A 142,525-nucleotide genomic window follows, 5' to 3' on the forward strand; every position below is an offset into this window, starting at 1 on the left:
ATTGCAGAGGTTAAGATCACCGCTTTTGAGCAAGTTTTCGGTATTTTCAATTCCTTTGGGTGATGCAATAGAAAACAAAGAAAATATGTGCTGAAACTAAATTTGCTACAAACATTATGGGGATAAAATGTATTTGTGGGTTGGTGGAGGTGGGTCTCAGTATGGAAAACTGCAACTTTGAATTTCTTGGTTTGAGGACTTTAATCTTATCTATCAAAACCTACTGACATGTATATTAATGCCCAGCATGTTCTAATGGGCACCGGAATAAACCGGGTAAGTACAGTCCTTCAGCATCTCAAGACTGTCACTAATTCCTTGAATTAATTTCTTCTGGAAAATATTTGCTCCCTCTGTTTTCTCTCGCCACAGGGACAGTTTGCGGTCGCCCTCCCGAGCGCCGCCGTGCTCCGGCTCATCCCCTCGTCCAGCTGTTGCCATCTGGTGGCCATGGAGCCGAGCGGGCTTCCAGCGGGGAATGTGTGCCATGACTGTAACCAGGGCAATCAGGGAACCAGCACATGGCGAACGCACAAATACTTGTCTAGCCATCTGCCTTATTCAGTGCTGCCATAATCTACTGTCGCCAACAATGCCGTTCTTCTGATACAAAAATGCGTTTAAAAAGGTATATACTGCATTTGAAAACTAAAACTGCTGGACAGTGCTATGACTTTTCAACTTTTGTTCCTTTCATTTCCCTGATGTACTAGCTAACCTTTCTCTGTTCTTTTTATTAGTTTTGCTTCTGCTTCTCACTACCTCCACCCTCCCCCAGGTCCTGTCGTCCATGTATCTGTTGGAGCCTCTGGCACCTGCTCTCTTCCATTGGGCATTGCCTCTCTGCACGCAATTCTGTGACCAAAATTTCAGTTAAACTCTTGTATTCCTCACCCTGTCAAAAGCATTAGGCATTCTGCTCACTGGCACCGTGTCTGTACAGTATCACCCTGCCAAAGAGACTCACCTGCAGCAGTACTTGTTCACAGCCCACTTCCTCCGGGCAGGAGCCCTAGCAGGGCTTGCTCCTCGTACATGGATGGAAGGAGCAATGCCCTAAATTCAGCAAGCAGTGAGTTCTGCTGCTTTCCAATCAATCTCAATGAGGCTGGTCTGCCATTAGCACGCTGTGTAGTGGGTTTGTCTGAGGGCTGGGGAAGGGGCTCATAAAAACAAGCCAGGAAGGTTGGAGTCAAGATAGATGTAAAAAGGGGTTTTTGTGTGGGAATGAAATATTTGACAAAAAATTCTCTGAATACTCTGAAGGAAAAAAGAAAAATACCCATCCTAGAAATTGATCGAATTCAGGCACTCAGTGTACCTCAGCCCCTTCCCTTGCCTTTTCACCTTGGTCACGATGGGTCACATTCCCCAGTTTAACAACAAGCAGTGTTCACTTCTCTGTCCATATTTAACTGCAGTAGCTCAGGTTGCCTTGGGTTTTTTGCAAGGGAAAAGGCTTTGTGCCTCTGCCAGGGAACATTTCTCGCAGCCAGGCCATTGCTCCCCAAAGGCCTTCTCCAAATACCCGCTCCTTCCTCTTCCAGCTTGAGCTCTGACTTCCAGCCAGTGAGGGGGAGGCTGGCTCCCAGGCTGGGGGGTCGGCTCAGCTGCAAGAGAAATAACCCCTTGCTGGGGCCACAGACTTTTTGGGGCCCCTTCAAACTCTGCACCCTGCCAGCTCCAGGAGCCAGACCTTGTCAGGAGGGACAGACACTTTTCTTACCCAAGAGCTGTCATTTGCCAGAGTGTGGAAATGACTCTTACCCAAGAGAGTCATTTGCTCCTCCGTCCGCCTTGGAGCAAACCTGGCAGCCCTGCCTGGGGTGGGCAGGAATGCTTTGAGACCCTGAGAGGATCCGGAGGGCTGTGGTCAGCATTCCCACGATGCCTCCATGCAATTGTATCTCCGCTGGTCAGGGCAGCTGCCTGGCCTGGGATAAAGGGTGGAAGCAGTCAGACGCGGGTTTGAAACAAGATCCCCGCAACAATGGGAGCTGCCGGCCACGAATAGGCCAGGAACAAGGCCAGAGTTATGTAGATGGAGAGTTTGTACTGCAGGATAAATGTAATTGCAGAGTGAAATGCTTACTGGAGGGGGGTGGGTGAGGGAGAGTGATATAAAAAAATAATTAAAATAATAATAAAGGCATCCAGCATGAAACACCAAGCCAGCTGGCAGACAGCACAAAGGCTATCCAGCAGAAATAGAAAATACATCTGGTGTCACCCAGAGGCAAAGCTAAGAAAGGTTTTTGTCGGGAATGTTTTCTGGAAAAGGGAATTTGGAACACTGTGTAAGAATGGTAGTGGCAGGTCACTCGGTGCCATGTCCTATCTCCACATGGCAGTTGCCTTAGAAAAATGCAAGAACACCACTACTATTAGACAATCCCCGGGACACGACCCCAGTCCTGAGACTTGTGACTCTGGGACTTCTGTGACAGACTTCTTAGGGGGAGGGTGCATGTGTACATTCAATAGTATGAAATTATTTAGCAAGGTGTTTTTTCTGAATACAGATAAACCTCTGCAAGCAGACACTGCTGTGGCACCGAACTCCACTGCAGACACGCTCTGTGAAGAGGTGTCTTGGTTAAGCCTGACAGCTCTACCCTCAATGCCCTCTATTTTTTTGCATGGGGACAGAAAGTGAATCCAAATATGCTTTCTGCAGACCATTTAGGATTTTACAGACCCTACCAAAGCTCTCTCTCACTTGCTTTTCTTTCAGACTGATGGTTCATACTCTCTATGTGTTCCAGGTAGAGAAGCCAGTTTGTGCTGTGGATGTTGTTGTCACTTTCTCCTGGGCCTTTTCCGAGTCTTTTGAAACCAGATGACCTGAACTGCAAAGAACATTCATGGATTTATAGTGACATCTTTCCTTTTTGCTTTATTTCCTTTCCTAGAAACTGATGAGCACTTCACAGGACTATCTCAAGGTTTTGTTCCTGAGTGATATCGTTGAGTTCCAGAGTAGATAATTGTGTATATATATGTGTGTATATATATATATATATACATAGATATATAAAAAATTATCTGCAGTTTCTTGTTTTCTTTGATAGCCTAAATGACTGTTATTACTAAACACATCACTTTTCACTTCTTTCCAGGTGATTTATGGTAATAAAGAGCAAGCACTTGCATACCCTACAGAAATCCACTGGATCTGCCCTGCTATAGAAACAAACCAGTCATGTTTCTACCACTTGACTTTCTCAGTTCAGTAAGGACAGAGGTGGTGGCAGCCAGGGGGGTGGGTTCTCCTCTTACTTAGTTAATAGCTTTCAAGGTGGGGACTGGTAGATTCAAGGAGATGGATTGGTCTCGAGAATATTTGTTCACTTATTCAAAGATTTCCCATCCCTCTGTGAAGCCAAGGGAGCAGCCTCCTCCCAGCATGAGGTCTGTACGCTGGTGAGGGTGTTTCAGAAATAAATGACTGTGATCTGTTTTGTCTCAGAGAAACAAAACCCTAAACCTGGCAAGTTTCTCTGTTCAGAAAGAGGTTCTGAGTTCTCACCCAGATGTTCAGTTACTTACAGGTAATTCTTTCTTAATTTTATTTGTGTGTTTATTTGTTTAGTAAGTCACAGATCACACTGACACTCAGAAAAAAAATTACCTTCTGTAAACTGCAGAAGATATTTGATGGGTGAAACACACTGTGCTCCCATTTCCAGCCCGGTGGTGCAATGGTGCTCAGCTGTCATTCCCAGAACAGGTGCTGTAAATCAATACCCTGGTGGGTATATTTTGGCAGCACCCTGGCGGAGGCAGCACAGCCCCCTCTGAAGGGACCTCGGAGGTGCTTTGTGCGTGCCTCCATCTGTATGACTGCAGCAAGAGGGAGCTGGGATGATGAAGGTCCCTTGCGTACTCCTCCTCCTCATCTCCACAGGTAAAGGTGTTCCAGCCATGGCCTTGAATGGGGGTTGTCTCCTTCCTGAGTGTGTGGGACTGGGGCTTTGTATATACATCAGTGTGTGTTCTGGGAGCAGCCTGTCCTACTGGTGAGGTTTTATGAACACACCAAATCATTTAAAGGAAACCTTTGGAGTGCATTAGCAGCAGCTCAGATATTTGTAATTTCAGGCAACAGATAATTTGAACTGAGAAGTTTGTGTTTTTTCTATCACTAATCTTTTTTTCATGCTCCCGTTTACCCTAGTGCTACATGTATTTCAAAATATGTGAAAGGAAAGTAAGCATGGCTTGGAAAGTGAAAAATCATTACAAGAAATGTCATTAAGTTGTGGGGTGACTGACAAGGAGGTAGAATTGATTTGCAGCTGCGTGAGTTTTACTGAGATAATTGTTTTTAAACTGTCCCTTAAAAGAACAAATATTTTGTGATCTTAAAAGCTTTTCAGAAAATTCAAGCAGTACACTAAATACCTACCAAGCCACACCAGAAGGGAGCAATGTGAAAGGATTTTAATTGGATTAATAAAGCATAGAGCTTCAATTAGACGTGATGCTGTGATCATAACTTAAAAATTGAAAGATGTCTCCTGCCCACCCTTGCTCAGCCTCTTGGCAGGGGAAGCAAACAGTGCCTGTTTGCAACAGACAGCTTTTCTCATTTGCATCCAAGTATTTTAATATAATCTCATGGCGGGACAAGGCCAAGGCAGAATCTTTGGCAATCTCAGCTCAGCTATATAAAAGCAGTTGATGAAAAGTCAGTTAGGATACCAGGGGAAATCCTAGCTTAAGTTGGAGTCAGCAGCAAAATTCTTGTTGACTTCTGTGACCCAGGATTCAACAGAGAGGAGGGGAGACAAGGGTGCAATCTGCCAAAAATGCTTGCAATGAGGCTCGACTGTTCTGTTCCTTCTCACTACCTTTAAGAGGGGAGACATAAAAAAACACCCCCAAGCACCCCTTCCATTTGCTTTCCTGCCCTGGAACGGTGAAGCAGCTACAGTCTGAGGACATCATGTGCCTGCTTGTTCTGCCACAGGCTCTCTGGAAACAGGGCCCACCTGTTTTCCAGTGCCCTTGCTTCTTGGGAGTGCAGTGCCATGCACAGGCACTGGGAAGGCCCCACTGGAACAGGGCTGCTCCCTGCCATTTTCACTTGTGAAGCTCTTCTTACAAGGCTCTTTGGCACAGCACTGCCAAGTCATGCTGGGCAGCCTGTGGGCAGAGCTATCCATGGAGCTACCCCGCACAGTGAGTGGTTTCCTTCTCTCACCACCTGCACAACCTGAGCAAGTCCCGTTGCAGAGAGGAGCTCTTGTTCCACTTAGATTGTGGCTGCAAGGAGTCTAGGTGATGATTTCTTCTCAGTGACTGGTGTGCTTAGCCTGCTCCTTTAATGTTACTGTCACAGGAAGGTCTGTGGAATTGAAGGTGGAAAAGGCAACATTAGAAATCCCTGATACTGGATATCCTCTGTGTTTAACTGCCCATAAGTACTGCCTGTTAGCACAGTTTCAGGCTGGGAGACTCCTGATGCTCACTCTGATGTCCACGATCCTGGCTATTTGGATTTGTTCATCTCCTGGATGGAGGCCATTGTTGCCTTACTCCTAAGCTGGTGCCCAGGTCAGACAGGCAGTTACCCCGCTGGCGGTACTCGCCCATGGTGCGAGTCTGAAGCGAGAGTCACAGGGAGGACTTGCTGTTATCCCCCACCAGCAGCTTGCTGTGGGCAGCACTTCCTCCATGCCAGCCTCAGCTTGGCGGTGCTGTAGCCTGTTCCCTGCCTCATCTGACTGGTGCCACCCCTGATGTCCTGCAGCTGGGCTGGCCCTGTGCTATGAAGATGAGACTCGCCTGGTGGAGGACTTGTTCAAGGACTACAACAAGGTGGTGCGCCCCGTGGAGGACCATCGGGACGCCGTCATTGTCACCGTGGGGCTGCAGCTCATCCAGCTCATTAGCGTGGTACGGTAGGAACGTGGGTAATGGGGATCCGCTGGCTCGTGTGATAGTGCCAAGTGGTGGTGTTTTTCTAAGGAAACAGTTTTTATCTTTTAATCTTGATGCTTGCTGATACTGCCTTCTTTTTTTTCTTTCCTTTTTTTTTAAGGATGAAGTAAATCAGATTGTGACAACCAATGTACGCCTGAAACAGGTAACTCTAAAAATTCTTACCCATTTCATCTAATTCAAACAAATGCACTGGGCGCAGTCAGGAATTAACTACACTGTCATACTTTTGGGCAGGTGGGTCAGGTAGCAGAGCATTTCTTCTTACTGAGATCTCAAGAATAAAATGCTCTAGACACTAAGAGTCTTAAGAAAAGCATTTGGGGTTGTATTTCAAACAGTAGGCTTCTGATATATTTGTCCTTGTATTATTTTCTTTTGGGGTTTTTTGTTTTTTGTTTTTTTTTTCTTAAGCTTCTTAAACCAAAATTTAAGGTAATGTAAAAAATGATCTGGGGGTCCCACTCCCATATGTTTATGCTTACATGCATGTCCCAAAGCAAGGGAGGAGCTGTTTCTGGGAAGTACTCAGACTACCCCCAGAAGCGCTGGGAGAGGCTCTCAGGGGCTGAAATCTTCCCTCTTTAGCAATGGACAGACGTCAACCTCAGATGGAATCCAGATGACTACGGTGGCGTAAAAAAAATCCGCATCCCCTCAGATGATATCTGGCGGCCAGACCTTGTTCTTTACAACAAGTAAGGGGTGCCAGCTGCCACGGGAGAGAGGGAGGGAGGAGGAGCTCTGCCTCATGGCAGCACTCTGGTGGGACAATTTTCCCATGACATCTGCTCCAGTGGGTACAATTCCTCAGAGTAAGCCTCTCCAGGAGCAGGCACTGGGGAGTCATTTGACCTGTAGCCAGAGAAATCCTTTTGTGACTGTGTTAATTATGCTGCCCATATTGCTTTTAATGTTCCTTTTGCAGTGCAGACGGTGATTTTGCCATTGTAAAATACACCAAAGTCCTTCTGGAGCACACAGGTCTGATCACCTGGACACCACCAGCTATTTTTAAGAGTTACTGTGAAATTATAGTCACACACTTCCCATTTGACCAGCAGAACTGCAGTATGAAGTTGGGAACCTGGACATATGATGGTACAGTGGTTGTCATTAACCCGGTAAGCAGGGAGTTTGTAATGGGGAAAAGCAGCAAAGACCTGTATGTATTTTTAGGGAAATCTCAGATTTAGAATGGAATACGACCTAGTTTTTGACTGGAAAAACAAGCAGACCTTACCTGTAAAATAGAAAATCCTTATTTGTAGATCTAGCACAAGATTTCCTGGTTTGGCTCCTAAATTCTGCATACATATTATTCCTGTGCCCTAACAGTCTCCTGTCTGTCCTCTGACAGCTTTGCACCACTTTTTATGGTCTTACCTGTTCTGCTTCTGCTTGTTTTCTTGGGTTTGGGTTTTTTTTGAGGGGGTATATCTTCTCTGCTCATGACTTTCCATTGCTAAGGACTCTTTCCCTGTCCCCTCAGGTATGCCTCCTATCCGTAATATTTTTTCAGTCTACTATCCCTGACTATAATATTTACTTGATTGCTGTGTAGAGGCTGATATTCTTAGGCAAAATAACATGGACAAGAGCTGTTTACTCACAAAAAAACCCCAAAGTGCATGAGTTATTTGGAATCCTCTTCCTGAGCCAAACCTGCCAAGTTTTGATTTGGTTCAGAATACAGAGTATTAAGAATTTGTTTGGGTATTTTGCTGCCAGGAGAGTGATCGTCCAGATCTGAGTAACTTCATGGAGAGTGGGGAGTGGGTGATGAAGGATTACCGTGGCTGGAAGCACTGGGTTTACTACGCTTGCTGCCCTGACACCCCTTACCTGGACATCACCTACCACTTCCTCATGCAACGCCTGCCTCTCTACTTCATCGTGAACGTCATCATCCCCTGCCTGCTCTTCTCCTTTTTGACAGGGTTAGTTTTTTACCTACCCACAGATTCAGGTATGTAAATTTATTCATTCTACTGCCATAGAAATATAGAAATTGCTCTTCTAAAATGTTCCTGAGAAATTCCCAGTATTTGAAATCATCAGCCAACTTGAAAGCCAGAGCATATTACAACTGGACATTTCCACTGAAAGTAATGGCTTTAAATATTCTGCAAAGAAAGGATAAGTGCTGAAAACTGAAACTGTTGATATAAATAAATTGGGGTGCTTTCCCATGGAAATTGCTATCTATCCAGCTAACTTCTGCAAACTAAAGATGCAGTTGGTTAGTTTTTATGTTTTGCCACAGGTAGTCATTGTGTTAGTATGTCCTGCAGTAAATGAGCACACAGGAGTGACAAAGGCCCTTCTGCATTATGTCAGAGCAGAGAGCTCATTACCTGCTTGCACACATCACCTCGTGTGACACAGAGCAATCCTGACCTGTTCTGGCCTCCTTTGTCACTGCTGAGCCACTCATGCTCCCTGCAACCATTTTCTCCTCTTCATTCTTTTTGCATTTTTGTCAGCTTTTCATACTGCTTAATTTCAGTGCAAGCCCCTTCTTATGAAATACTTGATGCATTTTTTGAGTGGAAAACTTCCTACAAAGTTGAACTGGATTTAAAAAATGTGTGAATAATGTTTTATGGTTAATTTTTGACACCCTTCATATGTGAGGAGGTCTTGCATAGCAACTGACCTGATGTCAGATGTGATTTTAGTCCGCTCCCTCAGCCCACAGACAGAGAATAAGGCAAGCAAACCCTCAGGAGGTGGTGGAGCAAGCACTAATCAGGTGTATATGCTTCATTGTCCAAAATACACAGCCCATGAAATGCTCCTGGCAAGTAAAAATATCCACCACCCGCACCTCAGCCCAGTCATTCCTGGTAATTCCCACCTGAGTGCTGGAGCTGATGGTGTTAGGCTCTCAGGTTTGCCCTGCCTAGTTACTGCTTTGGATGCTGGCAGAGACAATAGCACTGCAAATGCACACGTGTTTGAGTGAACAGCTATCACCCACATCCTGCTTCTCAAATAAATGCTCTCTGTACTGTATGATAGGAGCAGCAATGATTTTGGGGTTTTTTAATGACAGGTGAGAAAATGACTCTCAGCATCTCTGTTCTGCTGTCTTTGACTGTGTTCCTGCTGGTCATCGTGGAGCTGATTCCCTCCACCTCCAGCGCAGTGCCTCTGATCGGCAAGTACATGCTGTTCACCATGGTGTTTGTCATCGCTTCGATCATCATCACGGTCATCGTCATCAACACCCACCACCGCTCCCCCAGCACTCACACCATGCCCCACTGGGTCAGGAAGGTGAGCTCTATGGCTTGGCACGTTTGCTGGCTTCCACTGAACGCTCCATATTTTATTGGCAGGTTTTCTAATAAAAGTCAAAAAGAATTGGGGAAGTAAATGCATCATGTTAAAGGTCTCAAGGCACAAGAGCCAGTGTTTACTACTTAGCTGTGCATAAAGTCAGCAAGATTGCTGAAGTGCTCCTTTAAGTAACAAAATTGTCCACTGGGGTAGAGTCTTGCAGGGAACAGATGAGGCAAAATGTGGGTTTTGTCTGAAGGCACAGGGAAAATAAAATGTCCATCTAGACTCAAATTACATTTCCTAGTCTAATTCTCCATCTGACTGCAAGGCACTGCTGCCTGCCAGTGGCCAAGTCCATCAGCCTGTGTGAGTGCAGAGCACAAAGGCCACAGGGAATACCTGAGTTCAGCATCCCATTTTGCAAAATATGGTTTAGCAAAAGCTAAAAAATCCTCTCTGTACTTTTCCTGTATAGAGTTGGTCTGCAGCCCTTGGGAGTAAAGCAGATCCTTGCACAGGAGTCTTAATGGTAATCATAAGATGTAGAAAAAATTGGTTGTCACTACAAGTTCTTTGCCTGGGAGACAGTATCAAAGATCATCTGATTTATTCAGTAATCTTTGCTGTTTTGAAGCCTGCCTGAGTTCATACTAAACCATGACATGAAAGGGGATTGTTCTGTGTATTTCTAATTTTACTTTTAAGGTTACAACTTATATAGGATTCCCTCTGCAGCACAAACAATCCCTGCAGAAGAGAAATTTCAACAGGAAACACTGCATGTGCTTAACATTGCTCCGGCAGCAAGTCTCTGTGACTCCAAAGGAATTTATTGTAAACCTTATATGCCTGTATAGCAAACATTCATAATAGCAGAATCAAACCTAAGTAGCCAAAAGAGGTTCTTTGTCATCCATTCTTCAAGTCAGATTTGTAGGCAATATGTTTCAAGTTAGATGAGATAGCTTGAGCTCTGTCAGCTCATGCTAGCTGAGGATCTGCTCTGTAGCATCGCCTCCTGCTTCATGTGTGGATGTTGGGTGTGTGGCAGAGGAAATGGCTTTCAGAAAACGTGTGGCAGGCCTGCGGGAGACTCCCTCTGCCCCGGGACACAAGGCTGACAAAGGCCCCAGTGTAAGTAAGGCGTGGGTTGTGACATACTCGGAGAGGGAATCTGCAGCAGCTCCAGCACGGGAAGCGATCTGGGAGCGGAGAGGCTTGTCTTTGTTCAGCACACAGCTGCAGCTGTAACACAGCCCCAGAAACTGTCGTCTTCTCCCTTTGTTTTCAGATCTTTATTGACACAATCCCAAACGTCATGTTTTTCTCTACAATGAAACGACCATCAAGAGACAAACAAGACAAAAATATTTTTGCAGAAGATATTGATATTTCTGACATTTCTGGGAAGTCAGGTTCTGTGCCTGTCAACTTCTACTCGCCGCTTACCAAAAATCCAGATGTGAAAAATGCTATAGAGGGAATCAAATACATTGCAGAAACGATGAAATCGGACCAAGAAGCCAGTAATGTAAGGCATTTTTTTGTGCATGATTCATTTCTAGCTTTCAAGTTGCTACATCTTACTTTTTTGGCAAAATATCACTGCCTTACAAAAACACTCCAAGCCCTGGTTTGGCTCTAGCAGTGGACAATCTTCTCCCCTTGATGGAGTCAACAAGGAGCAACAAATACTTGTCACAGATGTTAACTGAATATTGGCTTCCCAAAATGACAGAAAAGGAAAAAGTGTCAGTGCTAAGGTTTTCTTAATGTGATATGTGAAGCCATAGAGATGGAGTGTCTGTGAGTAGGAAAGCAGTTTCAAGAACTCTAAGCAAGTTCCAAAACACATTTCTCCTGTCTCCAACTCAGGCATCTTGCCCCTGTGGTAAGAAAGATCCTACTGCTTTTGAAAACCCAGGAAGCAAGCCAAACTCCAAAAGACTAGTAGTGTTATCTGAGAAGTGTTAAATGTAACTTACAAATGATATTTCCAATTTTGATAAGGTTTTGTTTTATTCCTGAATACTACAAGTAGTCCCTCCAAATGAAGTATGTCATGAGGTACTCTGATTACTGACTTTTTCCACATTGCAAGCCAAAGGAAGGATAAAAGCATATAGAGTCACACATGGCAGTGTTCCCTAGGAAAACCTAGCTCTGCCTCCTTCTAGCACATTCAGAACAATTAACCCCTCTTTTATTTCAGCTTTCACAGATCACACAGCTTTTGCAGGGGTAATTCAGTCCTGGTATTTCACCTTCCTTTTGCCTAAGTGGTCATAGACCTCTCCTGTTGAGCTGCAGGCTAGTCTGAAGACAGGCAGGTTCTCTGAGAAAATTATTTGGCCCATGCTCTTGAAAAGGAGGTGCTTCCTTCCCACGGACAGGATTTACACCACAGTGTTTGTTCCTGAGACCAAATTCCTGGAGCATGTGAAATGGCTCTGGCTGTAGTCTCATGTTCCCGTGACTCCTTTGCCTCTCTGCAGACAAACTGTTGTCTTCAGCAGGGCTGGCGTGGCTTCAGCATCTCTGGGCTTCACTTCCTCCTTGGCTCACAAGGAGGGTCTTCAGGTTACCAGCAAATGCCCCCTTCGGAAGTGGAGCCCAGCTGCTTGTGTCATCTGGGCACTGTTGATATATCACTTCCAGGGGGTTTCAAAAGTCAGGTTCCCCCAATAAACTGAAGGTTGTGGCTTGTGAAGGCTGTCACTCCATTGCATTCACTTCTGAACCACCTCAAAACAGTATTCATTATCAGTATCCTCTAGATAAATTGCAACAGCCTCTTCTACTTGTGGGAGAACCAAGGCAAAAGCAGAAGGTGCCTTGGGCCAGCATGTCACTCCTTAAGGCAGAGTTTTACAGGGTGGAAATCCTGAGCCCTGCTGTACTTGGTGCCTTGCACTCTGCATGTTCTTACTGTGCTGGGTTCCCACCAAAAGCATCCAGTGAAAAGGCACAGGGCAAGTGGTTCACGGTGTCCCACAACTGGAAAAAAATACTAATGGAGCTACCAAGAAGGTTTTACAAGACATTCGAATGTATGGAAAGAAGGGATTAGGGTTAGATTAATAGCAATTGTCTAGATATCCCATGAGAACAAAAAAGCAATGGAAAAACAAAAGTCAGCTGGGTCAAACTAAGCGTTTTGCTTTCAAGGTTTTAAACTCTCTTTCAGAAGCAACAATTGGCCTAACAATTAAGCTTTTCAACATTTTTTTAAATGAAATTGTTCAGCATATTGCTAGGGTTTCTGGTCAATTTCGCATTGAAACGTTTATTTCTAGGTATCTTAGGCTTTCTTAACCACTGACCTGCTTTTGAGAAGAGAATGAGCATTTTTTGCATTACAATAATGGCACTTATGGAAGAGCCTTCCCCTTGTTCAAGACAGTAAATTACAAGAATGCTGTAACAAACAGGGCTCTGCAGAGATTTTACCATCTCCTTTGTTTCTTTCTCAGGCTGCAGAAGAGTGGAAGTTTGTTGCAATGGTGCTTGATCATCTTCTCCTTGGCATATTTATGCTAGTTTGTTTTATAGGAACATTAGCTGTATTTGCTGGTCGCCTTATTGAATTAAATCAGCAAGGATGAATGTCAGCTGGAAAGTATTTGCTACCCTGAACATCTGAAAGCATCATAACCATGAAAATCTGGCCAGCCTCTGAAAGGTTCACTGACAGGAATCAGTAACTGCTGGGAAAAAGCATGGATAATAAAATGTAAGGCTCCATACTTAGCACTTCTGAGCTGCTGCTCAGTAGCATTTAATTGCCAAAAAGAAAAACTTGCATTACAGGTAAACTTGAATGGCTGTCCGCCAGGTTTTGATCCATTTTACCCTTTATTAAAGATGTTAATGTATTAATAAGACTGTCTGACTTTGTAAGCAACAGATACTAGTCCAGTGAAGTCAACAGCAGTGTAACAAGCTTTAGCTGAGCTGTTAATCTGTATCCAACTTTAGCATTCAAGCTGGTTTTAATATCTGCTCCGTGGCTTTTGTATTAGCAGAGTCACCCCTCTCATAACGCTAGATGTACCCGTCAGAAATGTCTCAAACTCCATGCTTAAACACTTGATTTTCATGCACAAAGCTGAACTGACTGTCATGCACGACTCTACCCGTAGAAGGTCTTGCTGCAGCAAAGAGGAGAGACTTACTTGTTCCTTACTGTGGGAAGGATCCAACCTATTCCTTGGATAATCTCCATATTCAACCTACTCTGATCTTGGAAGGTTGGTTTCCACTCTGCATTTGGAGTGATGACTAAGGTTGGGGGCACCTTCAAACTTGGGGGTGTTTATTTGAACACAATTCTCTCTGTTTCCTGAAAACTGTCCCCTGCCCTGCTGAAATAGACCGTGAGCATTAAAGTCAGGCACAGCGTCACACAGCTCATTCCCAGGGAAGGTGTGGATCTCAGCTGTACTTCTGCGTGACACGGTGACAGGACCTCTCCTCCTCTGAGCAACGCCGGGAACTGCCCGAGCTTGAGTCAAAAGTTGAGCAGCAGCTCTCTCTGGTGGCCAAAGCAAAGTAGTGCTGCCTCTGGCCGAACACGGCTGGAGTTTGTTTACTCCATATTCGACGTACGCAAGAAGCCTCTCTGCGTTTCAATAGCGCGGTGTGGCAATACCAGCAGTGCTGCCTCTTCTTCTCAAAAATAAGTAAGGGTAGGTGGGGCAACTGCGACAAGTTACTCATCTTTTCCAGCTGGCTGTCCAAGCCAAGAGCAGTACTTTGCTAACAGCTGTAAACAATTTGTTGTGAGTTTAGTAAAATACTTCATGTTATGTGAATGCTCTACAGAAGCCTGTCATGCCTGCAGAGGACAGGCATTTGAAGCACTATAGGGAAAAATGAGGCACTTGTGTAACACTCCCATCATTGCGTAGTGTTTGTTGGACAGTGTTGTGGTGAGCTGCAGTCCTAAGCAAACTGTTTGTCTGGGGTAATCGATCACTTGTAGCATTCTGCTCTGCTCTTACGGTTTAAAGGATGATAATCCTTTGCCTCTCTGGATGATCATTAACCCTGTAAGCGAAGGACAAAGATGTATTGCTGGGCGACACCTCTGCTGACAGAGGGAGTGTTCGCTGCAGCTGGCTTTATCTGAGGTGGGAATTCCCAGCTCCCAGCCCTTGGGGGAAGTCAGCAGCTCCCTGCTCACGATTAGCTAAGCTGCAGCATAATGGTGCCTGGAACTTAATTTGAGAGCCTGTGATTGGCACTAAAATTGACAGAACAATCCTCTTAGAGCAGCATGTGGTTGAATCTTAGCATTAAATATAAACATCAAGGAACATTCACAGCATCTTTGTTCAGCTTCCTCAAGGCAGACCCGGGTCTTGGCCTCCAGATTCCCCCTATTTGTGTGCCAGAGTGAGTGTGTGCACGTGTGCCTGCCTGCTTGCTTCTCCAGATCTCCTTGTAGACATCTAGGTGCAGTGCTTTCCTTCCACTTCCTCAGAAAAAGGTTTGAAATTATTTGTTCAAAAATTTTCATTTGTGATGTTTTGACCCATCTTATAGGCACAGCCTATAAATCTTCTGCCTTTCTGTCACTCTGACTCTTGATGAACTACTTGTGTCTCAAATGATGTGATAGCAGGTAAAAATAAATGCTAACGACTTTCCTTCTTAAGTTGCAGATTCCGGGCATTGTACACTGACTCTCCAAACAGGGTTCTCCAAGCGTCAAATAAGCACACTTTCTTTTCTTCTTCTTCTTTTTTTTTTTTTTTTTTTTCTGCTTTGCTTTGAATACTTGGTCTGTACCAGCCTCTATTTTCTGTTCCTAGATCACCTTTGTGATACATTTTTCTTGCATACCACTTGTATACCACAGTATCCATCTACTGACAGAAACCCTTACCTACCTGCAGACTATTTCTTCTCAACTGCTACTGTCCTTTTAAAGTCAGCACCTATTAAAATAGTAGCTTTGGAGGTTGTAAATGTTGTGTCTCGGTCACAGTCACAAATAATCTGCTGCTAACATGTAAGTATGTATAGTCTAATGATTTCTCATTTACAGCCCTGTAATCCCCCCTTGCAATCTTAACACTAAACTCTCTCCTACATGGGTTGAATCAGTAGCCCCAGGGACATGACCCTGGATAACACTCATGCAACCCACACATGCATCTCTGCTGCCTCATTGCTTTAAACAGGCATATATTTCAGCCCTGAGCTTCAACTAACAATTCCCACAAGCAAAGCGAGAAACAGGTGTCACACACTCATTGCTAAATTTCTCTAGTAAGTGTAAAAAATAACGACGTGAGCACCATGGCACTGATGTAAGCGGACCTCATTTAAATGAAGGCAGACCAGGGGCATCTGGGTGGGAAGGTGTTGCTTTTATAATGATAGTACCCAGAGCAGTTAGCTTGTCCCTCCTTTCACTGCCATCTTCTTGCTACTAAAGCTGCTTTTGTGCGCTTTGAGCTTGTTGATAACACCCTATTTATGTCCTTAACATAAAGGCTTCCTGGAATATCTCCATCTTTTTCAGTTTGATTCTCTTTCCAGTTTTCAAACCATTTGGTGGTTAACTTTCCCCTTCCCATCCATTTAGCTGACCTTAACTACTCTCTACTGTGCCATGGATATGTTGCTCTCAGAGATGCATTCACTCCCAAATGTCTTTCCTCTTTGGCACTCCTGCTCTTCAGGAGACCTGACCCTTCTGAGAATTTTTAAAGTCCCTTATCTTGTACTGGCTCCAAGAGAGCAGTTTCACCTCTGCATGAGTCTATAATCAGAACAGGCTGCTGCTCTCCACCGTCACAGACAGCTGAGCTGAACTCGTTGTCCTTATTCTGTCTCTTCAGCCAGTTGGATCTTGGCTTCGTAGTGGAGCTGATCAAGAGACAGAAAAATGACACTCGCTGAACTCCAAGCACTTGATTATGAGCTTGCATCTGCCAGGTGTGAGCATTCATCTGCCACCAGTGCTTGGGTCCTGCAACCTCCTTCAGTTTGAGAGTTTTTAAAAATCAGGTTATTGTTTCAGGCAATTGTAAGACAATTTAAGTACTCTTTTTTTTCTCCAGGATATAAGTTGCTGCCAACCTCCTTGCTGTGGCAGTCTCCCCAGAGAAGTGTGAAAGCAGTGTGAGTTTCATCAGCGTGCTGACTCAGCAGTTCCTGTTTCCACAGCTGAGGCAAACCACAGCGGGTAGGGACAGCAGGGCAAGAGAGAATGTGTAACACAGGACCCATATAAGTGCATAAACACTGTGCTGCTGGTGGAGAAAGGGAGCACATTACCTCCCTGAAAGGTTTGTTTTCTGGTATGGTGGCAGGCAACCGATCACCTTTGAAGTCACTGATAGTTCAGCACAGTAGAAATGCTTTTGAATTTGGACACTTTTAGAAGGTTGCTGTCCTTGGCTCCAGTCACAAGATCTCACATTTTCCGTATGTTTACTAGTGCTAGATAAAGTCTAGCACAGCCTCCAGGCCCCTGGGCATGCTGCTGGCTATAAATTACCTTTCTCTTTCTGTTCTTAAAAATTGTGAAACCAATATGAAGTCTCCCAAACTTCTATCACCTGAATGTTGCACAGACACTGACTTCTAACAAAGCTCTGGAGCACTTGTCTCTTTCTATGAATCAAATCCCAAATACAGAAAAGGCACTCATGTACTGCTTTGCAAAAGATTCTCTAAAATGATCGTACTTCAGTCCCTGATAAAGTATAAAAGACTGACACAGTTATGGAAAAGAGCCAACCTGTAGGCAAGCATTTTCATGCTCACTGTGAGAGCCATGCTGAGTCCTGCTGGCTGCAGGTGGGTTATCTACAGCAAGGACAGGACAGTTTCATTTGTTACCATGCAACAGGCCAGCCTGACCAGCAGGCAAAATGCCATAGGAGTTTGTAGGTTACTGCAGCACAGTGATGATGGATCACTCAGTGGATTCCCCCTAAAGGGACAACTCTTTCCTAGCAAGGGTTGTAACCATTTCCTGTGATCCCAGCACAGATTCTCCCATTGCAGCACATCTTCCCAAGCTTCTACAAGCTGAGCAGATCTGTATCAGTGTTTGCTATTTATCCCATATGGAGCCTGGAATGAACGCATCACATGGTATTTCCCCAGCACGTAGACAAGAGTAAGCTGTTTGCCTCTACGTGACTTTTCAGCTAACCAATGACCCAAATGCTGTTTGCCGTGCTTAGGAACCTCATGTGGATTTGTGACCCTCTTTAGAGAGCTTTGGGACTGTAAAGACAGTAAACACAGAGTACCTGCAGTTTTACAATTTGTGAGGACTGAAATTTTTGCTTGCAAGCTAATCTGCATTGTGTGCGTGGGTCAGAAAAGGGTAAACATAAAAAATTGTTCCAGTTTTTGTGTTTGTCTTTTAATGCTCCAAGCATACAATGACACAGAAACAGAGAAATGACCTACATAAAAGCCTGCCAAGGTTGCCAACCTTACACTGAAGACAGCTCAGTAATGCCACTGCTCTTATGACAGCATGTCTCACCATAATATGGTGCCTTCAGGCAACTGCTCATCTCCTGGTGAAAACATGAAAGTAAGTTGCAGCAGGTTAACTTAGCACGCTCAGTCTTTGACCTTGCCGGGACACATTGCTACAAGTGAATCAAGAGCATATTTAAGTTCTTCAGGACACCTGTCCCTAACATTTTTGTTTTAGATAACAGTGTTATATAGCTGCTGAGCTGGACCATGTCCATGCATGGCGTAAACAAAAACCATCTCAACACCTCCAAAATGTGAAAGCCTATGGAGACAAAAGCATGTGAGATCAGTGTCGGCTCAAATAGGCACTCAGGACACAGCTCTTGCACTTCTAACTTTGCTCCTATCTGCACAAGTTACGCCATTCCATATACTTGGGCATTTTCCCATCCAAAACCTCAGTGCTGGACATAAAAACATTAACAGAAATTTTGTTTCTAGAAAACTTAGTCAAACTGCGGGGGGAAAGGGAGCAGAATCTATTGCTTGCCTGGCAAAGCAATCTCTGCGGGAGTTAATTGAGGTATGAAGCACAAATACCTTTTGGGGCATCCTGCAGAGAGGGCTAATTGACCTTCCCACATCTCGATATACTGCAAACCTTAACAGCGAAAAAGCAAGCACCTCTTTCCCACTGTTTAATTACGTTTCTACTCTACCGTGTGTGTCTCTGCCTGGTGCCTAGCTATTCCCCAGGTGCCGCTACCCCTTCCCCGCTGGCTGCCATCAAGGCCATCGGAGGCAGGTAGGGAAAACAAAGCGTGTGGAGAACTCTGTGGCCAAACGGGGCAGCGGGAGCAGGGCCGAGAGGAGCGGGGGCTGTGCCGAGGGCCGGGCAGTGCGGGGCGGCCAGGGCGGCGCGGAAAGCAGAGCTGCCCCTGCGGTGAGGTCACGGCCGGGGAACCGCTGAGGGTTTGAACGGGATGTGTCCTCGGCAGAGCTACCAAAGTCACAGTTCAGGCCGCTGGCACTTGGGGACCGGAACCCATCTCCCTGTGAGGGGGCTCTCTGTAACTCTGACTAGTGTGAACTCCCACCGGGCACAGAGGGATGGGGGCACGGCCATCACCGGCACCCCGCGCTACCTGGGAAGGACCACCCCAGAGGGAGCCCCGCTCCGCCGGCCGGGCCGAGGGGCACAGCCCCGGGAGCGGGGGCAGGGGGCGGACACCCACCCGCGGCGGCCCGGCCCGGCCTCGGGCGCTCTGCGGGGCCGGGGCATGTGCGGCGGCGCGGGCGGCGGGGGAGCGGCGCCCCAGAGCCGCGCCGCGCCGCTTCCTGCCGCTATAAATAGCCGCCCGGCCCAACATGTCCCGGCCGCCGCAGCGGCTGCAGCGCCGGCGGGACCCGCCGTGCCCTCCCGCCGCCTAGCCCGCACGGAGCGCGGTAAGGGGGCTGCGGGAGCCGCACGGGGCTCCCGGCGGGGGACGCGGGTCTCTGGGACGGGCAGGGCTCCAGCGGCCGCCGCGCTGGGGCAGCTCGGCACCCCCGGCCCCACGGGATGAGCGCCCTGCGGGTACGAGGGTCGGGAGCTGAGTCTCGCCTCGTGCCTGTCTGCTCTTTCTCTCTTTTCTTCCAGACTGCTCTGTCTTGGGCTGGACGCGTTCCTCCTGCCTCCCGAAGCTGTGCTGGCAGGCTCCCTGCTTTCCCCTCGCATTCCCGCTTCCCCCGGGGTTGGGCGCGTGCCCGCGGTGGCGGCCGGTGTTGGCCTCTGGGCGCAGCCCCCGGCCCCTCTTGGCAGCTTGGACCGTGCTTCTGCCCGGGCTGCCAGGGAGGTGCCCGGCGGCATCCTTGTCCATCTCTGCTGCTCTACAGCTACGGCTGTGAAATCCTGGCGGGCATGTCAGGGTGGGGAGAGCCACGCTGGGGCTGTGGCACACGCTGGAGCCGTGGCACACACCACTGCCCACACGCGTGGCACCCACGCAGGTGTTTGTGTTGCAGCCTCCCTCAAGTGCTTTCATCTGCAGCGAATGTTGAGGCAGACCGTGTAGTTAGGCTTTATGGTGGAGTCAACAAAGCAGGTCTCTGCCCTCTGAGCTGGCTCTTGGGGGCTTTTTTGAAGGAATCAACTTAGGGAACCTCAAGTAACCAGTCTTCAAGTTTTAGCTTGTCCTGCATTTTGTTTGCCTCTGCTACTCTAATGGCTGTGTTTCATCTTCTAATGAACACCTTCTGGAGTGCAGAGCTGTGTGCCTTCCCAGGGAGTTCCTCAGCTAGCATGTACCCTGTTTGAGCGGCCTCTCCAAAACAAACGCGGTAACAGCACTTGTCTCTGGCACTAAGGTGTGCTTGTTCGGGAACTCACCATGAGGTTCTTCCAAATTGCTCCTTTACTCCTGAAGTGCATTCTCAAAGACAGGGCTGTGATAAGCAGCTGTTCTCAGTTTTGACCTCCAGAGGATGGGCAGTGTTTTTCTTCTCATTCACACCCTTTTTAACTCTGTCCGTCAGCCTTCCCCTCAATTTCTTCTGTCCACTAGCTCTTCCAAGCCCAATTTGGGAGGACAGTGCAGAGACCCAGGAGGCCACATAAAACAGAAGACGTCCTCTCAGAGCCTCGGCTTGGGAGCCTTGCCTTCAGTGAAGGCAGGAGGGATGGCAGTGCTGCTCTGGCTGTGCACTTTTTCAAGCGCTGTCAAGCACGAGGCAAGCTGAGCTGGCATGTACTTTCCCCTCTGCTGTGAGGGGAAGGCGCATATGACGGAGGAAATACAGCAATACAGCTGTTCCAGAGCACTTCTGCCCTCTGTCCAGCGGGAGCACGTGAGGGGGGAGGACAGACGCAGAAAGGGAGATTCAGGAAGAGAGTATGGGGCGTTGGGGAGGGACGAGGGGAAGAGAGGAAAGCTACAAATGGAAAGGAAAAGCTCTTTATATGTGCACAAATCTTACTTAAAGATCTGTTTAGCAAGAGCAAATAGCCTAAAATTATGAAATTGTATCTCGAATCCCTGTCATTGTTCCTCCAGAAAGTGTGGCTTTTCTTTCCTTGAGTATTATGTGTGTCTTTCTGCCTCACTCTTTAGGCTCTTCAGCATCCTCTGACCTCAAGCTGAGCAGGATGTTGCCCTTAGCATCTGCCTGTCAAATGTGTAGTTCTCCATGTTGTACATGAAATTATTATTTCCATAGTTGGTTAAGGCAAGTTCCCGAGGAATGTGAAGCAAGAGGCATGCCAGTTCCTGTGGCTGGCCTTGACTGGAGTGCAGGCATTTTGGGACAGGGGCTGTGCCTGGAGGCTGTGGTTACTCTATGTGTTATTTTGGCAGCTTAGGGATTCTTCCCTCTGCTCCTGTCTCTCCCACCCTTATGTCTTATTGCTGTTCACCTGTTCTTCTGCCTGTGCTGCATCTGCTTCAGCCTCTCTGAGTTATCTGTGGGGTTGTGCTGAAAAGCTCAGAAGTCTGAGTAAGGAGTAAAAGAGAGCAGCTACTCCCTTGTCTGTAGAGAAGTACCCTCTCGGGCCTGTGCTGACTCTCCCCTGCATCCTGCTTTGAGATCCCTCACCTCAACAGCTAGGAATTAAAGCAGTTGAAGCTCTCTAACTTTGTCCTAACTGCTGCTGCTGCCTTGCTGTTTCTTCTGAAATGACACTTTTAACTTTCTCCAGGATTGGTTTACTCTCTGAATGGCATCTGGTAGTAAGGCCCTGTCTTTGGGGACTGCATGGCTACAAGACTACTAAACGTCCTTCTTTTTTTTTTTTTTCCCCATGAAAAACCCAGTTACCTACCCCAGCAGGGTTTCACTGCTTTTTTACCTGTGTACTACTGAAAGTGTGCATCTGAGAAAAGGTATTGGCTATAGAAGGAGCAGTTTCCCACCTGCGATAACAGGTATGACCTTTACATCTGATGATCTCCAGACCCCAAAAAGGCCACTGAGAAGCACAAGCCATGCTAATCCCTTTGAGAAGGGAGCATGCTGCAGTATTTGTCTCCAATACCTACACTGCATAAAGTTCTAACAGCTGTTTAATTTTCTGCCCTGCTTGTACAAACACCCAGCTGCTTTGTAGGGAGAAAAGAGTGTATATTGGTGTTGTCTGACAATTGTGACCTGACAGGAAGGCATAGGCTTCCTTTGGAGCACATATATTGTTCATGGCATACATGTACAATTTAGTAAAAGTCTTTATGCAGCAGCTTTGAGAAATGTTCTGTGCTTTTAACTGCATTGGATCTCCATCTGGTTAATGGACTTGTGTATAGAAACCATATGAAATAATGATGCAGCAGAAGGGAGGGTTTCTTTAAAGTTTATGCTTTTACCATGGTAAACATATCTTAATTATGGCTTCTTCACAATAATGAAGTGTTATCAAAATTCAAATCTAATTAAATATGTCTGTGATCTTTCTACTGATTTCTCTTATTCTTTACTCCAACACTTTCTCATTTTCTTTATGTGATGCACTCTAACACTTGGTCTGTGGGATCTGTTATAAAAAGGGACTGTTTACTGTCTTGGTTCAAAATCCATGGTGCTAGCTGCTATTTGAGTAGGGGTGTGGAGACCCAGTATATGGGGAGATAATTAAATTCTGGGATGGTAGAACAGATTTTGGTAGTACTAAAGAAGTGGATACTGTAAGTAGCCACAAATCTTCAAGGCAGCTGTCTGTCCTGTGTGCAATTAACACCTACTTGTTTAGCTTCTTACTTCAAAGAGGCATGTGAAAATCTGTTACTGAATAATAACTGCTGAACTGTTAGTTGGCAAATAGCCCAGAAAAGGCATTATTAAAAAGTAAATTTAATAAAGATGTCTATAATCCTGCTTTAGTAGAAGGCTTCGTTTGAAGTATTTTGTGTGCTTGTGGTGACCAGAATGATAGCGTAGTGCTCTCATGAAGCACCAGATACATGTATGCAAATATCTGGGTATCTGAAGAGGGGGAAGGAGAAGAAGTAACAAACTGTTTACTGTGTTAGTACTCCGTTGTGGTTCTCTGTGAGGACTGTGTCACTGCTGCTGAGCTGAGAGTGAAATCTGAATAGTAAAAGGATTATTTTTTTCAGTGGCAATAACCTTGAACATCAAGGCCCTGAAAAGTACTGGAGTTGCTCCTCATCCTTGCAGGCACACAAGTCTGCAAGTGCAGCTGTCCTTGGGCCTCATCCAACACAGTTCACAAAGATCAGTGAAGAGTGTCTCCAAGGCTGGAGCTGCAAGTGGTGGGGGAGCAGTTTCATCTAAAACTGAGAGATCAGAGGAGTTCCGAATAGAAAGTTTTTCCTAATTCCTGGAAGGAGATAAATGGGAAGCATGAGTAGTAGTTTGAGTGTCTGTTTTGTAACACTTAACGCAGCCATAACCTCATTAGTGTTCTTAATTTGGATCCAATTACACATAGGTCTGCTTCGGAGTTAAAATATATAGTTCTGTAATTCCTTAAACTACCAGTGTTATAGAAGCAAAAGTTTCTAAGTTTTAATGTGTTTATGTAGCACCCCTGATCTTTAATCTCCTCAGTGTGTGTATGTATGTATTTCCCACCATTTCCTTCTTGGGATAAAGCCCATAATGCGAAGGGCCGTCCAGTCTGCCCATGCATGCTTTCCTGAGAGCCCTCCTTCTGTTTGTGCTAAGCTTGAGCACATAACTCCTGCTGAAGGAACTACAGGATATTCTTTAACGGGAAGTAGTACAGATGTTAAAATAAATGGTCTTAGCAGCCTCAGTGAGCCCAAAATAGCTTCTGCATGTTTCTCTTATGATAAGTTCAGGAAATGGGGTGATTCCCTCTTCCTCCCTCTCCGTAATATTTTGAATGCTGAAATCCTCTTGCCATGAAGAGCAGGCAGTGTGGAGCAGGCTTCTCTGTATTTTTCTGGGCCCTGACTTAACAGGGCCAGAAGTGAGCCCTAAACAGAAATTTGCATTCTTTAGCATATTGTCCTGCTTCCTACAAAAATTTCCAATAAGGTCCTTGGTGGTGAAGGGGGCTAACCACTGAAACTGATTGTCCAGAGGGATTGTGGAGTCTCTGTTGTTGGAAATAGTCTAAAAACTGGATAAGGCCTGAGCAATCTGCTTGAAGCCAGGTTAGCGCTGAGCTAGATGAGATCCAGCAGTTCCGTTCAGCTGGCTGTGTGCCATGTTTTTGCATTTGGGAGAAGCATGGCTGCCTTTGTCTGTCCCCAAAACCAGTGGGAATAAATGTAGTCTTCAAATATCTGAAAATGGCCTTGAGAATTCTGAAGAAAGACTTCAAAAATTGAAGTATGTAGAGAAGCATAGCGTAAGGAAGTAATTTTGCCCAAAGTCTCATAGCAGCAGGTCAGTAATAGTGCTGGGAGAGAATCATAAATCTCCTGGCTGGCAGACTAGTGCCTTGGTAGCTAAAAGAGTTTGTCTTTACACATAAAACTACTTCCTTTCCCTACTCAACTATTTTCAGATCACTTGGCAACAGAGACTACACTTACCTGCTGAGAGATATCTTCTTCTTTTTTTTCTCCGCGCCTTATCTGTCATGTTCATAGGGAGTTTCAGTACTAAAGAAAAATGTAGTGCATTGACTTTTTCAAAAACCTAGAAAATTTTATCTGGAAAAGAATTTGGTGAAATAAAGACAAGAGCTGCAAAGGAAATTTTTAGAAAGTGATGTTATTCCCAGCTAGTTGCACAACAATTAATCTCGTATTTTTTTGTAAGAGCAGAAAATAGCAGACAAAGCTGTACACTGAATCCAAGTTTGAACCTCTATTTGTTTAAAAGAGAAAAATCACTTGAAAACTCTTAAAAATCTGGAAGCTGAGAAGAACACAGATCAGCATTTTAAAGAGCATCATGGAAGGAGTTACGCTGTGAGTTAACTGCATCTGTGTTTCAAATCCAAATGCTACGAACAAGGCACCATTCAGATCTTCAGTTATAAGTTATGCTGAATTCGTTATGCTGCATTTGTTTGAATTCTGTTCAGAGGAGAAAAAGAAAATCATGTCAGATAAAAAAAATCATTACTCTTGTTTTGGTAGCTTGTTTTTTAAGTGATGAAGTAGGATTCTGTTTTTTTGTCTAGCACTTATGCAGGTCATCTGCTAATTATTAGCAGCTGTGGAACTGTGGAGTTGCATAAGCATAACTAAAAGTCAGTGGAGCCTTGCATCATTCTGCAGATCTATCCATTGCTTATTCTCAACAACAGATGAGTTGTGTAGTTCAGTTGACACAAATCCCTAAATGTTAAGAGGGCATCAGCAAGCATGGCAAGTTGGGAAATCCTTTAAGTAATAGAAATCAAGTAGGACAATGCGTTATTTTATTGTTGCCACAACCTGCTGTCCAGTTAGACATGTGCCTTGGTGGTCTGTGAAGAGAGCTGTGTGTCTGAGTAATGCCCTGCAACAGCTGAGCCTGCCAGCTACATAAACCTGTTTTGTCTGGGCAGCTTTGCTTGGAAGATGGGCATGGCCACTATGTGTGGCTGCTGTGGAAGCAAGGCAAGTGTGAGTGCTCTCAAATGTATCCCAAATTAGCCATGCTTAGTGATATGGCTGAGTACAGCAGTCTCTTTTAAGCGTTAGAAAAGGCATCTTTACAATGGGGACACATATAGAGCTGAGAACTTGGAATGTCTTAGCAAGGGAAATACCTGCAGTGCACATGTGAGTGTGTTGGCAGCAGCAGCACAAGGCTGGCAGGTCCAGCCTCTGCCCCTAGGTTTATGATACTGGCTCAGCACATTGCAGGATTTGGTTAGCAGGGGGCATTTCTTCCCACTGAACCTGAGGTTACAGAGAACTTAATCTCCTGTGGTTCTGACTTTAAGTCACAAAATATGTAATGAATTTTCTGGTCCAGACTCTGGCTTTATTTTCAGGGGTTTTTTTCATCTTTTCTTTTGCTGGTTTAAAAATCTCCACAGGCAAGAAAGACTCTGAAAAGGTGAGTACAATGTTACCAAAATATGATCCTTACAATACTTGTTCTTGGAAATTAAGAAGGTAAAATTAGTTTCAGCAGATAGTGTCCCTCTAGACCAGTCCATGCACCCCGTGGCTCAGAACAAAGCCCCATCCCCTCTTTCAAGAACTGAAAGAGAAGTTTAGGTGAGCTCCCTTTTTTCCCCCAACCCTTGTATATTTTTTCTTTTTTTTACTTCCCCTTCCCCCCCTCCCCTTTTTTTCCCTGCCATTTTTAAAGCAGTGATATGAACACTTAAGTGAGGGTGCTTCCCCAGATTAGTGGTGTTTCTGCTGGGCACAACAGTCAGTGCTTCATTAGCTCGCCTCACCAGCAGGCTCTGAAAATGGTGGGACCTTTAGCTGTCCTCAAATTGCCTTGGTCCCTGAGGAAAGCTGTAGGTGCTTGGAGGCAGATTGCAGCTCCAGTTGAAGTAGCACTTCAGAGCTGCAAGCGTGGCGTGAATCAGGAACCTTCTTTTTTTAGGAGTCTGAACAGGATGGTAACTGTAACTAGCACCAGCTAGGTAGCTGTTGAGCAGAAAGACATAGAGGATAAAATGTATTTGGTGGTGAGGGGAAGGGAGGATTGCTTTTTCCCCCCCTTGCCTCCTACCTGAGGAAAGCTTCCTCAGCTAATAATTAAAGGATACTACATCAATGCTCTTTTGGTTCAATTTGATTTGCAGTTTGGCAAACATGGACAGCATCAGTCATGTAGTACTGAGCTCTACAGATCGCTCTTCAATTTACCCCAACTCATCAGTCCTCCATCATGATTACCATCACATCAGTCATTGCTCTCCTTATGCCCTGGTTACCCAGCACTGACTGACCTACTTTACCTAACATATTCCCAAAACTGTTTTTCTGGCATGGAAATGCAAAATAGAGAATTTTCACTGTTACTTTCACATTTGAAGTTACTGAAGACAGTTTTTAAAGGAAGTATTAAATGTAAACCATAAAGGCTGCTGTGTTGTGTGTGTTGTAAGTAAAGAAGCCACTTGCTCACCGTAAGTGAGCTTGCATGACTCAAATAGACTGTCTTTATATGGATCTCTGTTTGGTCAGATGTTCCTTTGTGTATTTCATATGACCGTATGCCTTGTCTTTGATTTTAAGACTGCTGAGATAGGGAATGCATTTGAGCAGTGCCCTGTAGAATACATTTTCTATTACAATGGGATGAAATGAAAAATCAAATGCTAGCAATGTGGTAGTAAAGAAGGTATCCATGTGTGACTATTTCAGTTTTAGAGAGAATGCCATTCAACTGAGGCACGCAGGCAACACCTACTGGTAGATCATTGTGTATGTCTGCAGGTTACATTTTAAACCACTCCAGACTAAGACTACTTTGAAACAGAAAAAGATATTTCTTAGAAGTACGGCTTTTCCAATCTGTAGTCCTGATGGCATCTTGGAATCTGAAACTCTCAAATGGCAGCAGGCAGCCCCAAAACTTTGTTTTAGTAGTAGGCAGAAACAAGTGACAAATAATTATCACTTGGAACTTCCTACTGTATTTTCAAATAAAAGTTCCTCATTTGATCTTAAAGGGTGACTTAGTGAGGTGCCAAATAATTGCTTCTTGGCACAATTTACTTGAAATAGATTATTCTTAATTGAATTGACCAGTGTCCCTTGGGTGTCAATGAACAACTCATGTTCTTATCTCATTTGAAATTAAAACAAAACTGGATAATGCTTTTCAAAGTGAAACTCTGAGGAGTTGCTGCATACTTGCACTTACTTGTACGCTTAGGTGGAACTAGAGCAATATTTATTTTCTCATTTAGTGGTTATCCTTTTCCTAGCAGCTCTCTGCAGGATCAGTGTCTGTAAGTTTTATTATAGCTTTTCCTTTTTTTTTTGTTTGTGCGTCCTTAAAGAAAGTGCATGCTGACTGATGTCAAGAGGAAGACAAATTAACTTGAGCTACTATAGGGAACTAGAAAATGAAGTGTTCCATAACTGACAAACAGCTTGAGATGACTGGACAAGTTCCCTCTTTATTAATCTAAAATGTGCCAGTTGTTTAGCAGAACATCCCTGATAATGCGAGTGAATTGCAGGGTAAAACCCAGTTGGATGTCACCATGTGCAGTACTTAAATGAGAACACTGAGGGATTTTGTGTTTCCAAGGGAAAGAATTGTCATTGTTGTCTTCTGTTTTGTGTTACTTGAAGTTCCTCAAGAAAGTTTCCTCTTAGGAGGAATAATGGAGTTTATAGTAATAATGGTTTATGACTGCTCTTTTTTATTTGAAGGCTTTTCTACTTCTCAAAAAATGTTTGTTCACCATTCACTCACTAATTGATCAGACTGAGGAGGCACTAAAGAAACCATAGTAATTACACCACATGATATCTAATACCACAGCATTTACAGCTTCCAAGGCCTTTGCTCCAGGCCATCCACTGTGAGATGTGGATAGAAGCAAATGAAAATAGAATGGAAAAACTTGCAAGAAGGAAAGTAAAAAAAAAAAAAAAAACAAAAAAAAAAACAAAACCCAAAACTGCACTGCCATTTCTTAGTGAGGCAAGGCTTTGTGCCCTAGGAAGTGGGAACAAAGATAAACAAAAAAATCACTCTGAACTAGCAGTAGCGTTGATAGGTGTAACCTGGGTCCAGTTGTACCCTTGATGTGAGGTTGCTTTGGAAAATCAGTGCTGAGATGACACCAGTGGAGCAGGATTGCCCCAGACAAGGTCAGGACAGCATTTTCCAGGACTTTCCTCTGAGCTGTTTTCTCTTAGGCTTCTGGAGTTGCTCCCTCTCTTGTCTGGTAGACACTACTGGTTGTTTTTGGAAATCACCATTCTCAAGGCAGGATCACTCTTTCTTCTGCTCTAGAGCTCCAGTGCCCTTAACATCTTTGCTTTTAAGTTTTGCAGGGTCACTGTTATGTGATTGTGCTGGGGAGGAAAAAGCCCAGATTATCTGCAGGCTTGTTTGGTGCATAAACCTGAGTTCTGTCAAGTGACATTGGCAAAAATTGCAGCTTAAAGTTTCTGTATTAAAGTCTGGCATGTGCAGGTTCTGGTTTCTTAATTTCTCAATGGAACATGTGACCCCTGGTATCACTGTCATTTCCTCTAATGTGCATCAGTTCAGGATTTCAGACCCTGCCTCTAAGGAATAATGTCTGGTATAGGACAAGTGTAAAAGAACTTTTAAACTGTTCTTAAGGGTATAATTATGGATATAGCCTTAGGGACAACCAAGGGTCTTCAAAATCAGAATTTCCCAAAGTGATGCAAAGTGCTGGCTTTGGCATTTCAGGTTGATAGAACAGTCCTTGTCCCATTTACCAGCAAAAAGCCCGAAGTTAAATATGTCACTAAGTTCACTTAAATCCAAACTAGTACCATCACGAAACCTCAAGTAGGTATATATAGCCTGTATCACAGCTGGTGCAGCCGAGCCCCTGCTGACTGGCAGCAGGTGAAGAAACACCTTTAGACTCCCACAGTGCCTGGGGATGCTTTGAGGCATTGCTGACAAGAGCCAGGAGTATCAGCTCACAATTCATCCTCCGTAAGGAACTGTGCTGGGTCTGCTGGGACTTGGCCCACAGACCAACTGGAACCATTGGGCTCTACCAAAATGCCCATGACTAATCTTTCCTACCCGAAGGGACCCATGCTGTAGTGTCCCACTTACTCTGGGGCAGCTCTAAGTTTTCAGGCCAAGCAGGAGGGTTTTTAGGAGGTCTTTGCTGTTTTCCTCTGTGCTGTTCTCTTAAGTCACTGCTGTGGTGTAGCCTCTCAGGAAAGCCAGCCAGCTTTGCTGAATAGTCTAGAAATTGGACTGTAAGGTATTGCTGCTCTGTTAGCAGCACTCTTTCAGGCAGGCATGCTTCAAAGTACACAGTCTGGGGTTTCTGTTAAGCATAGGTAATGCCCTTGGAGCCATAAGCCATAAACTTAGCTGTAAATTTAATTTTTCAGTTCTCTGCTGTGTACTTGGTCTTTTGCTAGTGGGAGAGAAAAGAAGAAACAAAACACATGTAGAGTGGGATGCAGACAGATGATTACATCTTCAGTGATAGTTGTGTGTTGAACTTCTGCTAATGAGGGAGACCAGGTGCCAAGCTGTTTTGAGCCAGAATATCATATTACTGCCTCTGCTTTCAAGCTCCACCTGCATATTTGGGTTATCCTGACTGTCAGTTCCCATCAGAATCTGCATCAGAAGTCCAGCTCCTTTTATTGGTCTGGCTGTGGGTACAGTGGGCTGTTCCCATACCCTTTTGAGGTAGAGGTGTTGCTTTGCCTTGTGAGTGCAGTCTCCTGACAACTGACTCAGTTTCAGCAGCTGATGAAACCAGGTTTTGGTGAATGGCAGTACAGGGCATTTTATTCTAAATCAGCAGTTTACTCCCTAAGCCAGGTGAGCTGTGGCTAAACATTGCTTTCTGCCAGATCTAGCGTAGTCTACGTGCAATGAGTTGGTAACTCCAGGTCTGCAAGACAAAAGTTCCTGCTCAAAATGGCATTGCATGATTTTCGTGCTGAAAGCCATCATGAAGTAGTCAGATTGTCAACAAGGAATTGGGCTGCTTCTGATGGCTCATGAGTGATCCTCTTGGACCAGGGCCCAAGGTGGGCATAGTGGTGTGAGCAGTCTCGCTTGGATGTGTCCCATGTGGCGATACCTCACATGCAGGCAGGATGTAGGGTTTCACAACAGGGCTGAGGTTTTTTCACTGTCTAAGGAAACAGAGAATGTTAGTCTCCAAGGCTGTTAATCTGGATGCTTTTCATGGACTCTCTGTCACTTTTTTAACTACTGCTCTCTGAAATCATAGTGGCAAACTCTCCTAATTCATAGTAATTGCACAGATAATTAAATGATAACATGGTATGTGGTGTATATACATATTCATATACTGAGCCTCCCGTTCTCCTGTTTATTTTTGGGAGAATATAACTGTTGATAAATATCAATGAAACAAAACCACATGATCTGATCTTGTGCATGACCTGGTCTTGCTTACCTTATTTGGATATAGTTCAGATGAGTATGGGATTGCTGGCACTTGTAGCTAAGCAAAGAATAAAATTTCATCCATTATAAAGCAGAGAAGCTGATTCTATTTTGTAATCACCCAGCAGCTATGCATAGGCTCCCATCTGTGGCTGTATTTGGCTTCCAGTTATTCCTGATGTGGAATATATCACCCATGGGAAGAATGCAAGAAATGGACTAAAGTTCCCAAAGATTGGGACTTGCTTTCCCTTTAAAGAAAAATTAGAAGGGTGTGAGCTTTGGCTAGGAGATTTAGAATGTAAAGTGGAAATAAACTAAGCATCAGTAACAGCTTGAAATTGTATGGCCTGTGTCAGATGAAAAATTGCTCTTACTAATGAATATTGTTGTGTGGCTTTAAAATGTATGATGTTCTGGCAAATCACGACTTCTAAGATGTAAGTTTGTTTAGCTTTATTTGCATGTATCCATGTACATATATGTACACAAATGTTAATGGGAAGTTTGAATATAAAATATTACTCAGATTCAAGTGTGATCTTTTTAAAACTGTTGATGTTTTCTACTGAAATAACCAAGTATATAAAAATACGTCATCAAATATTCAGTTGAATACTTTGAAAATTTTCTGACTCCTGTGAATAGCTGAAGACAAGTTTCTCAATAATAAATAACTTTGCCATCATAGCAATTCTCATGTATTGAGAAAAGGTACTTGAAGCCTAGACATGTGATTGGAAAAGTATAGCGAACACTGCTCTAGAAAAACAGCGACACAGATTTTACTGGACAAAGAGTGTTGAAATACCCTTTGGAAAGATAGCATGGATTGTTTTTCTCTTGGCTGACCTGCTGAGTAAGTCCATATTCTTTGATAGGTCAAAGAGAAACTGTGTCCCAGGATTATTGAATAAAAAAGCTACAAACTAAGAAATCAGGTTTTATGTGAAAATAAGTATTGGAAGCCACAACCAGCACTCTTACTTTTATTAAAACTTCCTTTTTGGTTCCTGAGAACATACTAAGGTTATTAGAAGTATGTATAATGATATGAAGGGACTTCCATGCAGAGTTCTCATTTTAGAAATATATATAATTATATATATGTATGAAATAATACCTATGCACTGCAGAACTCCTCTTCAAGAGTCTGTTAATGTCAATGCTAAAGGAGCAGGGAGGACAAGTAACTTTGAGAGCGAGGTTTGTCAGTTCAGCAGTTTTTACTCAAGAAATACATAGGCATTTCTAGGCAAAAGTACGTTTTCTTATGAATGGCTTTTATTTATGTGGCTGTCCTCTGAAAGGATAGCCTGTGGCTAAACCCAAGAGTGCTAGCTGAAAATGTAATCTCATATGCACATAGCTGTGTAAAGGGCTTTGGCCCAGAAGTTGTTGAGTTTGTGAGGAGGGGGTTCACTGTTTTCAGACAGGACTGGAACAGTGTAAAAACTCTTCATTTTCCATAGAGACATGACTAGAAAGTGGGAATCTGCCAGAACATTTTTGATGATCAGATTTTGTCCACATCCTGGATGAAGGACAAAATAGATTCCCTGTTTTATCTGGTATGATTCTCCCACCCCCAAGGAATGTGTTAATATTTTATCATTTTGAAGAAATGTAGTGGGCGACATTAAATATTTACATCTCTCCGAAGTCACACAGATGCCACCAGGATACCTAGCTCTACATCACACATGCTCTAATTCACCCCAAACACCCACTGTTTACTAATCTTCAGCCCCCATCTGTGCCGATAATGAGAAAGAGGAAATGGAAACAGCAGGGATTATATGCTACTGAGAAGTCCCAGTTTCTGGTTGTAATTCTTTCAACAAACTCTTGCCGACTGTGCTCCTGCTTTGAAGTTTGAACACCTCTGTATTAGTGCTTGGCTCTGGTGATTTGGCTGACAGATCTGGGCATGGTTGGTTTATTTGTAGTTGCACGTTCACAGTTCCACACGATGGTTTACTCTTGCACTTGCCTGTGTTGTGCCTGCTCAGAGTCGGGGCAGTACAGATCATTTTGCCCAAGCACTAAGATGCTAATTGCTCAAATTTGCTGGTGACAGGTACCAGATAGAAAACAGTCCCCACCATATCCACTGTTCTCTGTGTGTGTGTGTGTGTGTGTGTGTGTGTGTATAGTCATAGCCATATTGGTGAATGGGGTGGGTTTTCATATCATGAATAAATATGGCCCATTTTTATAAAGCAAAAAGTATGTGTGGGTTTTGAATGCTGGGTTTCAGCATGCTCTGTTAGTCTGGATCATTGTGTCCAGTATACTCAGATGTGTAGATAGTGCAAATTTCTAAACCAAAAACCTCAGAGCCCATGATTGCATTCTTATCCCTGTAGCACAGGACGAGGAAATCATTTGTGTAAATAGCTTTACATCAGTGTCTATTAACATCCCTCTGTACCTTATCTGTCAGGCCACTGTGCAGCTTGTTCTCGCTGCTGGGGTGGTCCTTTATTCTTAAATCAAATTCCGTTTGATCCCATGGCAAGTTGAGGGGAAGTCAATTTATGGTTTCAAAAACAACTTGTGCCATCTGCAGGGTTACTAACACACGTCTCCATTAAGTACCCAGGTGTACATAAAGGAGAGCTTCAGGTATGCTTTCCACTCAGAAGCTAAAGAGATGGTTTTGTCTTGTGTGTGTATATATACATATATATATATATATATATTTATATATATATATATATGCGCGTAAACCGAGACATAGCATTAGTTGCAAGTGGTTTGCTTGCACAAGATGACTGCCAAAAATCCCTGTTGGAGCTTTGTTCCTCTGAAAGATGCCAGCCAACAGATTTCTCATCTGTGACAAGGATGGAGAAATAAATGGTTTGTTTACAGGGGATGGAATTTATCAGGCTTTAGATGTTTCTCTTCTTGTCTTAGTGGTCCACAGTCAGAGTTGACAAATGCTCTGGTGTCAGTGGTGACTCAGCAAAGCCCGCTGTGCGAGAGCTCTGGGCACGGTGGGTCCCGCGGTGTCACACAGCTGCCTTTGCTGTCCCTGCCGTGCCTCTCCATGGCCCCGCTGAAGGGCACGCCGAGGCTCGGAGCTTGGCTGGAGCAGCACCCTGGGAGGCTGTTTTCTTTGGGCGCAGATTAAAAGTGGCTGGGAGGCTGCTGCGAATTACCTGCTGGGTGAGCAAATTCCTCCCATCTTGAACAACCCCAAATGTCTGAGGGGGATATGAAAGTACATTTGCCCCACCAGCAACTCCAAGCACAGCTCTGGCACAGTCCATTATGTGTGACTAGATCCTCACAGAGAGGTTGACACATTAAAAGTGACTTTGTAAATGTAGCCCCTTGTTAAAATGGAGAGAAATAACCCATCTCTTGTGAGGGATCCAGGCTGTCTGAAAGCTCCTGGGGGAGCAGCTGGGGGAGGACAAAGAGGCAGTGTGCTGAGAGCAAGCATGGCCACTTCCTGAACTCTTCAACTTCCCCTCAGCGCCTCTGAAGCTCGGGGTCTGGCATATCATGTCTCTGCACGCTTACCGAGGGGAAAATGCTTAAGCTGCATGAGCCTCACAGTGCTCTCAAGTGTCTTCCAGTGTAAATAATACCATGGCCATTTGGCCCAAAACCTTCAGCGGGGGCAGAGCAGGTGCATCTGCAGACATGTGTTTGCACATGCTTTCCTACTACAGCTGCAGGAGCTCAGAGGTGCGTGCACAAGTAGGGGGTGTGTGTGAGTCTCATGCAAAAGCATCCATTTTATGGGCTAGTTCGTTGTGGGTTTTTTCAGTCATGCATGTATTTCCTTTTGCATGGGTGTCCTGTGCATGTTTACACATAAAACACTTACGTCTTTTATTAGCTGGGGGGAATTTGTTTAATACTTAGCTGCTTCTCTGTAAATCCTGTGTGTTGCTGCCTTTTTGCCAGAGGTCACTGCTCTCACATCTCTGTGGGTAGGAGGGATTTTCAAAACCATTATTACTCTGTTTCCAGTTATTTTAACCCCCGATAAAAATTATTTGAGCTAGTTTGGCGTATTTGATGGTAATGAACTAGTGAGCGGTGGTAAGAAGCCCTGAGGCAGGAGGTGGGAATGTAATCCCTGGCTGGTGGTCACCAGGAGGCTGTTCCCAACTTTGATGGCTTCATCTGGCACAGTTTAATTTTAAAGATGATATTTTAGTGAAAACTTCTTAATTTATGTAGAAATTGCATGGAATTCATCCACCCATGGGCAAAGAAGCAGCTCCCATTGGCTTGCTCTGGATCTCTCACCGTAGCCATGGTTTTGTGTGACAGCCTGGGTAGTGGCAGAGCCAGCTTCCTGCTAGCACTTGTCTGGTTTTGCCTGAGAAAAAGGGGAGAAAAAAAACCTAATGAGCTTTCAACCACTAGATCAGCTCCTCAGTGTGGTCCATGGCACAGGCTGTGGAACCACTATGCCAACACACCTGAGGCAGCTGTGGGGTACAGCGGGAGAACTGAATGGTGATGGCAGGACAGCCATGAATGAGTGTTGCTGCCAAAAGCTTTGCATCGCAAATTTGCAGCATCACTGGCTGTTCACTCTCTTCCTGCCTTAAAGGTTTTCACATTCACACTTAGGTACAGCTAAAGCAAATCTGTGCCCCAGCACAGATGTTTGCAGTCAGTCTGTAAGATAACCCCTCTGGGTTTGTAACCCACCGCATTCATGCAGGCCTTGCCAGGCTGATCAGTCCTCCAGGCACAGGTCTGTTGTTATTTCATCTCTCACTAAATAAAGGAGTGTGGCTTTTATCTTTACCCCCTCCATTAGCTTGATTGAAGAGTGTTTAGCATTTTCCACAAGGAGCATCTTCCAGCAGAGCAGTATCTCTTTGCTGAGTCTGGTGTGACCATTCTGTCTCTACTCTGATGTGATAGTCCTCAAACTTTATCTCTGGGCTGTGTCAGTATTCTTCTGGTGATGCTCTTAGGGTTAGATTGCCTTTCCAAAATTCATGTGTCTTTAAAAAAAAATAAATACTGATAAAGCACCACCTATTGACTAGTCCTGTAAACATACTGCTCTAATCCAGGACTTTACTGTCCTTCCTTTTGTGATATATGTTCAGGCCTGTTTGCCCAGTGCTAGATAACAATATGTGGATGCACACTGCTACAACTGATAAAATCTCTACTCTTCTGAAGACATAGACTACTTTTCATAGGACTGGAACTTCTGTTTGCTGTATTCAAATGAAAGTATTTCTGATGACTGCATCTGTTTGAATTCATCAATTCATTACTACTCTGAACATTTGATAAACAAATGTCCTTGAACTGAAATTTCCCATGCATGCAGTGTAATTACATTCTCCACTTCTGCATTTGTTTCTCCTTTAAAATAAGGGAGGGAGGGACACGGAGCATACTGTGACAGAATCACATTCAGCATTTGGTATTAATATAAAGAAATAGTACAAAAAGGTCCATTGAATCATGGAGTGACTCAGAAGGCAGTAGAGGAGGGATTTCTGGCTATGCAGAAATGTCAGTGGTTCAACATTAGATCAGAAATTTCTTTAACACGTTGTGAGGGACAGTTAGTTGTTTCATCTATGTTAAAACATAAGCAAAGTGAGTCTAGCAAGGTGCGGGGAGGAAGTGTGTGTCACATGTTCCTCTACAGGAAACGAGACTGAAGCTGCTGAGGAAGTTCAGAACTGGGCGACCTCCAACAGATTCAAATAGCACAGGTTAGTTCTCTCAAAACATCTCTTTAGCTGTCCTACAGGGGTTTTGCACATGTATTTTCAGTGATTTTTTGCAGCAGTGGATAAGGAGTGGTCTATATGGCAGTTGTGGCAGCAGGTAGTTAGTAGCATGGGATTTCAGAGCAGAACTCTACAGGGCAAAAATAGGAAGCTCATCTGCGAGTTAGTTTGGTTTGTGAGAAGCTTGGAGCCTGCCTTGCAGTATAACAGCAGTGTGGGCCTGAGTCACATAAGTGTGAATGACATCTTCTCCATCTTGTTAAGACTTTCATAAAATAAGTTAAAGGTCTGGATTTTTAATAGAAGTGTTCAGTATTAATAAATACCAGACAGCACTTTTCCAAGCACAGGTTAAAATCATTTAATGTAGTGAAAACTTCACTTAGTTTGTTTTGGCTGTACCAAGTATATAGCTTTTCTCTTTGATTTTACTGGTGTAATTTCTTGTTAAGGTGTTCTCTCATTCCTGTTGATTTCTGTTGAGAAATTGCATCACAGCTTTTCTGTGCTGGGGGGTGTTGACTTGGGAGCACATTGCATCAGGAATGAAATGAAGCTGGGTTGGTGCTGGAGAATTTGGGAGCTCTCAGAGGGAGACTCTTTAATGGGATGTATGTTTTGTACTCCTGCACAAAAATATATTTGTTACTTTTAAATACTAGACAGTTGTGATTAATTACAAATCTTAAATGCAAAGTTGGAGTGAAAGTTACAAAGAAAACAACGTTCAGGATGATAAAATGTATAATATAGTAGTAAGTGCACAGAATCTGAACTAAAATTAAATCCCAGCGTGTGATTCACGTGCTGCTGGGACAGCATGGGGAAGAGGAGGTGATGGCCCCACAGCCATCTCCAGCAGTGGTGGCTGGAGGCCTAGGTGCTGGCTCTGCACAGAGAACCCTCCTGCTTGCCCAGGGTCACAGCTTGTGAGGCAGAGGAGCTTGGACAAGGATAGTGGCAGCAATCTAGCACGAAATGCAGCTGCTGGGGTTGACAGGGCTGTAACAAGGCCGTGCCAGGCATTAAAATCGGACATTTGAGCAGCAGGCAAGTAGTCCTAAATCTGCCCATACTTCTTTCCAAATAGTTTTAAAAATATTTCCCTGATCATGTAGAAAACCAGACTAAGTTGCACAGCTCTTTCACCCTCCTCATGCCACCTAGTGCATTCATCCTGATTGCCGTGTAGAAACATCTGCATAAGATCAACACAGTGGCTCATGGCAGACCAGGCTGCCATCACCTCCTGCACGTGGAGTTGGATGCTGCACCTGGCCCTGCTGCAGGGCTTGGAGGGTCTTGGCAAGCTGGGAATAGCAGGGCCCTGTGTCTGGGCAGTTAAACAGCTCTGTGGCTCAGCCTTGCACAGCTTTGCTCTCATATTTCGAGCTTCGGGGTTTTATATGCGGAGAAGGCTTTGGCCTTAGCTGGGCTCCTCTGCTTCTGTAAAACCAGCAAGTTTTCAGAGAGCTGAAGTTTTGCCCCAAGTCAGCCTTTCTGATGTATTAGGGTTTATAGCCTTCACTGGATCACTGTTTAACTAGGAATGTGATTTAAAAGCAATTTAGTAAAATCCCACTGCAGACATTTTCATTTCAGCCTAATCCTGTCTTATAGCGGCTCATCTCAAATAGATTAGGAGTTGTTTTAAGCTAAATATAATGGCTCGTAAATAATATATTTGTTCCTCCACGCAGTGGCTTGTACCAGGTATTTGAAATGGAATTAAAAAATAAACTGATATACTTTCCTAAATAAATAAACCCTAACACTTCTACTTTGCTACCAGGAGTGAACATAGGCAACCAGGATTGAAAGAGCAGGAGAGTTGTTGAAGCGGGGGGGATTTCTGAATGGGCCCTTTCCAGCAGCTTGTATTACGAAAACCAGAGAAAGAATGTTTCTCCCTCAGATTAAAAAGGAAATCTGCAAAAAGAGGAAAGGGACTACATAGTACAGACTAAACAAAAATGACTTAAATATGCATTGGAATGAGAAAGAGGGAAACCAAAAAGAGAAATTAAAAATGGAACCAGATGGGGACAAATTCTGTGCTCAGGAAGAAAAGGCTTTTCTTCTCCTGCACTTCAGAAGGAAGAGAGACTGTGTACATGTATTCATGCATATATATCATGGAAGAAAAATTCATTTTTCTGTATGATTTTTTAAATTGTTTCTTTCCCTTCAGCAGTGTTAATATAGAAGTTTATTGATTTGAGGGAGCTTCATAATTAAAGGACCTTTAATTCTGCAAATAAATAGAACAAACCACTCAATGTCACCTTAATCACTGGCTGGTTTTATTCCCCGAGAACTACTCAGTTGCATTGCACTGTTGGACTTGTGTCCACTGTGCACTTGGATCCATAGCACAGGGTTATTCTACTCTCTGCAAGGGAAAAAGTAGGAGTTAAGATGTGCAACACCAGCTAATGCAAACCTGAACTGCATAGGCCAGCTTCAGAGAGTTTATAGCAGAGTCCCCTCGTGGGTCTCATTTCACCACATGGTGTATGCAAAGGTTGCATGACTGTGAGGGACTGGGGTCTTGAGACTGATTTCTAAACAGAAGTAAATCTGTAGAATGCTAAATGCCTACCGTTCTTACATTTTATTTTTAAATTACTGGATTTTTAAAGGTTTTATTTTGTTCTAATACTAAATGGACAAGTGTATTTTTTGCTGGGACATTATTTGCAGCACATTTGTCACATCTTCCAGGCTGTTCCCTCCCCTTTTCTTCCCCCCACACATTTGTTTCAGCTTTTGCATGCATTTGTCTCTAGCCTAAACTATAGAAACCTCCTTATTACAAAGCTAGTTGTTGAACCATGTCTCTTACGAGGGAGCAGCTGTTGTAGTGGATAACTCTGTTCAGTCTTACCATCACATCCATGGCTTTTTATGCCTTTCTGTTTTCCTTCCACCATTTATATTGACTTTTACTATGTACTCTATGCTGAAGTTGGAAGAATTGTCTTAAATTTGTTTGAGAACAAACTGGATCCTTTGGCCTCAGGGAGTGATATGGAGAGCCCAGCCAGTGTGTTTTCCTGTTCCGATTCCTCTTTAGAAGGAGGGGGACTCTTCTTTACAGTACGCTGCCACTTTCTCATGCATAATTTCTACTTATGCAAGGAAATACATGATAGACACATGCTCAGGCTCTGTGATCCCCAACAGTTCACAGTTAATAGTTCTTTTTCGTTCTTCCTTGCAGGATTGTGCAACCTGGGAAATGTTATTGCAATTTAATTAACTTCAGAAAGTGTATTCTGGACTGAATTGACCAGACTTCCTTTTCTATGCAAGCATCTCCTGCTGGTGACCAGGTAAGAGCCTGTGGGGTTTGCACTGAGGGATGGGAGTGCATGGGAGTCATGGTGTGAGCAGCAGCACAGAAGTGTCTCTGGTGTCCTTCCTGGCCTGTAAGCGTTGGAATGTCTTAGGTTTCAGTGTGACAATACAGGAGTCATTCTTCTCCAGGGCAGGATTAATGGCAGTGCCAGTTTATGGGCGTGCTCTGATGTGCCACACCTTTCCTCATGTCAGATTTTTATGGGCATGCTCTGATGTGCCACACCTTTCCTCATGTCAGATTTAGGTGCCTTAGGTCACATCATATTTTATGCCAAATCCATAAGCTTTTAACATGTGCAGTGGGTTATTTTCTGTTTGGTTTTTTTTCCATTCCAGTAGTACAAGGCTAACAGTGAAGGGATCTAAGGCTCAGCAAGTAGGCCAGGAGACCTAAGGTATGTTATGATCAGGAACGATGAATCTGTGGTTGTCCTGACTTAGAGCAGATAACATTACACTTGAAAACTGCTCAGTGAAGCCTGCAATGTTTACAGTTTGGTGCTGATGAACAGGTATAGTATGAAAAGGTTCACTGAGACACGTGGTTAATAAGAAAGAAGGAACAGTGATTTTACTTTTCATTAAATTTTATTTTTTCATTTAATTTTTAGGTGGTGGTGGTTGTTGTTGCAGCAGGAGCTCCATCAGAAAGCATGTGCTGTAGATAGGCTGCAATGTACTGATCTAGAGCAGGTGCAGTGCAGCAGATCAAGTATTTCCTATCTCAAATGCTCTGTGTTGTAAGCTCCAGCTGTGGCTTCTTTAAGATTAGTGGGCCAGGTAGAAACTGTGATGCTGGGAGGGTCCCAGAGGTGTTTGGGATTTTGGTTCTCTGTAGGCATGAGCACAAAACCATTCAGGGTTTCTTCTATGTAAAGTCTATAGCTGGTCCATGCGGGTTGATGCTTTGGTGTAGTTTCAGCAGTGCACTTGTTTGGAAACCACAGTCTGGAGAAATCTGAGTGCCAGGCTTGGGAGATGTGAGAGGGAAAAGCTAGCCCCAGGAGCAGACAAATGTCTCACTTCATTCATGGATCCATAACTCTTATCAGGCATGATGGACTGCTGCTGGGTGAGGGTTGGTGCAAAGACTATTATTTGGAGAGTTGTTCCACAGGACCAAAAAAGATGGAACTACTGTGTGGTCAGTAGTCAAACATACCTGTTTGGGTAGGGAGGGATGGCCTGTTCGAAGAAGGGAGACATGCAGATAAGAATAATATGAGTATTTTTAAACTGACATTTATAAACTTACAATGCAATACTGAGATAAAGATGGTGCATTGTGTCAGTCTCACCCATTTTACATATGATATGGGATTATGGAAGGTCCCAGGAGCAGCAGTAATGATGACAGCACAAATACCACCTGTGAGGAAAGACTGGAGGAAATATGATTGCTTAGCCTAAAGAGGAGAAGTTCAAAGAGACATGTAACCGGTTTTCATGTCATGAAAAAGAGAGGAGTTAATTCTTCAATGCATCACTTGTAAATAGTATGAAAAATAGTAAATGAAATCACAGCAAATGGAGGTCTAAATAAAGTACTGGGAAAAGCTTCATTAGCTGTTAGGATAACAAGACAGATGACTGAGGGTATTGCAGGATTTCCATCAGTGGAGATTTTTAGAGAAAAAAGAGCTGAATACTGCCAGGAATGATATAATCCATAGTGACTCAGGGCAAGAGTAGATGCCTTCTTCCAGCCCTGCTTCCTGTTGTTCTGTATTTCGTTCTCCTTGTTGACAGTGACGTTGAATTTTTCTGGTTATTGATGAAAGCGGAATAGTTGTTTTAAAGGCAATAAACGTTTCCATATGGATGGTACAGTATATTTCGTACTCCACTTTGCAGGGAGGGAATGGAAAATGCTGTTTCTGATTTTTCTCTTGGAAGCAAACAGATAAATGAGTGCATTATACTCTGCACTGTGCGAAAGCATTGAGTTATCATTAGCAGCTGGCAAGGTAAGGACCAGGTCTGCTCCTGGCATAAGAGGGAGACCTGAAAAGGCAGGCCCTGCTGCTTTCTCAGGTGAACAGTTGTGGGAAGCCAGAAAACTGCTCATTTGTATCACAGTTCTCAAAAGTCTGGTACTAATGGCAAACTTCAAATTCGTGCTGGCTGTGCAAGACCAGCTTGGTCTGCATTGAACAGCATTCCCTAATTGCAAGTTTTGATGGATCAAGGCTCACCTGAAGAAGCATTTGGCTGCAGAGTTCAGGCTTTGTTCACGCAGCAGCTGTACCCTTTCTGTGCAGAAGCAGGGCTTTTTCTCTGTGTGGTGGTGCCTGCACTGGCACTCCCTGTGACCCAGCCTCCTGTGAGCCTGCCTGCTCACAAGGGCCTTGGCAGATGTGAAAGGAAACAATGATCCCTGCACCATCATTTTTGAGGACTGCCAGTCATCAGGGCGGCAGTCTAAAAGAGAAAGTAGACTTCATGAGAGTAATAATGTCTTATGACCTGATAAAACCAATACAAAGCTTCCTTTCAGCTGTGAGTTTGATCCAGATACTACAGCTCTCTGAGTTTTGAAAAAATTTTCTTTTTATCTGGGAGCCTGTGGCCTCAGATTTGAAGTGGCTCTTAACTCTCCATCTAATTACAAATTCTGGTTTTGAAAGCAAAGATGTTAGGAGTTATATGTCAGTCTGCCATATGCTAAACCTAGCCTTCAAATTTACTTAAAATAAAGTTTGGTTTTACCCCTGCAAGCTAACCAAATTGTTCAGCCAGTTTGACCAGGGTTTTGGCTGTATTTGCAGGATTCAGCAGATGTGATGATAACTTTAGCTAGGGTTCAACAACTGTGACAGCGACTCTACAAATACATTTAAGGGGAAATGGGTTGCCACCCTCCAGTACTTGCTGTTTCAGGGCATGTGCACTAAGCACTACAGCCTGCAGGGACCACTTTGTTTTCTCCTCTGAACTGCTGGTAGACTGGCACTAGCAAGGACAAATTGGAGCAGTCCTGTGGAGTAAGATGATTTTTTGAATGTTCTAAAGAGGAAATGCAAGTGCTGAATGATGTTATGTGGCTGCTTTTGGTTTTGTGGGTATGTTTTCATGGCAGTGGTATGTCATACATATATTTTTTTAGCTTGAACTACACTAAACTACTACTTTTATGCAATAAACCTGCATTTGGAATACCAGCAGGAGCTCAGCTAGACCTGCTATCTTGAATGGAGGCCAACAGCCTCCAAACCCGGCTGTTCTCTGGGTCCCAGTGAGTTCCTGCACTACCTGTGTGGCAGGCTGCCTCAGAGCTGCAGCTAACACAGAAGTGCCGAGCTGACTGGGCACTGTTTCCAAAACACTGGCAAGAGCCAGGAGCCGCTGCTGACCCTGGAGCAGCTGGGTGAGGCACCCTGTCTCTTCTCAAGCAATGGCTTGCGGCTCCTACCGAGTTCAGGCAAGATGTGGATTTGTCCCTCTTGGCATATTCACCTTCCTGGCACGTCTGCCTGGGTCTGACCCATGCAGTCACTAGATGTGGCCTCACGTGGGATGTCACTACAGTGGCCTGAGCCCCCTGGTAAAGCCATGCCCTCCAGGGCAGGCACCCACCTGGCACACTGCATTTGGTTACACTTGCTGCATGGAAATATTTGGTTGTTGAAGGTCATAGAAAACAGTTAAGAGATAAAAATATTTGAAATAAAATGCAGATAACTGAATGGAAGCTCTTGGTTTTTACTCACCATGACTTGAGCAAACGCTCTCTTTTAATGTGTGTTGACTGAACCAGTTTCATAACTATTAAGTGGAGGGGTGCTATATGTTTCCAGCCTGGGTAGCTGCAGTAGGCAATGGAACTGTGCTGTTTTCCCTCTCAGGAAGGCAGTGCAGGACATGCCTCCTCTTCGTGTAGGGGAAAATCAACTAGTTTGTGTCCTGAGCTGTGAAAGACTTTGCCTTGCCTGTTATTAATGGATTCTGCCAAAAAAATCATTCTTTCCAGCTTCTCCTCTTTGCTCACTAGCTAAGTACTTGCCATGTGCAGCTGTAAAAAGTTGTTTCCAAAGAGAGATAAATTGGAGCAAAAACTTCTGTAACTGGAGATGGGTAGGAAAGCAGAAGGGTGTTTTCAATTTGTTGTCCTTGATTGCTTTTCGTTTGATTTGTGCCATGCTTTGAACTAGAACCCTTTACAGGACTGTGTGCCCCCTTGCTTGTCTGCCTCTGTGTCCTGCCAGTCTTAGCTGGAGCAGCACCCATTCGCTCGTGTCCCAGAGGATAATCGGGGCAGTCAGCATCAGTCAGAGAGCCCTGGGCTCTCAGCAGTGCCATGTCAATACATATGGGAAGCTTGGAAAACATAAGCATCTAGCAACTGGATTTAGGTGCCTAAGTTGGAAAATGTAGTTTGGATACCAAAGTTATTGATTGGCAGTTACAGTGTTTGAGGACATTTTTATTGAAAATATTTTCTAATTAAAACCATCAGTTTATCAAAACCTTTTTTCCCCCCCGAGATCAAAGGTGAATTTGGCACAAAATTTAAATTTCATGAATAAAAAATTCTAAAATTAACTTTTAAAAGAAATCCAGGATACCTGAAGCCAAATATAGAATCTGCTAAAATTTGCACTTCTAACAACAAAATGATTGCATTGTTTTTTAATTCCTTACTAAGATAGAAACCTTTCCAAGTCTCAAACTTTGACAAGACATAAAAATAGTTTCCCTCTCTCTTTTCCCCACATTATTAAACACACACAAATTTTAGTGCCTCTCCAGGTAACTCAGGGAATTTAAATTCCTGCATTGTCTTTCATGTAACATTAGAATTGCTTTGAGTTTGGAAAAACCACAGGCTGATGAAGAACTGGTACCTTGCCATCTATTAGATAATTGCCAAAACAAGTAGAGCAGCCTATTTCATAAATGAAATCTTCAGAAGGTATCTTTACTTATAGGGCTTCCAACTGAACGATGAAACCTTGGATTAGTTATAGACAACTTAACTGTGTGCCCTTACTGTAGGTGTTTAAATTGGCATCATGTGCTGCAGATGTGTGCTGTGTACTCAGATGCATATGTGCAAATTTCATGGTCCCAATATCACTGAGCATTCAGCTAAAGGCCTAGTTGTATAATCTGAAGCCTCCGATTCAGTGTTATCTCACTATATTCCATAAATGTCTATATTGCATAAATATCAAGTCCTGCTGCAAAAGTAGATGAAAGGATTTATGTAAAATTGGCTTTACAAAGCTATTTTGAGTAAAATTTTTATTGTAGCTCTGTTCTAGTAAATGAAACAAAGTGTAATTGTGGTTGGTCAATACTTAGATCTCAGCTTGGCTTATAATGGTATAAATATGAAGAATATTAGTATTGCCTGGATTTTGTTCTTTGCATTTTGGCAGCTTATTTATGAAATAATTGAAACGTCTCTTAGCTGTACCTTTCTTTTCCAAGTGACTTTTGACATTTTTTTCCTGCCAAAAGGGAGTGTTGGAAATACTTAACAGAAAAATTCATCCTTGTATTACTCAGGATGTTTTCCAGATTGGACCAAATGGAAATTGCCGGTGATAGGAACAGCACATGAGTATTGCTGATGATTGCACACATGCAAACTCAGATGCTGAAGGCTAAGGTCTCTCCTATTACCCATGGAGAGGTGTTCAGTGTGCTGTGGGTTAGATTTTGACTGCTTTGCAAAGAGACAAATTAAATCCAAACAGAGGAGGAAGAATTTCAGGTTTGTCCTTCCACTGCTTCAGCTGTGGATGGGAATCTGAGCGGGCAGCCACCAGGGTGTCTGACTCCTTGCCTGGGGATCTCTCTAAACACCAGTCCACAGGTTCCAAAAGCCCCTAGGTTGGAGCTGACCTTCTGCAGGGCACTCACCAGGCCACTAATTTCCTTTGGAGCTGCTCTTCCCAAGGAGTGAATCTATTGCAGGAGATCCTCTGCAGGGTTTCTATACATATTTCCATTAGGTAGCAGTTCTTTTTTGTCCAGGAGCTGGTGTTGGAGGCAGGGAAGTGCTGGTCAGCTCAGGATAAGACATATGGTGGATTCAGCAGTTCAGTACTCAAGAGGAAAAGATGAATCTTTATTGTCCCTGCAGGTAGTCTGCTTTAGCCCTAGAGCTTCAACTGGCAGCCCTCACCATTTGTCTCACAGGTTACTACTTTTGGATCATATCTTCCTCTGGTAGAAGACTTCTTAGGTCTGGAATGAAACCGGAGCAGTTCCCATCAGCTAAGGACAGCTGATACTCTTTTTTTTTTTTAAATTAAAAAATTAAACTCTTAAAAATAAGCTTTTCTTATTGTAGTTCCAACACAATTAATATGAGTATAAAATCTGTTTTTTAAAATAGAGAAAATGATGGTCAGATGTAGTAGATTTTTATATATGATACAAAGAACCAGACAATGTAGAGATAATGGCAACCTTCAGTCTACTTAACTTAATGGTTCCTTAATGGTTATCTGGTTTGTTAGTTTTGAGCAACCCATCTAAAGATAGTTTTTGAGTTGTCTTACTGAACATTTTTCAATAACAGTAATATATTGCTTCCTCTATCTATATCTCTGAAGTTGCAGGAGAAGTTTACTGCTGGATTCCAGTCAGGCAGCTAATTTGGTGGTGCAGGAACATAATGTTTTGGCTTTGTTTTTAATATGGATTAGAACAAGGCATTGTTTGCCAGTACTGCCAGGATATTAGGTGATCATGTAATTTCTCATGTGCAATAATGTGTTTTCAGTAATATTTTTGCTTTTTTTTTTGTTGGTTTTAAATCAATCCTTTTCAAACCAAAAGGTGTATGGTAAGACATTTAAGATTAATTTTAATCTCTTATCCTTGATTTGCTTTTTGGTTGGGTTTTTGATTGCTTTGGATGCAGTTTCTAAGGTTTTGTAGACCATTTAGAACAGATGATGAACTTTTGGCCACAGTATCTTGAGTAGTTTGAGGTGAGCTAAGGTTGGCTCCAATGTGAAGAAGGGGCGATTGAAGTCCCAGAGTTTGGGGAGGGGTTGTTTGCTCAAGAAAAACCCTCTCTTTGCTTCAGATTACTTTTTGTCCCCTCTTTTCCCTCTCCTTTATTATTTCCATCCTGATTTTAAAGTCTCTTCCACAGATTTGTTTTTGTATTGCCGAGAACCTTTAAAAATAATTACTGAAACCATAGCAGCCCATCTGAAAGCTTTCCGAGACACAGTATGAGCTGCAGAGCAGGCCAAACCTCAGAGGGCAGAGGCTCTTTTCCAAGCGAGGAAAAATGGATACTGAGAGTTTCTTTGGATGTTTGTGCAAATGGGTGCTTTATTGTCCAGCTTCTGCATGTGTGGATGCCCAGCATACATTGCCCAGCTTCACGTATGTCAGCATTTTGGGGAGTTGAAAGTGGTATTTTTAATTACTATAAGCTAACATGTAAAATTTGTAAGAGAGAGTTTCATTTTGTAGCTGTTCTCAGAGGAGGATCTAAGATAAAATACCTACCCTGGTAAATACTAAAAGTATGCAAAGTATTGGTATATTTTGTGTATATTCATTTATAACTCGGTAAACTGAAATTTTTCAATTGCTTTGTTTGCAAACTTGTACTAATTCCTTAGGGAATGTGAATTGTAAAAAAGTAACTGTTTCGTAGCAGCCCAGCAGAGTCTACAAAGAACTTCACTTTTCCTGGCTACCTTACTGAAATAAGCGTTTAAACTGCAGATCAAGTGCTGTTTTACAGCTTCTTGGAGTGGAGATCAGAGAAGGTTTGTGAACACTGGGGATACAAGTCATATGCAGAATGAGTTCTCATTTAGTACCTAGTCAGTTAGTAAGATGTGATGTGAGTTTCTGTTCAGTTTGTGGTCTGTGAGCAGGGCACAGAGGGTGAGTTATGGGAAGTTTTTCAATAGGTTGTGATCCTTAGAGACAGATGACAGCATATCTTGCTGGTTCCTCTCCCCAAGTTCATGGAGCAAGGTACCAGCAGTGCTGAACACAAGGGGTGGCATCTCTGTGCAGACTATGGATGTGGTTCTTGCTCCACCAGCCTTCCTGATCCAGAGGATGGTGTTGTGGGAGTCAATGCCAGCCTTGCTTGCTGACTGTGACACTTTTCAAATTCATTACTTACATGCAAATAGATTTGATGCCTCACAAATGATCTGACTTAATGACTAACCCCAAGCTACAGTACAAATCCCTGCATAGGAGAGAACATCAAGGGACTTCACAGGATGCACTCTTCTTAATCTCAAAGTCTGATCTCAAAAAGTTCTAATGCTTCAGCAAAATCAGAAGGTACAATGAGTCTCATCCAGTCTCCTCTGAAGACTGGCCTGAGCCTTTCCATGAACTCTAATGAGAATAAATTCAGGCTCTCCATCTCCACCCAGTCTAGTGGAGGTTTCTGAGCACTTTGCAGCCTCAAATCATTCAAAATTAACTTTCAGAATGGAAAATTAGATTTTTTTTTTTAAATTAAAATCTCTACAAGACCTGGTTGCCTGTTTCTCACAAAACTGATTTATGGGTCTTGCTGCGCTGAACCAAGGCTTATTTGACAGTAACCTGGCTCTGAGGTGGTGGTTTTTCTGCACTGTCTATGGTGGAGCAGGCTCCCTTACATTATGCAGATCTGGGGCTGGCTTTTGTTTTGTTTTTCCCACACTCCAGACAGATCAGTCTTTGATTGCTCCTCTAATGACAGGTATTCAAGTTACTCTAATTTACGTCAACACCTGGGCTGTAAAAACTCTAATGCACTCTTGCTTGTGCAGTTGGTCTTTCCCTGATGACTGCCCAGGCCACTTAGCTTTTTGTTTGGGCTTTTGATGTGAAATCTGAACTGATCTCTGTGCACTGTAGTTTTTCAACATTCTTATAGGAATATTGCAATATTTATAAGAGACAGGGATTGGAAAACGGTGCTTTAAATTCATTCCACATGTCTGGCCCTTATATGCCTCAGATTTCCCCTTTAGAGGCAGTTACTATTTTAATATCCTTTTATAGATGCTGCCTTTAGTAGACCAGCCACAATTCACTGCCTGTTTAGTAAGACTTAGTTGATTGTGATGAAGAAAATACTTTATGTTAAAAAAGCCTATTTGAATGCTGAAGCCAATTGAATTCTAAACTTACACCTACTGAGAAATAAAACAATCTGACACTGTGGGAGATCCTTGATCCTTTTCTATAAGTATCCATTATTGTAAAATGGTTTTGACTGCAGCTTCATGTCATCCTGTTGATAAGAGAAAGATGAATGAAGGCACCATCAGCAATGGTGTTTTGGAGGTCACATCATTATTAATTTAGTGTCCTGGCTAAGGAGAGGGCGTGGTGTGGGGTGTCCCGTAGCTCCCGTGATATAATCTGTGGCTCCAAACTGTCTTTTTTCATCCCAGCCTCAGGATTTGCAGAGAGAAGCCCCTCTCCTTATAACTACTGCTCTGAGGGGGACTGCAGCACACCAGTTGGCAGCTGTGGGCAGCAGAAGTTTACCAGCAAATCCCAGAGCTTGCTCTCCATATTTGATTGCTTTTTTGACTTTTTTCTGTGCATACTAAAAGTTGCAACAGCTCAAATGTCCAAAAAAACCTCGATTCAGACTAATTTATGATACTTCTGGCCTGTCATGCCACAAAAAAAAGTGGATAGAAGGGAAAAAATTCTCCAGGTCTGTCCATTTGATTCAAATAGCAGGATTGCTGCCATGTAACACAAAGCAAACAGTGGTCAGAGCTGTAGCAATCTAGAAATAAAAGTGGAGCAATAGGTGGAAAGGCAAAGGGTGGATATGCTCATGTAAACAAAAGCTGTTTTCCCATGGTTACAAGCTGGGGATTCCAAGGGCCAGACCATGTCTTTCTGCCTCTGGGTCACCAGGTGTGGGTTGTGGGAAACATCCTGTCCTGCCCCTCACTGTTTGCTGCCTGCCACTGCCAGGCCATGAGTGACCCTGTCTGGTCAGAGATGACTGGTGCCATGTGTGAGGATAAGATGGTGGAAAAAGTCCTGTTCTTAAGTGCAACTCTTTTTGTTCTGGTTTAGGACTGAGTAATCTGGAGGCAATACCCAGAAATCCTTAATTTCCGAACGAGCCTGTTCACCCTACCAACAGCTCCTCAAGCTTAAAATGCCTCATGTTTTGGGGAGAAAGCTGTGCAGTACTGAGCAGCCACATGACACTGAGTGATCACTACTACAGTGATGAGACACTGGAAAAAGGAGCCCCATTGCAGAGAGGCTCTTGGGCTATATGTTAGGAATGCTATTTTGTGAACACAAAATGCTCACGAGGAGGAATAAGCTGGAGAGAGACATCAGGTCCTTCATTGCTGAGAGTATGTTGTCCCTGCGTGGAGAAGTTGTCCCTGTGGCCTCTCCAGAGCACTAGGAGTCAAGTGTCCCTTTCTTTAGGTCTGACTCTGGTCACCTCCAGCCCGGGTGAATCTTCCTTGGCTGTGCTGGGGCAGTGTGCCTGGATAACAGCCTCGTGTGTTGTTTCCAACACTCGGCTTGACTAAAGGCTGCTGTGGATGGTAGATGGTGGAGTGTTGTGGGCACCTCTGCTCTGGACAGCTGAAGAAGAGTTCAGGCACAAACAGCTCGTCCTTAACCATCACTTCTGCCTGGGAGAGAAGGTGAAGCCTTTTTGTTGCAGGGCTTTTTGCGGAGTGGTTGGAGGAAGGGCTCTTCATTTTTTGATGTGGGGGCACCAGTGGGGATGGGGATGGAGCTGTCAGAGGTTGCAGTGTCTAAACACGTGTCCTCCTGTCCTGAGGACTGGGGTACAGCCCAGTAACTAAACTTTTCTGCTGGATTTGGTCCTGGCCTCCTGCTGAGGAATTACACACACATGCCTGTTTTAAAACACTGTGGAGACTCCCTCCTGAGATGGCGGGGGCAAGGGCTTTGCTCCAGGTGTCCTTTGCAGGGCTGAGGTCCTGTTCCCCAGGACCAGGTCGCTGTGGTGGGGAATGTGACCTGACCCTTGTTGTCTGAGCAAATAGGAATATTTTTGTACAAGTCCTCTGAGCACACTAGCTGAAAGAAATTATAGGAGTATGGATTAGATGTAAGCAATTTCTGTTTTCAGTGAGTCAGATACTTTCTGCTGTAGTGTGTTTGCTCTTACATTATCAGCTTTTCTCAAGTCAACATCCAAACACTTAAACTGACCAAAAGCTTAGCTGTTTCTTCCAGACAGGGACTATATTGGTTACCAGAGGCAGTCCTCCAAAGCTAGCTGTTGCCTGTGACTGTCTGCATATCTTGAAAAATATTTCACTGAAAATAAAAGTCTTTTTTAAATACTTGGATTAAAACAACATTCTGACACCATAGCAGCCTATTTCTTAGCTGTAATTTTCCATGGATGCAGCACCACTGGATTTCCTCCATATAACTCTCGGTTGTGTTTGACAGATGAGGTTTTCTGGATGCAATTTGCTGTGGATCATAGGTGCATCTGGCTGTTACTGCCCTTGGCACCCCGTAGTCATGTGCTGGCTCAGGGGTCTGTTGACTCGTCACTGACACACACAGTAACCTGCTCTGTTACTGTATTCCTGTGGCGGTAGGAAGTAGTTGCAAAGTGTTTAGGGGGTTTTAGGTCTCTGGGGAATTGCCCAGTGTGATCTGCTGACCATGCTGCCTGGAGAATCACTGCACTTAGCTGGATGCACTGGGATGAGGGAGGTGAACATGAGGGGTGTGGAGGAAGATGGAGATGCTGTAGGGTTGACAGAGCACAGGGACCTGGGATAGCACACATGGAGGTGTGAAAGCACCTCACAGCATCCTTGCATTTTTTTTCCTAACTAGTCATATTGTTTGTTTGCTCTTGTTGTTATTTATCTTTAATGGTCCTCACTAGCTCCCCAACATCTGCACCTTTCACACACCTCTTACAGCAGTGTAACTGAGCTAAACTAACTCTGCAGTTTATTGAGAAGGTATGTCTAAAACAAAACAAAAAAACATATCCTCTCTCTAAAGCCTGAACAGGGCAGAAAAAATGCTCAGTGTGAGACTAGCTTGATGTCTGTTTCTTTCCCAAGAACTACCCCATGCACTTCTGCCAGAGACCTCCAGGCTCTTGCCTTCTGCTTCTCCCATTTTGGTCCCTGCCTGCAGCAGGATGGTGTTGCATCCCCCACATCAATCACTGCCAAACTGGGAAAGGTCTGCTTCCCTATGGAAGATCCTCCTGTGTGTTGTTCAGCTTGGGCCAAATCCTATTTCAGGGCCACATAGGCGGCATCCACTTCACATGTGCATGTGAATAAAGCTTATCATCCACCATCCCTCCAATGGCAGTTTGTGGAAAAAGAAAGGCACCTCTGGGTCTAGGCAAGAGCTCTCCATTGCTGACTGGTACAGCTCCTCTGTCCTGGTGTTGTGTGTAAGGGGTGGTGTTTTTCAGTGTGGTGGAAAGGCATGCTCAAACCACTCATTTCGGGTACCGCAGAGAGTTTCCTTGAAATGCCAAAAGTCCCCAATAAAGTAGGCTTCCTCTCTCTGGCAGCGGCAGCTCCCCAGAATTTCCCTGGGTCTCAGACATCCAGAGTAACTTCTTCTCTGTTGGTCTCTCTTTTGGTTGTCCAGATCTCTGCAAGTGGTTTTAAGGGTGAGAAGTTAGTGCCTCCTTTTGCTACCACAGCTTCCTCCAGACAGGATAGGACAATTTACATTCTCACACCCTTGCAATGTCCTGTCTCAGGCACAAAGTCTTATAATCCTTGCACCAAAAGGATTGTCTTCTCAGCCAAAAACTATTCTTAAAAGACCAGTCACTGGTATTAAAGGACCCAAAAATACTGACAGTAACATTTTAGATGTCACTTTGTTCCCCAGAAGCTCCTCAGATTCAAAAGTTTTGTCTCAGGACAATGAAAATCCAGGCTCTCCTGCTGAGTATAGGCTTGTTATACAGCAGTCCCCAGTATCTCAATTAAAACTTGTATCAGGTTACTTGAGTGCCAGACAGGCTTTCACTCCTCCATGTGCAAGTGATTGAGGCCAGAGACTCTTCTAAATAGTCTTTCTTCACCCTATAAGGGAATTCTTCTTCAGTATCTTCTGGTAACTTCATGCTCAGCTGAATTTGGTTTGGTACCCTTGTTGAACTCTTTAGGGACTTAAATTCATCTATCTGTATGATTTGTTTATAGATTTATATATATTTAGAAACTAATAAAAAGAGAAGAAGAAAAAGACCTGATTTTTTCAGGGGGGATTTACTGGCATGGTGTTGCATGGGAGGAGCACCTTCAGCATCCTCTAAAGTTCTCATTCACACTGTGCCACACTCCTGGACTGACTCTTGGGGCAGGCAGCCCCTCTGGCCTTGGGAGGATGTGGTGGTGGAATGTGGGACATATAGACCTCCTAATCACTCAGGTCTGCCAAGGAAAGTGGGAGCAGGGGTGATCAACTTTCCTGATGTCACTGTAACTGTTTTTGGCAAAAAAGTTTAATAGCTCAGTACTCTGTTAAAAAAATGATTCATGAAAAATATTGTGGTCTGTATAAAACTGACTGTAAGTGATTTTCCAACTACTTTGTAATGTGTTTACAGTTAGCTGTCCTTTTTGTTTCGAGGGCTACCTTACTAAAGTACTTGGTAATGCAACCCAATTTCCTCAAATTCAGATGTAAAAAAGCCCAAACAAACCCTTCTTTGATTCAGAGAAAGTAATGCATTTTGGAAGGACCGAATCGACACTGGTTTGGAAGTTGGGTCCTTTTGCATAGGGGAGCAGTCAGCATTTTAATTGGCAACTTCAGGTTTTTTTCCCCTTAAATTTATCGATTCTATCTAATTCTACAGTTGTTTGTTCCTTCCTCTTTTTTTTGCTTGGAAATTAATCATGCAGGAAATGATTAATCACAGTGGGTGTCTGTCTGCCTCTGACTCAATGTTTAAGAGGGAGGGCCTTCAAGCAGCTCAAAACAGCTGACCAGATACAAACCATGCACTTGCACTCTGGTTGTTCACACTGTCCATCCCACAATAAAGGTCATGTTTCTTCTTAGCATTTGTAATGCTCCTGGAATGATTTCTGAAATACCAAATTAAATGTGAAGTGCCCAAAATTTGTGTTTCACAAGATTCAGTGTAGTGCCGTTTTTGCTCATTGCTCTTTATGGACTGCTTTGCAGAGCAAGGGGTTCTTTGCAGAACACGATGTATACTTCCTCTCTCCTCTATTTTGGTTTTTAAAAGAAAGGAGTCTTTATCATGATGCATAGCATAGCATTTTAATATCATTCCTGATGGCGACTATGCATGTGCCTGGTAGTTTGCAGAAATTAGAGTTTCTTATGCAGGTATTTACTTGGGCAGCTTTGGAGCCTCTCATTTGCTAGCAGCGAGGGTGGCTTTCTCCAGAGGCAGCAGACACGGGCTCTGTGCACTCCCCTCTTGGGAAGGCTGCAGCAGGCTGCCCCAGCCCCGGAGTTATGGCCAAGGCCAGGCGGGGAGGGTGAGGATTGCAGTGGTGGTGCCTGTTCATGGCACTGGCAGCCCAGAGCGAGTGGGTGGGCTGGATCTTCGGAGGAACCGGCACTGGGCACGGTGCTGCTGGCACCCGCCACACGGTGGGAGAGCAGCTGCCGCTGCCAGCTGTGGAAATCCTTCTCTCTTGCTGACAGTACAGAGCTCTGTGCTTGGGGCTCAGTGGCTGATGCTGCGGTGTACATCCACGGGTTAGTTACTGCAATCCTTTCTGCCGCACCTCCAACACTCACCTAGACGTAACACTTCTAAAGAGCTTCTGAACACCTGTGATAATTTACACTGCTGCCCAGAAAATATGCTAGGACATGTGTCCTCGGTTTCCAAATACCAATACGTCTTCAGCCTTGGTCTTTTGCAACCAGGTCCTTTCCAATACCCTGCAGTACCAAGTGTTATAAGAAACTTGGTTATTAACAGATTTGGTGGGTAACATTTATTAGCAGGTGGATTGGTTACTATTTCAGGTATTTTATAGTGTCAGCTGTTAGCAATTTAACATAATGTCTGTTTCTTAAATTCAGCTCTTTCTCATTGGCCAAGAACAAATAATTATCCGAGTCCATTGCAGAAGTATAGAACAGTAACCAAAGCTTTCCTCTAATTGCAGAGTTACACTTAACATCTCAGGACATCTCTATGCTCTGTGAGAAAGAGTGATCCTGTGAATTGGTTATGAAAGCAGCTGCACAGTTTGAGTTCAGCAGTGTGCTGACTCAGCTGCTTTGGTTCTGCAGCCCAAGAGGTGCTGCTCATCCCAACGGCAGCCCCCAGCACTGCCATGTGCTGTGGCAGCAAGTCACCAGGTCACTGCATCTCTTCAGAACATTATTATTCTTCATATAGGCTTATAGTGATCAAATTTTAAAATCCAGAGAGCACCTCTTTTATTTTTGCTTACAGTAAGTCAGGCAAAGAAATAGATTGTACAAAATCTAACAACCGAACAGCAAGGGTGAGTTAGAGCTTCGAAGACAGAGGTGCTGTTTTTTCCTGCAAAGTTTCAGCTTGAGTTTCTAAAAATTTCTTTTTTATCAGCAGAAGCAGAGTCAGAGTGACAAGAGTGAAGAAGCTTTGGTTTTAAACTAAAATTTGATGATCTAGGGTGTTTTACGGGCTCTGTAAGTCTATGCATTAAATGTTTTTGTGTGGGCACACACGTTTCTCCATCACACCATGTGATCTCTTTTCTGATGGCTCCTAAAGGAAGTGTGTGCTCTAGAATACCATGAGTAAACAACCCTTCAGGATGCTCGTGTTAAACTTCAGGCCAGTTTTGCTAGAGTTTGGTTTATTACAGAAGCTTGTCCTGTGCTTCCAAAACGCTGTTTTCCAGCCTGTCTCTGAGGGCTATAGAGCTTGTTCAACAGTAGCAAAATGCTAAGCTCACCAGTGTGTACCTAATTTCCATGGCAGTTCTGTTGACAGAGCCCTTCAGTATCAGAAGTGCTAGCTAGTGCGCAGCAGTTGACTACACGTACATGTAAGATGGGATAGGGAAGGAGGGAACACCTAGCGCCTTTCTCCCCACTGCCTCCTTGCAAATAATGTGTGCAGGGAGGGTTTTGGAGAAGCTGGATGTGTCTGTGGGTGGTGGTTTCCCCTTAGAAAACTCAGGCTTCAAGCATCACCTTACTTCCTCTTTATGCCACCAATTCCTTAAGAAGCTGATCTAAAACAACCCAGTTAAAAGGGAAGAAAAGTAGAACAGAGCAGCCCAAGCAGGAAACAGTCTCTAACTGACAGGGAGGTAGACAAGTCAGAAAGCGCTTCACAGACCACCTGGCTCACTTGCTGCATTCAGGTCTGCTGCCTTAAGGGATTCGTTTAAAAGTCTGATATCAAACCAAACTGTATTCTGCCTGCTCCAGAAACTTTCCTGTGACACATGGAGTGCCAAGGAGACTCATGGTACATTATCTAGACTGCTTTGACCTCTTAGCAAAGCAGTACAGGAAAGCAGAATTTCTCTTTTTAATCAGATGAAGCAGTTAAAAGCTTGGTGAAATATCCTCATGGCACAGTTAAGCTAGAGACAACCGCAGCTGTGAAAAGACTGTGTTAAGAAACAGGATGGTTGTGGTCTACTGTAAGAAATAATTTTCCTGTTGACTATTTTTTTAAACAGGAAGCTTAAGAACAAAGCAGCATTAGTCTTGGTGCTTTTAATAGGTTTCAGATTTCAAATATTGCATTTAGAATATGCTGATTGGGAAAGGATAGGACCTTGTGCAGAGTTTTATGTAACAACTGAGAGCTACAAATTTGGAAGATGGGAATATAACTTAATTCAAGCAGATGCTCTGAATATGAAGCTGTTGTTTCTCTGGAGGAGCTTAGGATGTTCAGTAATGCAGCAGAGGACTGATGAGAGCGGGCTGGTCTGTTTGCAGGACTTTGTGAATGTGTGCATTTGCACAGCACTGTGTAGGCTTGGCTTCACACAGCTTCCTCTTTGTCAGTCAGTCTGTCTATCCGCCAGCTTCCCCTCTGCTCTGCTCGCTCTTTCGCAGTAACTGGAAACAGTTTCTGCAGTACAAGAGAAGAAAACCTACAGACACTAGTGCCTCACACCACTTTGAACTCCATGATTTTTCTAGATAATTAGCCAGAGCTATGGGTGATGTGTCTGACTCCTTTCTCCCTAAAGACTTGACACAATATCCATTAAAGTCTTATTGCAGAAAATATTTCTTCTGAGGAAGGTAGCTCAGCAATTTTTTTTGGCGGGGAAGGGGGATTATAGCTGTGTTCTAATTCTTTTGAAGCATGAGCATCTGATGAGATAAATCTGTACTTTTAACTGTTTTTTTCTGACACAGATATCATGGATCATGTCAGAGCCATTACTTCATAGGTGGTGACTCACTGCAAATGCCATTTTGTTTAAGTCAGCGCATTTTCCTAATGGTCTTTTTAGTTGTTGGTGTGACAGATACTGTGCTATTACACTTCCCCTTGGTTTCATCAAAAACAATTAAGTTACTTAAAAAAGTAAGAGCTGTGTATTCTTGTAAATAACTGCCCTGGCGACCTCAGCCGTCAGCCTGGGGTTGTCTGGAGAATTACCCTTATTCCTATTCCCACTGTCTTTACTTGTCTTATGCAAACATTATAAAAGTGGTGGCAAATCATTGTTACTAAAGGTGGCTCAAGTGAATGGCCAGCACAGGTGAAAGCTCAGATAAAAGAATAAAGCACATGCTGAAATGCCATAGCCCCATTAGAAATGCCCTAAAGCCCCTGATAGGGGCTGTGTGCCAAAATGCCACAAAAAGCCTTTGTGACTTGAAAAAATAGTCCTTGACACTTGGACTTTGTTGTTGTTGCTGTTGTTCCGTAATTTTCTTGCAATAAAGTTCTGTATCTCAGGTGTGACCCTCCTAGGATTGCCTGAGGCTGAAAGTTCAGTTTGGGGTGGGGAAGAGTGGGAGCCTGGTCTCTGTCAGGGAAGCTTGTAAAAGGCTGAGCTTTAGCAGCCAGGCTTTTCTGTCTGCAGTAGCCTGCAGCTGAGAGGCCAGGCTGCCTGCTTGCTCTTCCTCCTCAGGGAGAATACCCAGAACATGACTCTGTGTGCTGCTTCTGAGGAGGAGGAAGGTGCATTCAGATATGATGATGGAGCTTGGGATCTTCAGAGCAAGCAGGGAGAGAGGAAGAAGCATGAGTCCATCCTAGAGCTCTGCTCTTCCACTCTACCTATAACAGTGTAGGTGTGGGACTCTTTTAGCAACTGAAGGGATTTAACAGGTCAACATCTTCTGAGTATGATCTTAAAGTATGATGCCTTCTTGAAGTAAGGGTTGATGGCTTAGCTACGGGACTATCCTGAAGCACTTCCATGGGAACAAGATTGTTGGATTTAACAGAGTTCAATTTGGTTACTGCATTTTGTGCACTGCCATAGCAATGCATGGATTGTGTAAGTGTTCAAAACTGGATGTGTGTATCTATGAGTTTATATGGCAGTGGGGATCATGTAGGGAACCCCTGTTTAAATATGCAGCTGGTTTCCATACAATATAAAGTGCTTTTTACAGATTATTTAGACTCAGAAATGTAGAATATAAACCTGTTAGCTGCAAGGATGTTTTTTAGCTGAGTAGAAATTTATTTATTAAGATGTATTAATCTCTGGACCTTGTGTGTTTGTGTTTTGCTGTGCAGGTTTCTTAGCGAGAGCAGACAGAACTCAGCCTTCCACCATGCCTGTGCCTCCCCCTCCAGCTCCCCCTCCACCCCCAACATTGGCCTTGGTAAGTTTTACAGGAGGTAAATGATGCACTGTTCTCTGCTGCTGCTTGTCACATTAAATAGGATGTCCAGAGATACTGAGGTGTGGATGAGGGTATCCATGATATTTGGGGAAAACTCTCCAACATTTTGTTTATGGTTGATCACTGATCCTGCAAGAAGGACCATCACTTCCACTGCCTTCCAGTGCTCATGTGGGTGTCACTATCCACTCTAATTCTCCATCCTTTTATTCCTCCCACACTGGTGGCTGATCTGGTGGAGAGGCAACAGCTGCCTCTGTCAGGAGAGTTGAAGTCTTGCTATCCCCTTGCCTTTCTCCAGACCTGTACTCCCACCTTGTCTCTTGTTCTGCTCCAGTACTTATGTGACTTGAGATGGAAAAACTCGATCCTATTGTTTAAATTTGGTAAGGATTGCTCTTAGCTAGCACAGCTCCCTCAGCCAGCCTGTGGTATCAGAGCACGGGATCCACTGCTGACACAACATGGTGGGTGAAACTACATTGGACCTGACTTAAGCTTAAACTGGAATAGGGCTTGTGCTGTGCTTGCCCTCCCAACAGTCAGCCACCTCACTGACAAGAAGGAAGAGGCTTCTTGAAATGCCATTTTAAAGTACCCAGATATTTTCAGTGAAAAACCCTAGCTGATTACACAGAATGGGCTGTGTCGCTCAAGAGTCTTTCCCTCATTTTCCACCACAAACAGTATATGGACTCTGCTTGGTCTCTCCATGACAACTCTTCCCACCTTTCAGGAAATCTCCATAACACTGATCTGATAAGTTAGAAAGTGTTTCCAGAACCATTTCCTAGAAGAAAGAGCCATATATATGTGCATGTATATGTGCATATAAGTGTATTGTTTGGAGGTTTTTTGTCCTTTCTTGAAAAACTGTGTCACCAAAACATAAAATGAAAAGAGAGGACCATTGAGACAAACCTCTTACGTCCAAAGGTTTTATTTTGTCTATATGGAGAGGTCAATATTATTGAAGTGGTGATTGCCATTTTGAAGTATTTCTGTCAAAGCTAAAATAGTAGACAAAGGTCCGTCTTTGCTCTGACTTATCTAGAATTTGTATTTCACTACAACTTTCAAGAACGTCCACCTTCTTGTATAATCAAGTTATGTGTGTAGACTGTTCTTGTTCAGTCTCCAAGACGGCAATTTGCCACAGATATGCCTTGGCTTTAAAAAATCAGAGACTCTAAATCATGAGTTAAAAAAAGGTGAATTCACATAGAAGTGTTCTGTTTCTGATGAATAATGTGGGTTAGAATAGCAGTAGTGTTGGGGACTTCAAGTCAGTAACAAGGCCACATACCTTTAATATCATTCACAAAACTAGATGTGACATGCTACCTACCCACTCCTATTTGAGAAAAACTTTGTATGTAGAAGCTGAGGTTTATTTTGCCTCCTTATTTTTAATCTTTGTTTTGCAGGCAAATACTGAAAAGCCATCTCTGAGCAGGTCAGAACAAGCAGGGAGAAATGCTCTATTATCTGATATTACCAAAGGAAAAAAGCTCAAGAAGACTGTTACTAATGACAGAAGTGCTCCAATTCTAGACAGTAAGTATGATTCTGCATGTTGGAATTTCTGTAGGCATGAATAGTCTACATATCTGAAAGCAGAAAATTATTTTGTATATCATCAGATGAATTGCCGTGAGAGTAGATAAAAGAAAGTGCCAGAAATTGGCGTGCATAGAAATAAATTCTGTTCATCATGAATGAACAGTCAGCTGAGAAATCAAGTACTGCTTATGAAATGTGAATGCTAATTTGTTTGCTAATTCTCATAAAGTGGTTTATTTTCCTGTTTGCTTATATCAGAAAACTACGTAAGCCCTACCAGGAGTTCTGCTGAGGACCTGCAGCAGATCGGGCAAACAAAACCCCCATAAGGACTGAGGAGAGGGCAGAGAATAAAGTGGAATGTCAGACTCTACTTTTGTATAAACAATATAAGAATAAAGGCACGCCTGGCATGACACCATTGCCTCCAGGATCACTTAGAGCAAAACCAGAGCCAGAAGCCACAGGTCTACCTGTGTGTCACTGCTGCATGCAGTTGTGCCGCTCCTGGAGTGACTCAGGGGTGTTATCTTTTTGGCTGAGCCTTGCTGCTCAGCCTGCCCAGCAGTACTGCACAAGGCAGTGACTCTCCTTACCTGAATGGAAATAAGCTCTCTCTCCAGCTGTGCTGCTGCTGTGTCTCACAGCACATCTTGGTAGGTGCCGAGAGGAGGCTGGGGAAGCCCATGTAGCAGATTGGGAAGTATTGGGAAGACAGAACAGAAACAGGAACATAGGCCTGTGCTGACAGAGGAACAGCATTCATTACCTAAGGAGAAAAGACTCTTCTACAGACAGATTAGCAAATGTGATATACTTCAGTCTAGGTTTGGCCATGAAATTAAAGGCTGGACTGTGATAGGAACATGATGAGGAAAGAAAGAAATGCCCAGAGGAGTGTGACCAAATAAAAATAATTTTAAAAAAAATTAGATACAATCCTGCTATCAGCCAGCTAGTTTTTAAAGATTATCTCTGAATGTCAAGTTACATGTTCTAGTTATTGTAATGAGCTGGAGGGGATTAAAGGAGGGGGTAAACATTAAGATAAAAATGATGCAGCCTGTTATCTTGTTTACATGAATTAACAAATAATGATGAAAGACTAAACAGCATTTCTCCAGAGGTTCACACCCTGTCTGAGTCAGAGCCAAACTGAGCTGACATGCTTAAGAAAGAGAAGGATAATGTGAAACATTCCCCCATGGATACAATCTTCCTTTTCTCGTAGGGAAATTTTTACAAGTGCTTTTCATCCACAGGTTTTAATTACTTTGAAGTCAGTGAAATTTTTACCCACCCAAAGTTGTGGAAATCAAGATTCCAAGAAATTAAGCAACTGATCTTAGCCCATGTAGCCCAGCATCTGAGAGCTGATCACCACAAGATACCCCAACCTGTGCACCTGCTCATTTTGCAGTGATGCTCTGAATGGGGCTCTTCTTTGTATTGTAGTTGTGGAAACACTTTCATTTTACTTTTGACAACTCAGCTGTCACAGCAGAAATACTGACATTAGAGAGAAATGGGAGAGAAAGGGGGAGGGCAGTTAAAATAATTCCTGCCTATTGGAAACATTAACAGCTAATGATCCTGTCACTGCACTTCTGAACCTACTGGAATGGCATCTCCATCCCTACTAGGCTTTGTTTAAATAAGTGGATATGTTGCAATGTCATCAATAATGAGAGAGTTCTGTGCATTCCCAGCAGTGATCCCGAAAGACACCTTCAAGAGGAAGGACCCTCTGCTTTCCTTCCCTTTTTCCCATGAGATTGCCCTGTCTCTGCTTATGGGGAAGTGGAGGAGAAGGATAAGAGAGCAAAAGTAGGAAGAAACGGAAATAAGCAACTAAGATGCTAACAAAGACTACATGATATTCTCAGAAGTCCCATCCATGCTCAGTTCCAAATTCTCTGCAGCAATTTGCTCTGCTGTCCAGTCTATAGCAGACTAAAGTGATGGCTTAATAAAACAGAGAGGCTGTGGTTATTATGGTTACTGCACCACCACAGTTACTGCACCACCACCACCTCCATGATGCAGTGGCAGTGGGATGATGGTAGCTCTGATGACCCAAACCTTGTGTGTTTTGAAAGTTCATCCATTTTTCCCCAGCTACAAGCATTACTCTAATGAAAGAGGTGACTTTGCAGGATCAATCTTGCTTCACTAATATGGGGGATTTTTTTTCCCAACAGAACCCAAAGGATCTGGTGGAGGTGGTGGCGGTGGCTTTGGAGGAGGTGGCGGTGGCAGTGGCGGGGGTTTTGGTGGTGGCAGTGGTGGTGGCTTCAGTGGAGGTGGACCACCTGGCCTTGGAGGCCTTTTTCAAGCAGGAATGCCAAAGCTCAGATCTGCTGCGAGTCGAGATGCTGGTAAGAAAGACCTTGAATTTTCAGTGGGAAAAAATGACATTGCTTTAAACCTTCATAGCACTAAATTACCTGCTGGGATTGAAAAACCCATCAAGTATTGTAGGCTCTTAGGAAATGTAATTTTCAGATTGAATCTTGGTTTATTCTTACTATTAGGTTTTATGAGGGAGAAGCAAAACTCCCTTTCCACCCATCCTCCTCATTATTGATGAAAACTAAAGATCCTGGTAGTGTTGAATTGCTACCTGCAAAGTACAGTCAGGCAGATTACATCCTGCCTTAGCTGCTGGTGTACAGGACCAGAGGGGAACACAGGAGGATCCAGGCTAATTCTTTCTTGTGCACCAAGAAAAAGGATCTACTTTCCAAATGGAAAGTACTTCTGTGTCAGCTCCACAGCAGCATGATTTGCTGCTTAGGGAGTGGTGAGGCTTCCCAGCTGGCTGGTATGCACACTGCAGGTAGAGGCTTGTCTGGAGCAGGCAGTGTGCTTCTGGCTGACAAAACAGCTGCCCGAAGCCTCATGCCCCTTTAAATGAAGGACATCTGGGGCCACTGAGTTTTTTAAGTTTAAGAACATAGGATTTCATGCTTGTTGAAGAACGACTATGCAATGGGAGTTGTAGAGTGTTACAAATATTACATATTTTATAACCTAACATAATTTTTCAGCACGTGTGTACAAAACAGTCTCTCAGAGCTGGTATTTTTTGTTGTGTCACAGTCTATTTTGTGAACTTGTATTAATACAAAAGCTCCTGGCATCGCAGAACAGTACTTCTGAACTGCAGGGCCACCTGTCTTCTTCCTGATGTGCACAACTAGATCCTTAGATCACAGCTACTAGAAAGGGCTGAAAAGAGCCTTTTGCTGGACTTCTGTTGTTATACATAATTTTAAAGCTAGGATTTATTTGCTCTCACGTTGACAGTATTCAGAACTTGTTCTTCACCATTTCTTCCCTCCCTGTTCTATTGCTTGCTGTGTGACGGCCGCACCACTTGTGTTACTTTGTGGCCTCTTAACTCGTCCCTCATAAGCAATATCAGGATGTTACCTGCTACTCTGGCACCTCTGGAGTGGTTCTCCAGCGGTACCGGGGTTGGGGCTGAGCCTCAAGGCAGGGGTGGCGGCGCCCTGGCCGCTCGCAGTCTCGGGACGCGGCCCGTTCGGAACCGCAGACTCGGTGCGACGGCGCTGATGCTCCCTCTCCTGTGTCCACAGACGCCGGGGGAGGCCGCCCGCCCGTCCTGCCGCCTGGAGGCCGCTCCGCCGCCGCCAAGCCCTTCTGCCCGCCGAGCGGCCCGCCGCGCTTCCCGGGGCCGCCCTCGGGGCCGCGCACCGCCGTCCCGGACCCGCAGAGGAGCCGCGTGCCGCCGCCGAGGCCCGACGCCGGCTCGAAGCCCGAGGCGGCACCGCCGCCGGTGCCCAGCACGCCCCGACCCATCGCCTCCAGCCTGCACAACCGGGGGTCGCCGCCGGTACCGGGGCTGAACCGGCAGCCCAGCTTGGGGCCCTCGCCCCCGCCCTTCCCGGGCAGCCGGGGCGCGGGGTCGGCCGGGCCCCTCCGGCAGCCCGGCCCCGGCGCGGCGTCCCCGTTCTCGGGTCGGCCGCCGCTGCCGCCCACCCCGGGCCGGCCGGCGGAGGACAAGCCGCCGCCCCCGCCGCCGCCCCCCGCCGGGCACCGGCCGCCCGCCGCTCGGGAGGCGTCTCTGCCGCCGCCGCCGCCGCAGAACAGCAAGCCGCCCGTGCCCGCCGCCCCCCGGCCCGCCCTCGGCGCCCCGGCGCCCCCGCTGCCCCCCAGCAGGCCGGGGCCGCCCCCGGTCCCGCCCGCCCCTGCCGGCGGCGACGAGATGCCGCGGCTGCCGCAGAGGAACATCTCGCTGGGGTCGTGCCCGGCGCCCGGCGGGGGCCGCTCCGGACCGCTGCCCCCGCCGCCCGGCGAGAGGCCGCCGCCGCCCGTCAGAGACCCGCCCGGCCGCTCAGGTAGGGAGCGGTGCTTCGGGGGGCAGGGTGCTTCGGCCGGGACAGATGGCACGGGGCGAGGGTGTTTTGGCCATGCCTGCACCGGCTTCACATGCTCAACAAACACATCCCAGGATGACATCCTGGGGGCACTAGGGATTCTGCAGTTGGAAGCGAGGGTTGATGGGCATCGTGGTGGCTTAAGGAAAGTCACAGCGAATCACCGGTGTGCTCACGTGTACTTTTGCAGATCCGGTAACTTTGATTATAGTCACTGTAATTGAAAAGGGTTGCAAACGGGATTTCCCCATTACGTTCTTTGATGCAAAGAAGCTTCTGGTAAGGTGACAGCATCTGACTTCCTGAGTCAACCAGCGTGAGTTAATGGTGGCGTTCTTGCAAGTGGAGGTTTGCGGAACCTGACCTTCTACGTGTTGGGAGACACAAACACAGTCGAATACAAACAGGTTTAATAAAAGACCTAGCCAGCAGTTGTTAAATGTAATTGCAGTTGTTACAGTGTGACTAAGTGTTGTTACTTACCATATGTAGATATGAAATTAGACTAAAAGTAGAATTGTTTCCTTTGAGTTATTTCATAATGTACTTTGTCCTCTGTGACAGCTGTTGTTCATAACTTTTAAGAATTGCACATCATAACTCAGCTGTCTAATACCTGATAGTTGTCCCTTTGGAGATGAGAGAATTTAGGCACAGTCAGGCCCTGTAACATCAGGAGGAGAAAAGCACAGAAGATACTGCTGGGAAACTCCATAGAGTTGCCTTTCATTTCATCCTTTGAAATAAACTCAGAAATCATCTCTAGCCTGCCCAGTCCTAGACAATAGAATTGAATGTCTTGGGAACTCCCACAGACAGCTATCTATGTTGGTTTCCAGCTCCTTGAACCAGCCTGGATCTCCAACACCTACAGCAGCTGTGCAGCTACAGAAAATAGTGGTCCTGAAACTGTGCTTTGTAGAGCTGGTTGTGCACCCAGAGGATGGCACAACGCTAGTGCACCCTGCAGTAAATAAATCAGAGAAATCCCATGACAGTTGACTGGGAGGATGGATCAAAGTTGCAGAGAGTGTCTGCAGTTATTCAGTCACTTCCAAGAGTTTGTTTTGTGATAGCCTTCCACCAGCGCTTTCCTAGTTGACTCTTTGCAGATGGTTTTAGCAAACCTGCACTACCTTTCTTCTGGCTCAGTAAGTAGAAGGAAGTTGTAGCAATACATTCTAATCATAAATACACCTATTCTGCAGTAGTTCAGTATAGACAATGAAGTTTAGCTAGGTTTAGAGAGAGCAAGCAAAACTATTCTGAAAGTTGCTGAATGCTTCTCATTCTTTGAAACCATTCCCTGAAGGCAAACTGTAGTAATTTGTAAAATAAGAAGTACAGCATGTTTCTTGAAACATGTTTCAATGCTTGTTGCTGGAGACACAATATCTACCGCTCTCTTTTTCAAAGTGCATGTCTGTAGATAGATTTCATCAGGACACGGAAGCATTTATTCAAAATTAGCATAATTGTCAGTTGCCCAACTGTGCCAAACAGAGGTAGTGAGACTTTTGAACATGCGTAACTCTCCACACCCTCTGCTTCACCTTCTTGTGTCCTAACCATGGGCACTTCTTTCCCTGGCAGCAGCAGCTTTCCTGTCTTTATTTACTTTTCTTGTAGAAGCACCCTTCCCCCTGCCCTCAGGACAGCCCTGGGTCTGTATTACATGGGCTGTGCCTTCACATTTGACCTGTTTCATCCTTGCCAGTTACAGATACACAAACACTGGAAATGCCAGTCTATGTGTGAGGTCTGTTTCCAGTTTAGAGGGAGATGGAGATGCTCCACCGAAAAACCTGTCATGCAGCCCATTTGTTTATAAATGAGTGAGCTGATGAGCTGCTGCTTAATGCAGCCGCTCCTGGGCTGAGCTCCCCTGTGCACCACCGCGGACGCTGGCTGTCACACCCACAGGGGACCACCCCTATGGACAAAGAGCCTCTGAGGGTAGCAAGTGTCTTCCGTCCTCTTGCCTTGCAATGGTACATAGAAAGGAAATGTGTTATGGTTTGGACCTCCACAGCACCCTGAATTCCAGCTGTGACTTCTGCTTGTTGTGGCCACTGTCGATTTAGAGTGGTTTAAAAGTAGCTTCAAGGACCAGCACCTCTACAGAGGGAAATTGTTACAGCGGGGATTACTGTAACACGCATATATCAAACCAGGAGTCCCGTGGAAAAGAAATATATATGGACCGACAGATTCTTGGTAGATGTTTCAGAGATGTTTTTTTCTCCAGCCGCATGGCTGGGGCTCTGCCGAGGAACTGCTCAATCCCGGGACCCGAGGGTCCTTGCCCGCACAGGGGAACACAAAACAACCAATGGGGAACGAGGCTGACCCCATGTCTGTCCCCAGGACCCCTCTCCCAGGGCTACATGGCGGGGGGGGGGGGAGGGGGGGGAGACCCCAATAGGAAATGGGAACATGGACACTGCAGTGTATTTATGTTTAGATACATCCTGCTCCTCTGAGCTGTACTCTCCAAATCAGCACTAAATCCCTAGAGAGCCCTGGAGAGCAGGGAAGTGGGTGCTGAGGGCCATTACCCCTTGGGGCCAAGGGTCCTAAAACAGCCCGTTTTGTTAGCGGGAGGCCTTGGAATGCAGGCAGTGGCTTTCCACTGGCATAGTAACCCCTGGTGTTAACAGCATTTGTGTGCTTGCCTCTTGCTTTGCTCTAGGCCCGCTCCCACCACCTCCTCCCATAAGCAGGAACGGAAGCACTTCCAGGGCTTTGCCCACTACTCCCCAGCTGCCTTCCCGAGCAGGGCTGGACAGCCAGAGAGCTGGACCACGACCTCCGCTTCCCCCCGACCGGCCAGGCTCAGCAGCGCTGCCGCCACCACCGCCACCTTCAGCAGCTGTCAGAAACGGCTTCCAGGATCCAGGTGATGGTGAGCCATCCTCCCAGCTGTTTGTCCTCCACAGAGAAGGTGTAGTGGCTTTTGGCCTTAATACCTAAAAAAAGGTTTGCGATAGAGACTTTGTTTCTAGTGCCAGCCTTTGATTTCTGACCAACAGAGGTGTCACTTGGGTCTCAGTTAACCCTGTCAAGTAAGAACAGGATAAATATTCTACCTAGAGCAGAGTTGCAAAGTCATCAATACAATCTCCAAAATAACCCTTTGAAAAATACCCTCAAAAAAGGAAGGGGATCGTTTCAACTCTAATATTAATTCAAACCACAGCTACACTGACACTTTGGAAGTTGGAACAAGTTAGATGACTCAAAAGCTGAAAAACAGATGAAGGAAGGGATTGTCAGAACATTGCTGAAAATGTCAAGTATCTATTTCTGCTAGTGTTTATTGAAAAGATGAGGTCCAAGATTGCTGTGTTTTAAAGATTCATCATGCTTTTCAATTGTTTTCTATTTACATAGAACACATAAATCCTTCAGTTAATTACGAGAGGCCAAAATTGGTATTTCTGACATTTATAAGGTTAGAAAAAGCAAACAGAAAATGAAACTGTAACTCACGCTTTTGAAACATCTTTACACATCAGGTATGGCAGAAGGATCACAGGCATATTTTTTCCTACACAAGTCATTTGCAGGGTTCAGAACATGCAGTTCCTTTACACTCCAGTTTCTGATTGCAGCTTTGGGAGTAAACATAGAAAAAGTGGATGCCAGCAAATAACCACATGTACAAATGCCAGGTAGAACTTACTCAGCTGTTCATTACATTATGCAGTAAAATATCACAATATCACAAGAAAGTTATGGTTGCAGAGTCCTGAAGCAAGCAAGTGAAGAAATGATGAAGTTTAAATTAGCCCACACTTTCTTCCTTAGGCTTTCAAAACCAAGTGCAGAACAGAGCTCTTGGAACATTTCCTATTATTTCAGTGGAGAAACCGGTCAGCTTGCTTTATTCTTTAGAGTTCTGTAGACTCAATAAGTACAGCAAAAAGGCCTCTGTAGTCTAAAGAGATACAGGTTCAAGTCACATATTTTTCCATTTTTGACAGTAATTATATATAGGATTTTCTGTCATAAACTTTAGCATAATGGCCCCAAATTTTCTTCTTCCAGTATAAATATTAAGAGAGAAAACCCCATGCTTATAGGAGTGTGCTTTTAATGATGCTTTTGAGCTCTATATATCAATGGCACATGAGTATCAGGAAATTCTGTACCAGGACCAAAATACTGTTCTGAAGCAGGAGAAACTAGGCAGTTCTGGTAGCATATATATACATATATATATATATATAAAAGCAGATCTGTTACACATGAAAGGGAGAGTAACACTTATTTTAGTGGAGTTATGGCTGATTTCCTGATACGAGATTTTGCATTAAATTGGCAAATTGATCAATCAAAGTTTAAAAATTTTTCATTCCCAAACTAACCTAAAGCATCATCTTCCCTGGCTTCCTAAGAGAATGCTGGTTCCATTCTCACCTGTGTAAGCATTTTGCGACATAGAACATGCATCAAACATGATGTTAATGTCAATTTACTTTCTTAAGCTATGTCAGAAAACTAATGATTGAATTGCATGGGATTTTTTCAGATGAATGGGAAAGCAGATTTTCTTTTCATCCGATATCTGATTTGCCACCTCCAGAGCCATATGTACCCATGAATAGAAGTTATCCCAGTAAACTAGCAAGAAATGAAAGTAGAGGTAAGTTGGAATTTCAGTATATTGTCCTAAAACCAATGTGGATGGGAAAGAGTCTGGATGCTGAAGTTTCCAGACTTCTCCGACTAACAGTCTGGTCATTCTTCCTCACCACACAGGAAAAGCTAAATGCAGTTTCACAGGTACAAGCCCTCTTAAACTTGTATTTGAGTGGGGAATTGTTTGGTTTCGAAGTTGAAACATGTACTGTAAGTGACCAGCTCTGCCATTATAGTCAGCCCTTCTGCTCTAGGTAGCCAGAACCACAAAATCCCTCAGGACTTTCTCCTCATTTCCCATCTAAATTCATGCACAACTCATTTATTTTCATGCCAGCATCATCCTTGAGTTTAGTTTCTCTCTCTTCTTGTGTGTTAAACTCCTCATGTTTTTTAAGACAACAGTCCTCTCAGTTCTTGTTTTGATGGGCTGATTCAGTCCGGATGTACTACACTCTGCTTCCAAGCCATCGTCTCTGATCATCAGAGCTGCTTAGGTATACATTTCAGTTTGATTTTTTCTTTTCCAATTGGTGTTACATGCTGTTCCAGTTCAGATTTCAAACATCTTCTCCAGCAGCATGAATGTTTCCTATCTTCATTAGTGGTATTTTGCCTGATACACCCAAGGATCAATGACTTCTTTCACAACCAGTGACATTGGTGGCTCATAGTTATCCTGTAATCATCTGTACACTCAGATGTTTCTCTCCTGTTTCCAGATGATGAAGGTTTGGTTTGAAGCAGAGATTCCTGTTAGTCTCTGACCCTTCACTTTGCCCTTTTACCTTTCATCCCATTTGTACTGGTCCACAAATGAAGGCAAAGTAACATATGCATTTTTTTGTGTTTCCTTTTATGAGTTTGCTATGAAAATCTTCATACAGGGAAAAACATTAAGAGCTTTGAAATTTTACTGTGTTTAGAGTTTGCCACTTTTCATTGAGATTTGCATGTATTGCAAGTAGCACTGAGAAGTTGTGTGTTCACATAAGTTAGTAGGGCTAACAAGAACTATCAGTCTGTTTAGAGAAGGGGACAATGGACCAAAATACGTGTGTTTTCCATACATTAGGGACAGCATTGGTTAAAAACGTTATTTTACAGTGTTTGAAGTTCTGATGTTGTTTAATAAACTAACCAGAAACTCTACAAAGTTGGGTTTTTTTAATGGCCAGGCATGAAAATTAGTAGATCTTCACCAGTTGCTTTACTTAATTGCTTGGATGTAAACTCCTCCTTCAAAAGAAGGAGCATTCCAGGAAGAGTAACACAAAAAAACCTTCTTTCTCTTTTAGGTGGGTCTGTCCGAAAAGAAAGAGGTGCCCCCCCGCTCCCACCGATACCAAGGTGAAATGGGTTCTGGCCCATCTTTGGGTGACATCTGTTCTCAAGTTTCCTTTGGGTCAGCTCTCCTGTCCACATGACTGGAAAGTTGTCTGTCTTGATTGATTTCCACTTTTGGCTTGTCAGCTGGAACAAACTTCAGTCTCTATTACAGAAGTAATAGGTGTGGCTTATGGACTATAGTTGCTCAAAGCTATGAGTTTTATTCGCTTATACTGCAGGCATTTTGTGGACCTTACACAACGTACGTGCGTCATGCTTACCGCATCCAACCCTGTCCCCTGGAGAGCTCCATGGGAGGTCTGGCTTTGAATTTGATAGAGCTTGAACGAAGCTGTTTCATTCACTTTGGGTACAGTAGCTGTGTTATTTTAATGATAAAGTATTTGATGTTTAAAAAAACAGTTGCTGGGTAAAAAGCATAGCCAGGAGTCCCCTGGATCCTTCTTTGCATGCCTAACTCAGTCCATCTGCTTCTGCAAGCCATAGACCTACTACATGGTGACAAAGAGTTCATCTTTAACTTTTTCACTTAAGCTTAGTCAAGCAAATCTTAAGCAATGCACAGCACATCCTGCCTCAAGGATGGAGTGTCTCTGGCCTTGTTTTTATCTGCAGAGAATCTTCCAAAGAAAAGCACAAGTGAAGAATTCATCAGCATAAAAATATGTATATTTTTTTATCCCCTCTTTCCTATTTTTTTAGTAGTGTTATGTGTTCTGTGACCTAATTCTTTCCTACTCTTACGTGGACCAACCCACATCATGTCATCTGTACCCTGGATTACTGTAATGCCCTCTGCCTGATACTGCATGTGAAGAGTCCTCAGAAAGTAGTCTGGGTGCAAACGCAGCCTGTAGTTTCAGGCTCCTCCTGTAAAGCATCACTAATGCCAGTGCTCCACAGACTGCTTTCCAGTTGTTTCTTTGGTACAACTAAATGATGGGGTTTGATTTATAAAGCTTCTTGGCACTTAGGTAACAGAGAGCTTGTATTTGACTTACCTTATGGTAGAGCAGCCAAGGTGAAAAATGTTCCTAAGTGAAAGCCCTTTGATGTTCTGAAGGGGGTCCGAGGTTTGTGCATTCAAGTGGGAGCATCCAAAATTTGGTGTCTGCACTGGTTCAAGAGAAATGGAAAGATCTGGTCTTCTGAGTTGGCCATGAAGCCTGTCCTTTCAAACTTTGCTGAAAGGAGTCTCTACAGAGAACTGCAAGGCTTACATTAATAGAAGACAGAGTAAAGTATTCTAACATTGTGACAAGTGGTTAATATGTTTAATGGCTTTTGAATTTGTGTATGAGAAAAGAGCTCATTGTATGAGTGAATTTTACAAGTGGATCTAAGTGTGTATAAAATGCCTTTGGAAATTAAGGAAGATTATCATTCTGGATTTGAAATATTGGTGAATGATAGTTCTTTGTTAATTGGACCTCTGAAGTTTAGCCCTGAAAAATTACCCCTCAGTCTCATCAGCAGTATGTTTCTTCAGTGTGCTCCTTGGGATCCCTGCCAAGCCTGTGTCAGCAGCCATGCATGGGTGTTGCTCAAAAAAACCCAAAATAAAACATAAAAACTAGTCATGTAGGTTAAGAAAATGTTTCTCTAGCATGGGAGACATGATCCTAAGTACACTCTGTGGCTAGAATGAGGTCAGTCCTTGAAAATCTAGGGAATTTAGCCAGAGAGTCTGGACCCTACTGAAATGTCTGTGCATAGGGCTTTTTGCTCTGTTTGTGAGTGGGGAGGGGCAGATCCACTTTCTGCCTGGCAGCCTGGACATCGCATTGAAGGGGATGAGACCAGAGTCAGATTTGGCCAGATCAAATTTAATTTGGTCTTTTCAGTGTTTGTTTACAAAATCTTGTTAGCTGTGATAGCATTTGATCATGTACCTGTTTTTTACAGTTTTATATCTAATGACCTATTTTAAGTTACTGTTTATGGTCTTGAACCTGCAATTAAATGCGCAGGCGCAGGGATGTATCTACATCCAGTTGCAGGATCGTGGCTGTAAGAGTTTCTTAAACAGATATTGGTGGGACCTCCATGTGACAGGTGCACCTTGGGATCAAACCTGGCACAATGCTGAATTTGTATATGTATTTTATGGATGTCACTTAAACAAAGTGCCTATCTCTTTTGGATATTATTTTGTGAATAGAAGTCCAAATAAGATTTTTAGGATAATAACTTAAAGGATAAATTATTGTATTCATATTTTAAAACCGAAGTACAGAATAACTTTCTAAGGAAAAATATTTTGAATTCAAGAATACAGTATTTTCAATACCTTGACCTGCCAAATCCTTGTTAATATCCAAATAGCTATGCAGCCAAAAAAAACCCCCAGCCCTCCAGAAATTATATCTTTTTTATAACTTAGCTGCTTCCAACATGACTGTTTTATTTTGATAAGTCAATGAAAATGCTGCCCAATGTTCTGCCACCTCTCTGTATCATAGAAATTATCCTGTATTTGATCTTTTCAGCAAGGTTTTCTGACCAGAAATCTGGACCACTACCAAAGACTTGGAAAACCAGCTTCAGTTTCACTTTAAAATGTGCCATGTAAAAGGCCCCCAGTTAACAAGCCAAGAATCTTGAGCTGCTTAGGTTTTAGCAATTCTTTTTTTTTTTAGAGATGTTTGGCATACATGTAAAATATCTTAACACTGCAGAAAGAGGCATTTTTGTTCACATAACAACAGCGTTTCCATTTATATGTTTTGCTGTAAAAGTCCTTAGATATATTCCAGAACAATGCAGCCTTTTATCATTCAATATATTGCTTCATGTAGCAGTAGCTATTTACAATATGATCAGTATTAAAATATTTATTTCACTATGAAGTGTTAAAAAAGAGTAATACAAAACAGATTGAATCAATGGTGCCTTATGACTTTTTTAGTCAACTTTTCTGTGTCTCAATAGAAGAATTAATAGATGTTGCTCTTCCAGGTCCTAACATAAACAGTGCCGACAGTAGCATTTTACGGTGTTTGAGCCAAGCCCTGCTGTTGTTATGTGCTTGATCTGCTAACTCCAGGTGGAGCTCAGTGTATGGAGAGACCACTGGATCAGTGTGTGTTGGTGAGGTGTATGTGGGCCCTGGTTGGCTTCACAAGCAATTGCTGGGATTGCTCTGAAAATTTAGACCTGTCCCAAAACCAGTGTCTGACACTGCTGCCCACACAGCCCAGCTGATTTCAGTGTGGTTGCATAGGTTACAGAACTAAATTTGGTTCACTGCCTGCATATCAGATTTGCTGGGTTTGTTTCAATGGCATTGTATTACAAACCTTCACACCTCATCTTCTAATGTTATTGCTAAGGCTCAGACTGCGTGACAACAGCCACGGATGTTCATTTTTGTTTAATTCAACTCCGTAAATAAAATGAGAATAATTTTGTACCATGTAAAAATAATTTCTGCTCTATATTTTTGGAAGAAAAGCACATGTTATGTTTGTTATGACTTTCTGCACCAGCTGTTGTGTGAAGAGGTCACAGTGATGAATGTTCAGAGTTGTTAAAGGAAACTCAGCTTGTGATTCAGGAAGTGTATATTTCTGTAAATGAAATAAATAACATTGCAAAGTTCTTGTTTAAAAGCCAGCGTTTCCCAACACTAAAAGAATCATAAGGATTTTTTTTTTTCTGCAAGACAGAACTGTGAAAGAAGTTCCTTTTATTGTCATTTTAAAAACTGGTAGTTTCTCCTTGCAGCATCAACTGTTTACAGGACACTTGTAGAAGCAGATCTGTCTTGGAGCAGAGGATAAAGGAGCCAAACTGCTATCATGCCTCACATGTATTGTAACAAAACAATTTTCTGTGCAGAAGTATGGAAATAGAAAGGGTACTTTTTGCCTTGGAAGAAAAGAATGGAGTTAAGTGATCAAACCAAGATTATTGTAAGCAGAATGTCAAATGTTGAGAGACCTAGAGAGGGCCCCTTGGCCACAGGACGCTGGAAAAGAGAAGATTGCTCAAGGAAATAAAAACCAATTGGCTGAATGTTGTTACCAGTACTAGAGTAAAAATTATGGTATAAAATATGCATGTTTGTAGTTCCACATCACAGTGGTGTCAACAGCTTTGTCTCACAGCTGGGTGCAAACAACCTGTTACAGCGGTACATTGACTCCATGTAACACAGATTGTGTGAGCTTTAATCTTTCAAACAGTATTCACCAGAAAATAAGGAGAATCTCTCACCTAAGATATCCAGGAGCACATTAAGTGCAAATTCATGGAATGGTTCTTCATGTACATTGGAAGAAAACAGGGACCTTGTAGCCTGTAGGATGGATGTGTTTGGACCATTCAGTTAAAAGGTAAACTGGAGCATTGGCAAAGAGAGGAGTATTGGAGTAACTCAGGCAGAAGCAGGGCATGTGTATATGGTCTCAGTGAGTATGCAGCAGGTGGGTGTGCTGACTAAAAAAGAAAAAATGGAAACTACATATCTTAAAAAAGGGAGTAACCGTTTCTGTGTGTTGCCATTTTGAAATACAGTGTCTGTGATAAATATTCCTTAGTGTAAACTAATGCGTGCAGAGGAAGACATCTAAATTTGGACTTCCAAAGCCACACAAGAGAGAGGGAAACATAAAATAGGCTGAGCAGAAAGTAACATTTCTATCAGATGCTTAAAGTTTGAGCTTTTTATAAAATATTAATCTGGTTCTGTGAAATTTTTTGCTTAACATGTATTTTGTAAGTGATTTTGTTCTCCTTATTTTTCTGTCCTATACCAAATAAATTTTACTTTTATTTAATTGGTGGTGCAGACTGTTACATTGAGGACAACCACAGTTACTTCTTTGACAAAAGCACGTGTTGGCTTTAGCAGGAGTGTAGCAGTGAGCCTGGCAGGAGCTGGGGTGAGCTGTTCTCCTCCTCTCCTGTCTGCCATTGCGCAGCAGCACAGCAATAATGCTCAGAGGACTTTGGTTCTACATACAATGAAGGACATCTGCAGATAAGGAGAAATAATGAGTTTACTTTAGGATAAAGAATGATTGAAAAGCAGTGGTTAGAGATGCTGTACTTGTGTGTGGCTGTTGGGTGAGCTGTGGCCATTGGCTCTTGGCAGGGCAAGCTAGGCACTTGCTGGGGGAGATGACAAGGAAAATCACTGTAGTTAAGTGTAGATTTTTTAGGTTTGTTGTGTCTCCACTCACAAGGCAGAAGGCTGACAGGGAATATGAAATAGACTAAACCCTCCTTTTGACTTTGGAGCTCTGTTCTTGATCATAGGTGTTAAGCTTTTCAGATAATTTGGACCAGGCTCATCAAAGACCTTTGATAAAAGTCCAGAGGAGGTTCAAATTCAGACTACACTTCCAGCTTCTCCTTACAAGAGTCATTTAAAACCCTGAGCTAAAGAGCTCTGTACTATAACTCATCTGTCTTGCAAAGACTTTAACATCAGGTTTACTCTTACACAGGCTGTGGATCTTTTGACATCTCTGGGGACTGCTTGTTGATACCTTCATTTTACAGACTGGCTGAGACAGAACACTTTCTTAGAAGGCCACCAACACTCATGTAGCCTGGAGACCCAGCAGTCCTGGTGCCTGGGCTACAGGAACAGAGAAACCATGGTGGAGAGTGGGGCGGGGGAAGGTTGTGAGCTGTAAAGGAGCTGGCTCAGCAGGCTGTGAGACCTTTGTTTGCAGATCTCAGTGGCAATAGCCTTGAATGAGAACACAGAGGTGTGAATCTAATGATCAGCTAGTAGGACTGTCTATCGCATGTTTTACCAAAGAAAACATGTTTTTTTCTGATTTTCAAGAAATCAAATTACTTGCTTGGCTTCAGGAAGAGGGAATTGAACTGAGCATGCTGTGACCTTCGCATAACCACAACATAGTTCTTCCTTCACTTAACTCAAAAAATGCTGTTGATTTAAAAGAAACCCATGGACTACCCTGTAAAACAGTTCTGACTGCTCCCTGCAGTTGTAGGAAGGCTCATGTGTTGCACACAGCACACACAGAAATATGCAACTCCTTTGATCATGGTTCAATAATGTCCAGTGACCTTCCTGCCTCCTATGCACAGGCTGCTCCCCTCTGCCCTCTCACCCAGTCTGACTCCGTTTTACACTGAACATAGTAAATTAGTCCCAGCAAATTACTGATTTGGGAACCAAATATTGGCACATACATCTCTGTACAACACTTAATGTATTATTTAGGCTAACTAATGAAATAGATCATTGGCAATCAAGCTCTTAACGTATCTAAAAATTTCAACAGCAAAGGATGACACAAAAATACTTTGATTAAACACAGAAAATAAATTGGGTGGTTGCTGCTAACATTACCTTGTGTTCAGTATGTCTGTCTACCAAACAACAACATGAGTTCAGATAATATCTTCTTTAATCTTAAAACATATTTGTGGCTTAAGATAGATGACTTCTGCAAAAGCTACATTCAAAATGTAAAATAGCAATCTATCATGAAAGCTGTCTGTATGATAGTGCAATAAGGCTCTTCTCATTCCCATAATTTTTCCTCTTTGTTATTTCCACTCTTTCTTTTTCTGCAAATAAAAAAGTTATTTCTTCAAGAATGCTGAGATTTAGCCTACATAAATACATTTCTCATTTTCAAAATCAAAATGGGATTCTTCTTAGCGTTTTTTTTGGTTTGTTTTTTTTTTTCTCCTGGAATACAGGAGATACCTCTACCTAAGCACTTCTAAGTTAAAGGCAGATGGAGGGGCTGTTGGTTGCTGTCCATCCTTTCTCTCTCCAAAACAGGAACTGGTTATCTCTCTCTGCATTTGGGGCAGGGCTTTATCCCTGTGCAGTGCCCTTCCCAAGGGGGACCACTTTGGCTACCTTTTGCATGTGCCTGTGTGCATGTATTTTTTGGCTCCAAGTTTGTGTGAACAATGTACCTGATAAGGCCTGTAACCAGTTCCATTCTGAAAATGTTTTTGTATTCATGCAAAGATGGATGTTTAGGCAGTGGGTGTTGCTTGTTACCCGACTTGAAGGAAGCATTCGTGTATACAGGGCTGTGAAAATGAGTCATTCCTGTCCTTCTCCTTTCTAGCAGAAATTTTAGTAAATTCAGAGTTACTGGTGAACCCCTGCATGCCCTGTGGAGCAGCAGAGCCCCTGCATCTGAAGGCTGAGCACTACCAAGCCATGAGAGCAAAAGGCAGCTGAAGCAGTCAGAGCACTTGTGAAGAGAACAAGGTAAAGGTTGTGTGTACAAGTCCAGGCTGAAACCCCAGCCTCTGTCCATAGGTATTTTGATATTGAAACTAGCATAGATAACATCATTGTGCTGTTTGTCAGAGACTGCAGAGCCCATCAGTACTTTCTGTGCTGTCTCAAAACCAGCTCTCACTGCAAACTGCTGAAATCCTTCTGTTAAAGTTTTTCCTCTCCTTACTTAAAACAGAAACTTTCACTTCTGCTATTTGACCAGGAGCTTTGGTAACTTATGAAACCTGGGAACCTTTGGTTGAAAACACAGAGATACGTGTTCCTTTCCTCTAAATACATACTTTCATCTCCTGAACTGTGCCTGCAGGACTGCTGCTGTGCTTTCATCCAAATGCCAATCAACTGTGGGACTGGTGTGTTTACTCCAGATTATTGCTGATTTAAAAACAGTGCCCTGCTGTGTGCTGTAAGAGAATTACTCCCTGTGCCAGAACCTTCATTCCTCCCTCTCTTATACATCTGGCCACTTGTGAGCAAGGGGAGGAACTGTACATACATTTTTTAGCTGCAAACGTGTCTAATCTACGTCCGAGTCCGAGCATGCCTCAGAAAATGAGAAGCCTTGTGTGTTCGTGTTTGCTTTTAACCAAGCAGGTGGGAACAGGTGTGATGCGCCCCCAGCCTGGCAATTCTCTTTGTGCAGCGGATGCTCGCTCCCGAAGCCCGGGGGCTGCTGCCGGGGCATCGCGGGGGGAGCTCCGGGCTGCGGCCGCTCGGGTGCCGCGGCCGCGCGGTGTCGCCGTGGCCGCGCGGTGCCTCCCGGCCGGCCCGCGGGGCGAGGCTCCCCGGCGGCTGCGGGCACCGGGGCACGGGGCAGCGGCGGTGTCCAGCCGTTCCACGGCGTGCGTGAGCCGCGGCTCTCAGCCCTGCTGCTCCTGCGTAACCACCCACAGCTGAGCCGCCCGCTCTAGGGGAAGGTGTCCCTGCCCACGGCGGCGGGGCTGGAACTGCATGGCCTTTCAGGTCCCTTCCCACCCAAACCTTTCTGTGAGGCTAGGCGCATTTCAGCATTTTAGGAATACTACGCGCTGTTTCACCACAGTGATTTTACTCCAGGTGCATCCGGCCTGACTCTTCATGCAGTTACACAGTTCTTGGGCAAGGCAAATTCCAGTATTGGCATTAAAATGACGCAACAGAATAATACACCTGGCTCTACTCCAGTTCATCAGAAAGCAGCATGCTACGAGACATAAATAAATAAAGTCTTTAGCTAATAAAGTTTAACTGCAGCTGGAGAAGGAGATAAGAAATAAAATAAAATACCTTTTTTAATTGAAAATGCCAAGTAGAAGTAACAGGGAGCTGTAAGAAAGTTACTCTGTCAATTTTGCAGTCTTAAAATCAACGCTTACTCAAAGAGTTAAGAGAAGAAAGAAATTTGTCTTGTTATTGGCCATGAATTTAAATGTAATGACAAATTGCTGAACATAATGCGAAAAAGGTACCATAGCTTTCTGCAGGAGAATTCAGGAATAAGAGGGTTTGTTAATTCAGTCCTGTGACCCAGTAGCAGAAAGGACTGAGTGGTGTAGCAGTGGTGAAATGAATAAGAAATAAATAAACAAAAAACAATTGGACTTCTATCGCAAAAGACAATACACTGCAGTCAATACATTTGATGGACAACATTTAAACCATATTTGTGTAAGCAATAAATAGTGGCTTGTGGAATGGTGGGATATGGTGTGACCACAAATAGAAACTTAGTGTGGGGAGAGAGTTTATGGAGATTTGGGTCATATTCTGAAAATATTTCCAAAGCTTTTAATTTGTGATACCAAAATTGTTTTTATGGGTTGTTTGTTTGCTGGGGTTTTTTAAGGGGAGTGGTATATTTGGTGGGATTTCTTTACTAATCAGTTGCTTGCTGAATAAGCAACAGCTGCAGCAGGTCACACAGCAGAAACAGCTTATTTAAGCACTGCAGCTTGCTTTAATATGGTTTTCCTGAGCAAAGCAGCATCTGCTAACTTGTGTGTAGCACTGATAGATCTTCTGGTTCTGCTGGGTTTTTTGGTTGGGGCTTCAAGTTTTTGGTTTTTTTTGAAGATTCATGCCAAATTTGAGTAGTCTTCCAGTGACTGAGCACTCAGAATACTGAGAACGTGTAAGTAATAAACTGCCTAGCCCAAAACGAGTGAATAGGTTTTCGTAGGTCGAGCAAGAGCTAACTCTTATGCCCTATTCTTAATAATTTCACCACATACTGTTAGTACGTGAAAATAATATAATATTATTATAGTATTATAAAAATACTTAATATTTTAAGTGTCTACACACAGTAGATACAGCTCAAACCATAATATGAGGCAAACAGACAAGACTTGATAATGATTTCCCAGATAAAGCATTTGTAATCTGTAAGTTAAAATACTGATTTCTTTGTTTGACTTTTGCATATTTTTTCCCCCAGTCAGACTGGTTAACTATGTAACTAATTTTTGAATACTTGCATTTGAGTTTAGCACACTTACCTTCTTGCTGAGCCAAGTAGAAGGCTGATGCCCTAGCACTAAGGATGGAATTTGTACATTTAGGAGGTCTCTTCAACATTGTTTTGTCTCCCTTGAAAGCAATTCCAGAAAAAAACTTCTAGTACTAAAATCACATGGGGTTATTCTGAACTTTATTGAATTCAATGTAATTTAATTTGAACTTTTCTTTATTTTTTGCTTTAGAGAGGTGAATTTCACCATGCACAATGTTTACTGGGCTTAATTTCTCGAGCAGTCTATTTCAACAGACCTGAACATATGTAATCATTGCTGAAGTGTTAGTTCGACTTTCTGCAAGCTGACTGTACTAGCTTCATGTATTTTCTTTTGCCAGATAGAGTATTTTGAAGCCTATAATTGTACCTAGAGTTCTGTGGCATACCAGTAACACATGCCCTTGTCTCCGCCACAGAACAAGGTGGAAGTGAATGAGTGCAGTACAGTAAACATGGTTTCAAAACCAGCTTGAACATACACACTGTCTTACAAAAGATGCTATATGAAAAATACCAATTAAGTTCCCGTAACCAACGCAGATAATGAGGTGGACTACTGCGAAATTATAGATGAGCTGATAAATTGCTTTCTTAAGAAGGAAGACCTTTTACAAAAGTGTTCCAAGGTAACTGAGGCAAATGTAAACATCCAGTGCATCCCTCATAATTTGTGTTAACAAGCTTCGAGCTTACAGGTAACAGTATGTGACATTCTCCTGGTCTCTGGGTTATATTGCTTTCATGACACTCAGAATTCCTCTCAGGTGTTGGATTTTTTCATGGTACTTAAACTTCAGAAGTTTGGGAAATTCTTTCATGGAACAAGCACTTTTCATTTGACACCACCCTCCAGAGAGAAAATCCAGGGGCCTATTTCCTGTTTACAGATTAATTTTCCTCAAGTTTCCCTTGTTGCTTAACCACCTCATCAAACATCTGTGTATTGTATGCTATAGTTTATTTGCCAGTAACCATGTGAGTCAGTGTAAGTGACCAGACACATCTAGGTATAGATAAGCACTTCACATTCTTCCTGAACGCCCTACGCACAACTGTAAGAGAGCAGACACCACAAACCAACAAACTTTCTGAACCCTGAACTACAGTTTTAGGTAACCAAAGTTAGACATGCATTTTTGGATGGAATCAGCTAAGGAAATTTAACAGAAGTTGAGCATGAGTCCCTGCCTTGTGCGTTATATAATCCATTTACTTATTAAACAATGAGCAGTATGAGAAGGGTATTCTTTTCCAGTACTGGAGTTACAAGGCCACATTGTCTGTAGGTATAAATCCAATTTTCATATAAGGTTCAGCTCACTGTCAATAACCAAGGATCATTGAGGAAGTATTTTTCCTGTAATTGAATATAAGGAGATTACCTAAGAAGTGCTAGTGTCTCTACCCATTGTTGCAATTACTGTGTTGGTAAGATACTTGGATTTTTCCATGCTGTTGAAAACTAGGTGTGCAGCTGTCTGGAAATTGCACTGAGATTATACCTGTAAATTTCCAGACAGATTTCATCCTGATGCATTTGCCAATGTTCTTCCTGTCTGCTCATATTCTGTATTCTTTTTTTTTTGTGTCTATTCTTAGAAAAGGTATGTTTTTATTATATTTAGAGAAATTTTGCACATTTTTAATCAATAATGCTGCTTTGAAGCTCACCTGACACTTCCTATTGTAAGGTAATGTTGTCTTTCAGTTATCACCATACCCTAACAATTTGACTACAACTTCCATTCTAGCTCGCTAGGAAAAAAAAAAAAAGCCAATTTTACTATTTTCAGAAACAAACTGGAGAAATATACTTGCTTACAGTAAATTCTTGAGTGCTTTTCTTCAGAATACTCCAGCATTTCAGGTTTTAAAACAAGTGCTTGAGGTTACTGGTAGCCTTAACACCTTGCTATGTTTACCAGTGAAGTAGCCTTCACACTAAGTACAAAGATACGTTCGTGACTTTCCAGAAAACCTTTCCAAATTTGCTCAGTTGTATGCCTTTGTAAAATGTTTCTGTGTGGTTACTGCCAGGTCTCAAAAGCCACGTTGTCTGAAACCTGCTCTCACTGAGAAAGTAAACCTCTTGCAGTTCCTGTGTGGGGCCAGCCTGTGTACGTGTAATTGTTGCAGGTAAATGAGTATGATGAAAGCCACAGGACGACTTATGTAATGGTTGCTCCAGCTGCTTTTCATTGGTTAAGCTGCTGCCCAGATCAGAAAGCAGAAATTGTCTGTCATACAATCTGTTGACTACTTTGGTGGCACATAAGTGGATGGAAACATCCAATTTGAGTGAAAAACAGAACAAAAATCAAGGGGGACAGTAGTTCATGATTAACAATGTTACGTAGTGTTAAGGGAATGCTCAAGAGGATTGAATTAAAATTTTGGGGACAGCTTTCAGTTTTATGTTTGTTTAGTGGCTTTTGGAAAGCTTGGCTTTGCAATGCCAGTAATTGTTTTTTCTGTGATCTACAGCTCAAGTGCCAGAGCTGAGTTGCCAGTGGTAGAGGGTAGCTGTGATCAAGAGCTGATGGACTCTATAAACCTATCCTCTCACGAGTTTGTTACAAAAAACTTGCCTTTCCCATGCACTAGTTACACTATTACAGCTATTGGCATTGTTAGGTTTGGGTGTTTAATTAATTCATGGGGGCTTTTTGATACTTCTGTGGGTTGGGTGAGACTTCACGAGAATTGATGTCCATGGCTGTCACCCTTTGCTTACAGAGATCTTAAAAGGAAAAAGAAATTAAACTGTATTATAAAGCTAGGATGTTGGAACATAAAGATGCTCCATGGAGCACAAGGGTATGTTCAAGGCCAGAGAACATGTGGCTCATAAAAAGAGCCTGTGGAGCTTTGATTAAGCATTGAGGGAGCAGAGAGGAGGTGTCAAGCAGTGAGAAAATACTGTCCTTTGCTGTTCTGGGAAGCAGGACTTTGTATGGTCTTTGGAAATGGACAGGAGTATCTTGTATATTGAATACTGCATTAGAAAGACTTTTTGACTCCAACATTGTTATCATTGCTAATTATCCAGACTGAAAAATGCCAGAAAACTGTGTTCCTAACCTTTCCCAGCCAAGTGGAGAACTGCTCCTGTAATCCAGTGTTTGAGTTATTCACAGTGCTGTTCTGGTGGTACGGTCTGGTTAATAATGATTTCATGTTTCTTAACAGGGCAAGGGGTCAGACCCTAGTGTTCTTCTCTGTTCATCTCAGAAGAGGCTACATGTCAATGAGAGATAGTTGCTGGGCTGCTTATGTTTAAAAAGATTAAAATCTGCAAGAGGAAATATGCTATATTGACTCCTATTTATATCACTTTCACTTCCTTTATTTAGACAGCAGCTATAATAATTTCATTGTATTTTTTTCTTATCACGTGCCTTTCATACTACATTTTCATACTTTTGAGTATTTTACTTTTTCAGCGTTTTGGGGTTCTTTACTATTTACTTTTTTTTGAGTATTACACTTTCTGTGTTCCCCAAAAGAAGACACAAGGCTCGGGTCAAGTGTGCTTACCTGATTTAGTATACTGTGCATGCTAGACCTGAGATGGAAACACAGCCCTGTCCTGTTACTGCTGATCGCCTGGGAAATCCTGGTGGTGGTTGGTGGATATCGATAGCAGTCAATGAGCAGCCTATCCTGCCAAATGTATGCTCTTTGAAAACAACTGAAGGATTCTCGTATTTTAAATGCTTCATTAAATGCTAAATCACTAGCTATCTTTTGAAGGGGAAAAAAATCAGTTCAAGAGAAGGGTAGGCATATGTTTTTACCAAGAGTTCTTATTATGGTCTGGTACACCTCCCTTGCTACTGCCCAGAGCATGCTCCTCTAAGGTGTGTCATTTCTATAGGAAAGAATGAAAGACAGAAAGCCAAAAAATTGGAAAGACCTTTTTGTATTGTATTTCCAAAAACAAATCCAAATCAGTCTCAAAGGGGTCTTTGTCAGCTGCCAAAGAGAACCTTTGACAGTGAAAAAATTAACAAAAGAGTCTTCTTTATTAGTTTTTGCATCAAAACAAAAGCTTACTCTAACGTTACAGTGGGTGAGTGTTACCCAACAGGGTGCACCACCTTCCAGCAATAAACATACATATAAACCTTGGCACAGCTTTGGAACAATCCCTTCTTGATCTTTTGCTTGGGCTGTGTTGGCCCAGAGTTGGGACAGGATGTGGACAGGAATGAGAGGCAGTGAGGAGTCAAGCACTGACACTGCTGCTTCATGTCAGTTGAGGTTCTATTAAGTGTATACAGTTTTAGTGCAGAAACATAAAATTTAAGCATCAGTACCTTTTAATTAAATTTAAAGCAGACATATGATATCAACAACATAGTACCTTCCAGAAGTTTCTAACAGCCATGTTTATCCCAAGTTTCTATCCCTGTCTGCATTTTTTATGGGATTTTCTTAACCCTTTCTGGACTTACAATTAATTCCCTTAAGTGTTATTTCTGTTACATTGCTGCTCTTACTATATAATATCATTTTTGTTTCTGGTAAGAGTTTCAACAGTAGGCCTTGTGAACAGAACTGACTATGGGCAAAATTCATGCCTGACACAGTGCTTCATAAGTTGTCAAGCACGTACATCTTTTTTGGTTGAGATAATTCTCCATTCTGCTCTGTTTTGGTCTTTTTTGGGTGTTATCTGAAAGGGAAAGAGGAATGGTCCTTTTCTTCCCCCCCCCCCCCCCCCCCCCGGAGGTTCCCTGTTTGGAATGGGAAACTACTGAGCACACAGTCTGGATCACATTCTAGCAGTCGGGAAAAGTGCCTTACTCCGGCTGGGACACCTGTAGCCATGTGTCTGCCACGCTTAACAAGTAAGGCAAGCTGGTTTGCGTCTGATCCGCTGTGGAGAGGAGAATACAGTACACGGAATTCACATCGGTTCTCTTTGCAGCAGCGGTATCTGTCTCGGTTCTTACGAAAAGGGCAGCTGGAACTGCTGTGCCCTCAATTGCATTACAAAGGGGAAGCCTTGAGAAAGCTGTATCCTCGTTTTTTCCAAGAGAATCTTTGGTCATTACCAGTTTTTACTCGGGAAATCACTGACGGACCAAATCTGTGGAACCGATGGCACATGGAGAACACGGCGTTTTGTTCCTAAGCGCTCTGACTGCTAGCAAAGCTGGAATGAGTGTAGGAGGTTCAGGGACGGGCTGCTGCCGGGAGCCAGCGCCGCTATCGGCCCCGCCGAGCTGCAGCGTGACGCTGGCTCGGGCAGATAACGGGGGCGACCCCGCGCCGGCCTTGCCGAGCCACGGGGCGAGCGGCGGCTGTGCCCGGCCTCCAGCCCCGCGGGGCGCAGCGCCGGCTGCGGGCAGGTGGCGGCAGCCGCCCGGGGCGCCCCGGAGGCGGCAGGAGCTCGTTCCTCTCGCGTACTCCAGGGGAGGCGGCTCCGGAGCGCGGGGGAAGCCCGTGGGGCCAAGGCGGCGGCGGAGGCCCCCCGCATCCCCTGTGCGGCGGCCGGCGAGCCGCCATCTTGCGGCTGCTCCCTCCGCGCCCGCGCGGCCCGGGCCCGCCCGCGGCCGCTGCCCGGGGCCCGCCCGCCCGGGGCGCTGAGCCGGCTGCGGCAGCGGGGCTGTCACCGGCGGGGCGGGCCGGGGCGGGCCAGCCCTCCCCTCCCCGGCCTCGGTACCGGCGGCCTTGGCCTTGGAGGGGTTCTCAGTTTGGCAGAGTACAAACCCTCTCCACGCACCCCTGTGCGGAGGCGCCTACCGAAAGCTAAGTAGGTAAGCTGCCCGCTCCTTCCCCCGGCTTCTGGCTTCATTTTCTACTGAGGCAGCTGTCACACAGGGCAGTGCCGCTGTTTTTTTTATTTTTGACTGAAAATGCTGTGTGCTCGCAGCTGGGGTGACTATGGGAAGGAGAGCAGTGATGGGCCGGGAAGGGGCAGGCGTTGGTTGTGTTGTGGCTTCCTGGCTGAAAGTCAAAGGATTTTACATCCCAATTTGGCAAGTGGTGCAAGTGAGGTGCTTTTTAAGGGGTGCTGGCAAGAAAATGTTGTCTGCCTTCTGAAAAATGCTTGATTGTTTGCTTCAGAAGTATGTATCTATCTGTTGACAAGCCCAAAGATCAAACTAAGTGAAAATTAAGGGGAGGTATGTTTTCCATTCATTTTCTGAGTTGACATTCTGTGCCGCTGGCAACTGTTGCTTCATTTGGTCTTGTCAGAGCTCCTGTGCTGCCAGAGTTTTGTGGAGCTTTAAGTGTTGCTGTGTGAGCTGTGCCAGTCGTGTGCTCAGGGCAGGCCTCGGCTTCCCCGGGTGTCCAGAGCATGTGGCTTACCCGGCTGCTCCACAGCCAGGGGCTTTCTTGGAATGGCATCATAGGAATAGAATGACAAAGGAGATGTAATCTTGAAAAACAACTACTCAGAGATACATAAGGTGTGTGATATTTCTTGTGGCACTGTCTATATTTCCAGATGTATGTGGCCCATTTCTTGTGTTAGTTTCTGTTGCAGTATTTTTCTCTCTCTGATTTCTTAGCCTAATGAAGAGAAAAGTAAAAAGTGTGGTTAACTTTCAAGAATAGGAACTGCAATAATCACTTCTTCCCACTTACTTTTATCATTGTATCTCCCTAAAGTTACTTCCTCTTTGACTTACTTCACTAATTTTTACATGAAAATGCGTGTAGTACACGCTTACCTTATCTGAGAATGGGGTAGTATAGCTGCCACCAGTAGTAACTCTTCCTACCCCAATTCCATTTTAATCTTCCTGAGTAAAATAATGTGTCATCCTTGGGATGTCTCCACATTGCATTAAAGTAGGAGAGTTTCTGCATTGCATTGAAGTAGGTCATGTTGTGGGATATAATTTATGAACAGTGTGCACGGTCTTGCCAGTGTCACCACATTATCCTGAGACTGATTATCAGTTGAAAGCTTAAGAGTGAGAGACCACAGAAGGAAGATACACATTGAAGTTATCTCTTCTATTCTCTCATGCTGTCTTTGACTTTCATTAGAAAAAGAAGATGAAAGGGATTTTTGCCTTCCTATGGTGAGGGAGACAATGTCTCTATTTCTGTACTCGGACAGGATCCTGATGTTGCTTAACTCACAACTGCTGGAGAACTGAGTTTCTGGTCTGGTGAATTTTAAGGCTTTATAAATATTGACAACCTACAAGAGAAATGTTTCATGGGAAGTTTAAACTGCATTTGTTACTTGCTCTGTTTCTATTGTTGGTTTTCATACAAGGCTTCCTCTCGTGCGAGCCGACAGTCTGGCTGCAAGCAGCTATGCTTGGCACAGAGGACAGCAGATAAGGCAGCATTAGTCCTAAAAGCTGTGTCTGTACTGGCCTGCAGTTCCCAACAATGCAGCTGTGGCTGAGTTCTCAAGGATTCAAATCTCAATCCTCAGTCCCTGAAGGGATAACTACAACTCATATGTTCTATGGAGTCAAAACTAAGTGCTTTCCCTTGCAACTGTATTATATTTCCCTATTTTAGTGTCATTTGTCTTGTTAGTTTGCTACATCTACTATAAGAATAATCTCATTTCTGTGTAGAATAGATCAGGTTTTGGGTTTGCATGAGATCGTTATATTTGATTTCATTAAGAGCTGTGAATTGAAAATAATTTCACTCTTGTGAGACGCTAGTTTGAGATAAGCCTGAGGTATAACAAGGCCGTATATTAAATCTGTGATTAGTCATTACATAATCTCACAACAGTTATATAAATGTCTGCATCCTATAGAGCAAAAAGCACTGAGACGTACTCCCTGCATTAAGCAGCAACGCAAAAGCTTGCATTTCTGGAAAACACTGCTCTGCAATAGATAGTCTGTGTTAAATGTGAAGGGTTTGGGATGTGCATGTCTCTTGAGCTGAAGAGATGATTCACTCTTAAAACCCTCTGGGGAGTGCCAGTAGCAGCTTTTACTGTGATGCAGTTCTTCTCTTTGAAACTCACGTGGTTCACCAAAAATTTGACCGTATGACTTGACAGGGTCCCTTGTAATGAACTTGAAGGAAGCCTCAAGGAAGGCTGCAGGAATCTATCTATCTATCTATCTACCTATCTATCTATCTGTCTATCTCTTACAAAAGATGGTTTGGGATGTGTGGGTGTGTATCCATGTTAGTTTTGATCTAGTGAGGAAGATACAGGATTTAGTGTGTGCTATTGACTGATACAACATGAGAGTCAGTCTTCTGCATATTTGTTTAAGTCCTGAATTATGAAATGGGGACAGGAGCACTTCTGTATTTTGTGTCAGTTTTGTGAGGAGAAATAATGATTTTAATACAGAAGGAAGAGAGCCTTGTCATTAGCCTGAAATAGGAAGGCACAGGAGATGAGGAGGAATGCTAGAATTTAGGGATAGATATGGCTGGAATACAGTTCCACTACAGATCAAATGTTGCATTTGGTTAAAAAAGTTTCATCTCTGTCTTATTGCTGGAAAAAAACCACCTTGAGAGAGCAGTGAGAAGATTGAACACGGTGCACTACAGGGAGCCTTATCTCTATGCAGTGCTCCAAGCTTGGAGAATTTTACTTGGGTCTATGCCAAAAACCTGCTTTTTACCTTGCAGCTAATGTAGAATGTGGCTGATTTCTTTCAAGAATTCAGTGTTGGAAACTAGTCTCTGAGCCTCTTTTGGACATTTTGCAAATTCCAACAACATCCTTAAGTTTTTATAGTAGAAGAAAATGGTTTGTTGTTTGTTTCATTTATTGCAAGTTTTTCCATTGTTCTGTAGCAAATAATGCTTTGAGCTCCTGGTCCAAATACATCTAAGCTAATGTATCATCTATAATATAAGAAAAGTACAGCCTTTGAAATAAGCCCTACTTGGAGTGAGACTCATTTTCCTTGGAAGAAGGGATAGCCAAGGCTACTGGACAGATTTGGATGATGCAGCAGCTCAGTCCAAATGAGTTACAACAGCATCGTAGAAGTGCTTACCAAAAGCCTCAGGCATAAATAAAAGTCATGAGTCAAAGAGTTGATGCTTGTGAATATGTATATGCTGGATGCCAGGGTGTGAAATAGACTTTAAAAGACCTCACCTTTGCACTGACTTGATTTACTTGCTTATTTACCTGGCTGCTATGTTCTGTGCTCCTTGTGGATAGGATACAAAGAGGCTGGGAAGACTCTTAAACCAGTTGTTAATTTGCACAGATTGTGCTGTACAAAGGACTGTTTGGGACTTGGCAATCTTGACTTTACCACTGGTACATTAAATGACTTAAGGGAAATCAGTTCACCTTTGCCTTAGTTTCTATCCCTGCAAAGTAGGGTGAGTAATCTTGACTTTCTAAACAGAGTACTTTAGGATTTAGTCATGTTAGAATTTTATGTGTAGAGTTAGCTGATGGACAGGTTTCAGAGCTGTGTTGCCAAAGCCATATCTGTTTGTGGCAGGACCTTGCTATTGACCAGTGAATATTTGTGTTTGATGTCCACTCTCTGATTTGCAGACTTTACACGTGTGCTTGCATATAGAACTTGCGGTGTTGTAATCAGCCCTTTCAAAGGGAATCGCTGCTAATGAGTGAGGAACAGGGGTCACCAGATATTTCTGTTGTACATAAATATGTAATGTATGCTTAAACTTCACTGCTACAGACCTACAGAATTGTATGTAGAAATATGGGTAGACTCTAGTGCAATGAATTAGATCATTGGCTGCTGTGTCATATGTGGATTCTTTGCTAACTGGAAAGTGTATCATTAGCACATGATACTGAAATGGTGGGAGAGGTCAAAGTTGCACAAAGCAAGGTACAAATTTCAAGGGTGATATGATGATTTAAACTCTAAATCTTTCTGGAAGGTAGAGAGGACCTTGTCAAACGTTTTTGTACCAGAGTGGAGAAGCTTTGATTCTTCATCAAATTTATCTTCCTTTCCTGATGCTCAGTTCTTGTAAGGGCTATTCCTATTCTGTAATAATTTAAGAGGGAGTAAGCTTGTATTTAAAGGAATAAAGTTAATAAATGTACTTTTATTCCCTTTACAGATGAGATCATTTCATACTCTTCTTTTGGAAGAGGTGGTCAAAGGAAATGGATAGCTATTCAGACTTTGCTGCAAAGAACCTCTCATCTTCAGCTAATATGTCTCTTTCTTTGCCTGGACAAGCTGGACTCAATACCACCAGCGGTACTCCTTCTATGTCAATAAGCAGGCTTTTCCCAGCCCTGTTGGAATGCTTTGGAATAATTCTTTGTGGCTACATAGCTGGAAGAGCCAACATCATCACATCAACTCAGGCCAAAGGACTGGGAAATTTTGTGTCCCGTTTTGCACTCCCAGCTTTACTGTTCAAAAACATGGTGGTACTTAATTTTTCTAATGTGAATTGGTCCTTCCTGTACAGTGTTTTAGTTGCCAAAGCTGCTGTGTTTTTTTTAGTCTGTGTTTTAACATTGTTAGTAGCCAGTCCTGAGAACCGATTTAGCAAAGCAGGTTTGTTCCCTATTTTTGCTACACAAAGCAATGACTTTGCACTGGGATATCCAATAGGTAAGTATGCTTTCTTCTTTAAAATTAATTGTCACTGTTCTAGACATGTTTGCTTTTATTTTTCCATAATTTGAAATTGACTTCTGAACTGAAGTTTCATGCAATTGAAGTAATTTCAGAAGTGCCTCTCAAATTCTCTGAGATTGCTTATCATCTAGGAAAGGTTAAAAACAAAAAAAGAAAGCAAGTTGGTTCTAGCAAAACAAAAAGCAAGATGTTTGTTTACAGAATTGAAAATACAATTACGAAGGAAAGTTCAAATATGCAATTCCTGATTATATGTGACAAGCAGATCCATATTTTAGATTACTTTACAAGTTAACTACCTTTCTCCTTATTCCGGGGCAGCATGCTCAGGAGAATCCTCAGTCTTTCTTATTCTCTTCAAATTTGCTAGATATGTATAAAATTTAGACAAATGCATACTTTTTTTTAGATGAAAATACTGTGTTTTCCTCGGTTACATCTCCAGAGATTTATTCCTCTTGAAAGTATGCCACAAATGGGGCTGTGAGGATTATATCTTTGCTTGTTGGTATGCATTTTAGATGCCAATTAGAGTTTCTCTTTTTTTAATATATATATTTTGGGGGTCTCTGAATGTATTTGCATTGTATCCTGGTTAAAACATTCTTTCTACTTTTATTTTCTTGTCAGACTGCATATTTCTTCAGGTTTGTAAGACTTCATGATTTATAAGATATGATTTATATTTTTTCTATGTATGATCTTGCCGAAATCTACACCATTTAGAGCTTTACTGGAATAGTTACTGCAACAGGAACATTTTAGGCTCTTGAGGTTTGTTTCCTCTTGTCCGTTCCCTTCTCCCATCCCTAGTGTTTGGTTCATGCTGTCACCTGTACAAACTTTTTACTGTTAGTAAAATATTACCTAAGCTTCTCTGAAGTGCTTGCAGGACTGGTCAACAAAGAATGCCTTTCTGTTTTTTATGTGACAGAGGTAGTGTTTTGAACAAAGCCTGATCTTTTAATGAAAATATATTTAAATGCTGTAGCAGTGCAAATTTGTGAAGGAAAAAAATCAATATTGACAAATTGTGTACTAAACTAACACTATTTAAAAGGGCACTTTGAACTCTTAATAATTTCTGAGTCTTCATCCCATGTAATTTTTTAATACATTACTATTACTATTTATTATTACTTTACTGTGCTATTTTTTGCTGTTTGAAAAGATTTGCACATAGGAAAATCAAAATGCAGGTCCAATTTTTGAAGATCATCGCTGTTTTTCTATTATCATGGTTATGACAATTCTAGATTTAAAAAGTGATGTTGGGTGAAAAAGAAACAGCCGTCACAGACTGGCACAGCTGTTAGCACGCTGCTGATGTGGACAGAATTACTATGATAGAAAGCTTTGGGGGTTTTTTATTACTGGGTGATAATGATACAACTCTGACAAACAGGTTCACGTATTCTCTAGAGCTGTGTGTGGAAGCACAGGTGTAGCAGAAGTGTTGTGTGGGTGCCAGTTACTGTGACCTTAATCATACTCATTGTATTTAGCATGGACAACTAGTGTGTGATTTATATGTAATTTTGAGCAGCTGGGACATGGAGAATTGCTTTTTAAAAATTTAAAGTATCTTTATTTCAGTTTTTTGTTATGATCAGCAAGCAGGTACTGTGATATAAATAAAAAGAAAACTTCTCATCGGTGATAGAAGTTGTGGATTATTTTTACTGTCTTAATGATTCCTTAAGAGTGATTTCTTTTTTTTTTTTCCACCCACTGACTAAGTGATCTAATTCCACTTTTTGTACCCAGGAAAATGCATTCTCACATCATACATGATTTAAAGTACTTATAGACCTTAATATATTGTCTTAAGTATGCAGCTTCACTTTGCCAGAAAGTAAAGATTTTTTTAATTTTTCACTCACACATTACTTGTGACTTGTGTTGAGTTGTGTTCGAATGACAGGGCCATTCTGTATAAAACAACATATAGTATCAGTCTCAGGTTTGAGGTTTTAAGAAAAAAACCTATTTACATAAAAAGTGTCTAGCGTGTTTAAAGTGGTTTTATTTACCAGGATGTATTTAGTGCTTGAAACTGTCTTGTTAAATGCAGTAACTAACCCCAAACTTGGTACTTCTGCTCAGCAGTTTTTTTAGGATTTTAGTACAAGTAGTTCTTGTACTCTAATAATGGCTTGTAAAAGTAAAAACACCTTTAGTGCCTTTTCTTATATATGTGAGAAATCAGCTAGTTGAGAATGTCAGTTGATTTGGTCTAAAGAGGAGACTGTTCAAAGTGAGTGCTGATTTAGCACTTGGAAGTTCCTGCCATTCCAGAGGCTTAAATAATATGAAGGTAAAACTCTTTGGATTTTGAAAAATGTAGTCACGAGGGAAAACCTTTTCAGAAAAGGTTAATAATGTTGTTATTAAGAATTATGAATTGTATGGATAGTATATATCTATTAGATCGTATATACAATAATTATAATGATACAATTAACTATATATTCCTATATTATAATTGACATGCTATTAGTACCCATGGCATATTATTGATAATTACTAATAACAAGAAAATTATTGAATATAATAACATTATAAGTCAGGTAGAAGAGAACATTCTACTTTTAAAGCATCAGGGGTTTTTTTTTTTATTCACCTTAGAATTGAATCTTTTATATGTTTCCAAAGTATTTTCATTATTTTTGAAGTGCTGTTAGTACAAACTTGGAATCAGAAGCAATTCTACTTTGACTCAGAAGTATGTAGTAGTAATGAAAACAAAGGCTCATGATTTAGAATTCCTTGAGGGACCATAACTATAGCATTAACTCTTTTTCTAAGTAGTCTCAAAGAATGAACCAATAACTATGTGATAAACTTTTTTTTTTTGGTTTTTGCTTTGTTGTGTTGTATTGAATCAATGTAGAAGGAACCCACTGAAAACTGATTAAATTCCAGAGAGGTGAGACTCCCTTGAGATGGGAAGCAACTTGTATCCTGCAAAGGTGCATTTAATTCTCCACACCTGTCACGTTTCTGGGCAGGAAAAGCAAGTCAGAAATAAAATCAAAATTTTTCCTGCATTTGGGATGACTCAAAGGAAACATAGAATTGTTGTATTTTCTTTCCTTTTTTTCTGTAAATGTTGACTAATTGTAGCATGATTAAATAGTATTGGATAGTTAATCTTTGGTCTTTAATGTGTTCTTTAGATGACTGTGGCCTAATATGATTGGACATACTTCTCTTCCTGCATCATCTTATATTGATTGCTAATTAAATGGATTCCTTCAGTTTCTTCTGGAGGAAAATGAAATCATTTTCTTTAGTTTTCAGACAGCAAAATTTAATTTCAATATTTCAATGTATTTTTCTACTGAAATGTTATCACTCATAACTCTTCATTTCCTGTCTTCTAGTTGAAGCTTTATATCAAACCACTTACCCAGAGTATCTCCAGTACATTTACCTAGTGGCTCCAATATCTCTTATGATGCTAAACCCCTTGGGGTTTATCTTCTGTGAAATCCAGAAGTGGAGGAATAATCGCACTGTGTCACAGAGCAAAATCAAAATAGTGGGCCTAGCACTCCTTCGAGTTTTGCAGAACCCAATTGTATTCATGGTCTTCATAGGAATTGCCTCAAACTTTATTCTTGGCCAGAAAATTCCTGAATACCTTGAAAACTTCCTTGATGGACTGGGCAGTTCATTTTCTGGCTCTGCACTTTTTTACCTTGGACTGACTATGGTGGGACAAACAAAAAAACTGACAAAGGGTATGTTTGTTGCACTGATCCTTCTCATCACAGCTAAACTGTAAGTTCAATTTATATATTTTTATAATTTTGTTCTTTAGATGTCTTAAGCTCTGAATACACTGGTCAGATGGCTTTTCTCTCAAAAACATTAGAATGATAGTACATTTCACTTCCAGTATTTTGAGTGAGTGTTTCCCAAACTCTGATAGAATACAACTGCTAATTTTTAAAGGAAATGTAGTAGACTACAAACCTGTTTTCAGGCTCTGCAGAGAATGAAAATCGGGGAGTAGTGTGCCTTTGTGGACTGCCTGCAGGCCATCTGTTATGAACTGGGTGTTTGGAGAATTAGTAGCTTAAATTGAAATTTATTGAATAAGTAGTTAGACAGTAGTGAGCTTAAGTTTATTTGATTAGTATTTGTATTTTATTTGGCTTAAACTATGCATCTCTAAATTAGTTGTTTTTCCTTGCTTTATCTATAAATCTTTGAAACTGCTATATTGGAAGAGCTTAAAAATGGTCACTTTATGCTCTAAAACTGCTTGACTTGTAAGCACGAATAAATGGCAAGCTCTATTTAGAACTTACACTATCATTATCTTCCCTCAAATATATCTCAGGGAATATGTATTAATTTAATATTAAATATTTTATTTCCTACAGAACTACAATTAACATAATAGAATATTTGTAATGTTTTAAGTTTATATTGTAAAATTTGAGTATCAGTACAACTAACTAGCAAACTTAAAGACCTAGTCTTTAAACCAGCTCAATGACAAATTTTGTAAGAACATGAAAAGAATTGGGTTTTAATGTTACCACTTTGCTTTACTGTAAGCCTGTGTAAGGCTTACATTAAGTCTGTGTGAGATCTGGGCTATTGCTGAAGGTGAACAAAATAGCCTTGATGCAGGGGGTTTGCTGGCCAAAACTTTTGGCATGGGATACTTAAGCTTGAGCCCTTATTATATTTCAGACAGCTGGCAGAAATGTGGTCTGAATTTCAGAGCTGCTGACTGCTTATAGCTACTATTACTGTAACAGTTGAAAAAGGAGAGAGTTTTTTATGTTTTGCCATTCTAAATTTGAAGTTTGTACAAAGAATGTGTCTGCACAATTAGGGAAGCTGCTTATATGCCTGAGTTTGTTGTCATTTTTGTCCTTAAGTGTAATTTGTGACAAAAGATTTTTAAGCAGGTAGTAAATGTTTTGATAACAGTAAAGGCAATCATTCGAAGTGACATCAGTATTTTGCTTTTCATAAGTAGTATTCAAACAAGCCTTAAGTTTCCTTTTTATTAATTTTCTGGGTAAAGAAGAGTCTATTGTTATAGCTTGAGTAATATTTTTTCAATTACTTTTTTTCCTTCTCTTTTCAGGCTCATGATGCCATTTCTCTGTAGAGAGATGGTGGAGCTCTTGGACAAGAGTGACAGCGTGGTCAATCACACCAGTTTATCAAACTATGCATTTCTGTATGGAGTTTTTCCAGCAGCACCTGGTGTTGCAATATTTGCAAGTCAATTCAATATGGAAGTAGGAATTGTATGTAGTTAAACTTTTCCAAATATGTCCTAACTTTGAGCTTAACTTTGTTGATTAAACAAATAAATAAGTAGGCTTGAAGAATTTGCTTTTCTGTAGCATAGATATCTTAGAATTACTTGGATTCCCAGGATCTTTCCTGATGTCTTAAGTGTCTTGATACCATATGTTTGTAAGTAAGTCCTCATCCTTTTTTTTTGTTTGTGACTCTAGTAGAAAGAGCTAGGATAACTTTAGCTATGAAGAAGTTGTATATTTTTTGGGGTTTGGGGTTGTGGTTTTTTCTGGTTTTTTTCAAAGACTTTATCTTTGAGATACTGTTTTTGTAGGGGGAAAAAAGAAATTATGTTACTGACTTCAGTAAGAATAGTGTTAGTTTAAACCTCAAAATTTAAGAAAGATCTTAAGCTTTAACTGATTCAGTTGTGCTGCCCTTTCGTTAAATCTTGTGATAGAAAAGCATTTTACTTTTTTATATCTATATATATAGGTGAGGGTACCAATTATCTTTTCAACTTAAAATAGAAATTTTAGAATTGTTTCTTCCATTTGAAGTGACATTAACACATTTTTGTTGACTTTCATTGTTTTTAATGTTTTCTATTTGAGAGTTGTTTCATTTTTTGGTTTTGTTTTTTTTTTTTAAGAAAAAGGGATACTAAAAGTTAATCTTGCATGTAGAATTTTATGGCCTACAAACATAGGAAATCTCTTTAAAGCAGAGTCTTTAGTATGAGTAGCAATTCACACTTCCATCACTGTGTAAATTCTAGAAAGTACAAAGACAGTGAGAAGCCAAACTAGAAATCACTGGTAAATATATATGGTTTATTCTAATGAATTGGTTCATATTAATATTTGCATAGCTACATGTTTTTTTAGTTATTTATGGTGTGAGTATTTATATCCAAAAGCAAATTGTGACAGTGTAAATTCACCCCTAGACTGTAGTCATTAGTATATTTGGCATCCATGATAAAGCTCTGTAGAAATCTGCAGTAGGGAACTCTCTACTCCTGCTATTTCAGAAGCTTGTTAAACTTTTCAGCTTAGCTGTATGTATAAGCCAGATATTTTCTGGATCAAATTCTAAATAATTCGTTATAGAAACAACTCATTATTTGTTAAAGGTCTAGGTATGTTTAATTCAAAGGTGCAGTTTTGCCCATGGTTGTACTCCTGAAAGGAGATTATTATTAACTTGAGATGTGATTAACTGTTGTTGTTTCTGTTTGACTCTTTGCAGATTACCTCAGGCATGGTGATAAGCACGTTTGTGTCTGCCCCCATTATGTATGTTTCTGCATGGCTGCTGACCATCCCATCCATGGACCCCAACCCCCTGGCATCTGCACTCCAAAACGTCAGCTTTGACATCAGCATCGTCAGCCTCATTTCTCTGGTAGGTGCTGCCCAGGTGAGACACAAAGGCACTGTTGGTCAGGGCAGCCTGAGTGCGTAAGCAGTAAATTGAGTCACAGCAAGACTTGTATTTCCTCATCATATCCTCTTGCAGAAGGATGAGGAAGGAGTTAAAAATCTTGATTTAGCAGTGGGTCTGCTGCAAATCTGCACTGTAGAGAAAGATGAGTGACTGAATTTAGTACAGAGCTTGAGAGGTTTTTTGTTGGGTTTGTTTTCCTTTTTTAATAACAGGGTGTGAGGGAATTAAAGTACTAGCTTACACCACAGAGACTAGTTGCAGCAAGCCAAGTGAGGTGCTTGGATATCACAGTAATGAAGGCTGTGTACAAACTTCAGCTCCAGAAATGTCAGTGCATATTTATTTAATGAAGTCTTAATGACAATTAATGAAATAGTTTAACCTGAAAAATTTATGTTTATCAAATTCCTTTACTAGAAATTCAGTTGATAATCCAGAAGTCCAATGTGAATTTTGTTTTGGTTTTATAGAAAGTACAGATAGTATGATTATTTTATTTGCTTTTTTAAAATAAAAACATCCATGTTGGAAGGAGTTGGAATTTTCTGAAGTTGTCTCACTGAAGTCCTCTTGTCTTGAAACTGTGCCTGAAGGGAAGCCAGAAGTGAATGCTATCTCTTGCTGTCAGATCATTTTGGGAGATTCAGGGGAGGTGGTTGTGGATTTTAAATTCTAAATTGCCAAGCTACTCTGTGGTCATTTGTGTCCTGAGGAACAAACAAGCTTCTGCATACTCCAGGCGAGTTCTTGGTCTTTCCTGGTAATACTTCACCATCATGAGAAGACAAAGATGCATTGTTTTTTCTGACTACAGCTGCTGAGGCAAAGGGGCTGGCAGCATACTGTAGCAGTATGGAGCTGCCTACAGTAGTCATGTTGCTAAGATCTGTTGTATATTTAATTTCACTGTTGTCTGCCTGAATATTTATCTTGTTCTTTTGGGGTTTGTTTCAGTCTTAAATTAATTTTTCTTCTTGTGTGTTACAGACCTGGTCTCTTACTATTGTTCTTCTGAGTAAGAAATACAAACAGCTTCCTCATATGATTACAGCAAATCTACTTGTTGCTCAGGTAGGTAGTAAGGAGAATGCTGTTGTGTGAGTTTTAGGGTTTAAGTATTTTTTAACATTTTTGGAAGTTTGGTTTCTACAGTGAGATCTTTATAGCCAACTGTGGAGGTCAGGTGAATCTAATGTGTGACTTATCTAAATAATTTCTGTGCCTCAAAATACACCCTTGAAGAAAATGATAGTTAATGTGGGCACCGTGATGCCTAAACAGAACTATAAACAATCAGAATGGAGAGTGGCTTCTGGAATGTTTTCTTAGTTATTGCCCAATACCTTTGAGTGTGGTTCTGTTTCAATTTATACCCATATGAAGGAGCAATACCAGGAGCAGCAGCCTGTGTTTGACGCTGTAGTGACTCAATTTAAGGAGCTAAATAGAAAAATAATCCCTGTACTGGTTTATGCCCCTGAAGCTCTTGCTGAGGGATCAGCAGGTGCAAGTGCTGGTGCAAGGAGGGTGTGTGGGAATGCATGGCTGGTAGCTAGGGAAGGCCAAGGCCGAATATCTCTGGATTAATTTTAATTGTTATTTAATCTGAGAGAGAACTACAGAGTACATGCTCCTTATTCCCTTGAAGTCAGCTGCACAACTGGAACAGCCTGTGCTTGTAACGCATCTGTGTGGTAGTGCTTTCTGAAGCGTTCTGTAGTTTTTTTTTCAATATCTCTCTCTATATATAGTAAACTCTCTGAGCTCTGATCCTGGAGTCACATTTGAAAAATGTCATATATGAGGTGCTTCTGTTCTGTAACAACGAAGCTAGCTTTCATCTTCAAAAAAAAAATGAACTATTGTGTTACTGTTTCCATGATACTTCAGCCTATCTTTTCAGATTCCTCTGGTGCTAAAATTATCACATATGCAGTATCACTGGGTGACAACTGGTATAATTCTTGGCTGAAATAATACCTGTTGACCTCAGTTTCATGTGCAAATCATTTCAGATAAATGGTTTGTACTTACCAAAACCATCACCATTTACTTACTATAATGTATATAAAGTTGGGGGGTTACCTGATTTGCCTTATTCCTAGTGTATATGAGCTATATACTCCCTGTCAAAAAACCCCTCCAGAAAATAAGGTACAGTAGTCAAGTGACACAACTGTAATACTGAATTTACTGTGGCAGTGCTTTACTGCTGAATGAAGTATCCAATGCATAAAATCACCCTCCAATGTATCTGGGGGTGGAGTTTTGAAACTTACTGCAGGTATATAGCACCGTGTTCAGTTTTTCTTGTCATCCTAGTTTCCCAATTTAAATGATGGCATCTTACTTTTCTTTCCAGTTTATTGCTTGCATTGGAATGGTGGCTTGGAATTTCACTGTTAAAGAGAAAGACATCACCATACAGATCCTCGTATTTATATTCCTCTACAGCTCACTTTATAGCACCTACCTATGGACAGGTATGATTTTTTTAGGCAGAGCCTGGGTACTGTAATAAAAGATTAATGTACTGAAATAATGTTATTATATTCTTCAAAGTACTTGTTCCTTTTACTCGTTTGTAGTTCTGCAAATGGGGTTACCTGTCAGTTGTGCCAAGCTGCAGTGCTGGCAGCACAGGGTTTAGTGCCTAACAAAACCCATGTGTGTGTATGATTAATGCAGGATTTGAAATAGAAAGAATTGAAAGATGCATCAAGAAGCTGGGAGAACCTTATATATATGATTTTAAAAAAAAAAAGAGACTTTGGGCATTCAAGATATTTTTGTCCAGAATCTATGAGTTTAATTTCTGTGCTGTTCTTCTGGAGCGAGTTGTATTTGTTTACTGAAATACATAGCTCCTGATTGGTAGGGCCTAACATAAATACTAGCTTTCCTTCAGTGTGAGAATATTGCTGAGTTGCTGAGGTGTGAGTAGGATAGGCAGTTCCAGAAGATACTCCCAGAAAGAGTTATATACATAAAAATATGCCAAACTTTTTTGTTAAATTTATCATTGACTTTACAAAGGACTAGGCAGTTTTTAAAGAAATGTTATAACTGAATACAACACTATTTGTTGCTTACTAAAGAGTGTTGGGATAGAAAACTGCTGTTAATACCTAAAGAAATTAGTTACTTGTATCTTAAATATTTTTATGACATCTTTTTACTCTTGTGAACCTTTCTTAGCATTTAGAAGTGAATATTTAATATAAAACTTCCTGGAATTTTTCAATGTTTCACTATTAACATGATTTTTTGGGCAATGGGTGTTTCTAATTTACTTTCTCAGAATACAGCTAGACAAATGATTTTGGACTATTTAAAGGTCTGAGAAGAGTATCTTAAGCTATTGAGCAGGTCACATCATAGAGTTTCTAGGCTCTGTACTTACCAGTTCCCTTTTTAATAATAAACAAGGTATTTCTTTTGGTTTTGTTTGGCTTTTTTAGGTTTTCTATCTTTCTCTTTGTTTCTGTTGAAGAAGAGAGAAACAGTAAAGATTCCCATTGGGTTTATCATCATAGCTGGATGGGGGTAAGTTAATTCAAATGCTTCCCTGCTGAATTAGTGTGAGCATGCTAAATATGTTACATACTTCCTATTTTGTTCTTTCAGAGTGCCAACAGTTCTGGTAGGAATCTTACTAATTGTTGATGAATGTAACAGCACTAGCATTGACTCTGCCTTTTTCTATGGAAAACATCAGGTATGAGCATATTCTGTCCTCATCACTTCAGACTTCTGCCATGCTACATGTGCAAGTGGCTTTCAGTCAAAGTACAGGCTACTGTAATAAAAGTATCATTGTAGAATGCTCATAGATTGATGCAAAAACGTATTTCTGTAATGAACCATTAGGAGCATTTGTTTGGAGAAGGACCTTCATGTTTAGGCAGCTATGACAAAGAGGGAGTAGGCTTCTCGAAGAAAAAACTTAGGCGTGGTGATGAATTGCAGAGCCCTTTTCCTGATGATTAATTTGTATTTTAGCATGATAGTTATCTAAAATTGTTATTATCCAATAGCTAATTATTGGCTTTTGGCCTGTAATAGATAGGATATCTATCACCTGTGTAGCAGTAACTGCTTGCACTATGGTAGACTTCTCTGCACAGTCATGGGTTGAAAGACCCTGAACTACTATTTTTACCAGTAAATAGTTCCTCTTATCAGAGGATATAATGTGTACTAGCACAGGTATCTGTCATGTTTTCTCCCTCTCTTTCTTATGGACAGAGAATGCATGAGTCACTCGGGATTGTTCACGTGGCACTTTCACCAAGTACTAAATGGCCTCAGAGTGGAATCTGGGTAGCAGTGGCAGATGATTAGAAGTAATCAACAGGGCACTCCCCATTGGCTAAAGCATGTAAATTAGAGCACATTCCCCTTTGGAATTTAAAGGTACCTGAGCAGAACTTAACCCAGAACACTAGTGATCCTGAGAGGAAAGGGAATGACAATGAGGGGATGTTTTTGGATTGCATGGGAAATAGGGGTCCACACAAACAAACAAACAAAAAAGCTGAGTTGCTCAGGCAAGGAAAATTAGTCTCTTTCAGTGCCACGAGGTGCAAGAGCAGTAAATATAGAAAACATAGTCTTGTTCAGATGCATTTGTAAGTGTATTTAGAAAAGTACAGAAGTTAGAAAGACAGACATATGCAACTATTTTCCTGTATTTAAGTGCATTTTCTTTGCTTTCTTAACAGATAATTACCACAGCAGTGATACTGTTCATCAGTATATTGATGTCAGGTGTCTCACTTATGTGCATGAACAGAAGTAGGCAAGGGTCAAGCTATGGGGTGTTGAACCCGTACTCACCACGTAGCTCAGTGGAGGAGGCTGAAGTGGAACGGAGTGAGCAGAATCCCATTTCAGCCACTATGACTCAGTCTTCTCCGGAATCTTCTGCGCAGTCTTCTCCAGAATCTTCTGCGCAGTCTTCTCCAGGATCTTCTGCACAGATATCTGCAGAAAGAGGTAGAGAAAGTAGATTTTTATAAAGAATAATTGGCTTAGGGTGCTGTAAACTAATATTCCAAATGTAATTCTGACCTGGGAAGGACAGTTGACAGCTTTAGGTGTTAGACTAAGAGAGAAGAAAATCTAGATATAACTGCCCAAGTATTTAGGTTTATGTTTCTAAGAAAAGTTTGATTGTTACCTTTGTAAGAGTTGTGGGAGTGGACAAGAAGAAAAGCCTGTGGATGATTTTATGTAAGTAGAGGCATCTTGATAAGGATGTGATAAATGCAGCCCACTAGGCATCTTAGATTGTTTACCCACTAAACCATCTCTCTGAGAATGAATTAAAAGCACTCAATGTGTTTCTAATCCTTCTTTTTTTGTATGTAGCCTTTTTGATCACTTCCCATCTTTTTTCCTATAATAAAAGTACTTATGTTGCATCCATGGTGGTAGTGTTACATTAAACACTCCTATGTATAAGTATTGTAACCCGTTTACCCTCTCAGCAAATTGGAAAAATTAGATCTGTCTTCTCCTTTTGGGTTATTTTTGGGCATAATAGTTAAAGCTGCATAGAATGTATTGTTACACTTGGAAAATAAATTATAGTAGTGAAGAAAGCTAACTATTCTATTACTGTATATACTTCATAGGTTGCTGTTCTTGTCAAACAACAAACGGTGAATTATCCTGTGGTAAAGACAGCAAAGCAGAGTCAAATGCTGTTGAAAGCAAGGTTCCTCCAATTGAGACAGGTAAAGCAGTAATATCTCTTTGTTTTAATACTACAGGTTCTTCTTTAACATCTGTGTGTTGTTCTCACAAAGAAACAGTTGGAGCTATTGTTCTCGCAGCTCTACCTGGATAACTGACATTTTGTATCAAGTTCAATTATTAGGCAATATTATAGGTGTTTGTTCTCTTCTGCTGATAATTGTTTGTAACCTTTCAGTGCTCAAGATGGACAGTTGTTTTGGATGTCACTTTTTTACCACAAAGCTACTTTGATGTCTTCTGAGCATTTGGACTTTACTTCTCTGTCGTTGTCTTGTTTGGATGCTAGGAAGTTAAATGTATAACCCTGCTTTGCATCAAGCTTTTAACATAAACTACGTTTTTACATTCTCATATCTTTTAAAAAAGCCTTTGTTTTAATCAGGCACAGGTTTTGAACACTAAATGAGATCTAGAGGAGCAAGTGCTTACTGCAAATTAGATTAAATGTCCGTGCTGCTGTGTACTATTTATGTCTAGAGAAGAGAGATGGAGAAAATCGACTAAGAGGGCCTTAGAAGTCACTTAAATAGGAAAAAATAGATCAAACTGACTGTTCAGCACCTGTCGGAAAACTGCCTGCCCAGTTCATTCTCGCTGTGTATCACTGTCAGTAATCAAAGCTAGCTGCCAGTACAGCCTTCCTCTTTTTCCTATTTTTTTATTGTTTTCATGCATTCTTAACAAGAAGTTCATATCCTTATGCTTTTTTTGCATGCAACATAATTTTCAATAAATCTAAATATTTACACTGAAGCATACTTCAGTTGTGTCTCCTCTCACAAAATACTTGTTTTCTGCCTATTGCCAACTGTTTTATCTATTAAGTAATTCAGACAAGCACCATAAGAATGTCTTCAAGAATAGAGGAAGGCAGATTTAATTTTCTTATCTTAAAAGATAAGGTAGGAAATACCTTATGGTTGAGTGGAAGTTATTTTGACCTCCTGAGTGAGCACTTCAAAACTATAAATCAGTAAAAGCAAATTGTAGTGCATACCCTTGTGTAACTTTGGCTGCAATAATTACTAATTCCTCTACTATCTCATTGAACTGCTGCGAGTTGTCTAGTGCAAATTCTTGGTATGGCCTTGCCAGGAAGTTTTTCACTGCCATCTAGAGGAAGATAGTCAGAATTTCTTAGACCTTTATAGCTGGAAGACAAGCATCTATTATGATGGTGTTCTGATATACTGTGTTAAAAATAGTCATAGACCTGAAAGAAATATGATTGTCTGATGTAGAGCTCAACAACACTAAGATGTGGAGCAAAAACATTGGAGCTGACAGTATATTTGATTTTTTTCAGAAATAAATATAAAATTTAAGAATTGCCCAGAGAATTTTTTTTTCATTATTTCTAGTAGTGTTTTCTAGATGTTAACAATGCGTTCAGTTTGAATTAAATCTTTGAAGGAAAATCTCTGTTGCAAAAACTTTTTTTGTTTTAGGAGCACATGTAAACTGTCTCATTTGAGAATAGATTTCTGAGCAGGTTATTGTCAAAGCCAATATTAAATTTTGTGCATGTCACTCCAGTAGAGATACTTAGAAGGTAATTTGGCTCAGCAAGCTGCATTAGCAAATTTGATCATGGAGTTCTCAAGATAGAAGCCTAATGAAGAATTTCTGATTTGTTTTTCAGTGGATCAGTGTGTGAGTCACTGCAGTGCTCAAACATGTGTATTGGCTCAGGAAGAACAGCTTCTACAGACTGGAGACAAACAGCTGGCCAGACATGTGCTGCTGTGCTTACTTCTTATTGTTGGCCTATTTGCTGTAAATATTTTTTCTCCCCATGTTAACTCATTGAGGTAGAATGATTTTTAGGAAAGCAATGTAGACAATCCAGTAAGAATCTTCCAATTGCCTAAAGAACAATTAACTAAATAAAATAGAGGCTATATTTTGGTTCCTCGCTGGAAGAGGGATGTCATAAAATTAATTTTTCTGTGCCACATCATAAAAGCAAGTTAAGATTGATGATTGTGAGCAAAACATACCAGAGAACCCTAAAGGCGGGGAAAAAGTGAAGTTATATCATTATATCATTCATCACTACTGCCCCTCTTCCCAGTTTTCTCAACAGTTGGTCTTTTTCCTAGACAATTATCAATTAAAAATATGAACTGAATTCTACTTCGGAAGGAGACTACAAAAATTGTTCCATCTGATGAGGCTTATGTTGGAACTTGGATTTCTCTGAGGTGTTAAGAATAATCTAAGATTATTTTAAATGGGAAAATGCAATTTTGTTGGTTCTAGTGGTGTTTGGAGCAACATAGCTCAGTTAGTGTTGGCACTTGTCATTACTGACTCCAAGGTGTGTTGGTGGTTGCTCCTGTGTACAAGTGTGAAATACCAGAATGTAATGCATTGGGGATATAATTTTAATTTTTAACTGTGACAAAGGTGAGAAACCACTCTCTCTGAATGTGTAATGCTCAAAGTTGAGTTTCTTGTGGATGACAGTTGGGGGAAGTATTTTTATTTGAAATGGAAAATACTGTGGCACAAATACGTAATACTACAAAGTAGGTCAGTGCAGCACATCAATTGGGTTAATAGCTACTGCTGTTGCTTTTCAGGTTCTCTTAAATTACAAGATGAAATGTTTCCCTCTCTCAAATTTTCTATATCAAATATTCCATGCTAGTATATTTTCTTACTTCTTTTATATTTAAGGAGTAGCCTATATTTTAACTGTATCTGAATGATTACGTAGACTCTATGAAACAAGATCAGTTACTTTAAAGACTTAGCCTTTACACCCAAATGGGTTAACTTTGGAGGTTTCCTCCTTCTGTCAGGCATCTCAAATAGCTGAAGTGGTATGTGCTTCAGCTTAACATAATCCTAACTCTGCAGGAAGTATGTAGAAAGCACTGGTCTCAGCTAAGCAGCCTGAAGACAAACACTGCAAATCTGTCTGGGCTAATACTGTCTGTGTTGTGTTGGAAAGCTAAGTATGCTTAAGGCAAGTTCTTTACATAAACATGTAAAGAGGCAGGACCTCTTACACTGCTGTTTTGTATTATTATGCTTAAAACAACCAAGCATCCCCCTCCCACCAAGCTATTAAGCCTAACTAAAATTGTTTTAAGGTGTTTATTCCCTCTTACTTGTCTTTATCTGAATCATTCCTTAAATGGAGACCATGAAAATTGTGCAAGAATTATTAGCATGTGAAGAGAAGACAGCTTTTGATTTTTAACAGTCAGGTTATGTTTGTGGGTTTTGTTGTTTTTCTATTTTCTTTGCAGAATCTCTCCAGCTGTTTGTGGTGGCTGTTCAACCAAGAGCCTGGAAGGCTGTATGTGGAACTGCAGTTCTTCTGTGCTGTGTTTAATTTTGGTCAGGTACTTACCGATGTTTGTTCTGAAAATGACTTTGTTGGTGGGTATTGCAGTAGATAATGCACATCTTCTATGACTATGAACACTTTCAAAGGTGCAGATGACAACTGAATGCCAAATGTTCGTGGAAACTGAGTAGGAATTTAGCCTTATTTGTACCAAGGCTTCACTGGGGAGTTACACCAGTTGCAAGACAGCTTTCTGTCTAAGGTTTAAATGCCTATCTCTGGTTTCAGTGACAGCCCCACAGCGAAGAGCTGAAGATGGATGCTGGTTCTGGCTGCACGTGGCCTATTTCAGTGCACCTGACACACGGCAGCTTTGTTACCCACAAAGGTGAAAGCCAGGCAGTGTTAATACACATACTACAGGAACAGTTTACAGCTCCATGGGCACATGTGCCTACAAGATGCACTGCATTATCAACTAATGATAGTAGTTTTACATAAAAGCTACACAGAAAAATGAATTAAGTAGAGAGCATTCTAGCACTCAAATTACACTAAGTGTGTTCTTTCCTTGACATTAACAAGGATTTCATACCTGGCTGTGTAAGGTTGTCAGTTATCCCAAAGTGTCAAGTGGCATGTCACAGCATTAGTTTTACTGAACTATTTCAGTAAAGATGATGGATTGTTAGGTATTGATATGTCTTTTTAAGGTCCAAATGAAAAATCAGAACAGAAACAAAATGCATTTTGAATGATACTTAAAGAAGAGGGGTACTTTCCGTGTATATGTGAAATGTATTTGACACTGAGTTTTTAACTTGTGTTCTATAGAAACCAAAGTTTTTCTTAATGTTGCTTTTTCTATATTTTTTTTCTCCAGGGCTTCATTTGCTTTGGTATTTTTGGCTTAGATAAGCATTTAATCATTCTACCATTCAAGCGAAGGTAAAGAGAATCTTTACACTTACACCTATGAACTTAATTATTACTGATAATCATTTTTGAAGGGTGTTGAGTTTTCAGTGCTATAGCATTCCATTTCCTATTTGGTTAATCTTTCAAATTTCTTTTCTCTCCCACTTGTGGAGAGGTAATTGCAGTTCACTGTGTGCGAGGTCTTTCTACTGTCCTCATGACACTTTCAAAGACAAAAATCCTGCAGGCTCCCGAGAGGTGAAATTTTTGCCAAATGATGGATCTTCAGAAATAATTTCAGCTGATATATTAAACTTAGATATGGATGCTGAATCAGAATGTATCATCACTGTTTTAAAGCCTTGTGTTCATAACCTCATGCAAGTGCTTTGTGTGGACAGGCACTTCCACAGTGGAGGAGTGAGTTGTGCAAACTGCCTTTACCTTCGCGCTAACTGGCTGCCATGTGAATCCAGCAGCTAGAGCTGGCTCCCAGCTACTCTCTGACTTTCTTTCTGCCCAAGCCTAGAATAACACCTCTGTGTTCAAAAGCCATAGAGATACATTAGGAAGATTATACGTGAAGTATTGGGCACAAAAAGAGGTTGTGATAAGCTTCCTGGGAGTTCCATTCTATTATTTGCATTTTCCAAAAAAAATGCCCCTACTTGATTTGCTGTCTTTAATTTTTCTTTTTTTTTTTCTTTTTTTGTTTTTTCTAGACTTGAGTTTTTCTGGGGTGGAAGAGAAGCAGCAGGGCATACAGATGCCTCTGTACCTGAGGAAATCAGGATGACCTGTCAACAGTTTGTTCGTTATCATAGAGATCACTGTGTCAAAAGTATTGTCAGAGGCAGAAGGTAAGGTTCTTCCCTGCACATACAAGCTGTTACAAAGCACATAGCTCACCTTTTGAAAATAATGAAATGCAGTTAATTTTGTGGGTGATTCCTGTTGTGGCATACTTATTCAAACCTTAAGATACAGATTAAAAATGTAACGCTTAGCAGAGAAATGTTTCTAGCCTTACACTGAAATATTGAGGTGCAATATCGTAATATCCCACCTAGGTGTTAAATAAATTATAAAAAGTTTTGTATCATTAAGGGATTTCCCCAGGTTTTGCATTTAACTGTAGTTTGGAGGATAAAATCTTTCTAAAAAAATGTGTATGATAATACCTGTAATAATGCATTGAGACCCTCCCTTTGTTTTGTTTGTAAAGTAAGATGCTGTCTGTATTTGTAAGTAAATGTTTACTAATATGTAGCTCTTATAGGAGGTAAAACTGCTGCAACTGATTTTAGTGTGTACTCAGAGGCCACTCAGTGTGTGAGATTATAGTGGGTCTAGGGCTTCAACAGCTTTTGACTTTATATAATTTCTTTTGCTCATACCTCTAATGAGGCCTAAGCCTCAATTTATGAGGTCAGTAAAGATTTCAGGGGCAAATTATGATACCTAAATCAAGGATTGTGCTTTCAGATATGTGTAGGTGGATGAGAAGAGAAATGCAGACAGAAGCAGCAGGAACACAAGAAATATTCTGCCTTTATTTAAATATATGAAATGGAGACATGAAGAATTGTTCTGACAGGGCAGTTACACTATTCTTGACATGTAAGCTTTTAAGTAGGACTAGTTTGGCAGGGTGGGGTGGTCTTTTAATGGTCAGGTAGTCCAAACCCACATTGCAAAACTGTTCTAGGCAGCATCATGATTTTGTTCAGTCTTTTCAGAAGCCAGTAATGTTCCGTAAGACAGATGTATCAGAAAATGTCTGTTGTGAAATAGAACAGGTTTTACAGCTGTGTTTCCCATGCCTCTGCTGCTGTTGTGGTTTCTTGGGCTTAGGGTTCTTAATTTAGTTGGATTTCATGGTTTTTATGAATCACATAAACACCCGAGAATACATGAAAATATGACATTTGTTTCTTTATTGTTGTAATATTACGTTTGTGCAGAACTTGGTTCATGTCTTATTTCTCCCTGTGAATTAAAACAATGCATTTATATTCTCATTTTAAATATTCATCTAACTTGATCCTATCCTCTTTGATTTGAATGTGCTGTAACTGAGACCTTGTAACCATGGATTTTAATTTATTTTCATTTTTGCATCTGCTAATAGATTTTAACACTTGCTCTGTGTTACTGCTGTTTTTAACTTCAAAAAAAAATAGGGAAAAAATTTGGCTTATGCTGTCTTTTAGCTCTTAGTCACCTTTAGAAACCCTGTGCTTGGGTTCCACAGAGTAGGTTTTAGATAACCAGAAACATTCATTGCTGCAGGTAAATTTTTGCATGGTATGTCTATTGAAACTAGGTAGATGATGGCATCATTGCCTCATAAATGCTTAAAAAAGATAATCTTGTTGTAAAGGTTTTGTTTATTCTTAGTACTGCCCATGTGGTAAATATTTAAAAGGATATGCAAGTTATAAATGGGGTTTGTTTACAATATATGTAAGCAGTTAGTGTCTGTTTAAAAGTGTTCAGAAATTATAAGAAGAATTAAAATTCAAACGGAATCCCTGTTTCTGGGGACAGGTTGGTCTCAGATCAGATATTTTGTTGCAGAAAGGGTCATGGTAAGAAGTACATGAGAAGTAAGTATCCGAGAAATAAGAGTTACATTGTGTGAGGTTTTAGGAAAAATGCTACGGATGTCCATTGAATTTTTTTTGCACGAGCCTAGAACAACTTTGTATGTACGTATTGCTTCTCACTGAAATGTCTGTAGGAAAAGGTAGTGAACATTGCCATGTCCCTAATATACAAAATTTGCAAATTCTCTTCTAACATGCTCTTAACTATCACGATGTCTTTCCTTGTTTCCTGCTGTTTTTCCTTGCCTTTCCCCATCGTGCAGTGATGGTACCAGATTTACAGAACATGTGGGTGAATCATTCCTTTGACATACAGGTGTGGTGCAAAGATCTCCACTGGCATCTTCTTTGGCTGTGACCTGGTGAACTGGCTCATGCAAGTTGGCCTTGCCTCTGACCGAGGAGAAGCTGTGGTGTATGGGGACAGGCTGCTGAAAGGAGGCATCGTCCAGCACATAACGAATGAATTTGAATTTCGGGATGAATACTTGTATTACCGCTTTATTCCGAAGAAATCAGTTGCAGTTGAGAGCCATTGACCTGAGCATGCAGGCAAAGGACAGGTAGGGGTGAGTGGGACCACCTCCTCTGCCTTCACTGCTGAAATTGGAAGTATTTCTTTCTCAGAGAACTGCGTTAGTTTCCCTTGTAAAATTAAGAGATGTGGTTCTACTTGTGTCTATTCTGAAGAAGATAGTAGCAAGTTATATTTAGTCAGCATTCCAACCAGAATGCAACTAAACAAAACCACATGCTCTGGATTTAGAGCATTTTTTTCCATTTTGAGCAAAACAAATAGTAAAATGATATGTGTCACTGTTGTATTTTAGAGGCATTATAACTGCAGCTTTAATGACTGATACCACAATTAAGAAAAAAAACCCCATGAAAGGTATCTTTCATGGTGCTGGATGTTCTCCATATTTTAGTGTGATGAAGTATTGATGCCTGTTGACAGTCAGGCTTCCCCCTGACTTCACAGAAGTAGGATTTCTTCTATCATACCTCAGTTTTTACTACTCTGCTCTTGTCTAACACCAGGAACTTTTTTTAGCTGCTTACATCTCAGATCAGGTGGGTTTTTTCCTCCCTTAAAGATAAAATACTCCACTTATAAAGATAGAATTGTTGTGACAGGGGATTAAAGCTGAGCAAATATTGAGTGGAATAAGTAACAGTTTTGTACAAACCTACCAAATCTTAAAACCATAAAAATATCCAGCAATTTCCCAAAATAGGAAATTATATAATGGAATACACAATTTGTTCTGAAAGTTTGCCTTATGGAGGTAGTAACAGCTTTATCAAGAGCAGATTTTTACGTTCTGAAATTAGCCTTTACAGTTTAATTCAGAAGTGCCAGCCTCAAGTAAAGATTTTATGGAAGCCTTGGACACATATGCAAGTCAAGACAAAATTCTTAAATCATAAAACTTTAAAAATTAAATTAATGACTTTTAAATCTATTATATAAAGAAACCTAAATGAACATCCAGATTAGGGTTTAGAGTAGCTAAAGATCCTAGGTTTTAGTTTTTGCCTAATTTAGATTGCCTAACACAGGTTTCTAATAAACCTCAGGTATCCTCCTGCAAGTTACTTTAGTGTCATTCAGATTCCTGTGCACTGAAGGCAGAATCTGAGGACCTGTGTGTCTTCTACAATATTTTAAAAAGGTTAAAGACAAAGTATTGTATCTGATAGCCATTATTCTGCCCTTTTAAAACTGCAAGAACAGCATTTATATGTCTATATAAAAATTTGATGTTGTGAGGGAAAGGAATCCAGGTATTAAAAATTATTTGCTCAAGCATATGAATAACTCTTCTCATCCATTTTTTAAAAAGTCTTCCCCTTCTATTTTTCCTTTTTTTTAGTACCCAGATTTTTATTACAGCTACTTTTGCATTTACCTTGTATTAAGAATTAAATTTATTTTAGCAGCATAAGCTACTGTTCAAGAAGCAGTTGTTTTATGGTTGCTATAATTCCCTGCAAGACTTACATTGAAAAAATAATTCCTTTTACTGTCAGTCTGATTGCAGTGTGCACAGAAACATAACATCCTGCTGCTGTACAACCTGGTATATTTTAATGTTTTCCATCAACAAAATAAGTGATGTTTGTGTCAGTCTGTGGCCACAAAGGAAAACAATAGTGTGTTTCCATTATGAATGTTGAAGACAGCTGCATCAAATATTTTGAAATAATTAGATATGTGTGACTTAAGAGCAGAAACTGCGAGTATGTCTGGCTTCTAAATACTGCAACTTGTCAATAAATCTGTTCCTTGATTTCAGAGTTCTGAGCTGTGATGTGGTGTGTGAGAGGGTTATGTGTGCGTGTCAAGGTTTATGACAAATGTATTTTTCTGAGAGATTTGTGAACATGGCTCTTGGGTTTCAGTCCTAGTATTTCTTAAATCTACCCTTGATGCTTTATAAGTAAGCAGAGCACTTGTTAATGGTGTCCACCCAAAGATACATCCCTACTAGAAGTAGTTTCACATTATCATCTACTTACCAAATACAATTGGTTGGTTTTTTTTTTAATTCTTCAAACATTCAATAATTTGATCTTAGGGTAGTCTTACAGTTTGATTTATAGTCATTGTTCTTGCACTCTTGTCTTTCTCATTTTCATCATAAAAGTCCCGCTTCCCTTTTTATAATGGCTCTGCTGTCCCCTAGATTTGAACACAACATATCTGTTTTAAGTAAGAAATTGCTCAAAATTTCTGCTTAGAAAAGGCTGTTACAAATCTAATACCAAGAACACCTTTAATTATCCACCAACACCAAATTCTGTTAGATTTACTGCTACAACATTGTGATGTTGATATCATACCCATTATGATGAATCTGTGATGGTTACTAAATAGACTAAAGAAACTAGAAATTAAATACATGGATGTAATACTTTGTTTCTAAATCACTGGGTACTTCTGGAAGCCAAGAATAGACTTTGAATTGCTTTAGAAAGTTAAGTATCCCTTTTATCTGGAAAATATTTGCTTCCACCAAGGAGCACTAGCAAGTTTTGAATAGTTGACAAGCTCATGTTCTGTCAATAGCTGATACCCTGTTGTGTGAATTTCTGGTAGTTAGAAACAGTTTTGGTTTAAAGAAGTGGTCAGTGGTGCAATGACTTCCTTTATTTTGAAAGTGGATTAGTTTGGGATAAATCTCAACTTGGAAGCTAAGTTCCATGAAAACACCTATTGAACAAGTCTGGAGGAATCCTTTTTCTAGGACTAATCTCAAAATAATTGTCATAATGAACAGGGATGGATATAACACTTCATTTTCTAGTAAGAAATTTTAGTACTTTTTTTATTTCAACAATCATCCTTCATAAAACTCTAGACCTTTTAAAGTCAGCTGTAAGATGCATTCCTAGGTGAAAACCCATGCAAAGATTGCCCTCTAGGGGACATTATGGTTGTTTGGGGTTTTTTTTAATATATGGTTGTGGGAGGGAGGATTATTTATTTCTGATCCCATCTTTATTTTCTGTTTTTACATTGCATGTCTTCTAGGAGGATGAAATCCCAAGGAAAAAGGTACTGAAATATCGTGTACTCTGTTGGCCATCACTTGAACTGTCTCCACACATTACATTGTTTTTACTTTGTATCCTGTAGACCAGTAAGGAAAAAGCAACACATAAGTAAGGGGCACGGTTGGACTGTATCTGCCTACATTACAACTGGATCAATGTGCTTAATTGTAGTTAACACCCCAGAATTAAGTGGCCAAGAAGTTCACTTAAAGGCCTGCTCCAACATCACTGTTGTTCTTCCTGTATGACTTCAATCTTTGCACTGTAGCATAAAACTGTTTCGCTTGGTTTGCTGTGCTGCCTGAAAACTTGATTCATACCTTGGTTTCCAGCAGAGTTTCACCTGGCATTTACTGATGCTTTGAAGCTATGAAAGAATCAGTGTAGAACGGCCCGTGATCAAAAATAGGAAAAGATACATAGTTGTTAGATCCGGACATCCCATAAGGAAAACAACAAAGATAAATACAGCAAATTTTTATTAAATCTACCTTCCAGTGAACAAACGGGACTATTGAACTTCTGTATTGCACCACTGTGCTATTGAACTTCTAAGCAATTTTATTGTCAACAGAGGTACAAAATGTTCAGTCAACTCAAACACTTTGTCTTACCTCCCACTCAGTCTTGCTTGCTACTGCCACGTGGTACGCGTTAGGTCATTAGAACTAGAAAGTTCACAAGCCTTTCCTAACTCAGTAGTTTTTTGCTGTGGATCTGAACACAGCATCACAAATTAATTTCTACTTTTATTGTAGGATCAGAAAGAATAAATTCTGCCAACTTCATTATTAATTCTGCAAACTTTATTGACTATCTATTCTTTATATTTAACTTTTTTTTTACCAGTGGGGTATTGAACAGTTTACAGAATGAGAAAACTGCATGTGAAAAATCATCAAAGAATGATCCTTCTGTGGTTTGCTGTGTCTGTGGGGATGCAGTGTCATGTCCCACATTGCTGCTGCAGCTCTGATGCACAATTCATATTACATGTTTTCTTCTGATGGTTTGCAGAAGTGCTGCATTTTGGGTGCTGTATTTGTTTTTCCTTACAGTCATGCTTGTTATTCTGACTTATTGCTCATGTGGTAAAATCAGAATCTTCTTTGTTGTTTGTTTAGTTTGTCCCTTGCCACAGATAATAAAAGTGGTGTCATATATTAATCATTACTTTTAAACAGGATCAGGAAGGAAGAGTTCATGGCAGAGCAAAAAGCTTGATTAAATTAAGTCCATAGTCTATTAACTTTGGCAAAACAAGTCATGGTTTAAAAGGCTTTATATGAAGTGAAAAAAATTAAAAGTACTTTTAAGTGTCCTGCTGAGTACATGTATATACTTGTGTACCCCAGCCTCTTCTTTCTAGTTGCCCAATTTTAAAAGATAACTATTCAGGAAACATTTTAGAACTCCCCCATGATGTTATAAAGTGCACTGCAGAATTAATTTGACAATAATCATCTTGTACATAAATAAGTTTATTTTTCACTATCAGGGTGGAGAAAATAGGGAAATGAAATCTGTGGGTAACTTACAGGATGCTTGCATTGTTGAATTCCATGTAATAAGATTTCACAATCACTAACAGCAAAATTACAAGTATGATTTGTTTTTAATATACCTTGAACTCTTACCCTTGTTTAACATTGAAGGAGTAGAAGGTTCATATATGAAATGTATCTTAGAATAGTTTTACCAAACAATTGAGTATCAATCTTACTTGATTTGTTTATCACTTTCCTTTTTCTTCAGTGTTCATCATAGCTTCTACATTTTAGAAAGTCTTCAGCATGGCCATTTTAATTCAGGTAGTCTGAAATTCTGCTACAATTCTCTTGACTACAAAAGCTACACGTGTTTGTGGGAGAACTGAGTTCTCCAAATCTGTGTTAGCATTCTTCATTCAGAGATGGAGTTTTTTCTCCAATCTAGTCAAGCTATTGCATTCTAATTGCATCTGTTTGTTGGCAGAGTTTATCTCTGCTGACAGCTTTGTGCCATGTACAAAGCCCCTGCCTGGCTCTTAGGAGTCTTTTCAGCATTGCTTCTTCAAATAAAAGCCATTTGCCCTGAATATGAATCCGCATCTTTAAAACTGTCCATGCTATGTGGTATACTGAAAACAGGATGTTAATCTGTATAGCCTATTCATTAGAAACCCAATTATAATACAAATTTTACCACATTAAAAAAATATTCTTAGCTATATATTTTGAGTTCTTCTTCCACGCACTGTGAAAAAAGATTAACCACTTGGTTAACATCAAGACATCCATTTTGCAGGATTGATTCCATTTGATTTATCTTCTGTTTCTCCAACTCCTGTATCTCTTTGAGCATTTCTTTACCTTTGTCCTGTGAAAAGAAACATTTATTTCACTAAAAACTCTACAGAGTACATAGTGATCACCCTAACAAATTATTATTTTAATCTTTTAAGAGTTTCTAGGGTACACATTTATGTTGGTAGAAGTCAGTATCATGACAGGTTTTCTTAGGTATCTTTCCTAATCTCTAGCACTCACTTCATCTCCCTGTCTGATGGATTGAAGAAAAATTAAAGCTGCTTTAGATATTAGTTACCAAAACTTAAATGGGCTATGACTTATTTTTGAGAACATGTATCTGTAAATAGGAGAGATGTTACTGCTAAAAGTAAGCAGCTACCTTCCTGCTTCACATTTGTGTTCAGCTATCTTTGTCATCCTGTTTCCTTTCCTGTCTGTACCAAGCAATGATCAATGGCAAGCTCTCCTTTCCACCTGAGACCAGGGGCCTGAATAGTTGTAAGAACTCCTAGCAGGAGTTGTGCCTGTGGCTGCTCAAGCATTCCCCCATTATCGGACTGGTGTGGGAGTCTGCAGGGGGCTGCTCTGCAGGGTGAGCAGCACAGATCCTCACCTGGGGCTTGGCCTGCCAGTCCAGCACAGTGCTGGTTGCAATTTTCAGTGTTAGAAACACGTGCCTGCCAGATGCCAATGCACTGGGCTTCTGGGGCACTGCACTGCTTTTTGCAATCCATCAAAGGGCATTAAATGGTATCACATTAACAAAATGTGAGCAAGGACCTTATATAAACCACCTGCTTGCATTGAAATCTAATTTAATCAACGTACCTTGATAGTTTCCATAACTACAGCAGCACTTTCATGTTTTTTATAGAGCTCATGTCTTCGGTCTGGCTTACTCTGAAAACGTGGTTTCTTCTTAACTGGATCATCATGACCAAATGTAGGGGATGTAGTTTTTAATAACTGAGTAATACCAGGCACAAAAATGAAAGGCTTGAATACAGACCTGGAAAGAGAAAATAGCACAGAGATCCTTCACTGACACGGTTTTGTTAAAATTGTTGAGTCAGTAAACTGCTGTATTTTTCCCATTCTTCTACTTGCTTCTTTTAAGAAAGAAGTATTAAAAAAACAATCTAACTGATGTATTGTCACAGCAGTGTTTCATTAAGTAGGTTGGTAGATACCATTAATGTACATAATGTACATTATGTTCCTCCTACGTTCTGATTGTGCTTTTTCAGGGGGAAAAAAACCCCAACCCTAAGCAAAAAGGAATATAATTAGACAGATTGCAACACTTTTTCATTTAGATATTTACAATTTTTTATCCAAATTACTTGCTGCTACATCACCTGGCAGGATCTGGAGTTCCAGTAAAGAAGTGAATACAGGGCAGATTAGGCTGCTGAGGCAGTACAGACACCATGCTGCCAGTTGTCATAAATCCACCTTCCATGTTAATGCCACTCTCTTTGTCACGAAGAATTTCCATCATTATTTCAGAAGTGATAGAGTCTATTCAAGATACAATACAATTATTTAGCCACAGAGCTACTTGTAATATCAGCTGAATGACATGTTCCCTACAAATGGCTGCTTTTTCCTTTAATAGGCAATGCCAATTTTAGTTTGTCTGTGTTGGCAGGGGAAAAAAAATCATCCTAATGGCATACCTTAATATGTAATATACTTGTATTGTTTTCCCCAAGGTATTTATTTCAAAGAAAAGTGACTTAAAAAAGGGAGAGTAGAAAGACAAATGGTATTTCCCAGAAAGGTAAATTACATAGGGCAAGCAAATGGTCATTCACAAAGTACCTTTTCAGATGAAAATTATAGCTTGGATTAAATGCTGAACTTTGAGCACCCTGTGGAAGTTAAGATAAATCATTATAATACTGAATGGTATTTTGAACAGAGTTAATACCCCTCTGTTGCTTTGAAATTATAAAAATAGTAACAGCTATGCATGGATTTTGTGTGAACCTTTGAAAATGAAACACCAGGACTGTCACTTGTTTCGGGGGGGGGGGGGGGGGGGGGTTGGTGGGTGGTTTGATTTTTTTTAATATTAATCCTCTTCAAGGATACAGTAGAGTGGCATTACAATCTATGCTCAGCAACTACAGTAGTATATCCATTTGTAGAGAAGTCTTAATCAGCAACCTGTGTGAGGTATAATGCCAAGTGTCTATGAAAATAACTCCTTCTGCTCAGGAGGAGCAAAACCCTTCCCACATATGCCTGTTCAGGTGATACCACTGTTGCTGTGTAGTGTATGTTGAAGCTCAGATACTGGCATGGTATCACCAAAGCACCCAATATTCTAACAGGCAGCACTTGCAGAATGGTTTTATTTTCACATGTGGTGTACCAGCAAAGGATATGCTTATGGCAGAAAAACATTCGTTCACTCACTCTTTTTATTTTTTATTTGAAGGTGTCATCTACCATTTTAATATTTTAATGTTTCCTTAGTGAGTTATAACTGTGTAAAAATTATTTTTTTTTGAAGTGCCTTGCTGTTTCCTCTTGAAATAATTACTCTGCTGCTAAGTCAGATGTCTCCAATATTACTTTTTCATACATGACCCAGGTTGCCTGTAGACAGGCATGCAGCACTACATTTCAGCAAGAAAACACTCTTAAGTATTCCTACATTTGGCTGGGAAGGTTGGAGAATTAAAGAAATTGGCACTAGATGAATCAAAGAAATTAAAAGAAGCAATGGTCAATTTGTCAGCTACAACTTGGCAACCTGTCCAGCATGGAAGAAGGTACTGCATATTTTCCACTAGACTTTATTACTTTGTATGCCTGAAATACATTCCCTATTTTTTGAAATATAAATAATACGTCTCTAGGAATGGCCCTCACATAGTAGGCAGCCTGGAAAAACCCCACAACTGTAATGCCACTGAGTGAAGAAGCAGGGAAGATGGATGAAAAAAACAGTGATTTTACTGATGGTGTAAACCAAATAGCTTTTAGTTAGGGCACGTATTTAAAATAAATCTAAGCAAAGTGAACCATATGAGGCTGATAACATGAACACCTAGTGGGATTTTTAAAGTGGCTCAGGTAAAATGCCTGAAAATGGGGATTTAGAATGAAAACACAGATACAATCTCAGCATTGTTATAATACAAGTAAATACAGGTATTATGAAAATGCTTTCAATTTTCAGAACCTGCAATTCCCAAAATGAATGCAGGATTTACATGATCTAGAGCAAGATAGCAAAAGTAATTCACTCTGATGCATTAAGTAAATGCTAAACCTGGTCTAGCAGAGTTCAGCCAAATAAATAAAAGAAACAAAGGGGTGCAATGTAATCTTGGTTCAGATTCATTACTTCAAATGAGCACGTGAATACAGCTACAGCAAAAACCTGCTAGATGGATGCAGTTAGAAGAGAAGTAATAGGTTCTTTCTCTAGAAGTCTGAAAAGTAAGTGTATGAGTTAGTGACTACTTAGAGTACAGAAAATTATTTTGTTCTACTCTTGTGTGTTTTAGTAGACTACACAAGTTTAGAGTAGCCGTTACAGTGAAACTACAAAGATTTAAAAATCAATGTCAAAAATAAATGCAAGATACATATCTGAATGTTGTGCTGTTGTCTTACATAAATGGTACCTGACTGAAGCTGTTCATAAGGTTCTTTGTGGCTGCATACTTCTGGGAATCTGGTTTAGCCTCTAGGTTTTTCCTTAGCAATACAGTAATATAGTAGCCTATCAAAATGTTTCAGAACAGGTCTTGCAGGGCATTTAGTAGTATGGTCATAATGTGACCTCTCAGTGTTGTTACTGTAGCTCTGTATGTTTTGACCCTTGTTTTAATTTTTCCTCCTCAATAAATTAGCAAAAATGGATAGAAACTTTCAAGTTCAGTGCTTCTCTTTTAGGCAAAAAATTACTCTAGTAAGTTCTGTTTCACCAAGTCATGCGAATGATTGCCTGCATCAGATGTATAATCATTTATGATTTAAATTAATGTAGCTCACTAAATACTTTGCGTATCTTGAAAAAAAATTTAAAAGGATACCTTTGTGTTTGTTCAGAAGTTTATAGCCTTCACAATATCGGCCTCCAGATGTGGTCATTCTGGCAGTATTGACATAAGAATACGTGGCAGCAAAATCAAATTCCTTTTCCCCATCCCACCAGCCATTGCTTTTGGCATATTCCTTCAATTCTGGGTGTTCTCTGTCAATCTTGGTTGTGATAGAGAGCTGGTTGGAAATATTCCGTACACCTCCTGTTTGTAAGTTGTGGAAAGAATTGTTTTAATACATTGAATGATTTTTCTTGGTCTTTTGTTTACAATTAGCTTAGTAAAGCAAATTAGCCCTGAAGAATTTCCTACAAGATGAGTGAGTCTGGTGGTTTATTTTTGGTTCTCTCTCCCCAACTATATGTATTTTTCTGATTGAATTTCCACTGCCACTCACTTCTGACTCATTTGCTTCTATTGCCAACATTGTATTTCAGGTTTTATCCTGATTTTTCCCACCTTTACATTCTTCCTCTGAGACCTCCAAAGATCTAGCTTGTCCTCCTAAGTCCACTGGAAGAATCAGTCACTTCAGGGCCCAGTACATCAGTCCTGTCCCCAAATGAAATTGTCATGGATGGCTACCATCCTTAAGACCACACATACTGCTGTCATTCTCATGCTGACTTTCTTGCTGTCCTCTGTTTTCCAAGTGCAGGAGTGGTTATCTGACTCTGAAAAGGCCCCTGTCACTCAGCTCCTCTGACAAACTGCCAGCTACTCCACACTCATGCCCTAGGAAGCAACTCCTGTTGTTGACAGGCACATGTATGTAGCTCAAGGTTAGTTTGATGCCTTAATGAAATGGTAAATTGAAACTGGAGAACTACAAGTGGTCCTTGCACTTGAAATGTTTAGAATGAACAGCATCATCCATACCTTCTACTTTTTCTGCTGCCCAGTATTTTCCTGATGTCTCCAGCACCCACGCTTCCTTTCTGTCGGCTATCAGAAAACTGTTGTGGTATGTAAATGCCATGTGGCTCTCCATACAGTTTCCTCCCTGTCCATATTTTTCCAGCAAATCAACTATGACACAAAGAGCCTTTTCAGCTGTGTCTGCTCTCTCAAGTCCAAGCCTAAAAAAAAGGGGAAAATGTTATTTTTGGAACTATGAACTCCACATAGAACTATTCAGCCTGTATTCAGATTGACCTGGAATGGTATTTCTATGTGTAGCTGCCAGTTGTATGATCTGGTAAGAGGAACACAAGTCAGGTAAAGGGCTTCTTTGAAGTGGGTCCTCTATGTACTTGACATGGGGAAAAACACCAAATGGAAATACAGAAAGGCAGGGAGAGGGATCCTACAAAATGCTTACAAGTCCTGTGCAGGTATTGGACTGGAGCGAAACTTGTACCAAAAGAATGGACTGACTGCTGCAGGTTAATGAGAGTTACCATGGCACCCATAGGGTAGGAACATGAACTTGTTATTTACATGGAAATAGGCAGCTGAGACCAAAACTTAAAAATAAGTTTGTGAAAGATGGGGAAATAGGAAAGGAGTACAGACCCTAGGAAAAGGCCCAAACAGTAGTACCTGAAGTCCACCTGTGCTCTTGAAAATCTTGTTTCAGTTTAGTATAAATATTATAGAAAGAAAAACGTTTGCTAATTTCTTTGACAGATTCTGGTACAGTGCCGGATACTTCTTACGGGCTCCTGGCAGAAACCTAACGCCTGTGCCAAGAAATACTCATTTTAACCAGGGCTAGAACAGGGAAAGAGGTGTCTTCTGAAAGCGAAAGCACATATATCCCCATATAACTCAAACCACGTTTCCACGTAAATTCCAAATCCGGTAGCATTTACCAAAAACGAGGGGGGAAAAAAAAAAAAAAAGCCTGTGCAGACCTTACGAGGTCCATGCCGAGGAGAGCTTCCCCATCGCCGATCTCCTCCCTGCCCCACACCGCCTCGTTGCCGATGCACACGCCGTGCTCGTTGGCGCCCATCTCGGCCCCCCAGAGCCAGGAGGGGCGGCTCAGAACCACGGCGTGGGTCCTCTCCACCTGCTCGACGCTGATGTAGGTGCACTGCAAGAGGTCAGAGCACACATCGAGTCACCGTCCCCGATCCGCCGGCCGAATCGCGGGCTAAGCACGTAGATAAGGGCTGACAGCGGTGTTTTCGCCGCCTCCCGCAGGACCGGTCCTGCCCCGCGCCCTCACCTCCAGCGCGGCGCCGGGCGGGTGCGCGGCGGCCGGGAAGTGCACGACCTCCTGCACCTCATCCGCTGGCCGGTCCGAGTTCTTCCCGAACACCACGCGGCCCCCGGGCGCGGCGGGCGGCAGCGCCACGAAGGTGTCGCAGGAGCGGGGCGGCGGCCGGGGAAACATGCTGAGGGCTGAAGGGCGGCGAGCTGCGGGCCCGGCGCGGACAGCGGCAGCACCGGCGCGGGGCGGGGCCCGCGGCGCCCGCGGAAGGCCCGCCCGCCGACCCGGAAGGCCCGGCCCGGGCGGCTCCGGAGCGCCTCCGTCCCTGTCCCTGTGCCTGTGCCTGTCCGTGTAGGGGCCGGCGGCTCCCGCCCCGCTGCCGCCATGGGGAAGTCGTTCGCCAACTTCATGTGCAAGAAGGATTTTCACCCCGCCTCCAAGTCCAACATCAAAAAGGTGAGGGGGAGCCGGGGGTGCCCCGGCGGGGACGGGCTGCCGGCACCGCAGCGGCCTTAGCAGTGCTCCTCACTGTCCTGGGATGCATCGGGGCTGGGGCAAAGAGGAAGGAGGAGGCGGCAGGGAAAGTAGTTAAGAAATACTTGGAAGTTTCGAGTTTTCTTGCTCCTAGGTGTGTACGACTGTCGCATTGTCCTGGCTCAGGCTTTTCAACGCCTGATTCTCAGGATAAATAGGCACTGTACGCCGTCCAGGAAAACCCCACCTGTCACTGCTCATGTTTTCCCAATATTTCATACCTGCCTCGAGCTGGTTGCAGGTGTCCTCCCCAGAACCGTGCCGCGTGCCAGGAACCCCCGAGGGGACCTGGGGCTTGGGGTGTGTTGAGACTACACCGAGGTCACCACAGGGAAGACAGTGGCACCCACAGGGTGTTTTCTGAGCCTGCTTTTCCTTTTGATCTACCAAATTTTCTCCTGTCATTTCAGTGTGCAAGTGTTGTTGTGACTTGGAATTTCTCAAAATTACTGCTTTGGGAAGTTCATTTGTTAAAATACTGTGTGAAAATAATGTATTTTATGCAATTAGAATGGTGATCATCCCTCGTTAAGCATTTTAAACTAAGCTAGTTATTTGTACATGAATATATTTTGCAATAGTTTTTGTATTTGTTTAGAGTAGAAACTTAATTATTTTAACTAGGTATGGATGGCAGAACAGAAAATCTCATATGATAAGAAGAAACAAGAAGAATTAATGCAACAGTATCTGAAAGAACAGGAATCCTATGATAACAGGTGAGAATTGGCTTAAGATCACATGCTTCTTTCTCCTGTGTTGTTTTCATGGTAGTGAAATTGCTGTGAGCAATTTGAAGTACTGTCTCCCATTGACTGTAGTAGTAGGAGAACACAGTCACTCATTAAGTGATGTCTGATTAAGCAGAAGTCTTGAGAACTTTTTAAAGTGGTTTGTGCCTGTCCTCTAATTAATTTCAAAATACATCATGTTGCACAGGACAGTAGGTAACCTTGTATCACACAGAAATCTGTTTTTCGTAACTCTGGACATGTTACCTTTCAGTTGAGATTGAAATGTGTGATTTTTAGTACATAATGGAGCATGCAAAAGCATTGACTGGTCTCTCACGTTTTTGGATACTCACATTTTGTCACTCGCATTAAAAAATGAAAAAAATGCTAGTTATCACAATAATTTCATACTGAAGATTCTTTCATTTTTTTCTTTTTTTTTTTGTGTTACCCATGTGACTGTTTTGCGTGTAACACCCCAAACTGCCCTTTTAATTTAGGTTGCTTATGGGTGATGAGCGTGTGAAGAATGGTCTTAATTTCATGTATGAAGCCCCACCTGGAGCAAAGAAAGGTATTGCAGTTTCCTGATTGTGGGCAGACAATACTAAAGCTAAAAACCTTTTGATGAAATAAGCACAGTATGTTTTATTTTAAAATAACATGTTCATAGTGAGGTAATGATAGGAGGTATGATTTTTTAATTCTTTATGTGGGAATATGCAGATATATATATAGATAGATAGATGTATATGTAATAATTTTGATCTCACAAAACTTTAATTTCTTTCAAAGAGAATGGTTGGGTTTTGTTAAGCAACAGTTCAATTTGATGAGAAAGACCAGATAAAATATCTTTCCAGGAAACAGCATAAATTCTGTCCTCGACCAAGGGTGTTTCTTTAGCCAGTTATAAAGCCATTGGATGAGGAGGACTGGACCTTACCGAGACAATGACTCAGACAAAACAAACCTGTATTTTGGCCTGCTCTCCTTTACAGATATAGCAGATTGCTTTTGTTTAAAAGTTATGCCCATAATTCAGCTTGATGCTTGTCAAACATAGAAAATACAAGAGCAAGAAATTATTTATCAGAAGTTATAAAAATAATAAATGCTGAGATTCAGTAGTCAAAAGTGCTGCCTGAGCTGTGTCTCGTGAGTCTATGACTTTTTAGTAGTGTCATAAATGGAAATTACTAAGTACATGCTGGACACTTGTATCATTTTAGCAAAGTGTGACTGTGAGCAGAACTAAGAAAATATATTCCCACTAAGAGAAAACATGTTCCCTTTAAAATGCATCTTTCCCATTTGCATGAAATCACTTGCAAATGGACTCATTCTTGTAGACCAAGTTTTGCAATTATTTAACTTCAGAAGCTCTACGAGTAATCTCTTAAGTAGCAGTTACTGCTAAACTTTTTCTTAAAAATATCTTAAAAGTAAATATTGTTGCTACTCCTGCAAAAATGTTCCAAGTTTTTTATTCATATAATAAATGAATATAGTTTTAGGAGATGATTCTAGATTTACAGGATTTGTAGCTATATACTAGAGGCTGGTTATTTGTAAGTGCACTCTATTTAAATAAAGCTACTTCCTGAGTGTTTGCACTCTTGATTAGTATAAACCATAAAATGTTTTGTCTTTAGCTTAGAGGGGGATACTATCTGCATTTTGCATATATAATTAATGCATCATTTCTTTTCTTTGCATGCTTTCTGAAAATTCTAAGAGGAAACAAAAGAGGTATTTCATTGCATCATTTCTTTAAGTTTTCTTCTTGCTTACTTAAAACGTAATCTGAAAAACTTCAAACTTACCATGTTTTCTGTTTTATAGCAAGAGGGAGAGACTGAGTACAAATTTGAATGGCAAAAAGTTGCTCCTCGGGAAAAGTAAGATATCTGGATTTTATCTGAATAATTTTTTTTCCTTATTATTTACCTTTCATATACTTTCTTTTTTTCCCTTTTTTTCCCTGTTTTATTTTTGAGCGGGTCACTTGTGTGGTCTTGTCATGTCCTGACAATTAATTAGTAAAACCTGTAAACCTGGAACTATTTCCTTGCTCAGCTTTATTTTTGTTTGATACTTAATGCATGTTTGAAAATGCATTTCAGACAATGTTTACAAGAATTATACCTCTGAAATGGGTTCACACTTAACAACAAAAGGTAGTTTTGTATCTGATGTTTAAAAAAAAAATAATAGTGAACTGATTATTTGTTTCTTTTGTGTTTGTGTAACAGATATGCTAAGGATGATATGAATATCAGAGATCAGCCATTTGGTATCCAGGCAAGTTACATAAATTTCACTCTGTGGATGTCTTGGGTGTATTTCAAATGTTGTCTAACTGCAGAACATTCACATGGACTCTCTTAATTTTATCATCTCTTTTTCAGTGAGTTTAAAAGCTTCTCTTATGCCTAATAACACAGACATTTCTGTAAATGTCAGGCTGTATTGTTGACTAAATTGTGTCAATTGGCTTCATTGCCTTTAGGTGCGGAATGTGAGATGTATTAAATGCCACAAGTGGGGACATATAAACACTGATCGAGAATGTCCCTTATTTGGCCTGTCTGGAATCAATGCAAGTTCAGTCTCCAGTGATGGTTCAGGTAGGCAGTGAATGGTTTTTAAAGGTTCTGGTTAGACATATGGGGGGAGCTCATCATGTTTAGTTTTAGAAAGTTTAAGTCTATCATATTTAAAAGAGATGATGAATTCTAGAAAACAGTTAATTCCAAATGTAGGATCCACAATTTTGAGTTAATTATTTCAAATTGCAGGGACCTCATTTTCAATTAGTAACTCTTTTAAAAAAGATTCCATATTGTTTTGATCCTATCTGTGCCAAAAACTGAAAAGCTGCAACAAGACTTTAGATCAGAATGACAAAATTTGTGTCCCCAAAAAAATGAGTAGATTGTTAAAGACTGTCCCTGTTCAAATTCAAGCAAACTGCTTGGATAAGCTGGAATATATCACTATATTTTTGTTGATCACTTGGTAGAAAGGAGAAGTTTATGAATTTTTTTAAAATATGTAGTTGTATTTCTGTAAGTGGACAATCAGTTGAAACCTAGATTTCCAAATGCCTGGTTTCCTTTCATCTGACTTCTTGTTGCTTCTTTAACTGTAATTTTTTTTCTTCTATTAGCTTTCCTGTTCCTTGAAGTCACACAGCAGTTAGTGCTAGATTAGGTTTGAAGAAGTGGGTATAAACATTCAAATTGAATAATATTTTTTCCTACAGTTTTGGGGTTTTTTTCTGTGAGTTAACCCAAGTTGTAATGCTTTTAGGTTTCTTAAAATTGGGGCATGCTAAAGGAACATCAGGTAGCGTGGATGAGCCTTCAGCCTTGCTCTGCTGGGCTTTGGTCACGTGTTGTGTCTTGGATCTTGCAGGGATACCATTACAGTTGCACACTTGGTGGTTTCTGCTTTTCTTCTGTCTTCCTTCAGGTCATCTATTTTATGTAGCAGCTCCTAGGTTTGTTACATATTTAGCCTACCAACAATCTTGCTTTTCAGAATGAGGTCACTTAGATGCATATTTTCTTTGGGATGAGGCCTGGAAGAGTTCAGTTAAAGAAAATGGTGCCTCTTACTCTCCTTTTTTTTAGGCATTGTCTGATGATTATGCCGTTGTATTACTCATCCTGTAGTTGACTTGCTCAGCCTTTCTATTCAGTAGGTTATGAAATTAAATCACTTTCTTGCATGATTCTTATCTTAGAAAAAATTGTGCTTAGAGCATTTGTTGGTGGTAGAATTATATTGTGCAGCTCTTGCATGTCAGAGATGCTTTTGTCCTGCAGAACTCACTGTCCACACCTCAGTTCAAATGATATGGGGTAAATTTTAGGAGTATTTGGTTGAGAAAGCAGAAAATATTTGTATGTGCTTGCACAAACCTTAATATTCATTCCTTATTATTCATTACAGTGTAATACAGACACTTTGCAGTGTCAGTAGAAGAATAACTGCTTGTTTCAAACCTTACTGAACTACCTAGGTGTAGGCAACGTTTGACTGCTGCGGGTGTTTCCCACTTGAAGAGATGTCCCCCAGGTGGCTTTTCAAACTATCTTTCTAAGCCTAAAGAGAGCATTTAGCATATATGATGAATTTTGCATTAACGAAAGTGGTGTAAAAGTACTTAGATGTTCTCAGACTGTGCCAGTGCCCTCTCATTTTCAACTTTGGAACTTAGAAGGCAGTGTGCTGTGCTGAGCTTAGACTCTTGTAGGCTGAGGAAGGATTTTTAGGGAATAGGGATGGGCAACAGATCAGGATTTGTATATATAATTTGTAAGACACTATTCTTGGATTTGAATAGTCAGCTGTAATGATACTGCTACTTTCTCTTTCTTCCAGGGAAACTATGTAAAAACACTGTAGGTAAAAGTTTAGAGTTCTTGATTTCATAGCAAATACAAGGCTTAGAGAAAGTGGTAATATTAATTACAAAATCATATAAAAGGTTGTCTGCTTTTTCTAGCCTCAGGAATACAATCCTTTAATCAACTTTTCTAAAACTTCATCTGATTTAATAACAAGTTAAATTCCACTGCTCTGATGACTTCTGGAAATGTGTGTAAATGAAGCGCTACAGTAAAGTGAGAACATAAATTCTTGAATTCACTGCTTCTCTTAAGACTCATAATTCATCCACATGGTTTGTTAAAGCTTATGCAACATATTTTTTTAAAAAGTGTGGTTTGTTGTTTTTTTTTTTTTGCTGAAACACTGACAGCAATCCTGTGTTGGCTGGGATGGGAGTAAGTAATTACTTTGCATTGCTGAGAGTTCTGCCCAGTTGTTACAGTGCTGCAGATCCTCAGTTTGCTCTGCTGCATCTGTTTCCACCTCCAAGAACCTTCTTCTGTTGCTCTGTGCAGTACATCGCCTCCAGCTCTGTTTCTTCCTGCTTCTCTTTATCAGTTATTGTATGCACTCCTAGGCTGCTTTCTAGACTAAATTCCTGATTATTCTTTATTGCTTTATAGTACTGCAAAAATGCCCATTGCCACACTGTTCTTTAGACTGGCTAGAACTCCAGAAAATACTAGTTTGGAAGGGACAGAGACTTTTTATGAGATCATCTTTTTATGAAACCGTTCTGTGTTTTGTGAACTGATGATTAGGTTTAAAAAAATCCCTTGCACTTGAAACAAATTGAATTGTACATGAATTGCTTCCCAAGCACCCCCTCTTCCACGTGTCACAAGTGTCTCTTCATGCTTAGAAAGCTGGTTAAAAGCATGTTAATAGTCCACAGTTTTCATTTGCCATTGTTGTCAGCACCAGGAAAAAGAAAAAAGTACAAAACTACTTGGCTTCTAAGGTCAGGTAAAGTTCATTCAATTTTTCTGAAGCTGTTTGTTTGTTTCTAAAATGTAGAGGTTAAAACACGTGCCTGTGAACAGAGCAATGAATGGGGATTTCAAGGGTAGGCAGTGATTACTGGTAGTATACAGCAGGTCTGGAATGCGTATTAAATTTATTTGACTGGGCTTTTTAATAACTCAATGTGTAAAAAATATGTTTACAATGAACTCTCAAAGAGTTGAAAAATGTTGGACTAAATTATTAGAGCATATAGTACTTTCAAAGGTCAGGAAGTATTGCCATATTTAGAAAGTGGATATTTATTTCTAGCTCGTGTTTCAGGAAATCGAAATATAAATATTGTCTCATAAATTAAAGGGTACAGCTGAGAAATACAGATATAATGAGGAAGAAAGGTGAAACCAGAGTAAAATATTAGTACAATTTAGTAGTCAATGTACAAAGATTCTGATTAGTTTATGAAATTAATTGTATTAGAAGGACCAAATTTAAGTTCTAAGTAACTGAAATTTTTTTTTTAAAGAGCAAATCTTTGGAATTTTTTTATATTCTTTGGAAGGAGCTCTATTGCTTTGAAGTTACTTACTTGGTAGTGCTTTATTTCTTCTGATTTATGATCTTTTCATCCTAATAGAAGTCGATCTTACATCCTTTTCATGCAAATTGAATGGAATAATTTTTTTTTAGGCAGTGCGTGGTAGTTACTCTAGCTAAATTTAGGTTAGAATTCTTCAAACTTTGCAAATACTCTCCCTTGGTAGAGCACACCATGCATCAGCACAGTGTTGGAAGGCTGGTCCGTGTGCTGCTGGTGATGAATCTCTGCCCAGTCAGTCGTGGGAGCACTGAGCTTCATGGTTCTGAATCTGGTATGCTAAGGGCACTGGCATCACTAATTTCTGCAGAAGTAGGTTTTAAAAAATGGTCTGGCTTTGCTGTCAAATACTTGTAGCAGGCCTTGATACAAGTTAGTTTGTGTTTTGTTTTTTCTCCTGCTTCAGAAAGAGCAAAAAAAAATGTTTTATTTGGACTCAGACTGTTTTCAGCATCAGAGGAAACGTTTGAGTGCGAATAAATGAAAATGAAACTCATGTCTGATTTAGTTGACTTACCTAAAGTTCCTGCTCTGTTTCTCCATAAGGAAAAAGAAGAGTTATTAACTGAGATATTTCCCCTCCCCCATCATATCCAATGTAGGTTTTTTCTTTCCCATGAATTTTATAAGCTGTGATTCTGTCATTTCAGCAGAAGAATAGCTGCCTTTTAATCTGATGTGAAGACTACACTGTAATGTTCCTCTTGACACATAAAACTGGTTGGCAATTGGTGCTCCGGATTCAGTGTTGAATATTTTGTGTGCAGAGACCAGTCACAGCCTTCAGTTTCCTCCAGTGAAACTGCTGCAGGGCAGAGGGTGTCTGTGGCACACACCTGTGTTCTGCTGTCTTTCAAGATCTGACATACATTGCAGCGCTTCAGCAAACAAAAAGTTACAATCAGTACCTTAACTTGGGCATGGTGGCTTGGTTATTTTGCTTCTGGGACCATTTTACTAATCTGGCTGGTAATTCATACAAAAAAAATAATAATCTTACCATTAAAAAAAGCACCTATTGAATAATATCTCACCAGTGAATAGAGATTATTTTTGCAATAAGGCAATTTCAGTGGATGTGGTTATCATGGGATAATCACACCCCTGGGGTACAGCCTTGTCTGTAATCTCCCAGGAGTGTAATTATTGCATGATAACTGCACCCCCTGGTGTTGCATTATTTCTATTATGAAATTCTTAGTTTTAGATATAAAGTAACTTACTTTGATCACTGGAAACTGCAAAGTAGTGTTAGAATGTTCCAGCTGTGAGGCTTATGGAGACCAACTTAGAAGATTTACTTCGCCTTTACAAAGGTAAATTAGGCAATCAAAGTGCTTCTTTGGGCTAAACTGATTTACAGGGTGTTTTACTGATAAAATCCTAACTTCCAAAGTTCAGACAAGATGAAAATATTGGTTGTGCTTCTGACTTAACATGCCAGTGTGTATATATATATATGCATGTATAAAACACAGAATGCATACCAGCAAAAAAACCAGCTCACTACCATCTCAAAGTTTGCCTGTTTTCACAATCCTTTTTTATCCTTAACCAGCAGCATCTGTTGGGGTTTGTGAGGTTTTTTTGTTAATCCTGAAAAGCCATTGACTTGATTGGAACAGAGATCATTAGGTGTCCTGTGCAAAATGTTTTGAAATAATGCTGTTATTTCACCTCAAAATTGCCTGTGACTTTCTTGGTCAGGTGAAGTTAGGACAAACTGAATACTTCTTTGTTTTTCCCCTTTCCCTCCTTCTCTGCAAACAATCTATCCCATTCAATGATGGTTTGGGCAGACGGGGGAAGGGGTTACTAAAAAGCTATGAAAGCTTGAATGCTTACAAATTTTATTATATGGTTTTTAGAACAAAGAACACACTATGGATCTATTACTTTTTTATGAAGAAAGGTATTACCATCTTAGGAAGGGAGGCTAGTGGCTCAAATTGTATGAATAGCATAGTTAGAAGGGGGATGGTAAGGTTAAAAGATGTTCTTGCACCCTTGGCCTGTGAAAACTAAGCCTGGGGGGTGCTGGGCACCCTTCTCTGCTGTGGACTACTTTGAATGTCTTACAGCAGACTGGTTCTGTATGTGATCCTTGCTGTGGAATTACTAAGGAAAAAGTACTGTAAAGGGCTTAGCATGTTGTGGAAAATTCAGGCAAATAAAGGTAAAAGTCTAATGGAGCAACATGTATGTGTGTCTAGTGTCTTATGGTGTCCTAAGATAAAGCCACTCTAGGTATGGCTGTGCAGGTGCAGCCTTCTAAAGGCTCATTAGCCAGTTCTGGAGTTTGTACCCTCTCTTTTCATCACCTGAGTGCCCCTAAACTAACTGTGGGTGTTGTTTCCATCTTCTATGATTTAGTGTGTTCCGCCGATCTTTAGCTTGTAGGTGAACTACCTTTCCAGGGTAATCATTGAAATTATCAGTCACATGGAGACAGCAAAAAATGAAATCTGTGTTTATGTTACATTATGTCTGTATCTCACTGCAGTTTTCTAGTGACAAATATGGTACCTTGTTTCCCAACAGAGAAAATTCTCCATTGTATTGGGAATGCAGAAGTTTTTTAGAACGTTCTCTTGAATCTGTAATAACAAAGAAAAGGTATTTGAGTATGTTAACTGTGAATATTTGTATAAATGGTCATCTGTAGAAACATACAGTGTGTGAAACCTTCCTTTATGATCTGCAGCTGAGACCTTTGATTGTGAACAGTAGGAACCTTAACTAAATCTTCACATAGTTTAAGAACTGTCACATTTTAGAATAATCCTCCATTTATGTTTCAGAAGCTTTGGTATTTGGTGTGAATGCATAAAATACCGATTCTATTAGAAATCTTGTGCTTAGCATTTAAGCAATAAATATGGATTCCAATAGGAGTTTGATAATGTTAAATGGTTTTTACTACTCCAAAAAAGTAAAAAGGAAACTCAGGTTTCTCTGAAATACCATATAACAAAAGCATGGCAAATTACAGTGAAATTCTGTGCTAAAGTGTTAAATACAGTTAAACTGCAGGCCCTCTGAAAAAGAGCTAATTAAAAGCCAGAGGTTTTAGTCATTGATTTCTCTCAATGCCAACTGCAGCAGTTGCTTTGAAGTGTAAATATGGTCTGAATGCACTCATCTCTGAAATAGATGGAAAAATTATCAGTAGAAGATGATTGATTCTGAATTAGTGGAGGCAGCATAAATTTACTATGTGTCATGATCACATAATTTTGATAATAGTTCTTTGTCCTTTAGATAAAATAAGTGTCTACTCTCATCTCTGTCACAACTTCAGTAAAAGTTCACAGACTATGGAGTGTGATTAAGCTCAGTCTGTAATTTTTTTCCATTTTTGCTCAATTTCCTTTTAAGCCATATTAACAAAAGCCATAGAAAACTTGGAGGACAAAACAAGAAAGTATATGGATGTATTGACAAAACTGTCTATTCTAATTTTAAAGTTAGTTTCTCTTTTAAAGCAAAACCTGAAAAGCATTCTATCATATGTTGTGTCTTTGCTACCACCCAGAAAAGGCAGCGTTCTGAATTCAGAGTATATTTATCCTTCATGTCCTCGTGTGCTGGACTGAAACCCACCAGCAGAATGTTTTCTAAAGCCTAGTTAATTCAAAAGAGGTGTTTTTGTACTCCCTAAGTATTTATTTATGCACTTTTCCACAGCAAAGCATGGCTCTAGTACAACTGTTAAGTAGAAAACCAAATAAATTTCAGTTTGGAGGAGTTACGGCCTCATGTGGTCCAAGCTATGTATATGAAAGGGTGAAGACAACATGCTTTAGGCCTACCTTGTTAACAAAGGAAGTGTAGCAATAAAGGAGAAGCCTTGAGAGTATCTTGTCCTTGATTCATAAATTAAGTTTTAGGCATGGTAGCATGGAGTTTACTGACCCCCACATATACTGGCAAATTGATAGCAGATAGACAAGTGTGCTATGTTTACATTTATTCATGTAGATTGCACTCTCTTACCAAGTCAGGAGAAGTGTGATGGTGTGATGATGTTTTTAGATTAAAATGATCACGTTTGTAAACTAAAAGATATCCCATGCCAGAACACATTCTCAGAAAGGGAGAAAAAGCCTATTCTAAAAGCCATATTCTAAATATTCTGTTTTGATGATACAGAAAATTAGCATTAGTTAAAATAAAAGCACATAGTTGCAATTAAAATGACGCTCTAAAGAATCTGCTGCCTTTTCCAGTAACTTTTATATAGTGTACTCTCTTTAATTTCATAACAATACATAGAATACAAAACAAAACATACATACAACCTTAAATATCATAGTTCTGTTAACTGCAGCCACTATGTAAGTACAACTGGTTACTGCAATTTCCCCTGCCACAGATGACAATAATTTTTACAGTATTATTGTTTATGTCTTTGCTTTCCATTTATATTCCACAATAAAAATAATTTAAAACTTGACTGATTGTATAGAATAATTCAGTTTACTTATCTACACTGGTGACAGTAGTGAAAGCTTTTATCGGTAAATTGGGCAAATACTGTCAAGACTGTGCATCATGAGTAGGTAGAAGTAAAACTGCTGGTTTTGTCAATACTGGCAAATATAACTTCATGGTCTGTCCTCACTGCTACTGAAGCTGTTGCAGAAAAAGTGGTATTTAATCACAGTTGTTATGAAAATATGTCTTAGCATACTGTTCCCTCATATTGAATAATTTGAAAAATGTGCTTTACACATCCTAGTGGAGGCCTGCTAGATGGTGTGTTACAGCTGGCATTGCTCTCCCAAAAGTGCCCATGCCTCCTAGAGGAAACATTCTGGCAACAACATGGTGTTACATGCACTCTGCATTTGCTGTTTCAAGAGAAGTACAGACAGAATAGAAAATTAATTACATCTATAAATTTCTCTGGTTTCTGGGACAGGAGTGGGGCAGTAATGCAGGGTGGGAGAGTTTGCTGTAAGGTAGGCACTTAAGTAATTGAAATCCAGAACTCTATTCCCCTCCTGATTGCTTAATAGAAGCAGAACTGTTCTGTTAAATTCATCTCAGTTGTGTTATGAGAAATTGGAGTGCTCTTTGTTCTAAAAAAAGCAAATATACAGTATGTTATAGAAATCCTAATACGATATTCTTCTGCAGTGCATTGTAATTATGTCATACATGCCTAAGAAAAAATCTATTTACATCTCTTCTGTTTATTTAATTGTACAAGTATTATAAAGATGCACCAACAGCTGTCAGGCTAAGGTTGTACTTGGGTAGTGCTTTGTGAAGATTCAAATCCTTCTTTTCACATTTCATTGCATGTTTTGAGTTCTAGATTTTGTGCCCTAACTCTTTGAGTCAACTGAGCTGTCTGAATTGTATCCTTAAATAGTATCTTAGACAGAAGATAACAGAGAGAATTAATGCTGCAAGAACTTCTGTGGAAAGTGAGAAGCAGGAAGAAACTGTAACCTCTTTGCTTGAAAATACTGTTTCTTGAGAATTATAATAGCCACAAAAAAAAGTTTAAAAATCCTTTGGTGGGTCTTTAACTATAGAGACTTTTTCATGCAAGCTCTTAATAAAATTTTAAGTACCTGTAACTGTAGAAAATGTAAGCAGTTGTCAGTTGTCTTAATGCATAAAAATAAATGTCATATTTACAAGCAGTTAATTACGCTGTATGGCAAAAAGCTTTTCCAAGACTATGAATTGGTTTTAAAGCAGATCAATGTTTTAGTTTTAGCCAAGTGGCATCTGGGAAAGTTTAAAATATTTTTTTCTTTTTCCTATCAAAATGCAAAATTCAGAAAATAACCATGACAGTCATATTCAAAAATAGCAAGGTACTGTATTTGACTTGTCTCAGGAAGAATAAGAAACAGATGATGAAACATTGTAACTTTGAACTTATTTTTAGCTTGATGATGAAAGAATGCTGAGAGACTAGCTGTCAGAAGTTGTAGCAATCAGCTATTTTTACAGGATTCCTATAGCTAAAGTTCTGCCAGCTCATGGTATAATATCTCTAGATGTTTTCACCTGCATGAGGTCACTGAGGTAGCTGCTTCACAGGCAGTCTCACAAGTCTGTAAGGAATGTGTATATGAGCAGATTGATTTTCATAGCATGTAAAAGATTTTTGTGCCTGATGTAGGAGTGACCCTTTGCAAGTTGATGGGTGCTGTTCAAGAATAATAAGCTATCATCATAGCCAAAGATTTTAGCCAACTGAGAGCCTCTCAGCTCAGTCTTATCTGTTTTGTAGTTGATGACTCAGCTGAAGCATAGGGCTGCCAGGTATACCTAGTACTGCTTTGTCTGGCAGTCTTGGAGGGTGAAGACACAAGTGTGGTCACAAGCCAAAGGCAAGCTGAAAAGATTTACCACTTCGGGTTACCAGGCAACCTGGTGGCATCAAGGTTTAAGCTTTAACTTGAATAGGGAATAGGGAAGCCAAGGACACTTCTGAGAAGTTGCTTTTTTCAAATCTCTGTTAAGTGAGGTTCAGTTTTTAGGGTTTCTTTTACAGGTTTTGTCTCTCATTTACATTAGCCGGGAGAAATCCCCAATTTAATTCTATAGTGTGGAAATGGGAATGTGGTTGTTTACTCACAGATTTAGGCATTTTTTAATACTCTGTGAAAAAGCATCTCAAAAGGAAGTATGTTGCAAGCCTCAATGCTGTCACATAAAATAGCTGTGCCCAGGAATCCTGAGAGACCTCAACCTGTCACTGATATTTCAAAGAAAATCAGATCTGCTTTTCAACATCATTAAGATATAAATCAAAAGCAGTCTATTGAGGTATGGATGGGAGAAGAAAGTCACCAAGCATTTGATTCCTTTGATTCCAAGCAAAGGAGTTATGAGAATAAACATTTTCTTGATTCTTGTTCTGTTGCAGAAAGTAGATAGTAATAGAGGTTTGCAGTTAAGCTGTGCAGCCATTGTCAAATATGATGTCTTACTTGAACTTAACAGCCTGGACTTGTAACCAGGTAGAAAACAGTCTCTTTAGACTTCCCAGGTCAGAGATTGTTTTCTCCTTACTGTGTCCCTACAGCTCTCTTGCTGTCATTGGGCAGCGGAACTTCTGAGAAGCTCAGTGGCATCAGTTGTTGTAAAAAAAGTGTGAGCAGGTTCATCTGTTTCATCCTCTCAGAAATGTTAATGTTTTTCAAACTGCAAGGATGCCATACTGCAAGGAAGTGTCTTCCATAATCAACCAGTTCTGGACAGCTGCCCATGTCATGCCTGGCTGGGGTCTGCCCACAGAAGGGTTGTGAAACAGGATTGTGTTTTGACTCTACTTCCATTTATGGGGTTGATTTATTTTCTTAATCTCATTTCCTAGTGTTTTCTAAAACCTTTAGTTACAGTAAAAATAATGTACTTAATAAAGCTCCTTGGAGATTCCTGCATCTCCTCACAACCTAGGCAGAACATAAATTGCTGCTTCCCTCGCAACTGTAGGGAGACCAAAACAGGAATAATTTATTTCATAAACCACTTTAATCTCAAGTTTCTGTGGATGCATTTGATGCAGCTTGTATACGTCCACAAAATAGGAATAACAGTAGTTTGGTAACTGTCCTTATCATGGTAATACTGCATCGCAACTAAAATACTATAGGTGGAGCTATGAATTTCTCTGACATCATTAATATACAAGAAAACAGATGCACAAAACTCGATAGTGTTGTGCATTCATTACAAGCTTTTTCTTAAAAAAGAAGAGGTTATTTTGCTTGCCTCTTTCCAGTGTTATGCACAAAGAATGCTGAAAAGGTTTGTTTCTGGAAAATAATCTTGGACTGTGTTTTTGAAGGCCAATATGCCTTCATGTCTCTCTGGTCTTGATTCTGACCATAGTCCTCAGAGGGAGCCACAAAGTTAGGGCTTCTGTCTTGATTCTTTAGCAAGTCTCCTATGTAGATTTGGACAAGTTGCATTCCTCTATTTGTCTAATCACACTAATGAGAATAATTAGGTATCAGATACACACCAAAATGTGTACAATGCTGAAATACTGAAGGGGAATACCTAAGAACTTACTTAAGTTACTTCATTAGGCAGTGGCTCTTTGAGTAATAGGGGTATTCTAGGCTTGAATTGGTCAAGTGTTTTGGTTTCTTTGGTATGGAGAAATCTTCTTTCATGACTCTATGCTTTGTCTCCATTTGGCTTCCTCATACAGGGTTTTTGACTGAATTATATGGCTCTTTTATATGGACTTTGCAAATCAAGGCCTTTTCTGGTACCGAATTCTGTTGTTAGGTGTTTGTCTGATGTTAGTTTCTGTTCCAGCCAGAGTAGATTTCGGCAAGCAGACCAAGGTTTTAAATTTGAAATATGCAAAAATGTAGACACTGGAGCCTATATACATTGATTAATTGTGAGTTTACAATTACACTATAACACAGAAAAAGCACTTTTGGTAAATTACAGGGGGGATGGGAAATAATCCCCTACTTAAGAAAAATGCAAACTTGAGGGAAGGCTAAAAGGTATCTCATTTGAAAGTTCTTTTGCCCGGCAAAATAAGGAACTTGTGAAAAGAAAGTCATTAATGTAGGGGCTCCTTAAACCATTTCCCAAGTTTTGTTTTATTCCTTCCTGCTTTACGTGTAGGCCTGTTTGTTTCTGCAAGGTAATGTATTATACAGGAAAACTAAGAAAAATGTTACTTCTTCTGAGAAAGTTCTATATTACTTTCCATATATTTTCTGTAACAAAAATCTCACTTTATTTTACATACTTGTCTGTGTTAAAAATCTATGAGTTTTGTCAGTCTTCACAGCTAAGAAACTCTTAAACCACAAAGCAGGACAATACATTTCATAAGGCTAATTAATCTTACAATTTACAGTAGTTTACTGAAGTAATGGTAAACATGTGCTGCATACCCTGTTTTACATTGCTTTTAATTTCGATTTACCTTACACAGTTCATTGACAGTAAGGTTAGTGAAGGGACTAGGAAGGAAATTTACTGGAAGTGACCTAACAAGAGAGTGAATATTTAAGGTGAAGAAAAGATATCTAATCAGACAAGTACACGACATTATGATGATCACAGGGATTCAATTAAAGCATAAGAGTGAGTTACATGGTTTGTAAATTATGCAGTCAAGTCTGAATGATACATAATACATCCCATCTTTTACTCCTTGTTAGATTTTTGCAAAGAAAGAAATCATGTGCCTAATGCCAAACACTTACTTTAATGAAAAATATAGCATGGTTTTCAAGCTAATAAAACCAGAAATCTCTGAGGAGATAACAGTCTAGAGGCTATGTATATTTGGCAATCCCTAGAATAAGTAAGGACATAGATATTTTTCACGTGTTTATTTATATTCCATATGTATTCTTCTAATGTTACTTTTTACATTGAAGTTCAAGAATTTGTGTCATTATGAAAAATGTGTTTATTAGTGACCTATTAGAGGTGCATTTTCCCATTGTTTTAAAGGAGAGGAGGCACCTGAGTCCTATTTAATGTGCTTTATTTAGATCTCCTGTGCTTTTTTACTATAATAAAAATATATTACTAGACTTATCTGATATATTGTTTTCAACATTACAAAGTTACATAAGAGAATCCCCTTGTACTTAAAGAAAAATGCAATTATTTTCCATTCTGAATCTTCAGACTGCTGTTTTAGAAAATCATATCTGATTATTTGCTCAGCAGAAGATTATTGAGTTGATTTTGCTGTGATTTTACTTAACAAAGCTTCAACTGAATTCCTACTGTGGAGTCCAAAAAAGGTAGAGAGATATAAATGATACATTCAAACTGTGATTTTTGTGAACAGGGCCATCAATGCACCCCTCGGAGCTAATAGCGGAGATGAGAAACAGTGGGTTTGCGCTGAAACAAAATGTACTGGGGAGAAACTTGACCGCAAATGATCCATCACAGGTAATATCTTTTTACCAGTAAGCTGAAAATGTCTATAAATCTAAATGTGATTGCTCGTGAATTGTTACTTAATGTTTTCAAATATGCATATCCATAGGAAAGCTGAATAGTTATACCAGTAGAAAAATGTCAAAAAACTTAGAGTTTTCCAGATTTGTTTCATACAGAATGGTGAATCATAAATTACTTCTTTTAAAACCACTTATAATAAATTAAATCCCTCTTCTTGGTGACTAGAAATTGAATTTTTTATAAAGGGGTGGTTAGGGCTTCTGCTGCATACTTGTAATGCAGTGCTACCCTTAGGATAAAGTTTGAGGCAATATGCAGAAATAATTACTGCCAGGAATGCTATATCTGAAGGGGTTTTTTTTACTTGATTCACTATTGTTCCAGTTATTATTTCTGGGGGTGAAAATGGTTCAATTGCCTTTACTTAGACTACGCAAAGTGTACTACTAAATGAGGTGCTTTGATAAAAGTGTAAAATGAAAGATTAATGTACACTCCTTGAAATAACCTTTGTTCATAGGCAGGATAGTCAAACCACTAGTAAAGAGGGGATGACTACAAGCTGGTCTTGAAATCTTCAGTAAATCAACAGTTCATTGTGCCTCTGCAGATGGATGTACCTTTGCCTTTAAAAAGCTATGTACCCCGAAAAATGTAGCATATGGGCACTGTTAAATGAATCACGTTGATATCAGTATGTTTGCTTTATGTTAGGTGTGCTGGGGTTTCTTTGTAAGAGCTTTTTAGTCTTTATTTCTTCTTTCGTCTTCTGAGTGTGGCTAAAATTAAAAACATCACTGTGGAGAACTGTAGTGTACCAGATGCACATAATTTGAGGAATTCAGGGTCTTCAAAGTAGTTTTGCTTTGCTGATTGCGTTACTGTATGTAGATTATATGATTACAGTATTTTGCATTGCTAGAAGACTTTGTGCACATTTAAAGACTAATAACACAACAGTGAAGTAGATGTGTTACCCATTTTCCTAATGACTAAACCGAGACAGAAAAGTAATTTGCTTAAATTACTCTGAGTTTGAGCAGGACTAGTGTCTAACCTATTCATCCAAATGTGATAGCAATGGAGTGACTTATCCTGGGGAATCGTGGGCTCCAAAATTGGCTCATTTTCATTAACTATTTCAGAAATGTTTCTTTCCCTAGCAGGGATTTTTTCATATGTTAGTAATAACTCGTGTTGTATAACCCCCACATTATAACACCTACTCAGCTCTGAGAGAGAATGTCGGGGTTTTTCACTTGATAGTGGGTATTCTGCTCTAACCAAAGTGTCATAGGCTGACTTAGTAATACAAATATATTTCGGTCTGTGCAAAAATAAGGTACATAGAAGCACCACTTTTAAAACAGAAATCTGAATGAAGTTATTATTTTTATACATAAGAATTTAATGGCTTACTGCATTTTTCTAGGAGTTTGTTACAAGTGAAGGAGATGATGATCCAGAAGTTGAATTTTTAAAATCACTGTCAACCAAACAAAAACAGAAACTTCTAAGGTACGTGTGGTACCTAGTGGAGGGGATATGTATCAGCAGTAGTTCTGACTACATCCATCATTGCCACTGTAACTCTTTGGTGCCATTTAGCACCATCAGTACAGAAGAAAATCAGTTCAGTTTAACATACACTTGACCACAAATGGCATTATGTAGCACGATTTTTTAATCTGCTTATTTTAATCTAGTTTTGATGCCTTTGACTGGGCCTCATTTCCAATTTAACTGGGATGCTGAACTACTAATTGGCTCACTAAAGATGCTGTGCTGCTATTTTAAAATATTATTCTGCACTCCATTGTTTACAGTATCTTCTTCTATGATTAAAAATTCTGTGTTCTTGTTTACTGGTTTACAACTTGACAAAGTTTATCTTCTCCCTGTGGCTGAACTGAACCTGACCCTGCACCCCAGGGCCAAGGTTGGCCCAGCTGCACCCTGTGCTTGTGCCAGGGTTTGCAGTTCACTGCTCCCTGTGGGTGTGAGTTAATGAGGTTCCCGTGCTTTGCTTTTATCCAACTGATTTTGTGTGCCAGGTGACTTAGATTTTTTTTCTCTCTTAATTTGCAACATTATCCTGAAATAACCTCAAAATGTTTAAAATCAAAAATACTAACTACTGACATGTAGATCCCGTACAAGCATACAGATAAAACAAGCTTTTAGGTTAAAAGATGTCACGTATGTGGGGAGTGGGAGGAGGGGGAGAAGGTGAATGGCTAAGCAGGTACCTGAGTAGGTAGGTACATATGGTATTCACATATGTAATAAATAATTCTCTGAAAATAGTTGGCATATTTTATGTTCCTTTTAAGTAAGGAATGTGTATGTAGTTAGAGTAACTTAAAATGTTATTTTTGTTTGAACCTCTGCTGGCCCAACACATTGAAATTTTTATAATCCTTTATATTTTAGAAGTTGAAGTTTACTAAATATTTAGGTCCTTTAGGCTTTACTAGTCTGAAGGGATTTTTTTTAATACACTGGAAACAGTTTCACTGTTCAGTCTCTGATTTTCTGAGCATAAATAAGAAAGCAAAGTAAAAACTATTTGAAAGTAGCCAAACAGCAGTGAATGCATGTGTATGATGGAATATTGTATATTTACAGATAGCAAATGTAAGTTTCTAGTTGTGAAAAAAAGAGGTTACTGGGAATATCTGTATTATTTGCCTAAAGAACTTGAAGATGTATGTTTTAGTATCAGTTTTCATCAATAGTAGAAAATGAATACTGATTGCATTTTTTCATTTTCAAAATACGTTTTTAAAATGCACAAGCTAAAGCAGCAGTGGTTTTCTAAGGTCTCCAGAGCAGCCTGACAAGGGGGAAAAAAGCACTACTGAATGTATTTATTCCTAGTTACAAGGCCCAAATTGACATCTCTTACTTATCTTTTTGAAAATTAAAGAATTAAAAAATCATATTACTCCTGTTTTGAGGGAGCAGCTGTGGATTACATACTATGGGTAATGTCAAGTTAGAAGTTTTAAAGTGAAACTTTGCTGGAAAAGGAAAATAATTCAATATATTTTTATGGAAATGAAAGTATTTACTGTGTAGGTCATCAGAAGTAGTGAACTTTAAAAGACAATGACTTTGTAATCTAGTATATCTTAACTTTGTAATCTAGTATGTCTTAACATGTCTGATCGT

The 142,525-nt window shown here is 41.1% G+C and overlaps 5 protein-coding genes across 15 annotated transcripts in view; 4 read left to right on the top strand and 1 right to left on the bottom strand.

The window, feature by feature from the left end:
• Positions 1 to 3,785: 3,785 nt before the first annotated feature.
• On the top strand, positions 3,786 to 14,899 carry CHRNA1 (cholinergic receptor nicotinic alpha 1 subunit). Its single transcript, XM_048310270.1, has 9 exons — positions 3,786 to 3,907; positions 5,756 to 5,901; positions 6,047 to 6,091; positions 6,535 to 6,644; positions 6,875 to 7,070; positions 7,678 to 7,915; positions 9,005 to 9,228; positions 10,526 to 10,765; positions 12,708 to 14,899. Exons 1-9 carry the CDS (start codon positions 3,865 to 3,867, stop codon positions 12,837 to 12,839), a joined length of 1,374 nt encoding a protein of 457 aa, XP_048166227.1. The 5' UTR covers positions 3,786 to 3,864; the 3' UTR covers positions 12,840 to 14,899.
• A 4,136-nt stretch (positions 14,900 to 19,035) lies between these two features.
• WIPF1 (WAS/WASL interacting protein family member 1) lies at positions 19,036 to 75,282 on the top strand. 6 transcript variants are annotated; one of them, XM_048309667.1, is made up of 10 exons: positions 19,036 to 19,137; positions 21,493 to 21,590; positions 39,622 to 39,733; positions 58,432 to 58,520; positions 59,969 to 60,098; positions 62,306 to 62,482; positions 63,707 to 64,468; positions 67,200 to 67,412; positions 69,042 to 69,155; positions 70,450 to 75,282. In XM_048309667.1, exons 4-10 carry the CDS (start codon positions 58,470 to 58,472, stop codon positions 70,503 to 70,505), a joined length of 1,503 nt encoding a protein of 500 aa, XP_048165624.1. In that variant the 5' UTR covers positions 19,036 to 19,137; positions 21,493 to 21,590; positions 39,622 to 39,733; positions 58,432 to 58,469; the 3' UTR covers positions 70,506 to 75,282. The 6 variants fall into 6 exon arrangements, with proteins under 6 accessions (XP_048165624.1, XP_048165623.1, XP_048165625.1 ...); XM_048309668.1 differs by having other exon boundaries at positions 19,039 to 19,137; positions 21,480 to 21,590; XM_048309669.1 differs by having other exon boundaries at positions 19,039 to 19,137; positions 21,496 to 21,590.
• A 10,582-nt stretch (positions 75,283 to 85,864) lies between these two features.
• On the top strand, positions 85,865 to 114,999 carry GPR155 (G protein-coupled receptor 155). Of its 6 annotated transcripts, XM_048309962.1 has the most exons (17): positions 85,866 to 86,012; positions 90,271 to 90,776; positions 94,190 to 94,589; positions 95,917 to 96,082; positions 97,329 to 97,484; positions 98,514 to 98,597; positions 99,889 to 100,009; positions 100,988 to 101,072; positions 101,154 to 101,244; positions 102,251 to 102,533; positions 103,166 to 103,267; positions 104,932 to 105,065; positions 106,550 to 106,645; positions 107,474 to 107,538; positions 108,231 to 108,368; positions 110,434 to 110,680; positions 113,656 to 114,999. In XM_048309962.1, the coding sequence occupies exons 2-16, from the start codon at positions 90,317 to 90,319 to the stop codon at positions 110,654 to 110,656; spliced, it is 2,604 nt and encodes an 867-aa protein (XP_048165919.1). In that variant the 5' UTR covers positions 85,866 to 86,012; positions 90,271 to 90,316; the 3' UTR covers positions 110,657 to 110,680; positions 113,656 to 114,999. The 6 variants fall into 6 exon arrangements, with proteins under 6 accessions (XP_048165923.1, XP_048165919.1, XP_048165918.1 ...); XM_048309966.1 differs by lacking the exon at positions 113,656 to 114,999 and having other exon boundaries at positions 85,865 to 86,012; positions 110,381 to 110,467; XM_048309961.1 differs by lacking the exon at positions 113,656 to 114,999 and having other exon boundaries at positions 110,434 to 112,418.
• A 142-nt stretch (positions 115,000 to 115,141) lies between these two features.
• On the bottom strand, positions 115,142 to 122,445 carry SCRN3 (secernin 3). Its single transcript, XM_048309968.1, has 7 exons — positions 122,207 to 122,445; positions 121,890 to 122,071; positions 120,913 to 121,112; positions 120,025 to 120,237; positions 117,328 to 117,490; positions 116,798 to 116,978; positions 115,142 to 116,036 (listed from the first exon to the last, which is right to left on the bottom strand). The coding sequence occupies exons 1-7, from the start codon at positions 122,372 to 122,374 to the stop codon at positions 115,881 to 115,883; spliced, it is 1,263 nt and encodes a 420-aa protein (XP_048165925.1). The 5' UTR covers positions 122,375 to 122,445; the 3' UTR covers positions 115,142 to 115,880.
• A 23-nt stretch (positions 122,446 to 122,468) lies between these two features.
• The window catches only part of CIR1 (corepressor interacting with RBPJ, CIR1), a 21,643-nt gene continuing 1,586 nt past the window's right edge, over positions 122,469 to 142,525 (top strand). The window contains exons 1-9 of the mRNA XM_048309967.1: positions 122,469 to 122,647; positions 123,350 to 123,444; positions 123,960 to 124,033; positions 125,198 to 125,211; positions 125,305 to 125,360; positions 125,715 to 125,763; positions 125,972 to 126,089; positions 139,233 to 139,339; positions 140,784 to 140,869. Of these exons, the coding sequence (XP_048165924.1) occupies positions 122,576 to 122,647; positions 123,350 to 123,444; positions 123,960 to 124,033; positions 125,198 to 125,211; positions 125,305 to 125,360; positions 125,715 to 125,763; positions 125,972 to 126,089; positions 139,233 to 139,339; positions 140,784 to 140,869 (671 nt within the window). The 5' untranslated portion in view covers positions 122,469 to 122,575. The remainder of the gene's footprint in view (positions 122,648 to 123,349; positions 123,445 to 123,959; positions 124,034 to 125,197; positions 125,212 to 125,304; positions 125,361 to 125,714; positions 125,764 to 125,971; positions 126,090 to 139,232; positions 139,340 to 140,783; positions 140,870 to 142,525) is intronic.

The sequence above is a fragment of the Corvus hawaiiensis genome, chromosome 7 (genome assembly GCF_020740725.1).
Source record: "Corvus hawaiiensis isolate bCorHaw1 chromosome 7, bCorHaw1.pri.cur, whole genome shotgun sequence".
NCBI lineage: Eukaryota > Metazoa > Chordata > Aves > Passeriformes > Corvidae > Corvus > Corvus hawaiiensis.

Coding starts and splice junctions, on each gene's coding strand:
- GPR155 (XM_048309962.1), top strand. CDS start 90,317: ATGGATAGCTATTCAGACTTTGCTGCAAAGAACCTCTCATCTTCAGCT. Junction 90,777..94,189: donor TGCACTGGGATATCCAATAG/GTAAGTATGCTT, acceptor CCTGTCTTCTAG/TTGAAGCTTTATATCAAACC. Junction 100,010..100,987: donor TAGCACCTACCTATGGACAG/GTATGATTTTTT, acceptor TGGCTTTTTTAG/GTTTTCTATCTTTCTCTTTG.
- CHRNA1 (XM_048310270.1), top strand. CDS start 3,865: ATGATGAAGGTCCCTTGCGTACTCCTCCTCCTCATCTCCACAG. Junction 7,071..7,677: donor CAGTGGTTGTCATTAACCCG/GTAAGCAGGGAG, acceptor TTTTGCTGCCAG/GAGAGTGATCGTCCAGATCT. Junction 10,766..12,707: donor CGGACCAAGAAGCCAGTAAT/GTAAGGCATTTT, acceptor TTTCTTTCTCAG/GCTGCAGAAGAGTGGAAGTT.
- WIPF1 (XM_048309667.1), top strand. CDS start 58,470: ATGCCTGTGCCTCCCCCTCCAGCTCCCCCTCCACCCCCAACATTGGCC. Junction 60,099..62,305: donor AAGTGCTCCAATTCTAGACA/GTAAGTATGATT, acceptor TTTTCCCAACAG/AACCCAAAGGATCTGGTGGA. Junction 69,156..70,449: donor AGCAAGAAATGAAAGTAGAG/GTAAGTTGGAAT, acceptor TTTCTCTTTTAG/GTGGGTCTGTCCGAAAAGAA.
- SCRN3 (XM_048309968.1), bottom strand. CDS start 122,374: ATGTTTCCCCGGCCGCCGCCCCGCTCCTGCGACACCTTCGTGGCGCTG. Junction 120,238..120,912: donor GGCAGCAGAAAAAGTAGAAG/GTATGGATGATG, acceptor ACTTACAAACAG/GAGGTGTACGGAATATTTCC. Junction 117,491..120,024: donor ACTTCTGAACAAACACAAAG/GTATCCTTTTAA, acceptor TATCTTGAATAG/ACTCTATCACTTCTGAAATA.